This window comes from Oncorhynchus clarkii, chromosome 5, assembly GCF_045791955.1.
Source record: "Oncorhynchus clarkii lewisi isolate Uvic-CL-2024 chromosome 5, UVic_Ocla_1.0, whole genome shotgun sequence".
Taxonomy (NCBI): Eukaryota; Metazoa; Chordata; class Actinopteri; order Salmoniformes; family Salmonidae; genus Oncorhynchus; species Oncorhynchus clarkii.
The window spans coordinates 90,389,350-90,533,528 of NC_092151.1; the positions used below are offsets into that span (position 1 = coordinate 90,389,350).

At 44.3% G+C, this 144,179-nt stretch overlaps 5 protein-coding genes across 8 annotated transcripts in view; 1 reads left to right on the forward strand and 4 right to left on the reverse strand.

Annotated features, from left to right (window-relative positions):
• Nucleotides 1–11,369, reverse strand: part of LOC139409546 (transmembrane 4 L six family member 18) — an 18,540-nt gene extending 7,171 nt beyond the window's left edge. The window contains exons 1-3 of the mRNA XM_071154855.1: nucleotides 10,717–11,369; nucleotides 8,358–8,429; nucleotides 2,286–2,428 (exon numbers count right to left, since the gene is read on the reverse strand). Of these exons, the coding sequence (XP_071010956.1) occupies nucleotides 2,286–2,428; nucleotides 8,358–8,429; nucleotides 10,717–10,893 (392 nt within the window). The 5' untranslated portion in view covers nucleotides 10,894–11,369. The remainder of the gene's footprint in view (nucleotides 1–2,285; nucleotides 2,429–8,357; nucleotides 8,430–10,716) is intronic.
• Nucleotides 11,370–35,527: 24,158 nt separating this feature from the next.
• On the forward strand, nucleotides 35,528–42,431 carry LOC139409549 (transmembrane 4 L six family member 4). The gene is made up of 5 exons (XM_071154860.1): nucleotides 35,528–35,899; nucleotides 37,496–37,585; nucleotides 40,237–40,382; nucleotides 40,571–40,758; nucleotides 41,302–42,431. The coding sequence occupies exons 1-5, from the start codon at nucleotides 35,726–35,728 to the stop codon at nucleotides 41,304–41,306; spliced, it is 603 nt and encodes a 200-aa protein (XP_071010961.1). The 5' UTR covers nucleotides 35,528–35,725; the 3' UTR covers nucleotides 41,307–42,431.
• A 4-nt stretch (nucleotides 42,432–42,435) lies between these two features.
• Nucleotides 42,436–117,665, reverse strand: LOC139409547 (WW domain containing transcription regulator 1). Of its 4 annotated transcripts, none has more exons than XM_071154856.1 (7): nucleotides 116,499–117,665; nucleotides 76,313–76,449; nucleotides 52,081–52,316; nucleotides 46,680–46,813; nucleotides 45,941–46,056; nucleotides 43,357–45,552; nucleotides 42,436–43,193 (listed from the first exon to the last, which is right to left on the reverse strand). In XM_071154856.1, the coding sequence occupies exons 1-6, from the start codon at nucleotides 116,900–116,902 to the stop codon at nucleotides 45,368–45,370; spliced, it is 1,212 nt and encodes a 403-aa protein (XP_071010957.1). In that variant the 5' UTR covers nucleotides 116,903–117,665; the 3' UTR covers nucleotides 42,436–43,193; nucleotides 43,357–45,367. The 4 variants fall into 4 exon arrangements, with proteins under 4 accessions (XP_071010957.1, XP_071010960.1, XP_071010958.1 ...); XM_071154859.1 differs by having other exon boundaries at nucleotides 43,316–45,552; nucleotides 46,680–46,810; nucleotides 116,499–117,258; XM_071154857.1 differs by having other exon boundaries at nucleotides 43,316–45,552; nucleotides 116,499–117,248.
• A 5,974-nt stretch (nucleotides 117,666–123,639) lies between these two features.
• On the reverse strand, nucleotides 123,640–131,313 carry LOC139409550 (COMM domain containing 2). The gene is made up of 5 exons (XM_071154861.1): nucleotides 131,029–131,313; nucleotides 129,992–130,069; nucleotides 129,766–129,848; nucleotides 129,411–129,584; nucleotides 123,640–125,772 (listed from the first exon to the last, which is right to left on the reverse strand). Exons 1-5 carry the CDS (start codon nucleotides 131,093–131,095, stop codon nucleotides 125,572–125,574), a joined length of 603 nt encoding a protein of 200 aa, XP_071010962.1. The 5' UTR covers nucleotides 131,096–131,313; the 3' UTR covers nucleotides 123,640–125,571.
• An 11,704-nt stretch (nucleotides 131,314–143,017) lies between these two features.
• The window catches only part of LOC139409551 (lamin B2), a 20,998-nt gene continuing 19,836 nt past the window's right edge, over nucleotides 143,018–144,179 (reverse strand). Inside the window, exon 12 of the mRNA XM_071154863.1 lies at nucleotides 143,018–144,179. This exon is cut by the window's right edge and continues 2,189 nt beyond it. The gene's annotated coding sequence lies outside the window, so the exon portion shown is untranslated.

Here is a 144,179-nt window from a genome sequence, read left to right on the forward strand (position 1 = left end):
TGCTGGAAGACCCAGCCACGACCCATCTTTAATGCTCTTACTGAGAGAAGGAGGTTGTTGGCCAAGATACATGGCCCCATCCATCCTCCTCTCAATACGGTGCAGTCGTCCTGTCCCCTTTGCAGAAAAGCATCCAAAAAGAATGATGTTTCCACCTCCATGCTTCACGGTTGGGATGGTGTTCTTGGGGTTGTACTCATTCTTCTTCTTCCTCCAAACACGGCGAGTGGAGTTTAGACCAAAAAGCTCTATTTTTGTCTCATCAGACCACATGACCTTATCCCATTCCTCCTCTGGATCATCCAGATGGTCATTGGCAAACTTCAGACGGGCTTGGATATGCGCTGGCTTGAGCAGGGGCCTGCACACCTTGTGTACGCTGCAGGATTTTAATCCATGACGGCGTAGTGTGTTACTAATGGTTGTCTTTGAGACTGTGATCCCAGCTCTCTTCAAGTCATTGACCAGGTCCTGCTGTGTAGTTCTGGGCTGATCCCTCACCTTCCTCATGATCATTGATGCCCCACGAGGTGAGATCTTGCATGGAGCCCCAGGCCGAGGGTGATTGATTGTCATCTTGAACTTCTTCCATTTTCTAATAATTGCACCAACAGTTGTTGCCTTTTCACCAAGCCTGTAGCCCATCCCAGCCTTGTGCAGGTCTACAATTTTATCCCTGATGTCCTTACACAGCTCCCTGGTCTTGGCCATTGTGGAGAGGTTGGAGTCTGTTTGATTGAATGTGTGGACAGGTGTCTTTTATACAGGTAACGAGTTCAAACAGGTGCAGTTAAAACAGGTAATGAGTGGAGAACAGGAGGACTTCTTAAAGAAAAACTAACAGGTCTGTGAGATCCGGAATTCTTACTGGTTGGTAGGTGATCAAATACTTATGTCATGCAATAAAATGCAAATGAATTACTTAAAAATCATACAATGTGATTTTCTGGATTTTTGTTTTAGATTTCATCTCTCACAGTTGAAGTGTACCTATGATACAAATTACAGAACCTCTACATGCTTTGTAAGAAGGAAACACTGCCGATTTTGCAGGTTATCAAATACTTGTTCTCCCCACTGTATATGGAAATATCTGCTCTATCCGAAATTACAACCAACTAATTGCAACATTACCGCAAAAATGGAAGAGGCAAGTGGTAGGGGGAGAAAATAAGGAACTTGTCTGTTGACCCTGAATTAAAGACCAAAATTGGTTAAAGGAAATTGTGATAAATAAAAAAGTATACCAGTTTCATTTAAGGATAAAAAAAATTGACAGCTGTGCCATACAGATCGTAAAATACACTACACAGGGCATTCGGAAAGTATTCAGACCCATTGACTTTTTGTTCCTCATCGATCTACACAAAATACCACATGAAGACAAAGCAAAAACAGGTTTTTAGGCATTTTTGCAAATGTATACGTTTAAAAAATAAATACAGAAATACTAAATTTACATAAGTAGGCCATTTGCTACGAGACTCAAAATTGAGGTCAGGTGCATTCTGTTTCCATTGATCATCCTTGAGATGTTCCTGAAACCTGATTGGAGTCCACCTGTGGTGAATTCAATTGATTGGACATGATTTGGAAAGGCACACACCTGTCTATATAAGGTCCAACAGTTGACAGTGAATGTGAGAACAAAAACCAAGCCATGAGGTCGAAGGAATTGTCTGTAGAGCTCCAAGACAAGATCGTGTCGAGGCACAGATATGGGGACGGGTTCCAATTTCTGGAGCGTTGAAGGTTCCCAAGAACACAGATTTTTTTAAATTAATTTCATCCATTTTATAATATGGCTGTGACGTAACAAAATGTGTAAAAAGTCAAGGGGTCTGAATACTTTCTAAATGCACTGTAGTCAAGTTATTGTTACTCGTAGACACCCTGGACCCACCCTCATTGGGGGAAAGGTGATACCTAGTACCTAAATTCCAACTGAATTTATTCAACTGAAATGCGTCTTCCGCATTTAACCCAACCCCTCTGAATCAGAGGGGGGGGGGGGGGGGCTGCCTTAATCAACATCCACGTCTTCCACGCCCGGGGAACTGTGGGTTAACTACCTTGCTCAGGGGCAGAAGAACAGATTCTTACCTTGCTCGGGGATTCGATCCAAACACAACAGAAAAACAGACATTTGTTTCTAATTCAGAAACTAAACGAAGCTTTAATATCTAGAATATTTCCAGAATGAATTATTATATATTATTATAAATTATTATATATTATTATACATTATTATATATTGTTATATATTATTATATATTAGCACTAACCTTCCTCCCTTGTTGGCGAAGGGATAGGACCATCCCAGACCGGTGTCACACTGAGGTCCCTCCAACATGGCCATGGCAGAGATGACAAAACAGTACCCCGACCCGGCCAACCCAACTAACGCTGCCGTGACTGATCCACACATCTGGAATAAACACACACACACACACATCTGTAATACACACACACATCTATAATACACACACACATCTATAATACACACACACATCTATAATACACACACACACATCTATAATACACACACACACATCTATAATACACACACACACATCTATAATACACACACACACATCTATAATACACACACACACATCTATAATACACACACACACATCTATAATACACACACACACATATATAATACACACACACACATCTATAATACACACACACATCTATAATACACACACACACATCTATAATACACACACGCACACATCTATAATACACTCACACACATATATAATACACACACACACACATCTATAATACACACACACACACATCTATAATACACACACACACACATCTATAATACACACACACACACATCTTTAATACACACACACACACATCTTTAATACACACACACACACATCTTTAATACACACACACACACATCTATAATACACACACACACATCTATAATACACACACACACATCTATAATACACACACAGACACACATCTATAATACACACACACACACACATTTATAATACACACACACACATCTTTAATACACACACACACACATATATAATACACACACACACACATATATAATACACACACACACATCTATAATACACACACACACACACACACATCTATAATACACACACACACACACATCTATAATACACACACACACATCTTTAATACACACACACACACATATATAATACACACACACACACATATATAATACACACACACACACATCTATAATACACACACACACACACACACATCTATAATACACACACACACACACATATATAATACACACACACACACATATATAATACACACACACACATCTTTAATACACACACACACACATCTATAATACACACACATCTATAATACACACACACACATCTATAATACACACACACATCTATAATATACACACACATCTGTAATACACATATATAATACACATATATAATACACACACATATTTATATATATATAATGCACATATATAATACACATATATAATACACATCTATAATACACAAATACAATACACATATATAATATACAATATACATCTATAATACACATCATAATACACATATAATATACACGTATATAATACACGTGTATTATATACATCTATAATACACATCTATAATACACGCATACTTGTAAAACACACATATAATACACATCATAATATACACATATAATACACTTATATAATACACATATATATATATATATACACACGTATAATACACATGTATAATAAACATATGTAATACACATCTATAATACACATATACATATATATATAATACATTAGTATATACTGTACACACATACACTACCGTTCAAAAGTTTGGGGTCACTTGGGAATGTCCTTGTTTTTTTAAAGAAAAACAATTTTTTTTTGTCCATTAAAATAACATCAAATTGATCAGAAAACTGTGTAGACATGGTTAATGTTGTAAATGACTATTGTAGCTGTAAACGGCTGATTTGTTATGGAATATCTACATAGGCGTACAGAGGTCCAATTTCAGCAACCATCACTCCTGTGTTCCAATGGCACGTTGTGTTAGCTAATCAAGTTAATTTTAAAAGGTTAATTGATCATTAGAAAACCCTTTTGCAATTATGTTAGCACAGCTGAAAACTGTTGTGCTGATTAAAGAAGCAATAAAACTGTCCCTCTTTAGGCTAGTTGAGTATCTGGAGCATCAGCATTTGTGGGTTCAATTACAGGCTCAAAATGGCCAGAAACAAAGTACTTTCTTCTGAAACTCGTCAGTCTATTCTTATTCTGAGTAATGAAGGCCAAGATTGCCAAGAAACTTAAGATTTCGTACAACGCTGTGTACTACTCCCTTCACAGAACAGCGCAAACTGGCTCTAACCAGAATAGAAAGGAGTGGGAGGCCACGGTGCACAAAAGAGCAAGAGGACAAGTACATTAGTGTCTAGTTTGAGAAACAGACGCCCCACAAGTCCTCAACTCACAGCTTCATTAAATAGTACCTGCAAAACACCAGTCTCAACGTCAACAGTGAAGAGGCGACTTCGGGATGCTGGCCGTCTAGGCAGAGTTGAAAAGAAAAAGCCATATCTCAGACTGGCCAATAAAAAGAAAAGATTAAGATGGGCAGAAGAACACAGACACTGGACAGAGGAAGATTGGAAAAAAGAGATTTGGACAGACTAATATAAGTTTGAGGTGATCGGATCACAAAAAAGAACATTTGTGAGACGCCGAAAAATCTGTCAAGCATGGTGGAGGCAATGTGATGGTCTGGGAGTGCTTTGGTGGTGGTCAAGTTTGTACAGGGTAAAAGGGACCTTGAAGAAGGAAGGCTATCACTCCATTTTGCAATGCCATGCCATACCCTCTGGACGGCGCTTAATTAGAGCCAATTTCCTCCTACAACAGGACAATGATCCAAAGTACAGCTCCAAACTATGCAATAACTATTTAGGGAAGAAGCAGTCAGCTGGTATTGTGTCTATAATGGAGTGACCAGCACAGTCACTGGATCTCAACCCTATTGAGCTGATGTGGGAGCAGCCTGACCATATGGTATGTAGGAAGTGCCCATCAAGCCAATCCAACTTGTGGGAGGTGCTTCAGGAAGCATGGGGTGAAATGTCTTCAGATTACCTCAACAAATTGACAAATAGAATGCCAAAGGTCTGCAAGGCTGTAATTGCTACAAATGGAGGATTCTTTGACGAGAGCAAAGTTTGAAGGACCCAATTAACATTTCAATTAAAAATCATTATTTATAACCTTGTCAACATTTTGATGATATTTTCTATTCATTTTGCAATTAATAACATGTATGTTTTCATGGAAAACACAGACATTTCTAAGTGACCCCAAACTTTCGAACGGTAGTGTATATACAGTGCCTTGCGAAAGTATTCTGCCCCCTTGAACTTTGCGACCTTTTGCCACATTTCAGGCTTCAAACATAAAGATATAAAACTGTATTTTTTTGTGAAGAATCAACAACAAGTGGGACACAATCATGAAGTGGAACGACATTTATTGGATATTTCAAACTTTTTTAACAAATCAAAAACTGAAAAATTGGGCGTGCAAAATTATTCAGCCCCCTTAAGTTAATACTTTGTAGCGCCACCTTTTGCTGCGATTACAGCTGTAAGTCGCTTGGGGTATGTCTCTATCAGTTTTGCACATCGAGAGACTGACATTTTTTCCCATTCCTCCTTGTAAAACAGCTCGAGCTCAGTGAGGTTGGATGGAGAGCATTTGTGAACAGCAGTTTTCAGTTCTTTCCACAGATTCTCGATTGGATTCAGGTCTGGACTTTGATTTGGCCATTCTAACACCTGGATATGTTTATTGTTGAACCATTCCATTGTTGGAAGACAAATCTCCGTCCCAGTCTCAGGTCTTTTGCAGACTCCATCAGGTTTTCTTCCAGAATGGTCCTGTATTTGGCCCCATCCATCTTCCCATCAATTTTAACCATCTTCCCTGTCCCTGCTGAAGAAAAGCAGGCCCAAACCATGATGCTGCCACCACCATGTTTGACAGTGGGGATGGTGTGTTCAGGGTGATGAGCTGTGTTGCTTTTACGCCAAACATAACGTTTTGCATTGTTGCCAAAAAGTTCAATTTTGGTTTCATCTGACCAGAGCACCTTCTTCCACATGTTTGGTGTGTCTCCCAGGTGGCTTGTGGCAAACTTTAAACAACACTTTTTATGGATATCTTTAAGAAATGGCTTTCTTCTTGCCACTCTTCCATAAAGGCCAGATTTGTGCAATATACGACTGATTGTTGTCCTATGGACAGAGTCTCCCACCTCAGCTGTAGATCTCTGCAGTTCATCCAGAGTGATCATGGGCCTCTTGGCTGCATCTCTGATCAGTCTTCTCCTTGTATGAGCTGAGTTTAGAGGGACGGCCAGGTCTTGGTAGATTTGCAGTGGTCTGATACTCCTTCCATTTCAATATTATCGCTTGCACAGTGCTCCTTGGGATGTTTAAAGCTTGGGAAATCTTTTTGTATCCAAATCCGTCTTTAACTTCTTCACAACAGTATCTCGGACCTGCCTGGTGTGTTCCTTGTTCTTCATGATGCTCTCTGCGCTTTTGACGGACCTCTGAGACTATCACAGTGCAGGTGCATTTATACAGAGACTTGATTACACACAGGTGGATTGTATTTATCATCATTAGTCATTTAGGTCAACATTGGATCATTCAGAGATCCTCACTGAACTTCTGGAGAGAGTTTGCTGCACTGAAAGTAAAGGGGCTGAATAATTTTGCACGCCCAATTTTTCAGTTTTTGATTTGTTAAAAAAGTTTGAAATATCCAATAAATGTCGTTCCACTTCATGATTGTGTCCCACTTGTTGTTGATTCTTCACAAACAAATACAGTTTTATATCTTTATGTTTGAAGCCTGAAATGTGGCAAAAGGTCGCAAAGTTCAAGGGGGCCGAATACTTTCGCAAGGCACTGTATATATATATATATATCTCTCTTTCTCACACACACACGCACGCGGTCAGGCCTGCCTGCTACACCCAGAACAGCTGCATAACAATCCCCATGAGAGAAGTGTGTGGGTGTGTGAGGAGAAATGTTGGCTGTTACAAAACATCTTGTACACAGATAAGGTTCAGCTCCTCTTCCCGGCCCAGATGCTTTGTATTCCCTGATGGTGAAGTCTCCTCCTCATATTAGTGTACCCGCTAATAGTGTTACAATGGCCCTCATTTTTATTTATTTATTGGAATTTTACCCCCTTTTCTCCCCAATTTCGTGGTATCCAATTGTTAGTAGTTACTATCTTGTCTCATCGTTACAACTCCGGTACGGGCTCGGGAGAGACGAAGAGTCATGCGTCCTCCGAAACACATCCCAACCAAGCCGCACTGCTTCTTAACACAGCGCGCTTCCAACCCGGAAGCCAGCCGCACCAATGTGTCAGAGGAAACACTGTGCACCTGGCAACCTGGTCAGCGTGCACTGCGCCCGGCCCGCCACAGGAGTCGCTAGTACGCGATGAGACAAGGATATCCCTACCGGCCAAACCCTCCCTAACCCGGAGGACGCTGGGCCAATTGTGTGTCGCCCCATGGACCTCCCGGTCACGGCCGGCTGCGACAGAGCCTGGGCTCGATCCCAGAGTCTCTGGTGGCACAGCTAGCACTGCGATGCAGTGCCCTAGACCACTGTGCCACCCGGGAGGCCACAATGGCCCTATTTTCTATTAATTTTGCAATTGATTTCATGTAAGTTTTCATGGAAAACACGGAAATTTCTAAGTGACCCCAAACTTTTGAACGGTAGTATATATATAATCTTTCTCTGTCTTTCACACACGCACGCGGTCAGGCCTGCCTGTTACACCCAGAACAGCTGCAGAACAATCCCCATGAGAGGAGTGTGTGGGTGTGTGAGGAGAAATGTTGGCTGTTACAAAACATCTTATACACAGATAAGGTTCAGCTCCTCTTCCCGGCCCAGATGCTTTGTACTCCCTGATGGTGAGGCCTCCTCCTCATATCATTAGTGTACCCGCTAATAGTGTTACAATGGCCCTATGTATAATTAGCTAAGCATAGCCTACCTAGTTTTTGCATTAGCTTAGCACAAGTGTTAAAATTGACCTTTTGTAATATCAGTGATTTTATATTAATAGGATCAAAGCTATAAAAGAAAATAAAAGAAAAGTGGTGGACAGTTTGATGGAAAAAGCTTGAAATACAGTTTAAAATCCAGGCACGTCACATGACCACGTCACATGACCTCACAATACACAAGGCCCCTTAATGACGGGATGTAACCAAAGCATCAGTACTCACCACGAGGCTTTCATTCCAACAGCAGCCTGCACATTTCCCGAGGCTGATGAACACACCAGCAGGCAGGAACATCTACAGAGACACACACACAACGGGGGAAAATCTCAGGAACATCTACAGAGACACACACACAACGGGGGAAAATCTCAGGAACACCTACAGAGACACACACACAACGGGGGAAAATCTCAGGAACATTTACAGAGACACACACACAACGGGGGAAAATCTCAGGAACATCTACAGAGAGACACACACAACGGGGGAAAATCTCAGGAACATCTACAGAGACACACACACAACGGGGGAAAATCTCAGGAACATCTACAGAGACACTCACACAACGGGGGAAAATCTCAGGAACATCTACAGAGACACACACACAACGGGGGAAAATCTCAGGAACATCTACAGAGACACACACACACACACAACAGGGGGAAAATCTCAGGAACATCTACAGAGACACACACACAACGGGGGAAAATCTCAGGAACACCTACAGAGACACACACACAACGGGGGAAAATCTCAGGAACATTTACAGAGACACACACACAACGGGGGAAAATCTCAGGAACATCTACAGAGACACACACACAACGGGGGAAATCTCAGGAACATCTACAGAGACACACACACAACGGGGGAAAATCTCAGGAACATCTACAGAGACACTCACACAACGGGGGAAAATCTCAGGAACATCTACAGAGACACACACACAACGGGGGAAAATCTCAGGAACATCTACAGAGACACACACACAACGGGGGAAAATATCAGGAACATCTACAGAGACACTCACACAACGGGGGAAAATCTCAGGAACATCTACAGACACACACACAACGGGGGAAAATGTCAGGAACATCTACAGACACACACACAACGGGGGAAAATCTCAGGAACATCTACAGACACACACACAACGGGGGAAATCTCAGGAACATCTACAGACACTCACACAACGGGGGAAAATCTCAGGAACATCTACAGAGACACACACACAACGGGGGAAAATCTCAGGAACATCTACAGAGACACACACAACGGGGGAAAATATCAGGTTCTGCCTTGGTATATTATTTCAGCGCATCAATTCATCATCTATAGACAGTATCCTCAAGAGCTATGTTGTTGTAGTACTGTATTGTACTGAACTGTACTGTAAAACTGTCGCTAATCACAACAACAACAAAAAGATGCTCCATTAGCCACCTTTTATTGAACCTGTTCTATTTCCCCACTCTATTGTAGGTGTCTGGTAAAATAAAACTCATAGGGTTTGTTGGAGGAAGAGCTGACAACCATTTCCTTTGTCTCCTATTGTATCTACACAGTTAGGAAAACAGCTGAGGGAAGGTCAAAACATCCAGGATACAGCCATGTAGCCTCAACCCCACTCTTACAAAAAAAGGCAAAATATCAATTCCTTACACACATCGATTTACTAAAATCAGATTAGCACCTGTGTCAGATTAATACCTGTGTCAGATTAATACCCGTGTCAGATTAATACCCGTGTCAGATTAGCACCCGTGTCAGATTAGCACCTGTGTCAGATTAGCACCTGTGTCAGATTAGCACCTGTGTCAGATTAATACCCGTGTCAGATTAGCACCTGTGTCAGATTAATACCTGTGTCAGATTAGCACCTGTCTCAGATTAATACCCGTGTCAGATTAGCACCTGTCAGACTAGCACCTGTCAGATTAGCACCTGTCAGATTAATACCTGTTTCATATTAGCATGTGTTTTTATCTGAAAGGAAATACAAGACCAAAATATGAAACTATTATAACTTCCCTAAAGTTCTCCTAATTATCTTGATCTTTTATTTTACCTTCTGTTCCCTGGACCGCTTGTTAACCTGACCCATAAACCGTCAACTCAACAGTACTACAACTGTAGCCGGTGTAGTAACAACAAGATGACATATACTGTAGCTACTCAAATCAAATCTAATTTATTTATATAGCCCTTCTTACATCAGCTGATATCTCAAAGTGCTGTACAGAAACACAGCCTAAAACCCCAAACAGCAAGCAATGCAGGTGTAGAAGCACGGTGGCTAGGAAAAACTCCCTAGAAAGGCCAAAACCTAGGAAGAAACCTAGAGAGGAACCATGCTATGAGGGGTGGCCAGTCCTCTTCAGGCTGTGCCGGGTGGAGATTATAACAGAACATGGCCAAGATGTTCAAATGTTCATAGATGACCAGCATGGTCAAATAATAATAATCACAGTAGTCGTCGAGGGTGCAGCAAGTCAGCACCTCAGGAGTAAATGTCAGTTGGCTGATCATTAAGAGTATCTCTACCGCTCCTGCTGTCTCTAGAGAGTTGAAAACTACTCACCAATGCGCCTCCCCCTCCGATGCCCATCATGAACCAGACCAGCCTGGACAGTTTCCCCTCTTGCAAGTATTGGGTCGTTCCTCCGGGGAAGAACAGCAGAACGTTAGCCACAATACAGCACACCGCCAGGGGCAGGAGGGCAAAGCCCAGCGACCGCACAAAACCCGTAGAGCACATCGCCCCTACCACACAGGAGGACGAGGAGGAGAGGAATGGAGAGGAGGAGTGGAGCGGGGATCACCAAGGAGACCAGCGAGTGGAGAGAGGAGTGGAGAAATGCAGAGAGAGGGTTAGAGGATCCGTGAAGAGAGGAATGGAGAGAGAGAGAGGAAGGTCTGGGGTCTGTTCACAGCTGTAATCCAGGAAGGAAACTGAATGGTTTCCCTGGTGTGGATGGGTTTTAACTGAACCCTCCACCTCCTGAGAGTCTGAGGTTGATGACGCAACCAGCTCCATTTTAAGGCGAGGGGCTGAGTGGAACGGACGCCACAGGAAGAGAGAAGGGTGAGAGTCTTGAGCCCTGACCAATCCCTCAGGGCCGGAAAGCATTCTGTCCGAAAAACTATGAAAAATCCCTTAGGAATTCAGAGAGCGAGCGAGGGGGGGGGGCAGAGAGTAAGAAAGAAAGTGACAGAGGGAGAGAAAAAGAGAGACAGAGAGCGATAAAGAGGGAGTATGTGTTTTGATGTGATTCCCCATTGACAGCTAGTCTTACTGGGGTCTGACACATGACTAAAAATACATTACAATTGACTCATATTTATGGAACCTCCTCCACTACTCCACAATACTCCAGGGGGCGGTGAACTGTGAACGCCCTGACAAAGTTAACCAACGGGTCAACAGACCACTACAAAGAATATACAGTATGAACAGTAGAGTATTTTGGTTTGTAAAAGCAGATACAATCCCTTTTACGTATTTATTTGAACAGTGAAGCTAAAACAATGGCTGCCCTCCAGGACATCTACAGCACCTGGTGTCACAGAGAGACCAAGACCAAGATCATCAAGAACCTCTACCATTCTACAGTGCATTTGGAAAGTATTCAGACCTCTTGACTTGTTCCACATTTTGTTACATTACAGCCTTTTTCTAAAATTGACTTTTTTAATAATCCTCGCCAATCTACACACAATATCCCATAATGACAAAGCAAAAACAGTTTTTTTAAAAATATTTATGCAAATGTTTGAAAAAACATACCTTATTTACATAAGTTTAAAAAAGTACCCTTTGCTATGAGACTCATAATAAGCTCAGGTGCATCCTGTTTCCATTGATCATCCATGAGATGTTTCTACAAGTTGATTGGAGTTCACCTGTGGTAAATTCAATTGATTGGACATGATTTTGATTTGTCAGAACAAAAACCAAGCTATGAGGGTGAAGGAATTGTCCGTAGAGCTCGGCGACAGGATTGTGTCGAGGCACAGATCTGGGGAAGGGTACCAAAACATTTCTGCAGCATTGAAGTGGCCTCTATCATTCTTAAATGGAAGAAATTTGGAACCACCAAGACTCTTCCTAGAGCTGGCCACCCTGCCAAACTGAGCAATCGGGGAAGAAGGGCCTTGGTCGGGGAGGTGACCAAGAACCCGATGGTCACTCTGACAGAGCTGTGGAGATGGGAGAACCTTCCAGAAGGACAACCATCTCGGCAGAACAGCACCAATCAGGCCTTTATGGTAGAGTGGCCAGATGGAAGCCACTCCTCAGCCTCCTCAGCCTGCTTAGAGTTTGCCAAAAGGCACCTAAAGACTCTCAGACCATGAGAAACAAAATTCTCTGGTCTGATGAAACCAAGTTTGAACTATTTTGCCTGAATGCCAAGTGTCACGTCTGGAGGAAACCTGGCACCATCCCTACCGTGAAGCATGGTGGTGGCAGCATCATGCTGTGGGGATGTTTTTCAGCGGCAGGGACTGGGAGACTAGTCAGGATCGAGGGAAAGATGAACGGAGCAAAGTACAGAGAGATCCTTGATGAAAACCTGCTCCAGAGCGCTCAGGACCTCAGACTGGGGTGAAGGTTCACCTTTCAACAGACAACAACCCTAAGCACACAGCCAAGACAATGCAAAATTGGCAGTGCAGCAACACTCCCCGTCCAACCTGACAGAACTTGAGAGAATCTGCGGAGAAGAATGGGAGAAACTCCTCAAGTACTGGTGTGCCAAGCTTGTAGCGTCATACCCAAGAAGACTCGAGGCTGTAATCACTGCCAAAGATGCTTCAAGAAAGTACTGAGTAAAGGGAAAGGGGTATACCTAGTCAGTTGTAGCGAGCAAAGAAGTCGTTTAGTTTGCCTGGGAGCAAGACATTGGGGTCTGCGACAGGGCTGGTTTTCTTTTTGTAGTCCGTGATCGACAGTAGACCCTGCCACATACCTCTCGTGTCTGAGCCGTTGAATTGTGACTCTACTTTGTCTCTATTCTGAAGCTTAGCTTGTTTGATTGCCTTGTGGAGGGAATAGCTACACTGTTTGTATTCGGTCATGTTTCCGGTCGCCTTGCCCTGATTAAAAGCAGTGGTCCGTGCTTTCAGTTTTGCGCGAATGCTGCCATCAATCCACGGTTTCTGATTGAAGAAGGTTTCAGTAGTCGCCGTGGGTACAACATTACCGATGCACTTGCTAATAAACTCGCTCACTGAATCAGCGTATACATCAATGTTGTTGTTCGACGCTAACCGGGACATATCCCACTCCACGTGATCGAACCAATCTTGAAGCGTGGAATGAGATTGGTCGGATCAGCATTGAACAGACCTGAGCACGGGCGTTTCCTGTTTTAGTTTCTGTCTATAGGCTGGGAGCAACAAAATGGAGTCGTGGTCAGATTTGCCGAAAGGAGGGCGAGGGATAGCTTTGTATGCGTCGGGGAAGTTAGAGTAATAATGATCCAGAATTTTTTCCAGCCCGGGTCGCGCATTCAATATGCTTTATCAAATTTAGGGAGTCTTGTTTTCAGATTAGCCTTGTTTAAATCCCCAGCTACAATAAATGCAGCCTACGGACATGTGGTTTCCAGTTTATATAGAGTCCAATTAAGTTCTTTCAGGGCCGTCAAGGTGTCTGCTTGGGGGGGATATACACGGATGAAATTATAATCAAAGAGAATTCTCCTGGTAGTTAATGCGGTCGGCATTTGATTGTAAGGAATTTTAGGTCAGGTGAACAAAAGGACTTGAGTTCCTGTATGTTGTTATGATCACACCACGACTCGTTAATCATAAGGCATACACGCCTTCTGTACTGTCGACTCATATGAATTTTTTTTGTTTTGTTGTCTCAAATCCAAAATGTGGGCGTATATAGAGCCAAATTAAAAGTTTTAGCTTCAGTGTACAAATACACATGTATATGTTTATTTCTAACCCTAGACAGATGCAGCAATGTTTTAGACAAACAGCTGAACTATTCATCCAAAGTAAACCCATGGCATGGCAGAAATTCTGTGGTATCAGGTTATATGACCTTGAGTTTATTGACAGGACAGGTGGCTGCGAACAGCCCTCTAACTGAGCCAGTCATTCTCTCCACCAACAGGAGATGGCATGAGAAGAATAAACATAGGCCAAACAGATGAGACAAGACGACACAAACCTATCCCGACAGACCTATAGTGACACATTCTATCTGGGACACCAGTCAGTTCTTTTATTCAGTCACAACAACCTCATCATAGTAACCCCCCAACACAATATATGAAGGTCAATGGGTACTTCATTTGGGACAGCAACTTAGTTAACCACGTTTACGTGTTTAATAGCTAAGTACACACTGGGGCTATACAATACTACACTTGTCCCGTGTAGTATCAAATTGAATGCACTCGTAAGTCGCTCAGGGTAAGAACGTCTGCTAAATGACTCAAATGGAAAGAATGGGATCAAGTGTAATGTAGTTTAGTAATATCACCCTGTATTAATCCTACACCTGCATTGCTTGCTGTTTGGGGTTTTAGGCTGGGTTTCTGTACAGCACTTTGAGATATCAGCTGATGTACGAAGGGCTTTATAAATACATTTGATTTGATTTGATTTGTGGGTAGATTTATAGCTCATGTATGGATTAATACAAGAAGACCAAACTGGTCTTGTACCTACACAATAATGACAATAATTACATTCACACATAACCCCAGGACGGCCTTTGTTCCTCTTTTCCGCAGTTGGGGGATTTTCCCCGGTCTCTACAAATAAAAATAGAAGTCTCTCACAGGGTTATAGGGTGACTGACATTTTCTATTCAAACAAATCAGGAAGAGAATAGAAAATCCATCTAATTAATATATGAGAGAGAGAGAGAGAGAGAGAGAGAGAGAGAGAGAGAGAGAGAGAGAGAGAGAGAGAGAGAGAGAGAGAGAGAGAGAGAGAGAGAGAGAGAGAGAGAGAGAGAGAGAGAGAGAGAGAGAGAGAGAGAGAGAGAGAGAGAGAGAGAGAGAGAGAGAGAGAGAGAGAGAGAGAGAGAGAGAGAGAGAGAGAGAAAAAATATGCATTCTCAACTCTCTGTTTGGATCAGGAGTGTTCAGTTGATTTTCCTAGTGGCTCAGTTCAAGCTTTAGGGCTGGGCTGGTCTTTCCCACTAACCTCCCTCTCACAGAAGCAGAAACAAAGAGGGGCTTGGAGGGCTGTGACTCAGCCAGGATGTGCCCCCCATCGCCCTTTTCCTTTCACTCAATAGAATTCAACGGCCATGACACATCGCTCTGCTGTTCATTCCAAAGGGATGTCGTCAAGGCTAGGCAGGGCAAACAACAAAACCCTTTATAGGAGAAACAATTTTGGGATGCTTATCGGAATATACACTTTGCGATAAGAATAAAAAAAAATATAGAATTTTCACACACTTCCACTTGTATTAACGAACAAAATGTGTGCACACGTTAATTTGATTTGATTCTGAAAGTATTACAGTAGTTTAGTAAACATGAGAGAGAGAGAACGTGGGTCATATTTGAATATTTAGAAGTGTCCACCACAAGACAGACAGATGGTTGTTGAAGGGTTATTTATGCAGCGGTGTCAGACAGGGAAACCGGCCTGTTTTGTTTGTCTTTCATCTAGTGAATCAAGAGATCAAAGTCTGGTAGGATCGATCGATCGGTGCTGTCGCCATGCAATATCTACAGCACGCAGAGTGTACCTGGCAGATACAGGTACTATTTACAGGGAGGAGGCAGCTTTGCTGATAACTAGCTTTATTGAGGAATTGTTTTACTTACTATGACTAAGCTATGTGGTTGTCTCACCTAGCTCCCTTCAGATGAATGCACTAACTGTAACACAGGAGGTTGGTGGCACCTTAATTGGGGAGGACGGGCTCGTGGTAATGGATGGATTGGAATCAGTAGAACGGTATCAAAAACATATGGTTTCCATGTGTTTGAAGCCATTCCATTTGCTTCGTTCCAGCCATTATTATGAGCCGTTCTCCCCTCAGCAGCCTCCACTGAACTGGAAATAGAAAGGGTGGTGTCACCTCAAACCCCTGATCCTGTCATGGATACAGACGTTCTCTCTCTCACTCACTCACTCACTCACTCACTCACTCACTCACTCACTCACTTTTTCATAACACACACCTGTGTGGTCTGACCTGTGTATGTTGTGTGGGACTGTTACAGGCTGTAGTCGATGCTAGAGTCTCCAGAGCAGTGGCAGTCAGTATATATATATATTACGAAATATAGCTAGGTAGCTCTCTCTAGTTCTCTCCTTCTAGTTCTCGTTCTCTCTTGCCTCCTTCATTTTGGAATAAATAAATGTGTTCAAAACTATTGTTTTTCTCTCTCTTTGAGTCAACTACTCACCACATTTTATGCACTGCAGTGCTAACTAGCTGGACAACATGTCAGTTCATGCTGAAAGAGCTCCGATCGGTTGGAGGACGTTCTCCGGAAGTTGTCGTAATTACTGTGTAAGTCTATGGAAGGGGGTGGGAACCATGAGCCTCCTAGGTTTTGTATTGAAGTCAATGTACCTAGAGGAGGACAGAAGCTAGCTGTCCTCCACGCGGAGTTGGGTGGTCTTGCGCACCGCTCCATGCTCCAAGTCCTTTCCAACCATTCTGCTAAAAACTGCTTCTCACTCACAGTAAGAAAAAAGGGTGCTCCAAATTCACTTCATTTATTAAAATCACAATTTAACCAACACCCATCTATTGTTGTGACTACCGGGACCTACCATTTAACCAACACCCATCTATTGTTGTGACTACCGGGACCTACCATTTAACCAACACCCATCTATTGTTGTGACTACCGGGACCTACCATTTAACCAACACCCATCTATTGTTGTGACTACCGGGACCTACCATTTAACCAACACCCATCTATTGTTGTGACTACCGGGACCTACCATTTAACCAACACCCATCTATTGTTGTGACTACCGGGACCTACCATTTAACCAACACCCATCTATTGTTGTGACTACTGGGACCTACCATTTAACCAACATCCATCTATTGTTGTGACTACCGGGACCTACCATTTAACCAACACCCATCTATTGTTGTGACTACTGGGACCTACCATTTAACCAACACCCATCTATTGTTGTGACTACCAGGACCTACCATTTAACCAACACCCATCTATTGTTGTGACTACCGGGACCTACCATTTAACCAACACCCATCTATTGTTGTGACTACCGGGACCTACCATTTAACCAACACCCATCTATTGTTGTGACTACCGGGACCTACCATTTAACCAACACCCATCTATTGTTGTGACTACCGGGACCTACCACTTAACCAACACCCATCTATTGTTGTGACTACCGGGACCTACCATTTAACCAACACCCATCTATTGTTGTGACTACCGGGACCTACCATTTAACCAACACCCATCTATTGTTGTGACTACCGGGACCTACCATTTAACCAACACCCATCTATTGTTGTGACTACCGGGACCTACCATTTAACCAACACCCATCTATTGTTGTGACTACTGGGACCTACCATTTAACCAACACCCATCTATTGTTGTGACTACCGGGACCTACCATTTAACCAACACCCATCTATTGTTGTGACTACCGGGACCTACCATTTAACCAACACCCATCTATTGTTGTGACTACTCGGACCTACCATTTGGTTTTGAAGTATTGAAACCAAACCATATGATTGTAATGAAAAGTATTATAATAAACAACATGAAAAGGTGACTGTAGGAAGTGCTTATCATTTCAAATAGGCTACATGTCATATTAAATGCGATGGTGCCTGTAGAGCAGGCCAACAGCGGAGAATAGCCTCTCAGAACCACTGGGGATCATAAACACCCTTCTGGCCACTCTTGCCAAAGGAAAATTAATGAAACGTTTAAGAGATCAGATTTTTTATTTATAAATACTTTGCTACAGTGACACACTTAGCTTGTGCACGTAGTAAGTACATCGTCAAGCATTCAGGATACCTGTCTTTTCAGATTCCACAATAATTCCCTCTGTTGCTCTTGGTCCTTCTCATCTTTGTAAGTCACCTTGATTTTTCACCTATGTGTTTTGTCTGTTTATTAATTTAAATATTTAGAGAACTCCATGACATGAGCTAAAGTAAGGGCTATAGCTGCACACAAGTAGCCTATAAATGCATGCTGGGCCCTGAGCTCGTGAAGTGAGCGCTACAGAAGAGTTAAACTGGAGTGGTGAGAAGGACGATGCTCCAGCCTCTGGAAACTCTCTCCGCTCCAGCTCCACTCCTCGCTCCAGCTCCACTCCTCGCTCCGCTCCAGCTCCAGTCCCTGCTCCACTCCAGCTCCACTCCTCGCTCCGCTCCAGCTCCAGTCCCTGCTCCTCTCCAGCTCCAGTCCCTGCTCCACTCCAGCTCCGCTCCAGCTCCAGTCCCTGCTCCACTCCAGCTCCACTCCTCGCTCCGCTCCAGCTCCAGTCCCTGCTCCTCTCCAGTCCCTGCTCCTCTCCAGCTCCAGTCCCTGCTCCACTCCAGCTCCACTCCTCGCTCCGCTCCAGCTCCAGTCCCTGCTCCTCTCCAGCTCCAGTCCCTGCTCCACTCCAGCTCCACTCCTCGCTCCGCTCCAGCTCCAGTCCCTGCTCCGCTCCAGCTCCAGTCCCTGCTCCTCTCCAGTCCCTGCTCCTCTCCAGTCCCTGCTCCTCTCCAGTCCCTGCTCCGCTCCAGCTCCACCCCTCGCTCCGTTCCAGCTCCACCCCTCGCTCCGCTCCAGCTCCACCCCTCGCTCCACCACTTGCTCCAGCTCCACTCCTTGCTCCACTCCACTCACATACTCTGCCTCCGGATACACCATGTTGCTACTATACAGAGTGTGTTTTCATCAATTGTTTGGTGACGTGAATATATTTCGTAAAGTTTTATTTAAAAATGATAACTTTTTAAAATATTTCACAATTTTTTTTATTTTTTATAAAATTCACTGAGGAAGATGGTCCTCCCCTTCCTCCTCCAAGGAGCCTTCACTGCTCCAGAGGGATTTTAACATGGTCTGGGTCGGCACAGTAATGGACTGTATCAGCCAGGCTCAGGGCCTCAGCCACCACATAGAGATAACTCCACTGTTATGAACCAGAGCACAGATACACAGAGAGACACTTTTTATTTGTTTGTCTCAAAAGGATAAGAAACGGTTCAGAGTAAAATCTTTTATTCCACAGATAGAACCCTTTGGTGGTCTCCATTATTCTACTCAGAACCTTTTTAGTAGCGAAAGGGTTCCATTTAGAACCTTGCATTAGTGGAAGGGTTCCACTTGGAACCAAAAATAGTTATTTTCTGAAGGATCTCCTATGGGGGACAATTGAAGAACCCTTTATGGTTCTAGGTAGCACCTTCTTGGGTTGCATTGAACAGGCCAGTGTTTCTCACCACCGGTTCTGGAACAGACCCAGGGTTGGCTGTTTGTTGTGGAACGCCGAGACGGCTCAACCCAAGATCCTCACTGAGAGTAACAGGTGGCCTTATGTGGTGATTTTTTTTGATTCCTATCAAAGCAACAATGGAACAATCAAGCTGTAAGTAATTAACACATTCTCTCAATGGAGTTTAATGTAGCCATGCTCTTCTCCACAAATCAATACATAGCTGGGGTTGTCCTTTATTGTTGAGCCATAGCTAAGGTGAGGAGTGTACCTTTGATGGGAAAGTTCTCCAGTATATTGAGGGCCATGAGTCCTGCCATGAGAGATTTTCCATAGCTTCACCCCCTGATAGAGAGAGGGAAAAAGAGAGAGAGAATGAAAAAGAGAGAGAGGAGGAGAGAGAGAAACAGAGAGAAGAGCGGGAAAGAGAGAGAAGAGCAGGAAAGTGAGAGTGGGAGAGAGAACAGAGGGAGGAGAGAGAGAGATAGTCTCCACAGTGGGACTGATAGTAACATGAACATTGTGTCACTGTGATCCATCACATCAAACTCCTCCTTCGTTGGTTGTGTTGTGTGTCCTTGAACATACCCTGTAGTCAGTGTGGATTTGTTTGAACTCCTCGTTGTCATGGTCACATAGATCCTCCAGACTCATCACGCCTCTGTTCTGAATGGTAGATGGGAGGGGTTGATGGTAGCTGAAGGATGGGATTAAAAACAAAAGATTTGAAATGCATTCCAGGTGACTACCTCATGAAGCTGGTTGAGAGAGCGCCAAGAGTGCAAAGCTGTCATCAAGGCAAAGAGTGGCTACTTTGAAGAATGTAATATCTAAAATAGATTTTGATTTGTTTAACGCTTTTTTTGGTTACGACATGATTCCATATGTGTTATTTCATAGTTTTGATGTCTTCACTATTATTTTACAATGTAGAAAATTGTAAAAAAAAAAAAAAAAGAAAAAACCTGGAATGAGTACAGTAGGTGTGTCCAATCTTTTGACTGGAACTGTATATATATTTACAAAACAATATATGAGGGATTGGAAATGATACAGACTATTACATTGATGGAAGCTACAATCTATCTGCACTATTAAAGCTGGTCTACCCCCTAATTTATTTATTTATTACATTTAAAAAAAATACCTGAATCAATCATTGAGTTGGGAAATATTTTATCTATCAATATATAGGAGTGACACAGCATAATAAAACAATTCACCAGCTATTCAGTCAATCATTAATTTCATTCAACTGACATTCTCCGAACGTAGACACCAGTGAAATATGAGTCAGAGATCAGTTTCTGTGTACACGTGACATGTCAGCCCGCTGGGACCAACGATCTTAGTGTCTCAGCCCACTGGGACCAACGATCTTAGTGTCTCAGCCCACTGGGACCAACGATCTTAGTGTCTCAGCCCGCTGGGACCAACGATCATAGTGTCTCAGCCCACTGGGACCAACGATCTTAGTGTCTCAGCCCGCTGGGACCAACGATCTTAGTGTCTCAGCCCGCTGGGACCAACGATCATAGTGTCTCAGCCCACTGGGACCAGGGATCTTAGTGTCTCAGCCCGCTGGGACCAGGGATCTTAGTGTCTCAGCCCACTGGGACCAACGATCATAGTGTCTCAGCCCACTGGGACCAGGGATCTTAGTGTCTCAGCCTGCTGGGACCAACGATCTTAGTGTCTCAGCCCACTGGGACCAACGATCTTAGTGTCTCAGCCCACTGGGACCAGGGATCTTAGTGTCTCAGCCCACTGGGACCAACGATCTTAGTGTCTCAGCCCACTGGGACCAACGATCTTAGTGTCTCAGCCCACTGGGACCAACGATCTTTCTGTCAGCCCACTGGGACCAACGATCTTTCTGTCAGCCCGCTGGGACCAACGATCTTAGTGTCTCAGCCCACTGGGACCAACGATCTTAGTGTCTCAGCCCACTGGGACCAACGATCTTAGTGTCTCAGCCCACTGGGACCAACGATCTTAGTGTTTCAGCCCACTGGGACCAACGATCTTAGTGTCTCAGCCCACTGGGACCAACGATCTTAGTGTCTCAGCCCACTGGGACCAACGATCTTAGTGTCTCAGCCCACTGGGACCAACGATCTTAGTGTCTCAGCCCACTGGGACCAACGATCTTAGTGTCTCAGCCCACTGGGACCAACGATCTTAGTGTCTCAGCCCACTGGGACCAACGATCTTAGTGTCTCAGCCCACTGGGACCAACGATCTTAGTGTTTCAGCCCACTGGGACCAACGATCTTAGTGTTTCAGCCCACTGGGACCAGGCATCTCTATGTCAGTCCGCTGGGACAAGGGATCTCTATGTCAGCCCACTGGGACCAGGGATCTCTGTCTCAGCCCACTGGGACCAGGGATCTCTATGTCAGCCCACTGGGACCAGGGATCTCTATGTCAGCCCACTGGGACCAGGGATCTCTGTCTCAGCCCACTGGGACCAGCAGATGCTATGGAAACTATGTGGTCCTCTATAGCTCAGTTGGTAGAGCATGGTGCTGGCATCGGTATGATAGTGGGTTTGGTTCCCGGGACCACCCATACGTATAAATGTTTGCACGCATGACTGTATGATTTGGATAAAAGCGTCTGCTAAATGGCATAAATTAGCTACAAAAGCACAATGAGATGTCTTCTTTATCAACGAACTGAAAATAATAATCAACTGGCTGTTATGGTGGATGGTTGATGCTATTCATGGCAGCACTCAGTAATGGATAATAATGATCATTTATTAAACTTCTATAGCACTTTTCATAACATAAAGAAATCTGAAAGCACTTCCAAAGCAAAAAACAAATAACCAATACATCCATCGTCATGAGTAGCCTAGCTATAGCTATCTAGGTTAACCAATACATCATCATTACTAGCCTAGCTATAGTTATCTAGGTTAACCAATATATCATCATTACTAGCCTAGCTATAGCTATCTAGGTTAACCAATATATCGTCATTACTAGCCTAGCTATAGCTATCTAGGTTAACCAATATATTGTCATTACTAGCCTAGCTATAGCTATCTAGGTTAACCAATACATCATCATTACTAGCCTAGCTATAGCTATCTAGGTTAACCAATACATCATCATTACTAGCCTAGCTATAGTTATCTAGGTTAACCAATATATCATCATTACTAGCCTAGCTATAGCTATCTAGGTTAACCAATATATCGTCATTACTAGCCTAGCTATAGCTATCTAGGTCAACCAATATATCGTCATTACTAGCCTAGCTATAGCTATCTAGGTCAACCAATATATCGTCATTACTAGCCTAGCTATAGCGAGCTAGGTCAACCAATATATCGTCATTACTAGCCTAGCTATAGCTATCTAGGTTAACCAATATATCATCATTACTAGCCTAGCTATAGCTATCTAGGTCAACCAATATATCATAATTACTAGCCTAGCTATAGCTATCTAGGTTAACCAATATATCATCATTACTAGCTATAGCTATCTAGGTTAACCAATATATCATCATTACTAGCCTAGCTATAGCTATCTAGGTCAACCAATATATCATCATTACTAGCTATAGCTATCTAGGTCAACCAATATATCATAATTACTAGCCTAGCTATAGCTATCTAGGTTAACCAATATATCATCATTACTAGCTATAGCTATCTAGGTTAACCAATATATCATCATTACTAGCCTAGCTATAGCTATCTAGGTCAACCAATATATCATCATTACTAGCTATAGCTATCTAGGTCAACCAATATATCATCATTACTAGCCTAGCTATAGCTATCTAGGTCAACCAATATATCGTCATTACTAGCCTAGCTATAGCTAGCTAGGTCAACCAATATATCATCATTACTAGCCTAGCTATAGCGAGCTAGGTTAACCAATATATCATCATTACTAGCCTAGCTATAGTTAGCTAGGTTAACCAATACATCATTATGAGTAGGCTAGCTATAGTTAGCCTGGTTAACCAATACATCATCATGAGTAGCCTAGCTATAGTTAGAAGGTTAACCAATACATCATCATGAGTGGCCTAGCTATAGTTAGCAAGGTTAACCAATACATCATCATGAGTAGCCGAGCTATAGTTAGCAAGGTTAACCAATACATCATAGTTAGCAAGGTTAACCAATACATCATCATGAGTAGCCTAGCTATAGTTAGCAAGGTTAACCAATACATCATCATGAGTGGCCTAGCTATAGTTAGCAAGGTTAACCAATACATCATCATGAGTAGCCTAGCTATAGTTAGCAAGGTTAACCAATACATCATCATGGGTTTTCTATAGGATTTACTTATACAAAACCAGACTGGTGACTCAGGGACTCACAGGTTAAAGGACCAAGTCTGTTAGACATGGCATTAGAGATCCATTCTGTACACAATAGAGTTGAGCCCCATGCCCCAGGAGAGAAATGCACACACAGACACTCCTCTCTGAGTAATGTTGGACATCACTGATGGTTCGCTCAGTCAAGGCCCAGGGCAGGGTTACCTGGAAGGTTTGGGCCAGATGGGGTTCGGAAAACATCTGTCCATGTTTGTGCCCCTCGTTCTTAATCAGGAAGTCTCTTTCCAGCTCCCTCCCAGCATCCCACCTGCTATGGACCCACTTGACCCAGTGGTGGGCGGAAACAACAGGGAAGGTCTGAGGAGGGCCTCAGGATGTCCTGGATGGAGATCTGCAGACACAGAGGAACAGGAAACGCACGGTCAGTTTGTCAGCGGTAACGGGAAGTTAACAGGAAACATAGAGTCACACCACCATCTTCAGCAGGAAACACAGAGAGTCATTACCTAAGGGCAGTTTTAGAGAACCCTTTAGGAGAACCCTTTTTGGTTCCAGATGGAAAGGGGAAAGGTTTCCTCTGTGGAAAGGGTTCTACATGGAACTCAAAAGGAACTCAAAACATGGAACCAAAAAGAGTTCTTCAAAGGGTTCTCCTATCTATGGGGACAGCCGAAGAACCATTTTAGGTTCTAGATAGCACATTTCTTTCTAAGAGTGTACTGGAAATTCACACACACAACTGCCCCACTGACTACTCCCAGGATGAAGATATGGAAGCTCTGAGATACAGTAGCCTACCAAACTTGCTAATGGCCTGGTACTCAGCGCTCTATTGTCCCTCAAAATGAGCTCATGAGACACTATGAGCTCATGTTGCGCAACATTTGTATGTCCTCTTAAAAAGAGGAGGATCCCATCAGCTTTCTATATGCTAGGCCTACTATACTTATTTCTTAACTTTCCTAATATGAAGCACATTGCAATAGGAGTAGCCTACCTGGCTGACATGAAAATGAGCCACGGAAAAGTGTCCTCCATTTCCTATTTAAGTGCGTATTATCATGGCTGCGGGAAGTAGGGGTGCTGAGGTTGTTGCACCACCCCCTGAAAAATCGGAATTAAAAAATGTAATAAAATATTTTTTTCACAAAAGTGGTGCCTGTGGTGACCTTTAATAGTGCTGTATTAGAGGACCAATATATCTGTCTTCAGAGCCAGCGCTGGCTGAAAGATGTGTCCTACAATGAATTACATTCATCCTCTTTCCAACTAGTGTAACCAACCTGACATACATAGACGATGCGTGGGTTTCAAGTTTGTGGGTAGCTAATTTTCACCATAAAAATGCACCTTTATAATAAAGCATCCACACATAATTGCATTTGCAGAGTTATGTAAAGACAGCCTACTATTCGTAATGTGATGAGTAGATTGGATGGTCATAATTTAGGCTAATAATATAACTCAATCACTGTTGGCCAAAAAATAGCTTTCAAGGCATGGCTGAGAGAGTATGGCATAGAGTAGCCTTTGGGCTCTGTTTCTTCTTTCTTTGCATGGGAAACATGCGGCCTTTCATAAACACATTTCATGCTATTCTACTACACTTTATATGACTGGAGTTGGAGACATTAGCAGAATATAACATGATAGCCTATGTAACAGTATAACAGTATAACTTTAGACCGTTCCCTCGCCCATACCCGGGCGCGAGTCAGTTACCCTCTGCACACATCAACAACAGTCACCCACGAAGCATCATTACCCATCGCTCCACAAAAGCTGCTGTCCTTGCAGAGCAAGGGGAACTACTACTTCAAGGTCTCAGAGCAAGTGACGTCACCGATTGAAACGCTATTTAGCGCGCACCGCTAACTAAGCTAGCCGTTTCACATCCTTTACACCTTCTCCGCTGTCACTGACTAACAGGTCAATACAAACGAAATTGTCCATATAATAGACCTACAAGAAGGGGAGACAGAAATATAATTTGATGTCCAATTAAACTGGAGGAGGCAGTTATTGTCCAAAAGCAAATTTAAGTAGCACTGACCCAATGATAATGAATAGGCGCAGTGCACGCCCACCAAGGATATTACCAATGATCTCTGCGGGTGCCAATTAGGTAGGCTATACTGTTGTTCACTCAATTTTGATAACAAACTTTACAGCAATAATCATTTGCTTTCCAAACGATGTATTCCTGCGATTGTATGTTGATATATTGTGATACGCCTTGTACTCGTTGCTTTTTCACAGACAGTTACAAATCAACAATAATCTGCTCAAATTGCGCGCGCTGCCTTTCCTTCTAACTGCAGGCAATGTCATTTAAAACAATCCACAATTAATTTTTTGTAAAGAAGCTTAACAATCCTCTGAGGCCAAATCATGCTTTAGTAGACTGTTTTGAATGGTTTTATTTATTTCTGTATAGACTGGAGTAGGCTAATTAGGATATAATTTTGGCAATTTAAATCCATTTACTTCAGGGAAAGTTTACCCAATCCTTGTGGACGCACTACCTATGCTTGCATGTTATTAAAAACGGAACGGAACCTCCGTAACGGAACCTCCGTAACGGAACCTCCGGAACCTCCGTAACGGAACCTCCGGCTACGGATTCCGTTTTCTTTGTGTGGGCCATTCTAAATAAAAAAAATAATGACCCACATATATTAGTAGACTATATGTAAAGAGCAGATTAAATGAAGAATAGTCTGATGGGTGAGAATATTATCAAGGGGTTGTCAAATTGTGAATGAGAGACTGATGATGTGTGTGCAACCTGCAACCAGTCCCTGATTACAGGAGAACAATGACAAAATGCAGTGGGGCTGGCTTCAAGGTCCAGAGTTGAGTCTGAGGGGTGTAGGCTATATTAAATTGATTTATTAAACTTTTTTTTTACATGTAGATGTTCTTGTAGTCTATGCGTGGAAGCCAGGCAATGCTAAAGGTGTTTATGTTCATTAACGGACGATTACCATGAGGCCGGCTGTTATTTGCATGACAATCACCAGCTGATAAAATGTCATGAACACCACAGCCCTAGGTGCTACCACTTTAAAGAAGTTAACAGATCATGTTTAGAGGTGCTACCACTTTAAAGAAGTTAACAGATCTTGTTTAGAGGTGCTACCAATTTAAATTAGTTAACAGATCATGTTTAGAGGTGCTACCACTTTATATTAGTTAACAGATCATGTTTAGAGGTGCTACCACTTTATATTAGTTAACAGATCATGTTTAGAGGTGCTACCACTTTAAATTAGTTAACAGATCTTGTTTAGAGGTGCTACCACTTTAAATTAGTTAACAGATCTTGTTTAGGAAAGTGCTATTATTAATGGTGTAGGGAGGGATGTTAATACATCTGGTTAATATTTCTGGGTTATTAATGTTTACATATCAGATGTCATAACAGTGGAAGCAGAAGGTTGCCATGGAGAGAGAGAGTGACTATGAAGTCTTAATATGACGCTGTACTATACGGATCCTCACAGCAACAGAGTGACTATGAAGTCTGAATAGAACACAACTATACGGATCCTCACAGCAACAGACTGACTATGAAGTCTGAATAGAACACAACTATACGGATCCTCACAGCAACAGACTGACTATGAAGTCTTACTATAACACTGTCCTATACAGACCATCACAGCAACAGACTGACTATGAAGTCTGAATAGAACACTGAACTATACAGACCATCACAGCAACAGACTGACTATGAAGTCTGAATAGAACACTGTCCTATACGGAACATCACAGCAACAGCTCCTCTGAAGAAGGCCTGGTAACATAGTAGAGGAGCCTGCTCAAGAACCTGCTGGACCCAGGCCAAACACAGGGCTGGAACGAACCAATGAGATCTACAAATAACAGGAAGGCAGTGTGTGAGGGTGGGGGCCATGTTTTTAACGCTATCACTTCACAGAAAACGACGGCGAGAGTTAGGATTCGTTCAGTTGTTGCTACAGACAAGCTACGGAAAAACAAAGGGTTAGAAAGGAGATGTTTTTGATGTTTCAGGTGCAAGGCCTTTTTTAAGATGAATGTACACTATGAATACACGGCCTCACAGAATAGAGTAGAATAGAGTAGAGTAGCATAAAATAGAAAATAACAGAATAGAGTAGAATAGAATAGAATAGAGTACAATAGAATAGAGTAGAACAGAAAATAATAAAGTAGAATAGAATATAATGTAACCATACATTATACTTTATACATGACCTTCTGACTGCCAAACAGGCGGACAGTGTCACACCAGCAGGTCACGGCCCCCGGCACGGTGGCGTTCAGGGCGTGGAAGGATGGGATTGGCTTAGACGCCCCTCCAGGAGATCCGCTGACTGTGTTCTGGGGGGGGGGGGTGGTCACTGAGACAGACAGACAGACAGACAGACAGACAGACAGACAGACACAGACAGACAGACAGACAGACAGACAGACAGACAGACAGACAGACAGAAAGAAAGAAAGAAAGAAAGAAAGAAAGAAAGAAAGAAAGAAAGAAAGAAAGAAAGAAGGAAGCCTAGTGGTTAGAGCGTTGGACTAGTAACCAAAAGGTTGCTAGATCGAATCCCAGAGCAGACAAGGTAAAAAATCTGTTGCTCTGCCCCTGAACAGGCAGTTAACCCACAGTTCCTAGGCCGTCATTGTAAATAAGAATTTGTTCTTAACTGACTTGCTTAGTTAAATAAAGTTTTAAATTAAAAAAAAAAAAACAGAGGCCTTGAGGATCCAATGGCAAGCCACACTGGTTATTAACACAACACGCACAAATGGGTTTTGCGATTTGGACAAATCAAGAAACCTACTGTAAGATTGACTGGAACCAGTAAGCAACCACTCACTCCTCTGTGGTCAAGTATAACACATTGGGCTTAAACAGGAAGCTTAAGGTAATAGTGGCTTGATAAAACACAAAGCCAAGAACAACACTGCTTATTACTGAATCAACACAGACACACACATACTTAAACCACTGACCCGTTACCTGGCTATAGCAATCATAAAGAAACAGCAGCTATTAAGTGCTGGCTGACTGATTTGTTGGAGATGATTTTATTTCTCTGTTTATAGTTTGTTTACAAAACTAGCTAAATCAGGTTAAATCAAGGAAGGGTTAGAGGTTGGTTCAAATAGGGAAAATAGGCTTCATGACATATGAAACATGACACAATGTAAAACACGCAAAATAATTTCTCCACTGGTTAAAATGGGTGTCAGTTTATGCTGCCTAGAATTCGTAGGACTGATGTAATTCAGGAAACTGCCATTGTCAATAAAGTGTCATTGTACACGATACAGAACACTGGCTATTTTCACAACAAACAAAAACAAACACAGAGATTACATTAGAGCGTATCACCAGCCTGACCCTTCATGATACGATAACACTTGTATAAAAAGGCTGAGTGTTACCACATATATTTGTCTGACTGTAGGGAGCCAACATTTGTCTGACTATGTGGGAGCCAACATGTCTGTCTAGGATATCTATGTAGGAGCCAACATGTCTGCCTGGGATATCTATGTGGGAGCCAGCATGTCTGCCTGGGGTATCTATGTCGGAGCCAACATGTCTGCCTGGGATATCTATGTGGGAGCCAGCATGTCTGCCTAGGGCATCTATGTGTGAGCCAACATGTCTGCCTAGGGTATCTATGTAGGAGCCAACATGTCTGCCTAGGGTATCTATGTAGGAGCCAACATGTCTGCCTAGGGCATTTATGTGGGAGCCAACATGTCTGTCTAGGGCATCTATGTGGGAGCCAACATGTCTGCCTAGGGCATCTATGTGGGAGCCAACATGTCTGCCTGGGGAGGAACGAGACTTTAGCAGCCCTCCAGTCCGGTGCTTGTGCCACAGAAGAGACAGAAGCTGTCCCCACCGATACTGCTGCTGTGTGGTTGTGTCACGACCAGGGCGCGGCTACAGCCATGGCAGCATCGACAGCATTCCGTCTCCTCTTCGGGATTTCTGTGAGGATACTACAATACAACGTCAGGTCCAGCCTGGACACGTCTCAGATTCGATCAACTTTTAAAGCATAAAATTGTGATTTAAGTGTTATTTAAGTTATGTGCAAACATCGAACAACATGTAAAACAAGTGGTCAAATTAAGAGAATAACTTCCTCATATGCCTACAGCCAGGGTTGGTGAGTAATGGATTACAAAAGTTACGTTACTGATTACAATGTTGGACAGGTAACTAGTAACTGTAACGGATTACATTTAGAAAGTAACCCACCCAACCCTGCACCAATGTCAGTGGCTCACACTTCCCTAGCTCTGGTCTAGAAACACGCACTAACGACTTGGACCAGAGCTAACACTCACCCAGACCGATGTGGGGAGAAAAATTTACATTTTTAAATTGTATTTCCTACAATTCTACGCATTTTGCCATGTGGCGGAGAGGATACTGTAATTTTATGAACAAATGTCATGCAATTCTACAAATATTGCCATGGGGGCAGAGATATTTTTGGGGCAGAGATGGGGCAGAGATATTTTTTGGGGAAGAGATCTTTTTTTTGCAGGTTTACAGCTAATGTCCTGCAATTCTACACATTTCATAATGACTTCTGCCATGTTAGTATGATATCTGAGTGTAAATGACTAACAAAATCAATGGGGGCCCCACTGGAGGTCAGGGACTCTGGGTAAATGCCCTGCGTGCCCAGTCAGTATTCGGCCATGATTACTACAAGTTTAGATAGCTCACTAGACTAAATACCAAGATAAAAGTTTTTAGCTTACAGTGTGAATTGAGTGACTGTCAGTAGGTAGTACTCCTTTAACCCAGGTTAATTCCACAAAAGCAATGTCGCAACAACAAAAAATGATTGCAACATATTTAATGGAAACGGCAGAGATAAGAGACATTTTCTAAAGATCGGCCACATTTTTATTAGTTCAACAGCGTCGGATTTGTCTCTTGTCAAACTTTCTTTATTGCTACAAAATTTGATGATCGAAAAATAGTTTTTGGAATAATTTTGAACATACGTGATGTCATCACCATAAAACACATTTAATTCTAAATGCTTACTGCTTGCAAAATATACCTTTTCAACTGTAAAAAATTATGTTTCTTTCAAAAATGGCTGAATTGTTTCACCTTGCTCTAATGTGTTATGGCTTTACACCCCCTGCTATATTGTGGATTAAGAGTTACTTGTCTAACAGAACACAGAGGGTGTTCTTTAATGGAAGCCTCTCCAGCATAATCCAGGTAGAATCAGGAATTCCCCAGGCCAGAGTTTCTATGTAAGCGGATGACTCAACTCTATGCCGAAGACATGAATGTCGATTAAGGCAGCCCCACGCACCTCTCTGATTCAGAGGATGCGGAGAATGCGGAAGACACATTTCAGTTGAATGACTAGGTATTTCCCTTTCCTTTTCCTTTCCCTATACATGTCAGCTACTACAGCAACTGAAATGACTGCAAAACTATACATGTCAGCTACTACAGCAACTGAAATGACTGCAAAACTATACATGTCAGCTACTACAGCAACTGAAATGACTGCAACACTTAACAAAGAGTTGCAGTTTGGATGTACACAGAGAGCTAACATTAATAATATGCATGTCAATCTCTCATGGCTGAAAGTGGAGGAGAGATTGACTTCATCACTACTTGTTTTAATGAGAGGTATTGACATGTTGAATGCACAGAGCTGTCTGTTTGAACTACTGGCGCACAGCTCGGACACCCCTGCATACCACACAAGACATGCCACCAGAAGTCTCTTCACAGTCCCCAAGTCCAGAAAAGACTATGGAAGGCACACAGTACTACATAGAGCCATGACTACATGGAACTCTATTCCACAGTACTACAGAGAGCCATGACTACATGGAACTCTATTCCACAGTACTACAGAGAGCCATGACTACATGGAACTCTATTCCACAGTACTACAGAGAGCCATGACTACATGGAACTCTATTCCACAGTACTACAGAGAGCCATGACTACATGGAACTCTATTCCACAGTACTACAGAGAGCCATGACTACATGGAACTCTACTCCACAGTACTACAGAGAGCCATGACTACATGGAACTCTATTCCACAGTACTACAGAGAGCCATGACTACATGGAACTCTATTCCACAGTACTACATAGAGCCATGACTACATGGAACTCTATTCCACAGTACTATATAGAGCCATGACTACATGGAACTCTATTCCACAGTACTACAGAGAGCCATGACTACATGGAACTCTATTCCACAGTACTATATAGAGCCATGACTACATGGAACTCTATTCCACAGTACTACAGAGAGCCATGACTACATGGAACTCTATTCCACAGTACTACAGAGAGCCATGACTACATGGAACTCTATTCCACAGTACTACAGAGAGCCATGACTACATGGAACTCTATTCCACAGTACTACACAGAGCCATGACTACATGGAACTCTATTCCACAGTACTACAGAGAGCCATGACTACATGGAACTCTATTCCACAGTACTACAGAGAGCCATGACTACATGGAGCTCTATTCCACAGTACTACAGAGAGCCATGACTACATGGAACTCTATTCCACAGTACTACAGAGAGCCATGACTACATTGAACTCTATTCCACAGTACTACAGAGAGCCATGACTACATGGAACTCTATTCCACAGTACTACAGAGAGCCATGACTACATGGAACTCTATTCCACAGTACTACAGAGAGCCATGACTACATGGAACTCTACTCCACAGTACTACAGAGAGCCATGACTACATGGAACTCTACTCCACAGTACTACAGAGATCCATAATAAACCCCAGGAAGAGTAGCTGTTACCTTGGCAGGAACTAATGGGGATCCACAATAAACCCCAGGAAGAATAGCTGTTGCCTTGGCAGGAACTAATGGGGATCCATAATAAACCCCAGGAAGAGTAGCTGCTGCCTTGGCAGGAACTAATGGGGATCCATAATAAACCCCAGGAAGAGTAGCTGCTGCCTTGTCAGGAACTAATGGGGATCCATAATAAACCCCAGGAAGAGTAGCTGCTGCCTTGTCCGGAACTAATGGGGATCCATAATAAACCCCAGGAAGAGTAGCTGCTGCCTTGGCAGGAACTAATGGGGATCCATAATAAACCCCAGGAAGAGTAGCTGCTGCCTTGGCAGGAACTAATGGGGATCCATAATAAACCCCAGGAAGAATAGCTGTTGCCTTGGCAGGAACTAATGGGGATCCATAATAAACCCCAGGAAGAGTAGCTGTTGCCTTGGCAGGAACTAATGGGTATCCATAATAAACCCCAGGAAGAATAGCTGTTGCCTTCGCAGAAACTAATGGGGATCTATAATAAACCCCAGGAAGAATAGCTGTTGCCTTCACAGGAACTAATGGGGGATCTATAATAAACCCCAGGAAGAGTAGCTGCTGCCTTGGCAGGAACTAATGGGGATCCATAATAAACCCCAGGAAGAATAGCTTTTGCCTTGGCAGGAACTAATGGGGATCCATAATAAACCCCAGGAAAAGTAGCTGTTGCCTTGGCAGGAACTAATGGGGATCCATAATAAACCCCAGGAAGAGTAGCTGCTGCCTTGACAGGAACTAATGGGGACCCATAATAAACCCCAGGAAGAGTAGCTGCTGCCTTGGCAGGAACTACTGGGGATCCATAATAAACCCCAGGAAGAGTAGCTGCTGCCTTGGCAGGAACTAATGGGGATCTATAATAAACCCCAGGAAGAGTAGCTGCTGCCTTGGCAGGAACTAATGGGGATCCAGTAGAAATACACTGCAGTTTTAAATTTATTTTGTAGGTGTGATGTCATTACGTCTACCCGTTTTAATCGCCACAAGATAATTAAATGGAAACGCACCATAGCAGACAATTGTCGCATCTATTAACTTTCTAAATGTCAAAATTTAGAAACTGCACCTGGTGTATTCTCCAATTCTCCGGAGGCCCTAAGCAACCGCTTATGTCACTTATCCCTGGGACCGGCCCTGGTTGTCTTGAAACCACACAGCCATGTAAACAAACAACAGGTGACCATTGAGAGGTGATGGTTGCATAGCTTACTACTCCTTTATCACACAAAATACAATTTGCTACGTTTCCTCATGTGAAAATTTGTTAACATTTTTCCTCATGTGAAAATTCGCTAAAATGTTTCCTCCTGAAAAATTCGCTAAAATGTTTCCTCGTGAAAAATTCGCTAAAATGTTTCCTCGTGAAAAATTCGCTAAAATGTTTCCTCCTGAAAAATTCGCTAAAATGTTTCCTCCTGAAAAATTCGCTAAAATGTTTCCTCGTGAAAATTTGCTACAATGCTTCCTCATGTAAACGCATCGTGTAAAGTTCAGTCATATGTGTTGGGAGCATGCTCAATCAGGCCTACAGTACGTTTCCCTGTGTCGTACTGTCACTTCCATTATTCTTTAATCATCTAGACATCATACGAATAATCCGTTATTCTTCCACGCTATTTTGCTACGTTTGTGTGACTGCTTCCTGATTGATTAATATGTGCTCGATTGATCCGGGAATAGTAAGTAGATGGATTACAGATCACACCCGTGAGCAGTGCATTGCGTTCAACTGTACAGTTTTATTTTAATTGTGTGACGATCATGTCAAGTGGCCGTATGTGGTAGGCCTACATAGCAGTTTAACGGCAGAACGAAGAAGACCAAAGTGAATGTCTACTTACCAACAGATATGACCTGGAACAAGGATAAAAGGGTTGTCTCCATACCGATTGTCCAGTGATGTTATCAAATTCTCTATTGGCTAAACATACATTTACTCTGTAGCCTAGACATGATCAATCTAATAGTGCACAAAATACTGCTTGCAATGTTGTTTTCAGACTGTATAAATATTGTGGACCTAATATAAGCCTAAATATGAATAAAACTGTAAAGGAAAAAGTTATTCTTCATGTATTGGGAATGGTTTTTACTGTGTGTGATACCTTATGAGAAGTTATCATGAGAAGCTTCGCAGGTGTTTCACTGAGTCAAATAGAGATTTTTTTTTAAACCTTTATTTAACTAGGCAAGTCAGTTAGGAACAAATTCTTATTTACAATGACAGGCCTAGGAACAGTGGGTTAACTGCCTTGTTAAGGGGCAGAACGACATATTTGTACCTTGTCAGCTCAGGGATTTGATCCTGCAACCATTTTGGTTACTAGTCCAACGCTCTAACCATTACGCTACACTGCCACCCCCAGAGTAGTGTAAAGTAGCAGGTAAAAACTAGTATTATCCAAAACGTACTCCTGTTGATAACCCAGTGTGATATGATAGGATTTCATCTATTGTCCCCGAGGGGAAAGTTGAGAGTGTTACTTCCACATAAATACATAGAGGCAATTGATACAACACACATAGATGAACTTCTTCGTCGTTAGATGACGACTCCAATAGGTCACCAATGTGTTCAATAACTCCAGCCTCGCTCTCTGTCAGGGCTGAGGCCAGGCAGACAAATCGTGTAGTAGAATATTAACCAGACCAGATGGTTGCCATGGCACAACTGCTGTAAATTCAATTTAAGGCAGTGCCATCATGACATCATCATCCAGCCAGTGGTGTGTGTATATATATACATATATACCCCTCCCCAATCTGAGGGACTTGAGACCGTTTGCTGGTTCTGGACAGGTAGCCTATAGTCCTAGATAGGAACCTACAGTACAGTACAGTTTAGGTGTGTACGAGTTTGTGTGGGAGCCCTTTGGACTTTTAGAGAATCCCTCTTGTCCCTGTGCTGTGTGACTGTTTTAGCAGCTGAAGTGATTGTGAACCATCGACCGACCGACCATGTGTTCGGGTAGTTTTGCCAAGTGTCTGGGTATCACCCTGATCCCCCTGGCCATCCTGTGTGTTCTCTGCAACATCCTGCTCTTCTTCCCTGGGGGGCTGGTCGCAGAAGACAATAACCACATCACCAATGAAGTGTTTTACTTTGGGGGTATCATGGGATCTGGTGTTATGGTAAGTCAACTGTTACTGGGGGAGTGGAAAATGCCAGGGCTTTTGGAATGGGGCTTTTAAATAACTTCTAATGCTGTAACTCTTTCATGTCAACATGTCTCATTTCAACGGTTGTATTTGAATGTCTCTATTCAACATGTGGTGAAACATAGACTCAATCCAATATTTATAACGTTCTATCAGAAAACAGGTGAACAGTTAGGTAGAGATACAGGTGTAGTTACTGGCCTGGAGGTTCTGTCTACATGACAGGGTGGCTTTAGTGAGATGGATGGCCCTTTTAAAGCGCTTTGTTTCCTTCTACACAATCTAGGCTCAGGATATTCATTGAGAGGACAGCATATTGATTGGGAGGTCAGCATATTGATTGAGAGGTCAGGATATCCATTGAGAGGACAGCATATTGACTGAGAGGTCAGGATATTGATTGAGAGGTCAGGATATTGATTGAGAGGTCAGGATATTCATTGAGAGGACAGCATATTGATTGGGAGGTCAGCATATTGATTGGGAGGTCAGCATATTTATTGAGAGGTCAGCATATTGATTGAGAGGACAGCATATTGATTGAGAGGTCAGCATATTGATTGAGAGGACAGTATATTGATTGAGAGGTCAGCATATTGATTGAGAGGTCAGCATATTTATTGAGAGGTCAGCATATTAATTGAAAGGTCAAGATATTCATTGAGAGGTCCGGATATTCATTGAGAGGTCAGGATATTCATTAAGAGGTTAGGATATTGACTGAGAGGTCAGGATATTGATTGAGAGGTCAGCATATTAATTGAGAGGTCAGGATATTCATTGAGAGGTCAGCATATTCATTGAGAGGTCAGGATATTCATTGAGAGGTCAGGATATTCGTTGAGAGGTCAGGATATTGATTGAGAGGTCAGGATATTCATTGAGAGGTCAGGATATTGATTGAGAGGTCAGGATATTCATTGAGAGGTCAGGATATTCATTGAGAGGTCAGGATATTCATTGAGAGATCAGGATATTCATTGAGAGGTCAGGAGTGGGATTGGTGGAAATCATGTGTAGTCTATTATGCTCTGTGTCCATGCATATTGTATATTGCATTCACGTCTTCACTACAAGTCCCCTGTATGAATCAGAAACCAAATGTATGAGAACGACAAGTGTTTTCCTTTAACTTAAGTGATAATATTGAGGACAAGATTTTCTACAAGTGAGTGTATTGTTTGATGTAGAATCTTTATATGAGGTGCAATTGAAATTATCAAAATGAAAGCCTCTGTGGGGGGGGGTCCTGTCCATTATGCTTGTGTGATTACAGCACTGTTAGAATTTTAGGAAAAGTTTAGGAAATTATCACAGTGTTCAACATTGCCAGCTGTTGTCCTTCATGTCCCTGATGACAGAAACACTCCGTACTAATCGGATTCCAGCCAATATGATTGTCTGGCTATAGGGAGTATTTAGAACTGTTTTCCTGGTATTATCCTAATGGCTGTGGGTAGTATGATGTCTTTCTGTCCAATAGTTGTGTATCCTAATAGTTGTGTAACCTAATGGTTGTGTATCCTAATAGTTGTGTAACCTAATGGTTGTGTATCTCTTTCTGAGCAGATGATCTTCCCAGCGCTGGTCTTCCTGGGCCTTAAAAACAATGACTGCTGTGGTTGCTGTGGCAATGAGAGTTGTGGAAAGAGATTTGCAGTGAGTACATGGGAACAAACATATCCATAGCAACTTTCCTATATACTGTAGGTGTTCTATTCAGTTAAGGGCCTGATTCAGACGCCTGTCCTACAGGCCTTTTCTATGCACTTCTCAGTAGATGGTACTCAGACTTATCTTATGCAGGTCCATAATGCTTTGCAGGCGTGGTTCCCCTGTGCACGGAATACATTTTATTCAACCGCTGAAAACCCTTGTTGGCCAACAGATCTTCTCGTGGAAATTTTTCATACAATAGTACATTTATCTAAAGCCATCTCCTTAAATTTGGTTTACCTTTAACGACAGACTCACTAGAATACATGGCGAGAACGGTTCAGAATGTTAAGGATGAATGACAAAATGCTATCTAAATACGTGCATATCATCTCCTGTTCAGCACCAATTGGTAGATTTAAAAAATACTCTGATCTTGAATATTATTTAGGGTTAGAAAAACATCAATAAAAAAAACAGGTTTGGAGCGCCTCATTATATTGGTGAATCAAAAATACAGTGGTTTGAATAATCATGTTTAATCCCAAAAAATACTGGATGTTGAGAAGTGTGTACAATAGGTGTACAATAGGGATTGGACAGTAGTCTTATAAATCTACCCTAATAATCCTCACTAGTCATGGAACTGTGATGATAACGGTCCAGTCGTCGTGAACCGTGAACCGTGCGCCAGGCTCCAGGTTTAAACTGCTACAGTATGGTCTGTGTTCCGTAATGATTCAAATAGGTTACATGTCCCACATTATTGCACTGCTTGTAATACGTTAGCCAAATATGATCCACTAATGCTAGAGATCCTCAGGAACAACCACACTAACGTGACAGAGGAAAGAAAGGTAAACTAACAATTTAAAGGAACGATGCTACATTTAAGGAAACTAACACTAAAGAGACATTTATAAATGTATGTGGGTATAAATGACGGTGGCTACCGATAGTGGCTAATATTTAACAGGATACAAATAGTAAAATATACAGTGAAAGATCCGGGCATATAATTAAAACGTTGTAGAAATCATAAATCAACTCGGTAGGTTTGACGCGCTACACTGTAATTTGCGCAAAGGCTACAGAAGCGTATAGCTTGGGTCTCCACATTTCATCCCACGTTACAAGGCCAGCATTTCATAAACCTACTGTGGAAAAGGTGCTATGTTGATATGTTTCTCTTTGCTGCCATATGACTGGTTTTCACATTTGTCTCCAGCGATTATAAGGTAAAATAGATCTAAAACAATTGTCATTTATATTTACAATCCCCTTATCAAATCGGTTTACTCATTTACCCAGCTCTTATCAAGTTGTAAATGACAGTGTATTTGGTGTTATTTCTTATCAGGAAAAAGAAAGTAGATGTTGTTCCACTCGGAATCTTATTCATCGTTTCATCGTTTCATAATGAGGGAATGAAGGGCACGGTCAGAATACGGTGTGGACACAGCTCTGCCACACCTTCAGCAGGTGGTAGCAGGTGGTAGTTAGAGCGCTGGACGAGTAACTGTAAAGGTTTGCAAGATCTCCAAACTGACAAGGTAAAACAAATCTGTTGTTCTGCCCCTGAACAAGGCAGTTAACCCACTGTTCCTAGGCCTGTCATTGTAAATAAGAATCTGTTCTTAACCGACTTGCCTAGTTAAATAAAGGTAAAGAAAGTAGATAGATGTTGTTCCATTTGGAACCTTATTCATTGTTTCATAGTGAATAAAAGGTGGTGGAATTATGAGGGAATGATGTCACGGTCAGAATATGGTGGAGGCACAGCTCCACCACACCTTCATCTTCACGGTGGAGATCTCATTGATCTCCACCATTTAGAATGCTATTCTAAATGGTTCAGTTCAAAGGTCAAAATGTAGAGAGAAAAGAGCATAGAAAGGTAATTATGTTTCATTTATTTAATGAACTCAGGTCTGGGAATTTACCCTTAAAGCACAGGGCATCCAAAGCAGCGTGCCATACTTGTAGACCTAACCAGCCTCACACACACACACACACAGTAGATCTAACACCTAGATTTTGATCGCCCCAAAGCAGGGAGTTCAACTGACATTTCCCATGCCTCCTAGGGACAGAGCCTCCATTATATTGGTGGCCAGCAGATTTGAGAAAGAAAGAGCTCTTACCACCTGATCAATAGTATCATTCCATCTCACACTGGTACCATACTGCATCGTAGGAGGGTGCTGTTGCTTTCAACTGATTTTGGGCAAAAGGATCAATTGATTATTTACCCAATGTTGCATTGGTTAGTTCAAGGAAATAACTCTTACTGAAATACAGTATCAAACTGATCCCGGTATGAGACCTGGGCCCGTATCCACAAAGCATCTCAGCGTAGGAGGGCTGATCTAGGATCAGTTTAGCCTTTTAGATCACAATGAATCAGATTTATATGGGCAGATCCTAGATCAGTACTCACCTACTCTGAGACGCTTTACACGGGCCCTGAAGTCCATCCCACCATCAGTATGAACCCTGAAGACTAGTGTTAGTTCTTCCTACAACAGGTTTTAGCTCAGTGGACTAACATGGTCTTCTTAAATCACTTTTTTTGGATAGACTGCGTTCAATACCCAGATTGATTGATTGATTAAATTGGACCTCTGTAACTATGATCAGTTTCTTCTCCTCAGATGTTCACCTCTATCATCTTTGCTGGGGTGGGGGTTCTGGGGGCCGGCTACTCCTTCATTGTGTCTGCTGTTGCCATTCACAACGGACCCAAATGTCTCTATACGAATGGCACAACAGAGTTGTGGACCAATCCGTTTGTCAACGGGTGAGAACCCGTTTTACCGCTCAAACACATTTGTTGGTAATACATCGTTCATGTTGTGACACAATGTATGTAAATCACTCACTCACTCGCTAATTCACCCGCATTCATCATGAATTACACATGACACAATGTATGTGCAGTGTACTGAGTCTTCTTTAACTTTTTCTGAACTCTCTGTTGTCCACCAGTGACTACCTGAATAACCACACCCTGTGGGAGGGCTGTAGAAAGCCTGAAGGCATCGTGACCTGGCACCTGACTCTGTTCTCCATGCTGCTGGTCATGGGTCTGCTGCAGGTTGTGCTCTGTGCCATCCAGGTCGTCAACGGTCTCATCGGGGCCATCTGTGGAGACTGCTGCGGCTGCTGTGGTGGGGGTAAGAGGACCCTGTTGTATTGAAACAACCTCAAGTCTAGCCCATAAACCCAATTTGGTACACACTTTTTTCCAGTTGACCACACCTGATTTAATTAAATGTATTAAATATGAGACTTGGAGCTGCTCAGCCCCAGACCTGGCTCCACCCCCAGCCCCAGACCTAGCTCCACCCCCAGCCCCAGACCTAGCTCCACCCCCAGTCCCAGACCTAGCTCCACCCCCAGTCCCAGACCTAGCCCCACCCCCAGTCCCAGACCTAGCCCCACCCCCAGTCCCAGACCTAGCCCCACCCCCAGTCCCAGACCTAGCCCCACCCCCAGTCCCATCCCTCCAATAAGGGCTAGACCCTTTTCTTCCACCTGTGTCACTGACCTCTCAGCCATGTGTTATCTGACCATGAACTCCATGAACTTCAGTAAGCTAAGCAACAATTAGCTCATCCATGATTGACACACCAATACACTGTATAAATATGTTTGTGTTTGAGTAAGACTTGATTTGAATCTTTTTGGAAAGTTATTGTCCTGTGTTTGTTTTTCAGAGTAGTGATGATGCCGTCTGAGGATCCGTGAGCCCCTCAGAAGAAGACTTCTTATATCAACGACACTGACTGGCTTTCTATGAGGTCCATATGATTTTGTTAAATATTTGTAAAAAAAAAAACAATATTTAAAAAAAATATTTTTAAAATCCATTTCCAAACCTACCTAGCTTGATGGCCTTTTGCTTGGGTGGTCGGTCTTATGACAGCAGAGGACATTTAAGAGCCACATTAAGTATTTCTATATTAAACTTTTTTAAATGTAATTAAATCTAACTTCTTATTCAATACGTTAAAAACATGAAAGCACTTTCAACATTTCATAGTATAATTCCATATTAGTTTGTACCTTAAAAAGACAGAACACTTGGCATCTATTAAATATTAGTCTCTGGGCTTATTTCAATTGCAAATTCTTTTCAATATTCAAAAACACATGAAAACCCCCTTCATAGAGGTTTATGACAGAGTGTGTGTACACTGTGGGCCACACCTGTGTGAGTCTTATCAGAGAAGGCTTGTGGGTGTCATTTTATAACTTTATTCTTGCTAGTTCCTGTTTAATGGAGGGACATGACGAGATTCCCTCCTCTGTGTCAATGTTTACTGTAACGCCACAGGGTTACTAAGGAGTCTGTCGTGTCGGGTTTTCAGCAACTTTATGGTGGGTTCCGCTATATTATACAAAACACACTGCAATGTAGCTTTCGCCAACCCTATTTACATAGATCGATGGTAGAACCTGAACATTTACATTCTTGTTAGAACATTCACCCAGGACTCTCTGGAAAACAGAGGCAATTGTTACCGAGTGGATTATCCTAGCTAAATAAATACAAATGAAATTAAACTTTTACTTTATATACATTTCTCTGGGTAGACCAAGTTAGCCTTGGTGGGAGGTAATTGGACTGCTCTCTAATGTATGGAGTGGAATTATGAAGGTGGGGGGAGGGGGGGAGATGTTTTGTATACTAGCTTATTTTACCTAGAGAGTAATAATGTTCGTAGGTCATTTTCTGGTTCCGTATACAGTTGTGTACGTGTGATCTGTGGCTTGTTGTGATAGTGATCAAGAGTGATCTTCTGTAATAAATGGCATCAATAACAAATAAAAAAAACAAAACAAAGATCCACGGTTCTGACGCCATTTTATTCTTTATTTATTTATTTTTTTAAAAACATGTTACTGTAATTTTCAGACTCCTTGCCGAGGTTACATCATGTAAAAATGAAGTCCACACTGCCGGGATAGGATACAGTATGCAGCCATTTTGTTAGTCTGATTTTCACCACCAATGAGCATGCCTTTCAACATTCCAAGAACCCTGTAACTACTGACAACACACCCCCGTCCCCATCCTACCATGCAGCTGTAGCCTAGCCACTGCGCTATACTGCGCTATATATCGCTACATCCTGTCTATTCCATTCCATGTCATGCCACTCTATGTACCTTTAGTCAAAATATGTGCTCCACACCAAACCATTTCCTCAAACCCTTAACGGTATAACACCACCTCTGTGTTCTATGTTCTCATAGAATCTCTCTCTTCATCTGGTCTTAAAATCCCCCAAAGTATAGATTTAAAAAGACAATCTGATACAAATGCTATCATCCATTTAACTTGTGTCCTTCATACTGGTGCAACCTTGAATTATGTCCCCGGTAATGGTGCACCGACAGCCCTGCCAAGTTTCCCCCCCTAGAGCCTGGAACAGCACATTATTCAAACGAAAACACAAAACAGGGAACCTCCCTGACACAGAGACACCAAGAGAGGCAGCTGTGTGATTGGATTTATAACCTTGTTTGATTCTAAAAAAAGACCTCATCACCTCTCACTGGAGCCCTTTTCATAAGCTGTGCATGAGTTAGCATGTTGCTAGCCCTGTCAGCTGGGCATGGGCACGAGTTAGCATGTTGCTAGCCCTGTCAGCTGGGCATGGGCACGAGTTAGCATGTTGCTAGCCCTGTCAGCTGGGCATGGGCACGAGTTAGCATGTTGCTAGCCCTGTCAGCTGGGCATGGGCACGAGTTAGCATGTTGCTAGCCCTGTCAGCTGGGCATGGGCACGAGTTAGCATGTTGCTAGCCCTGTCAGAGCTAGCCTTCTTTGGCCATGCCTGGGTAATTAAGAGGCCTCCAATCTCTGAAACCACATCGCCACACCCTTTCCCCCAATCCACACAACTCCAAGGACACAGGTGGTAGTGATGTGATAACTGTGTGCCCCCACTTCAGCTCGTCACCTCTCACGCCCCTCTTCACCTTGTCCCTTCTCACACCCCCAGTGTGTTTTGGCGTGCATTGAACACCCCCCTCACCCTCCCTAAACTCAACAACCCCCCCCCCCCTAATTCACCTGCCCCTACCAAGGATCCATCACTTCCTCACCTTCTTAGTTCTAACGTTCTACATAGTAACCAGACTCAGTATAGTCACAATATAAGGTCGGGCTATAGACCACCTAACGCTAGGAATAGCAAATATGTCAATCAACATGCAAATACAAAAACTGAGACAAATGTAGAAAATAAAAAAAAGATCAGAGCAGATTGTGTTGTGGGGTTGGCATGTTAAAAACAAGATCCGAATGCTAACCCCATGCCAATCCAATCTGACAATTCACTAAAAACGTATAGGCACAATAACCTCTGACCCTATGAAAAGACTATTGTTGCATAATTCCCCGTAGAACAGATATTACCGAAGACCAAGGAGAGTTTGCGTATGAAGGATTATCAAGCGTCAACGCATATAGAAACAAAAACGTCTGGTGATCATCTAACTTCAACATTCACTTCATGATCAGATATATTTCAATCATTTTGCTGATTTGTAGTGCTTTGAAATCTCAATTTCATTTAAAAAAAAAAATATTTTTTTTTAAAAAATTGAACAAAAGAAATAGAATCATAGCTCTTGATAAATACAAAAAATGCTAACTATATTATAAGTCCTACAAATGGCACCAGATGCAAAGAACCCAGGTAGGCTATTTTACAGATCAGAAAAAAAACTAATACTATAGTATGATAATTTTTTAAAAAGTGTACGTATTAGAATACAGAATTTGACATTGTTTCATAACTGAGGCATGACATTTTAGTGTTCAATTAGCTACATTGGAGTACAATTATTAAAATGACAAAAAACTAAAAACAGTTCTGTTTAAAAATCAAACTAAGTACAATTTTAAAGTTTTAAAGCTTTTGTAGTGACATTGTAGCGAACAATAGGAAACATTATTTGGTATACAACACACTTTGTTCCCATGGCTACTAATGCTGATGTAGAAGTGAATCTGTAGTTTTTTTATTTTATGAACAGAAACAACAGTAACAGTGTGGATTTTGAATTCAAACCCAAACTGACAGTTAAAATACTGTTGGTGATTGATCATTTGTTAGAGAAGAAGGTTTACAGTGCTGTAGCCGACAGACGTGCACTACTAAGAACCTACAGATGGGACAGCCTTGTTGCCAGTAAAGAGCCATTTCATAACTACAGTGGCTTAAGCAATAGCGCCACCTATTGGTAAAAAAGCTTCCCTGCATACATTTAGTCATGACAAAGCAATACCATTGGACGCCAATACATTTTTTTTTCACCAAGTACTTGTTCCACATAGAGTGTCACCCCAAGAGAGACAGGAAAGCTGTAAAAAATAATATCTATTGTGATTCAAAAACCAGGGTGGGGAGAGTTTTACAGAACATACAAAACGACTAACTTTTGTTACATTACAGTATTCACTTTAACACGTGTCCTGATTTGATTTTTGTTCTCTCAAGGCTTTGGTTAATACTCTTTAGATATCTTGAACCTGAACTGAACTCAGATTGATAGGTGGTCGGGCAGACAGAGGGTATTATTACTGGACACGTGAAAAATCAATCAAGCTGATTTGAATAAGTCACCAAAGGCAGCACAGACAGAGTCTTTAGATACGTGGAGTTTTTCGTCCTGTTTGTTGGGCGTGTGTGTGTGTGTTTGTAGAAGATGTGTGTGTTTGTAGAAGATGTGTGTGTGTGTGTGTGTGTGTGTGTGTACGTGTGTGTGTTTACAGCCAGGTGAGGAAGGGCTCGCTCTTGTTGAGGACTGACTCCACATCGTTGAGAATGGGGATGAGGTCCGCTCCCTCCAGGGTTCCCAGGTCCACGTTGGTCCCTGGCAGGGAGTCCAGGAAGTCTGGGAAGCTGCTGTGCTGAGACACGTTCATACTGCCCGCCTGGGCCATGCTCTCACCTGGAGGGAAGGGGGGAGAGAAGGGGGAGTCAGAGTCAGTGAGAGAGAGAGGGCTCGAGAGAGTAATGATAGCAGTTGACGGTAGTGGTGGTGATAGTAGTAATGGTAGAGTAATGGTAATAGTAGTGATATAATGATGACGATGACAGTTCCATTTTCCATGTTTAGCCTTTTATCGTCACTATTATTTGTTATATTTCTACTATTGACCATTTTGTCGTTGTTTTATTTGTATTATTGTTCATTATTTTTTATTACAATGTTTATTAAACACACTGTTGCTTTGGCAAAATTGACACAATGTTTTTCATGCCAATGAAGCAGCTTGAATTTGAGAGCGAGAGAGAACGAGAAGGTGAAAGAGAGACGGCGGGAGAACGTGGACTACCTGTGTCCATCTCCTCCATGTTATTAAGGAAGTCCTCTGGGGTGGTGGGGATGCTGTAACAGCCCAGCCCCAGGCCACTGTCTGTGCTCTGCTCCCGGGAGTGCTGGAAGTGACCACTGTGGATCACAGAGGAAGGGGAAAAAAAAACATATTAATCAACTGATCTCGTCTAATAACCAGACTGAGAGAAGAAGGAGAAAAGGGAGAGAGGCAGAGGGGAGAGGGGGTGTTGAGAAAGAAGGGAGAATGAGGGGAATAAGAGAGAGCGAGAGGGAGACAGATCAGAAGCACATCATTACAACGCGGTACATGTGTAACCGATGGGAAATGGCTAGCTAGTTAGCGGTGGTGCACGCTAAATAGCGTTTCAATCGATAACGTTACTCGCTCTGAGGCCTTGAAGTAGTGTGTTTCCCCTTGCTCTGCAAGGGCCGTGGCTTTTGTGGCGCGAAGGGTAACGATGCTTCGTGCGTGACTGTTGTTGATGTGTGCAGAGGGTCCCTGGTTCGAGCCCGGGTCGGGCGGGGGGACGGAAGTATACTGCTACATATAGTCATAATATGACATTTGACATAACTTTATAATTTTGGAAATTCTGTGAGTGTAATGTTTACTGTTCATTTTTTATTGTTTATTTCCCCTTTGTTAATGATCTATTTCACTTGCTTTGGAGTGGTTAACATATGTTTCCCATGCCAGTAAGGCCCTTTGATTTGCATTGAGTCAGGAGTGCACTTGCCTGTTGAGGAAGGGGTCAGATCCATTGGTGGGCATGTTGCCCTGGGTCATGGGCTGGGCAGGGTTGCCACCAGGGGTGGGCGCTGGTGCCATGCTCTCAGAGTCCACGGGGAGCTGTCTACACAGTGCCACCTCCTAGGGGGAAGCAATAGGCAGCAGGGGGGAGAGGAGAGAGAAGAGGGGAGGAGAAGACGGGGAGAGAGAAGAGGAAGGGGGAGCGAGAAGAGGAGGGGAGAGGGAGAGGAGGAGAGAGAAGAGGAGAGGGGAGGGTAGGAGAGAAGAGAAGAGGGGTGAGAGGAGAGATTCAAGATTACTGAAACTATGTTCATTATTGTCCAGGAACACATTGTGTACTACGCCACTTGAGAAACATTTGCTGAGTCCATAACAGAATCTGCTTCTGAACAAAGCAGTGTTTTTACAGCCCTATCGTAGTGAGTGTGTGAACTACACAGCAATTATATGATGTGAAGACACACACACACACACACACACACACACACACACACACACACACACACACACACACACACACACACACACACACACACACACACACACACACCTCAGGACGGGACTGGCTAATAGTCTTAAAGGAAGTGGGCTATGGGATAAGTTAGAGGTTTGTGGTTGCTGCCATAAGATAACCTTACCCAAACACGCAAAGACAGGTCTACACTGGTGGAACTAGAAGGGAGCGGGGGGGGTCAATGCTACCCTTCACCTGTGGCACTGCCCTGACATGGTATCTAGGGTTGGATCGTGTCAGTCTTCCTGTCTGTGGCACAACTAACTACCACTGCCCTGACATGGTATCTAGGGTTGGATCGTGTCAGTCTTCCTGTCTGTGGCACAACTAACTACCACTGCCCTGACATGGTATCTAGGGTTGGATCGTGTCAGTCTCCCTGTCTGTGGCACAACTAACTACCACTGCCCTGACATGGTATCTAGGGTTGGATCGTGTCAGTCTTCCTGTCTGTGGCACAACTAACTACCACTGCCCTGACATGGTATCTAGGGTTGGATCGTGTCAGTCTCCCTGTCTGTGGCACAACTAACTACCACTGCCCTGACATGGTATCTAGGGTTGGATCGTGTCAGTCTCCCTGTCTGTGGCACAACTAACTACCACTGCCCTGACATGGTATCTAGGGTTGGATCGTGTCAGTCTCCCTGTCTGTGGCACAACTAACTACCACTGCCCTGACATGGTATCTAGGGTTGGAGCAGGCAGCCTAGTGGTTAGAGCAGGCAGCCTAGTGGTTAGAGCAGGTAGCCTAGTGGTTAGAGCAGGTAGCCTAGTGGTTAGAGCAGGCAGCCTAGTGGTTAGAGCAGGTAGCCTAGTGGTTAGAGCAGGTAGCCTAGTGGTTAGAGCAGGTAGCCTAGTGGTTAGAGCAGGTAGCCTAGTGGTTAGAGCGTTGGGCAGGTACCCTAGTGGTTAGAGCTTTGGGCCGGTAGCCTAGTGGTTAGAGCGTTGGGCAGGTAGCCTAGTGGTTAGAGCGTTGGGCAGGTAGCCTAGTGGTTAGAGCGTTGGGCAGGTAGCCTAGTGGTTAGAGCGTTGGGCCAGTAATCGGAAGGTTGCTGGATCAAATCCCCAAGCTGACAAGGTAAAAATCTTCCCCTGAGCAATATACAGAACTAAGTCAAAGGCACACCAACTCATCCAAGGGCCCCTCCCCACTTGAACCACCCTGTTCCCCGGGCGTTGAAGATGTGGGTGTTCTTTAATGGAAGCCTCTCCTACATAATCCAGGTAGAATCAGGAATTCCCCAGGCCAGAGTTTCTATGTAAGCGGATGACTCAACTCTATGCCGAAGACGTGGATGTTAATTAAAGGCAGCCCCCCCTCACCTCTTTGATTCAGAGGGGTTGGGTTGAATGCGGAAGACACATTTCAACTGCATAAATTCAGTTGGACAACTGACTATGTATCCCCCTTTCCCTAAATAGATCTCTCTCCAGACGGTCAGACAGACCAAAGCAGTGAGATCGTGTAGGGGAGTACAGTGGAAAATAGAGAAGCTACTGTCAGAATATGTGTACACCCCACCCCCTATAACACGCCTTGTTCCTGTTCCCAAGAAAGCTAAGGTAACTGAGCTAAACGACTACCGCCCCGTAGCACTCACTTCCGTCATCATGAAGTGCTTTGAGAGACTAGTCAAGGACCATATCACCTCCACCCTACCTGACACCCTAGACCCACTCCAATTTGCTTACCGCCCAAATAGGTCCACAGACGATGCAATCTCAACCACACTGCACACTGCCCTAACCCATCTGGACAAGAGGAATACCTATGTGAGAATGCTGTTCATTGACTACAGCTCGGCATTCAACACCATAGTACCCTCCAAGCTCGTCATCAAGCTCGAGACCCTGGGTCTCGACCCCGCCCTGTGCAACTGGGTACTGGACTTCCTGACGGGCCGCCCCCAGGTGGTGAGGGTAGGCAACAACATCTCCTCCCCGCTGATCCTCAACACTGGGGCCCCACAAGGGTGCGTTCTGAGCCCTCTCCTGTACTCCCTGTTCACCCACGACTGCGTGGCCACGCACGCCTCCAACTCAATCATCAAGTTTGCGGACGACACAACAGTGGTAGGCTTGATTACCAACAACGACGAGACGGCCTACAGGGAGGAGGTGAGGGCCCTCGGAGTGTGGTGTCAGGAAAATAACCTCACACTCAACGTCAACAAAACTAAGGAGATGATTGTGGACTTCAGGAAACAGCAGAGGGAACACCCCCCTATCCACATCGATGGAACAGTAGTGGAGAGGGTAGCAAGTTTTAAGTTCCTCGGCATACACATCACAGACAAACTGAATTGGTCCACTCACACAGACAGCATTGTGAAGAAGGCGCAGCAGCGCCTCTTCAACCTCAGGAGGCTGAAGAAATTCGGCTTGTCACCAAAAGCACTCACAAACTTCTACAGATGCACAATCGAGAGCATCCTGGCGGGCTGTATCACCGCCTGGTATGGCAACTGCTCCGCCCTCAACCGTAAGGCTCTCCAGAGGGTAGTGAGGTCTGCACAACGCATCACCGGGGGCAAACTACCTGCCCTCCAGGACACCTACACCACCCGATGTCACAGGAAGGCCATAAAGATCATCAAGGACATCAACCACCCGAGCCACTGCCTGTTCACCCCGCTATCATCCAGAAGGCGAGGTCAGTACAGGTGCATCAAAGCTGGGACCGAGAGACTGAAAAACAGCTTCTATCTCAAGGCTATCAGACTGTTAAACAGCCACCACTAACATTGAGTGGCTGCTGCCAACACACTGACACTGACTCAACTCCAGCCACTTTAATAATGGGAATTGATGGGAAATGATGTAAATATATTACTAGCCACTTTAAACAATGCTACCTTATATAATGTTACTTACCCTACATTATTCATCTCATAGGCATACGTATATACTGTACTCTATATCATCGACTGTATCCTTATGTAATACATGTATCACTAGCCACTTTAACTATGCCACTTTGTTTACATACTCATCTCATATGTATATACTGTACTCGATACAATCTACTGTATCTGCCTATGCTGCTCTGTACCATCACTCATTCATATATCCTTATGTACATATTCTTTATCCCCTCACACTGTGTACAAGACAGTAGTTTTGGAATTGTTAGTTAGATTACTTGTTGGTTATTACTGCATTGTCGGAACTAGAAGCACAAGCATTTCGCTACACTCGCATTAACATCTGCTAACCATGTGTATGTGACAAATACAATTTGATTTGATTTGATTTCCTTCATCCTCTCAGACCAAGTATTCCCCGCTGGCCAAATACAGGCCATAGCCAAGGTAAGAATGCAAGAGTAAGACTCTGCTCTCCCTTCCCAACCCCACAGACCCCAGCCCGTGCTGCTATGTGCTCAGGATGGGCCGACAGAGTCACAGCGTTCTGGGTGAGATAAACATTTCCTGGTTGAGGTCACTGGCTAAGGACAATAAAGGCGATTAACAAACGGGTGTGAATCTCTCTCTCTCTCTCTATGTGAGCCTGCCTTCCTGTAAGTAGATGATTAGGTGGTCTAGAATAGAGTAGCTGGTAGCTACCCCGTTCGGCCACTAGTGGGCGCTAATATTTACCCCCAACGTCATAGAAAGGCCCAAAGCCTGCGCTAAAAAAAACAATCTAATGTCCAACTGAGATTCTTCTGGCTAACCTTTTTCTCATTGAAGAGTCATGTGATATGATGGCTTGTGGCCTGTGTGTGTGCTGGTTCTTCTATCCTTGTGGGGACCTAAAATACCCAAAAGCCCCCAAAAACAAGACAAATGTTCCTCGTTGGAACAAAGGAGATTTTAAGCTCAGGGGATAGGGGTTAAGTTTAGGGTTTGGGTAAAGAAAATAAGATTTTGAATGGAAATTAATTTTAGGTCCCCACGAGGATAGAACAAAACGTGTGTGTGTGTACATGCTAGTGTGGGTTTAGCCTGAATAAACACACATACATATATATATACACATACATACATACATTATATATATATATATATACACATTATATATATACACATTATATATACATATATATACATACACATGATATATACATATACATATATAATATATGTACACATGATATATACATATACATATATTTATACATATATATATATATATATATATATATATATACATATACATATATATACACATATATATATATATATATATATATATATATATATATATATATATATATATATATATATATATATATATATATATATATATATATATATATATATATGTACACATGATATATACACATATATATATATATATACACACACACACATACACACATACATATATATATATATATATATACATATATATACACACACATATATACATACATATATATACATATATATATATATTTTTTTTATACATATATACTTTTTTTTTTTTTTATCGTGTCGAGGTGTCTCTCTAAGAGGAAAAGAGGAGAGAATGATTGATTAGCGGTATGTATCAGGTCTCTCCTGACACTCTCTCCTGACACTCTCTCCTGACACTCTCTCCTGACACTCTCTCCTGACACTCTCTCCTGACACTCTCCGGTGAGTTGTAGGTGTGGGATAAACAGAACAGTGGTGAAACATGGACTGGAGGTCTGAGAGTAAAGCAGGCTCTCCTGTGTGGTGTTGTTGGCTCTTTCGTAATGCAAAAGAGACTTTGGTCTCAATGAGAATTCCCCTGCCTAAATAAAGGGTAAATACTCTAGTATTGAGCAGCAAACCATTGGAGGGCTAGCGTTGGAGGGCTAGCGTTGGAGGGCTAGCATTGGAAGGCTAGCGATGAAGGCCTAGCGATGAAGGCCTAGCGATGAAGGCCTAGACTGCCTCACCTGTCTCATGAGCTCCTCCTGGCGTCTCTGGATCCTCTCTCTCTCCAGCTGGATACGCTGCAGCCTCATCTTCTGCTGGGTACTGACAACCACGCCCAGGGGACTGGACAGACTCATCATCCCAGCCTGGGAGCTCTGCTGCTGGGGGAGGGAGCCAGGTGAACCCAAGGCCTGGGCCTGTTGGGGCTGCTGCTGGGTGTGTTGCAGGTGCTGCTGGTGGTGGTGTTGGGACATCACTATGGAAGGAGAGACAGAGAGAAGGGAGGGGGGTTGTTATCCGGGCTAGAAAACAATTCCAGTGGAGAACAAAGACAAAAAAGGTGAGAGGCTTTAAGAGGCTTTTTTATTTATTTTAAAGCTGATAGTAATGTGATAGTCTGACTGTGCTGATATGCACACAGGACTAACTACAGGTCTAGTCAAATCAGGTGAACAGGAGCGGATTCTGAAAACTGAGCTCAGCTCATTAGCTCCACATCACCTCTTTTTCCACACCACTGCTCTGGGAAAGAGCCAGAGTCCAGATAGTGAGTCAGTGTCGAGATGGATCACCCAGCTGACTGAAGGTTGATTTATGTTTCCGTGGTAACGTGGACTCTTAACTTTGTAGCTCCTTGCTAAAACAAGGTGTTGTATTATATGCAGGACGGTCTGACTGACTAAAATAAATCTTTGGGTCGATCGAGTTGTTTGTTCTTTCAACCAATCGATTGGTAGAAAATTGTAAAAAAACTGTATTTTTCCATATAGACACATCCTATGTGTTTTAATCAAATCAACTATATGCACTGAACTTGTCTGATGCTTTAAGCGCAGTGTTTGATGAATTAATTAAGGACACACAAATGACTAGAGGGTGTCCGACAGCAATTGATTTTAATGTGCCGAGCCGGGCTCAGAATGCGCTGTGTTAAACACAAAAAAAAAGACAGCGAGTGACCTGTTGTCTCTCTCTCCTCCCTGCTGCAACGACCACCACAGAACATCAACAGTGTTTATGGTGTTGTCTCTCTCTCCTCCCTGCTGCAGCGACCACCACAGAACATCAACAGTGTTTATAGTGTTGTCTCTCTCTCTCTCTCCTCCCTGCTGCAGCGACCACCACAGAACATCAACAGTGTTTATAGTGTTGTCTCTCTCTCCTCCCTGCTGCAGCGACCACCACAGAACATCAACAGTGTTTATGGTGTTGTCTCTCTCTCCTCCCTGCTGCAGCGACCACCACAGAACATCAACAGTGTTTATAGTGTTGTCTCTCTCTCTCTCCTCCCTGCTGCAGCGACCACCACAGAACATCAGTGTTTATGGACAGCCATTTCTGACCGAAAAAGTTCTGTTACAGAAATCTCTCATTTGTTGAGGGAAAACCCTTGCTCTCGTTACGTGGACACATGTAAGCATCGCATGCACGCAACCAATAGGGCCTGACCTATAGCATAATCACATCAATAAATGGGCTATAACAAACTCCGAACACCATAACATGACAGCAAAATGGATGCATAGGACGTGACAAAAACTCAAAACCGGGGGGAAGTCAGATATATGGAATAAATTTGACTAGTTGTGGAAAATACTGGAGATCAACAAAAAAGTGCATATTATGTATAACAGCTGCTGTTAGATTACAATATTTATTTTTCTAACTGTTTGGAACAACGTAAAAAAAGACGAAATAAATGTCTTGTAAGTTTAAAAAAAATAATAATGATAATTTAAAAGCCAATATTACAGCAAAGACTAAAAAACAGTCGCTCGTAAAATGTAATTACCGACATGGAATGAGAAATTGTTTTAACGCTAGTTATTATAAGGATTGCTTTATTATTTTACAACTAAAATGTTTGATTGCGAGGAGGTGAGGATGCGAGGAGGCGAGGAGGTGAGGAGGCGAGGAGGCGAGGAGCTGAGGAGGTGAGGAGGCGAGGAGGCGAGGAGAAAATGTGCAGTTTAAAATAAAAATATAAATGTTTACTTTTCGAACGGTTATGGTGACCGTAGCAGAATACGAAAAGCCAAGGTCTGTGCTCGCATACTCCCTAAAGACCTTTGCCAACATTACTGTCATTTTTTCCCCTCTTGAGCCACCGTAGCAACATAGCCAGAAAACCATTCCTCAAAATTGTCTGAATTATTTCAAGATAAATCAAGAAATCTTTCATTAATTTTTGACGTTTTAGTCAAGTAATTTTACACCAAACTAAGATGTTTGGTGCAGTATTTCTCTAGTGAAAAAAAAATATGCACAAAATGACGAAGGGGTTGTGGACTTCAGCTACCCCTAAAAAAAAAAAGTGCGCACGAAACAACCGGAAAAAATACCAGCCGAAGAAACCAAGACAAACAAAAGCATAAAAAACAATTTATGCTCTTTCAACTGGGAAGCTTTACTGACATCCAAAACTGCATGACCTTACAAACACACACAGTGTATGTGTTCACACACACACCAATGCTACTTCAGATGTAAACCGTGAACAGAGATTACGCAGTCTGCCAAAACACTGAAATAACCTGACCAAGCTCTCACTGTAAACAGAGCCTCAGCCACGTACTCTAAAAGCACACCAGCAATATGGATAGACTACTGCTGCTGTGTTTAAGAGAAAGCAGATGGTCAGATTAGAGACTAACCCCCAGCAATAGCATCTAGACTTTGTTATTCCAGACAACAGCTAAAAAAAAAATAATTAAAAGGGGGCCAGTACGGTTATATTTAGAAAAACTAAACAAAATCAGAGAGCATTGATTTGGGGACATGACTACAGTCTTCAGCCAGGTAATTATCCGATTATTCTACTGAAGACTACTAAATCATTATCAAGCAGTAATGGGTTGTCTTTGTTACCAGCGGTCGTTAATAATTAGCTAAAGCTAGCCCCTATAGCCCCCCCCCCCCCCCCCCCCCCCCCTACAAAGTCGCCCAGACGGTTCACCCCATTACATGCTCCAGTGTGTGCCGAGCCCACACCAACCCCAGTAGCACAGCTCTGGGGTCTGTACACCCCACCCCCCTGCATCTCATATTTCCTGGTCTTCCACTCTGACATTTCTGCCTGCCCCAACAGGTAGTTTTTACTAGGCAGTCCCTTAGCCTGTTGGCTACTCTATACCTAGGCCCTGCAACATACCTAAGCCCTCCGACATGGATTTACCCCAAACACAACACATTTTATTCAGGACAAAATAGTTTATTTGCAAACAGGCTGCATGTTTTGGAATATTTAAATTCTGTACAGGTTTCCTTCTGTCATTTAGGTTAGTATTGTGGAGTAACTAAAATGTTGTTGATCCATCCTCAGTTATCTCCTATCACAGCCATTCAACTCTAACTGTTTGGCCTCATGGTGAAATCCCTTAGCGGTTTCCTTCCTCTCCGGCAACTGAGTTAGGAAGGGTGCCTGTATCTTTGGAGTATCTACCAATAGGTGCCCTTCTTTGCAAACCACTGGAAATCCTCCCAGGTCTTCGTAGTTGAATCTGTGAAATTCACTACTCGACTGAGGGACCTTACAGATAATTGAATGTGTAGAGTACAGAGATTGGGTAGTGATTCAAATATCATGTTTAAGCACTATTATTGCACACAGAGTGAGTCCATCGCAACTTGTGATTTGTTAAGCACATTTTTACTCCTGAACTTATTGAGGCTTGACATAACAAAGGGTTGATTGAATAAATGACAAGACATTTCATCTTTAATGAATTTGTAAACATAATTCCACTTTGACATTATGGGTTTGGGTTTGTACAGTGACAAAATCTCAATTTAATTCATGTTAAATTCAGGCTGTAACAAAATGTGGAAAAGGTCAAGGGGTGTGAATAGTTTCTGAAGACACAGACCAGATTGAATTGAGAATAATCTGATGGGTGAGAATACACTAGTGACTCATGCCCGACGTGCAGTCTAAGGAAAGAAACAGTACATGCTTTTTTTTGTGCAACTTTTTCAAATTAAAATCATGCAACATTTAGCCTAACCTATAGGCCTATTTTATTTATTTATTTTTATTTTACTAGGCAAGTCAGTTAAGAACAAATTCTTATTTTCAATGACGACCTAGGAACTGCCTTGTTCAGGGGCAGAACGACAGATTTGTATCTTGTCAGCTCGGGGATTTGAACTTGCAACCTTTTGGTTACTAGTCCAACTCTCTAACCACTAGGCTGCCCCAAAGCAGATGGTCAGATTAGAGACTATATGTTTTGATAATGTTCACGTCACAACTGAAGTAGCCAAATAACTCTAAACCCCTAGCCTATAAGCCTTAGACGAGAGGTCTGCACGGGACCCATGTTTTGGTATATTGCCCATCCACTCCCGCAAGATTACTGACGGCGCCGGCAGCATTTCTTTTGTTGCCAACATCCAATGAGTGCATGATTTCATAAGACATTTGCTGTTTTGAATTAAAGTCCTTTTATTGAAACAAACTCCAGTGTAAACAAACTAATTTGAAGCAGCACATACAAAAAGTCCCTGCAAGACAGAATACATTTCTTTTGGGGGGGGGGGGGGGCGAGTTCACCTTGTAAACTTTCCAAAATCATCTAAACTTGAACTGTCAGTAAGGAAAAGGCATCTGATAGGCTGACTTTCGCCCAATCACAAGCCATTGTTTCGTTGCCTTTAGAATATGATTAACAGCATGGTTTCCAGTGGGAACCTCAAGCTTTTAGAATTCATCACAAGTGACCACAAGCTCAAATCACATTGGAGAATTGTTTTTGCCACCACTACTGTTTGAAGCAGGCGCGTGATCCAGTGAGCCCCAGTTAGAGTAGAGACACAAGCAGCCAGAATACGAGCAAGGAATTCATGTGATAGATGTGGTTTTATACACAATTCACAACGCATTTACAACCCTCACGTAACACATTTACAACCATTCTGAAATAATTCCAAGGACTAAAATAATATTTAATCCCGAATTAGTCTTTCTGACCAATCGCTGCCCGCCCGCAGCATGAACCATTCCGATCACTCCGCACACTTCTCTGTCTGGTCCCACGGGAGACGCGGGAGTCCCATGTAGGGCCCTATCTAGGACCCCTGGAACAGGGTTGGAGAGCACATAGCCTACAGAGCCTAGGCAAACGTCTTCTTATAACTGGCCACTATTTAAAAGAGGATCCCAGTTCTCATGCTGCTATATTTTATTGCTACAACATTTTTTTTTTACACAACCGGTGTAGCCTAGATAGCATTTAAAAAAAGGTAAGGGCAGGCTGCGCTTCCTCCATTTATAATTAGAGGCTTTGGGTGTTGCTTTTGTGGGCCATTCTGAATAAAAAATGATTCCACTGTCGCAGCCGGCCGCGACCGGGAGGTCCGTGGGGCGACGCACAATTGGCCTAGCGTCGTCCGGGTTAGGGAGGGTTTGGCCGGTAGGGATATCCTTGTCTCATCGCGCACTAGTGACTCCTGTGGCGGGCCGGGCGCAGTGCACGCTGACCCGGTCGCTAGGTGCATGGTGTTTCCTCCGACACATTGGTGCGACTGGCTTCCGGGTTGGATGCACTCTGTGTTAAGAAGCAGTGCGGCTTGGTTGGGTTGTGTTTCTGAGGACGCGTGACTCTCGACCTTTGTCTCTCCCGAGCCCGTACGGGAGTTGTAGCGATGAGACAAGTAAGTAACTACTAACAATTGGATACTACGAAATTGGGGAGAAAAAGGGGGGTAAAATAATTTAAACAAAATAAATAAATAATAATAAATAATAAATGACTCCACACATATTAGTAGGCTAAATAAATACCAGATTAAATTGAGAAGTCAGACGGGGAAGATTATCATCAAGTGCTTGTTAGGTTGTGAATGACAGACTGATGAAGTGTGTACAGCTGTTGTAAGAAACATGAGCAGACCTTTCATGTGCCTTTTTTCTTATCAGCATTAGAGTCCCATCATGCAGCCTTACAATTGTAATACAAATCTAAAACACACACAGCCCAACGCTTGTAGAACAACTAAAATTAAATAAATAACTAAATGTGGAGGTAAAAAAAGGCACATGGCGCAGACAGTCTGGTGATTTCACTGTGGAGACTCTTACCCCCTCTCAGGACCTCTGTTTGCCCTTTCCCTCCATCTCACAATCCTCTGCCTCCTCTCTTCGCCCTCTCCCTCCATCTCACATTCCTCTGCCTCCTCTCCTCTCTTCGCCCTCTCCCTTTCCCTCCATCTCACAGTCCTCTGCCTCCTCTCTTCGCCCTCTCCCTCCATCTCACAGTCCTTTGCCTCCTCTCTTCGCCCTCTCCCTCCATCTCACATTCCTCTGCCTCCTCTCCTCTCTTCGCCCTCTCCCTTTCCCTCCATCTCACAGTCCTCTGCCTCCTCTCTTCGCCCTCTCCCTCCATCTCACAGTCCTTTGCCTCCTCTCTTCGCCCTCTCCCTCCATCTCACAGTCCTTTGCCTCCTCTCTTCGCCCTCTCCCTCCATCTCACAGTCCTCTGCCTCCTCTCTTCGCCCTCTCCCTTTCCCTCCATCTCACAGTCCTCTGCCTCCTCTCTTCGCCCTCTCCCTCCATCTCACAGTCCTTTCCCTCCATCTCTTCGCCCTCTCCCTTTCCCTCCTCTCTTCGCCCTCCCCCTTTCCCTCCATCTCTTCGCCCTCCCCCTTTCCCTCCATCTCTTCGCCCTCCCCCTCTTTCCTTGGCAGTTCAGTGTGTCTCTCTCCCCATCTGTCAGCTGGACTTGAAGTCTGGATGAAGAGCAAAGGAACCTACATAGTTTACCTACCCTCAACACAGACTCAACGTGTGTGTGTGTGTGTGGGGGGGGGGGGGGGGGGGGGGGGGGGGTTGAATTTATGATTTCACCTTTTCTATAAAGCAAGACATTTATGGACCACAAGGTTTTCCTCAGAGACCCCTATTGTTACATCACGTACTTCACAATTGGGGAAAATACCCATCCGTGATCTTCCTTTTAAACTCAATGATGTAATTCCCGGAGGCTCAATGCACGGCCGTTTTGGATACAAAGCTGTTAGTTGCAACAGTCCCCATGTTTGGTGACGGGAGCAGACAGGAAACGCAGGTTATTCTGGAGGAAACTCCGCAGAGTTGTAACTAGCTGGCACAGACACAAAGTAAAAACTAAATCTGATTTTAAGCCTAACTTTAACCACACTGCTAACCACAATGCCTAACCTTAACCTTAAATGAAGACCAAAGTGAAAATGTTTGTTTTCATTCATTTTGACAAAAGAGCCAAGTTTGACTTTACAGCTGGCCCATCTAGTGCAAATCGATCGGTTCTCCCTGCAGGACAAGACTCATCCCAATAAACGTCAACCTGTACAGGAAAGGCGGCAGGTAGCCTAGTGGTTAGAGCATATATTCAAACATTACAATAGATGATGGAATTTTTCCTTGTTTTTATAAAACCAAATAGCCAGAGTAGAGGCATTCGTTTTGGATAGGGGCCAAACAGACAGATGGTATGCATGCAACTGCACACAGAAATACACAGAGCAGCATCTTTAGGGTCGGGTCTGGGACATGGCAGGACACACCCTATCAGGGGAGGCAGAAAACAGACTGCAGTCTGGCCAGATGTGCAGAGCTCCACACGGCCTCAGCCACAAGTAAAATAACACTCCTAAACAACCTCCTGTTCCCCCACCCTCTTCTCTTCTGCTCTCCCTCCCACACTCTTATCATCCACCTCCTCCTTACCCTCTCTTCCACTCCCTCTCCAAACTCTCCTCGACTTACTCTCCCCACCCTCCTCTTCAAGGCTAGCACTGGGTGTCACACCGACCCGACTACAATGATGGAAAACACATGATCAGAAAGATGAGTTCAACAAAACGACGAGCCAGCAACCCCTCACAGCTCCCAGTCACGATATCGGGAGAGAGAGAAAAGTTGGGGTAACGGAAAGAGCAACAGTAAAATAGAGGTGGTAAGGGACAGTTGAGAGGTAGAGAAAAGGGGAGAGCGGTAGAGAAAAGGGGAGAGAGCGGTAGAGAAAAGGGGAGAGAGCGGTAGAGAAAAGGGGAGAGAGCGGTAGAGAAAAGGGGAGAGAGCGGTAGAGAAAAGGGGAGAGAGAGCTAGAGAAAAGGGCAGAGAGAGCTAGAGAAAAGGGGAGAGAGAGGTAGAGAAAAGGGGAGAGAGAGGTAGAGAAAAGGGGAGAGAGAGGTAGAGAAAAGGGGAGAGAGAGGTAGAGAAAAGGGGAGAGAGAGGTAGAGAAAAGGGGAGAGAGAGGTAGAGAAAAGGGGAGAGAGAGGTAGAGAAAAGGGGAGAGAGAGGTAGAGAAAAGGGGAGAGAGAGGTAGAGAAAAGGGGAGAGAGAGGTAGAGAAAAGGGGAGAGAGAGGTAGAGAAAAGGGGAGAGAGGTAGAGAAAAGGGAAGAGAGCGAGAGAGGTAGAGAAAAGGGGAGAGAGCGAGAGAGAGGTAGAGAGAGAGAGAAGGGGGGAGACAGTAAGTTCTAAGTCTTAGTGGGGATGCTCTGCCAACAAAGACCTTCTTGTTTCGTTTACTTCCTAGAAACAGCTGTCCAACAGGGTCAGAGGGGGAAAAAAAAACTGGAAAAACTGAAACGCTTCCAGTCTCGAAAATCTGCACTAAAACCTCCACCATCCCCTGCTCCAAACAAGAGCTCCCCAACACACACACAGAGAGCTCCCCAACACACACAGAGCTCCCCAACACACACACACACACACACACACACACACACACACACACACAGGGAGCTCCCCAACACACACAGGGAGCTCCCCAACACACACACACACAGGGAGCTCCCCAACACACACACACACACACACAGACAGAGCTCCCCAACACACACACACACACACAGAGCTCCCCAACACACACAGAGAGCTCCCCAACACACACACACACACACACAGGGAGCTCCCCAACACACACACACAGAGCTCCCCAACACGCAGAGCTCCCCAACACACAGAGCTCCCCAACACGCAGAGCTCCCCAACACGCAGAGCTCCCCAACACACAGAGCTCCCCAACACACAGAGCTCCCCAACACACAGAGCGCTCCCAAACACACAGAGCGCTCCCCAACACACAGAGCGCTCCCCAACACACAGAGCGCTCCCCAACACACAGAGCGCTCCCCAACACACAGAGCGCTCCCCAACACACAGAGCGCTCCCCAACACACAGAGCGCTCCCCAACACACAGAGCGCTCCCCAACACACAGAGCGCTCCCCAACACACAGAGCGCTCCCCAACACACAGAGCGCTCCCCAACACACAGAGCGCTCCCCAACACACAGAGCGCTCCCCAACACACAGAGCGCTCCCCAACACACAGAGCGCTCCCCAACACACAGAGCTCCAGTTAATATCTGTCAGTGTGCATTACATTTGATAAGAGAGCTTAGAGAGTTCATGTCAAAGTGACACATGTAAGGGGGACAGAGTTTGTGTATACATGCATGCGTGTGGACAGTGGTCAGGGACCAGGCAGGCAGAAGCGCCCACACTCTTCTCACGCACAGGCAGTCTCAGAGGACAACCTCTTGTGCAACAGGAACCCTGTTTGGGCGACTGGCTGGGAGAGAGAGGGAGTCACAAGTCAGGCCCAAAACTCTTTAAAAAAAAGGCATAATAACATGAACTATAAGTTAATGTTTTCAATATTCATCAAAATGATGTTTTTTTGTCAACTGTAACAGTAATGTGGTGTTGAAATAACGACCCTATAAAATCTGTGATGTGGAGAACGCGGGCGGAATCACAGAATCCAACAATATACACAAAATAACGTATTGAAACTTATTAGGAAAAATGTATTAATATGAATTAAGAATAAGATAAGACCTAATGCATCAGTATTCGTGTTTTACTTCATCTGTCTGATGAGGCAACGTAGGAAAACTGAACGAAATTAGGGCGTTTTATAGGGCCCTACGATACGTTCCACTCCTAGTGGTTTAAATCAGTCTCCAGGTAGAAAAGTGAACACGTTTTAATCTGATACCAGAGAAACACCACTTAAATTCTCCTTTGCAGTTTTGCCTGGGGTCAGTCTCTTGCCACATCTCTCCAGGGACCTAACAGGCCTGGGTCAGTCTCTTGCCACATCTCTCCAGGGACCTAACAGGCCTGGGTCGGTCTCTTGCCACATCGCTCTATGGACCTAACAGGCCTGGGTCAGTCTCTTGCCACATCTCTCTATGGACCTAACAGGCCTGGGTCGGTCTCTTGCCACATCTCTCCAGGGACCTAACAGGCCTGGGTCAGTCTCTTGCCACATCTCTCTAGGGACCTAACAGGCCTGGGTCAGTCTCTTGCCACATCTCTCTAGGGACCTAACAGGCCTGGGTCGGTCTCTTGCCACATCTCTCTAGGGACCTAACAGGCCTGGGTCAGTCTCTTGCCACATCTCTCTAGGGACCTAACAGGCCTGGGTCAGTCTCTTGCCACATCTCTCTATGGACCTAACAGGCCTGGGTCAGTCTCTTGCCACATCTCTCTAGGGACCTAACAGGCCTGGGTCGGTCTCTTGCCACATCTCTCTAGGGACCTAACAGGGTTTTGTGGCGAGTTGGATCTCCACAGATAACCCAGTATCTCGGTGAGGAACGCGCTGAGAAGAGAGGCTCCCTGGACACTTCCCTATATCATATCATTCTGGCCCCCGCCATCAGACCCCTGGCCTGGCTGTTATCAGACCTCTGTTATCAGACCCCTGTCATCAGTCCTGGGAGACCCCGTTAGTAGTCCAACTGTTGATGCTGCCGAGACTGGTCAGAGTTCATAGTCACCCCTCCTGGCTCGCAAGTCAATGGGTATGAATACTTTTCGGAGGCACTGCAGCTTCACACAGGCAAAGCTCTGCCCCTAGCGGGGCACAGAGTTAAGGGGTCAAGGGTCAGGTATGATGGATCAAGGTGCACAGTTTGATTAGTTCGGTGCTCGTGTGTGATCAGGGGACTTTAAGGGTGATCGGTTGGTTGGGTTGGAGGGTCGATCAGGTAATGATTTAGAAGGTGGGACGTGGGGGGGGGGGGGGGTGCAGTCCAGAGGTCACTCACTGAGGCAAGCGTCCACACGCGGGTTGAGCCAGGACATTCGTTGTGTTTTGTGGTCAATGAAGTAGATCTCTCCCTGAGGATTTTCAGCCTGCTCCCAGCCATCAGGCAGCTCCCCTGTTCACAAGCAGCAGCAGCACCCCGTCAGCCAGAGTACTTCTCCTTTACCATGCCCGTTGAAATCAGATTAAAAATGACTAGCATTGTCATTCCTAATTCTATGGCTATAACCTTTACCATGGCTGACTGATGCAGGTCCCAGGGACCACATTTCACAGTAATGTAAATTTGAATGGACAAGTTTTTTTGGTTGTTTAAAATCTTTGGAATTCGAAACAGAAACAGGTCTGACTAACCTTCAACAGTTGTTCCTCAGTTACTGACCTGTTTATTTATCTTTTTGTTCCATCAGGTGACTGGATCAAGAATACAACATGAAAGAGTTGAAGTGGAGTAGAGAGCTTATCGACTGACCCGTCTTGATGAGTCAGCGTGAGTAACAGTGGGGGAGATAAGCAGGAATCATGACTAGGGCTAAATCTGAGAACTGCCGAGTCAACGCCCGAGTGGGATCAGGGGTCACTCACTGGGTTGCCATGGGAGATAGAACACAGGGCAAAAGGACGGGAAATTCCACTGAATCTATTGTAGAATTACAGGGGACAGTGGTCATCGTCAGCCTTGGTAATGGAGAGATACAGGTTCCTACTGTTTTGATTACGAGTGTGTCTTGGGAGTTGGGTTGTGAACATAGACACTTTTCCGTTCTCTGTAAGTTAATGGACAATGAAGTACATATCTTTTTTTAAAAATCAGGTGTTTTAGTGCAGGTCTGAAACAAAACCTTGCACACCATCACCTCTCTAGGGCCAGGTTTGATGATGATAACTCTAGAAACAAGAATCACAACACTGCTCAAGGAGTAGACAGCATGATCCAATCAGTAATCATATGCCTATGAACCAGAATTATACTGTTAGCATTGAGGTGATGTGCCCTAGCAGGAAGTCCACTGTGTGCAGCTCACCAAGCACTAATAAAAATAACCAGAGCATGTCTACCTCTGCTAAACTTCCCAGAAAAGCAAAAAAAACATTCAAGCATCCCATAAAAGTGTTAAAAATAGCCGACGTTAACATGTGTAGCTTAAGAAACAAGATTCATGGAATCAATCATTTGCTAGTAACAGATTGACATTCACATTCTGACAATCTCTGAAACTCACTTAGATAATACCCATGTTTTGTAGTGATTCGTATTTATTTAACTAGGCAAGTCAGTTAAGAACAAATTCTTATTTTATGATGACGGCCTACCCCGGCCAAACCCTCCCCTAACCCAGATGACGCTGGGCCAATTGTGCGCCACCCTATGGAACTCCCGATCACGGCCGGTTTTGACACAGCATGGGAACGAATCAGGAACGAGCCAAAATCGGGAGCCCTTAAAGCCCTTATGTTGTTGATGTAAAGAATATTTGTTGGTCCGTGATGTGTAATGACGCAAATAGGTCAAACCGATTGGCAAACATATTGCAAAATTGAGAAATCATGTGAATAAAAAGAAGAAACTATGAAACAAAGACAACATTTACACAGATAGCTCCGCTCCACCATTCCGTGAATCAGATGGCATCACAAAGCCCACTGATACTGCCAATTACTTTAATAATGTTTTCATTGGCAAGACTTGCGAATTTAGGCAAATGCAAATGCAGACACTACACATCCAAGTATATCTGACCAAATTATGAAAGACAAGCATTAAAAAAAATTTTTTTCTTTCTCGTAAAGTAAGTGTGGAAGAGGTGGGAAAAAAATATTGCGGATGGAAAATTACTAAGGATAATAGCGGACAATATTGACACATTTTCAATTTGAGCCTTCTAGAAAGTGTGCGCCATCAGGCCTGGAGTGAAGCAACAGTTGTTCCCCTACCTGAAAAAAGTAAAGCCCCCTGTACTGGCTCAAATAGCCGACAAGATACAATGCTATTTTACAGTAAACAAATTGATAGACTTTCACCACACTTGTAGGATATTCAACAAGCACAGCACTTTCACAAAAATGACTGATTGGCTGAGAGAAATGTAGGATAAAAAGATTGTGGGGGCTGTTTTGTTAGACTTCAGTGCGGCTTTTGACATTTACGATCATAGTCTGCTGCTGGAATAACTTCTGTTATGGCTTTACATCCCCTGCTATAATGTGGATAAAGAGTTACCGGTCTAACAGAACACAGATGGGTGTTCTTTAATGGAGGCCTCTCCAACAAAATCCAGGTAGAATCAGGAATTCCACAAGGCAGCTGTCTAGGCCCCTTACTTTTTTCAATCTTTACTAACAACATGTCACTGGCTTTGAGTAAAGCCAGTGTGTCCATGTATGCGGATAACTTAACACTCTACACGTCAGTTACTACAGCGACTGAAATGACAGCAACACTTAAAGAGCTGTAGTTAGTTTCAGAATGGGTGGCAAGGAATACGTTTTTCCTAAATATTTCCAAAACTAAAAGGATTGTATTTGGGATAAATCGTTCACTAAACCCTAAACCTCAACTAAATCATGTAATGAATAATGTGGAAATTGAGCAAGTTCGGGAGACTAAACTGTCATGGTCAAAACATATTGATACATCTTAACAGCACTATCAACAAGGCAGGTCCTACAGGCCCTAGTTTCTACCTTCTTAACAACACTATCAACAAGGCAGGTCCTACAGGCCCTAGTTTCTACCTTCGTAACAACACTATCAACAAGGCAGGTCCTACAGGCCCTAGTTTCTACCTTCTTAACAGCACTATCAACAAGGCAGGTCCTACAGGCCCTAGTTTCTACCTTCTTAACAACACTATCAACAAGGCAGGTCCTACAGGCCCTAGTTTCTACCTTCTTAACAACACTATCAACAAGGCAGGTCCTACAGGCCCTAGTTTCTACCTTCTTAACAGCACTATCAACAAGGCAGGTCCTACAGGCCCTAGTTTCTACCTTCTTAACAACACTATCAACAAGGCAGGTCCTACAGGCCCTAGTTTCTACCTTCTTAACAACACTATCAACAAGGCAGGTCCTACAGGCCCTAGTTTCTACCTTCTTAACAGCACTATCAACAAGGCAGGTCCTACAGGCCCTAAGTTTCTACCTTCTTAACAGCACTATCAACAAGGCAGGTCCTACAGGCCCTAGTTTCTACCTTCTTAACAACACTATCAACAAGGCAGGTCCTACAGGCCCTAAGTTTCTACCTTCTTAACAACACTATCAACAAGGCAGGTCCTACAGGCCCTAGTTTCTACCTTCTTAACAACACTATCAACAAGGCAGGTCCTACAGGCCCTAGTTTCTACCTTCTTAACAACACTATCAACAAGGCAGGTCCTACAGGCCCTAGTTTCTACCTTCTTAACAGCACTATCAACAAGGCAGGTCCTACAGGCCCTAGTTTCTACCTTCTTAACAACACTATCAACAAGGCAGGTCCTACAGGCCCTAAGTTTCTACCTTCTTAACAGCACTATCAACAAGGCAGGTCCTACAGGCCCTAGTTTCTACCTTCTTAACAACACTATCAACAAGGCAGGTCCTACAGGCCCTAGTTTCTACCTTCTTAACAACACTATCAACAAGGCAGGTCCTACAGGCCCTAGTTTCTACCTTCTTAACAACACTATCAACAAGGCAGGTCCTACAGGCCCTAGTTTCTACCTTCTTAACAACACTATCAACAAGGCAGGTCCTACAGGCCCTAGTTTCTACCTTCTTAACAACACTATCAACAAGGCAGGTCCTACAGGCCCTAGTTTCTACCTTCTTAACAACACTATCAACAAGGCAGGTCCTACAGGCCCTAGTTTCTACCTTCTTAACAGCACTATCAACAAGGCAGGTCCTACAGGCCTACAGGCCCTCCTACAGGCCCTAGTTTCTAGTTTCTACCTTCTTAACAACACTATCAACAAGGCAGGTCCTACAGGCCCTAAGTTTCTACCTTCTTAACAGCACTATCAACAAGGCAGGTCCTACAGGCCCTAGTTTCTACCTTCTTAACAACACTATCAACAAGGCAGGTCCTACAGGCCCTAGTTTCTACCTTCTTAACAACACTATCAACAAGGCAGGTCCTACAGGCCCTAGTTTCTACCTTCTTAACAGCACTATCAACAAGGCAGGTCTTACAGGCCCTAGTTTCTACCTTCTTAACAACACTATCAACAAGGCAGGTCCTACAGGCCCTAGTTTCTACCTTCTTAACAACACTATCAACAAGGCAGGTCCTACAGGCCCTAGTTTCTACCTTCTTAACAGCACTATCAACAAGGCAGGTCCTACAGGCCCTAAGTTTCTACCTTCTTAACAGCACTATCAACAAGGCAGGTCCTACAGGCCCTAGTTTCTACCTTCTTAACAACACTATCAACAAGGCAGGTCCTACAGGCCCTAAGTTTCTACCTTCTTAACAACACTATCAACAAGGCAGGTCCTACAGGCCCTAGTTTCTACCTTCTTAACAACACTATCAACAAGGCAGGTCCTACAGGCCCTAGTTTCTACCTTCTTAACAACACTATCAACAAGGCAGGTCCTACAGGCCCTAGTTTCTACCTTCTTAACAGCACTATCAACAAGGCAGGTCCTACAGGCCCTAAGTTTCTACCTTCTTAACAGCACTATCAACAAGGCAGGTCCTACAGGCCCTAAGTTTCTACCTTCTTAACAGCACTATCAACAAGGCAGGTCCTACAGGCCCTAAGTTTCTACCTTCTTAACAGCACTATCAACAAGGCAGGTCCTACAGGCCCTAAGTTTCTACCTTCTTAACAACACTATCAACAAGGCAGGTCCTACAGGCCCTAGTTTCTACCTTCTTAACAACACTATCAACAAGGCAGGTCCTACAGGCCCTAGTTTCTACCTTCTTAACAGCACTATCAACAAGGCAGGTCCTACAGGCCCTAGTTTCTACCTTCTTAACAGCACTATCAACAAGGCAGGTCCTACAGGCCCTAGTTTCTACCTTCTTAACAGCACTATCAACAAGGCAGGTCCTACAGGCCCTAGTTTCTACCTTCTTAACAGCACTATCAACAAGGCAGGTCCTACAGGCCCTAGTTTCTACCTTCTTAACAACACTATCAACAAGGCAGGTCCTACAGGCCCTAGTTTCTACCTTCTTAACAACACTATCAACAAGGCAGGTCCTACAGGCCCTTGTTTCTACCTTCTTAATAGCACTATCAACAAGGCAGGTCCTACAGGCCCTGGTTTTGGCGTACCTGGACTACTGTTCAGTCGTGTGGTCAGGTGCCACAAAAAAGGAATTGCAAACAGGACAGCACCCTTGAATGTACACAGACGGCCAATAATAATATGCATGTCAATCTCTCCTGGCTCAAAGTGGAGGAGAGATTGACTTCATCACTACTTGTATTTGTGAGACGTATTGACATGCACCCATGCAAACCCCACAAGACATGCCACAAGAGGTTCCTTCGCAGTCCCCAAGTCCAGAACAGACAATGGGGAGGTGCACAGTACTACATACTATACATATTCCACATAAAGTAACTCATGCCAGCAGTAAAATTAGACAAAAAAAATAAATAAATAAACCTTATAGAACATCGGGGACTGTGAAGCAACACAAACATTGGTACATGCATACATGACAACACATGACAACATACGCACTACACACACACACACAATAGATATGTGGTTGTAGAGTATGAGCCTGAAGGCACTCATTTAATATTTTGTGAAATCTGTAATGAATGTATTGTAAATGTTTTTCAAATGAATAACCTTAATTTAGCTGGACCCCAGGAAGAGTAGCTGCTGCCTTATCAGGAACTAAATGGGGACCCATAATAAACCCCAGGAAGAGTATCTGCTGCCTTATCAGGAACTAAATGGGGACCCATAATAAACCCCAGGAAGAGTTGCTGCTGCCTTGTCAGGAACTAATGGGGATCCATAATAAACCCCAGGAAGAGAAGCTGCTGCCTTGTCAGGAACTAATGGGGACCCATAATAAACCCCAGGAAGAGTAGCTGCTGCTTTGGCAGGAACTAAATGGGGATCCATAATAAACCCCAGGAAGAGTAGCTGCTGCCTTGGCAGGAACTAAATGGGGATCCATAATAAATACAAATTCAGTTGGTGGCACACTAACCTAAAAAGGTTGGGAACCAGTGATCTACAGTATGGGATCCAGACCTCTAACTGGAAAGCATAGACCTGTCTGTTCAAACCCTACAGCAGATCAGAGCTAACATGTCCATCTGAGGGAGCAGAGAAGGGGAGAGGAGACGAGGGGAAAAGAGAAGGGGAGAGGAGACGAGGGTAAAAGAGAAGGGGAGAGGAGACGAGGGTAAAAGAGAAGGGGAGACGAGGGGAGAGGAGACGAGGGTAAAAGAGAAGGGGAGAGGAGACAAGGGTAAAAGAGAAGAGGAGACGGGGGGAGAGGAGACGGGGGGAGAGGAGACGAGGGAAGGGGAGACGAGGGAAGGGGAGACGAGGGAAGGGGAGACGAGGGAAGGGGAGACGAGGGAAGGGGAGACGAGGGAAGGGGAGACGAGGGAAGGGGAGACGAGGGAAGGGGAGACGAGGGAAGGGGAGACGAGGGAAGGGGAGACGGGGAAGGGGAGACGAGGGAAGGGGAGACGAGGGAAGGGGAGACGGGGAAGGGGAGACGAGGGAAGGGGAGACGGGAAGGGGAGACAAGGGGAGGGGAGACAAGGGGAGGGGAGGGGAGAAGGGGAGGGGAGAGGAGACGGGAGGGGAAAAGAGAAGGAGGGGAGAGGAGACAAGGGGAGGGGAGACAAGGGGAGGGGAGACAATGGGAGGGGAGAGGAGACAAGGGGAGGGGAGGGGAGACAAGGGGAGGGGAGGGGAGACAATGGGAGGGGAGGGGAAAAGAGAAGTGGAGGGGAAAAGAGAAGGGGAGGGGAGAGAAGGGGAGGGGAGGGGAAAAGAGAAGGGGAGGGGAGAGAAGGAGAACAAAGCAGTGGAAAATAGCCATCAGGACAAGAAAGACAGAGAGAATTCCTCTTCAACAAAGACTGGGGCGTTTGCCAGCATTGTCAACGCCGGAGAGAGGAGGGGAAAGGGGCTACAACACACAGAGAACTGAACAGAGAGGGGGAGGGAGGCAAACCGTGGAGAGAGTAAACAGTTTTGTAATGGTACCCGTAATGTTTCTCTGGTGTTCAGTTTTCCGTTAGTTATGGGAACCTTCTATACATGTTAGCAAAACCCTCCGGAGAACCTATTTAGCATGTTTTGGGGTTTGAGTTAAGAGAACATACCCTTAATGTCAAACAGAATTGACCAAGAACGTGGTTAAAATGTTCTCAAAACATCCCATTTGAAATGTTCTAGATATATATTGGCCTTTTTGCCGTTATTTTGGTATGGGACGATAACTCCACCGATAACCAATAGTCAATAGTCAATAGTTAGGAAGGAAGAGAATCTGAGGCTCGTCGGAACATTTGGGGTCATTATAATGATATTGATTTCTTATATTGTGACAATAAGGAAACATAAGGAAACATCTGAACCATATTTCTTGGACAATTACTCTGGGATGACAATTTATGAGAAAAGTGACACGAATTCCCCCGCTGTAAAACAGAACATATCTTGCAGATATATATTTTTTTAAATTGGATTCGGTATTGGACCCAAAAAGCCCATATTGGTCGGGTTCTAGTTTCATGGGACGTTGCAAGAATATTCATGTGTCCAGTTTTCTGAAGTTTAGAGCAATAGGGGCGGCAGGGTAGCCTAGTGGTTAGAGCGCTGGATTAGTAACCGGAAGGTTGCAAGTTCAAACCCCCGAGCTGACAAGGGACAAATCTGTTATTCTGCCCCTGAACAAGGCAGTTAACCCACTGTTCCTAGGCCGTCATTGTAAATAAGAGTGTGTTCTTAACTGACTTGCCTAGTTAAATAAAGATAATACAAATCAATAAAAATATTCCATCAACGACACACCAAACATACGGACCTTGTTAAATAAAGGTTAAATAAAATTGTTCTCCGAGTATAAAATATTAATGTTCTAGACACGTTTCATGGGAAAGTTGCAAGAAGTTTAAAGTTTCTATGTAAGTGTGCTGTGATGGAATTTTTATTTTATTTAACCAGGTAGGCTAGTTGAGAACAAGTTCTCATTTACAATTGCGACCTGGCCAAGATAAAGCACAGCAGTGCGACAAACACAACACATGGAATAAACAAACATACAGGTCAATAACACAATAGAGATATATATATATATATATATATATATATATATATATATATATATATATATATATATATATATATATATATATATATATATATATATATAGATACACACACACACACAGTGTGTGCAAATGAGGATAAGGGAGGTAAGGCAATAAATAGGCCATAGTGGCGAAATAATTACAATTTAGCAAATCAAATGAAATGTATTTATAAAGCCCTTCTTACATCAGCTGATATCTCAAAGTGCTGTACAGAAACCCAGCCTAAAACCCCAAACAGCAAGCAATGCAGGTGTTGTAGCACAGTGGCTAGGAAAAACTCCCGAGAAAGGCCTAAACCTAGGAAGGGGGTAGTTTGGCGAGACAATGCTAACTAGCATTGACTGGAAGCCTACAGGAACAGCTACACCATTTGTTGTTAGGTGGGGAGAGGGAGAGAGAGAGCGATAGAATGAACATTTGAGTTGGACATTGAAAGAACAGCACCTGTGAATCAGTCACCAACATCCATATCAAATACAGATTTTATCATGTGAAAACTTTCCATGGAAGATTGACAGAAACGTGTGTGTGTGTGAGCAGATCTCCTGTTTCTGAAGTGAGGCAGCTTGATGTACCAGTACACTCCCTGGTCAGGACGTCTGTCACAGGGTCTTACCCCCTCAATCTCTCTCATTAATGCAGAGATGCATCAGGTCCAATTTTCACAGTCTTTAGTACGACTCAGCCGGGGATCCAACTTCTAACTTTCCGATCTTAGGGCAGACACTAACCACAAGGCCACGGAGTAGACAGGAGAAAAACATCCCAGTGGTGTTTGAACAAGTAGAGTGGGGCGGTGTACAGACAATTATTCAGGATGAGAGACTCTATTCATACACATACACCCAGCCACACACCTCTCTGTCACAGCCACCCTCCCCTCCCCACTCTTTCCCAGCCACCCTCCCCTCCCTGTCCCAGCCACCCTCCCCTCCCCTCTCTGTCCCAGCCACCCTTCCCTCCCCTCTCTGTCCCAGCCACCCTCCCCTCCCATCTCTGTCCCAGCCAGCCACCGCTCCCCTCTCTGTCCCAGCCAGCCACCCCTCCCCTCTCTGTCCCAGCCAGCCACCCTCCCCTCTCTGTCCCAGCCAGCCACCCCTCCCCTCTCTGTCCCAGCCAGCCACCCCCCCCCCCCCCCCTCCCAGGTCCCAGCCAGCAAGCCCCCCCCCCTGTCCTAGCCAGCCAGCCAGCCACCCCCCTCTATGTCCCAGCCAGCCCCCACTCCCTGTCCTAGCCAGCCAGCCAGCCACCCCCCGCTCTGTCTCAGTCAGCCACCCCTCTTTCCCAGCCACCCTCCCCTCTCTGTCCCAGCCAGCCCCGTCTGTGCCACCCCAACACCCCCCTCTTCACCAGCCTCCCCTCCCCTCTCTGTCCCAGCCACCCTCCCCTCCCCTCTCTGTCCCAGCCACCCTCCCCTCCACTCTCTGTCCCAGCCACCCTCCCCTCCACTCTCTGTCCCAGCCACCCTCCCCTCTCTGTCCCAGCCACCCTACCCTCCACTCTCTGTCCCAGCCACCCTCCCCTCCCCTCTCTGTCCCAGCCAGCTACCCCCCCCCTCTCTCTGTCCCAGCCACCCTCCACTCCCTGTCCCAGCCACCCTCCCCTCCCTGTCCCAGCCACCCTCCCCTCCCTGTCCCAGCCACCCTCCCCTCCCCTCTCTGTCCCAGCCACCCTCCCCTCCCCTCTCTGTCCCAGCCAGCCACCCCTCCCCTCTCTGTCCCAGCCAGCCACCCCCCCCTCTCTCTGTCCCAGCCACCCTCCCCCCCTCTCTGTCCCAGCCACCCTCCCCCCCTCTCTCTGTCCCAGCCACCCTCCCCCCCTCTCTCTGTCCCAGCCACCCTCCCCTCACCTCTCTGTCCCAGCCACCCTCCCCTCCCCTCTCTGTCCCAGCCACCCTCCCCTCCCCTCTCTGTCCCAGCCACCCTCCCCTTCCCTTTCTGTCCCAGTCACCCTCCCCTCTCTGTCCCAGCCACCCTCCCCTCCCCTCTCTGTCCCAGCCAGCCACCCCCCCTCTGTCCCAGCCAGCCACCCCCCCCCTCTATGTCCCAGCCACCCTCCCCTCCCCTCTCTGTCCCAGCCACCCTCCCCTCCCCTCTCTGTCCCAGGCAGCCACCCCCCCCTCTCTGTCCCAGCCAGCCACCCCCCCCCTCTCTGTCACAGCCAGCCACCCCCCCCTCTCTGTCCCAGCCAGCCACCCCCCTCCTCTCTGTCCCAGCCAACCACCCCCCCCCCCCCTGTCCCAGCCAACCACCCCCCCCCCCTCTCTCTGTCCCAGCCAACCACCCCCCCCCCCCTCTCTGTCCCAGCCAGCCACCCCCCCCCCTCCTCTCTGTCCCAGCCAGCCAGCCACCCCCCCCCCCCCCCCTCTCTGTCCCAGCCAGCCACCCCCCCCTCTCTGTCCCAGCCAGCCACCCCCCCCCCCCCCAGCCACCCCCCCCTCTCTCTGTCCCAGCCAGCCACCCCCCCCTCTCTGTCCCAGCCAGCCACCCCCCCCTCTCTGTCCCAGCCAGCCACCCCCCTCCTCTCTGTCCCAGCCAACCACCCCCCCCCTCTCTGTCCCAGCCAACCACCCCCCCCCCCCCCTCTCTGTCCCAGCCAGCCACCCCCCCCCCTCCTCTCTGTCCCAGCCAGCCAGCCACCCCCCCCCCCCTCTCTGTCCCAGCCAGCCACCCCCCCCTCTCTGTCCCAGCCAGCCACCCCCCCCCCCTCTCTGTCCCAGCCAGCCACCCCCCCCTCTCTGTCCCAGCCAGCCACCCCCCCCCCCTCTCTGTCCCAGCCAGCCAGCCACCCACCCCCCCCCTCCCTGTCCCAGCCAGCCACCCCCCCTCCCTGGTCCCAGCCAGCCAGCCCCCCCCCCCCCCCTGTCCTAGCCAGCCAGCCAGCCACCCCCCTCTATGTCCCAGCCAGCCCCCCCTCCCTGTCCTAGCCAGCCAGCCAGCCAGCCACCCCCCCGCTCTGTCCCAGTCAGCCACCCCTCTTTCCCAGCCCCCCCCCCCCCCCCCCCCCCCCCAGCCCCCCCCGTCCCAGCCAGCTACCCCCCCTCTCTCTGTCCCAGCCAGCCTCCCCTCCATGTCCCAGCCAGCCACCCCCCCCCCCCCCCCCGTCCCAGCCCCCCCCCCCCCCCCCCCCCCCCCGTCCCAGCCCCCCCCCTGTCCCTGTCCCAGCCAGCCAGCCAGCCACCCCCCGCTCTGTCCCAGTCAGCCACCCCCCTGTCCCAGCCCCCCCCCTGTCCCAGCCTCCCCTCCCCCCTGGTCCCAGCCAGCCAGCCCCCCCCCCCTGTCCTAAATTCCCAAGTCTTTCACTTGTTTGTCTCTTTTTATGTTCTCCCCCTCCTCTCGCTTTGTTTACCCCTCCACTGCCCACTCCACCCATCACTCTCCAGCTGTAAACACACCTAAAATGGCCAAAGGCACACATAGTAGTGGGGCGGCAAGTAGGAGCATTGGGCGAGTAACCGGGAGGTTTGCTGGATCAAATCCCTGAGCTGACAAGGTAAAAATCTGTCATTCTGCCCCTGAGCAAGGCAGTTAACCCACTGCATTCAGTTGTACAACAGACAGAGACACAGTCAAACCTCTCAACACAATATCAACAAAGAGTTGTTCTTCCTGGCATGTTGTCTGTAGAACAAATAAAACACGAGGCCTTCCTGTAGTTGTGTTTGACACCCCTGCTTTAGAGAGCGGTGCCCATTGGCCTGCCCCTCTAGAGAGCGGTGCCCATTGGCCTGCCCCTCTAGAGAGCGGTGCCCATTGGCCTGCCCCTCTAGAGAGCGGTGCCCATTGGCCTGCCCCTCTAGAGAGCGGTGCCCATTGTCCTGCCCCTCTAGAGAGCGGTGCCCATTGGCCTGCCCCTCTAGAGAGCGGTGCCCATTGGCCTGCCCCTCTAGAGAGCGGTGCCCATTGGCCTGCCCCTCTAGAGAGCGGTGCCCATTGGCCTGCCCCTCTAGAGAGCGGTGCCCATTGGCCTGCCCCTCTAGAGAGCGGTGCCCATTGGCCTGCCCCTTTGCCCATTGGCCTGCCCCTTTAGGGCGGTGGCCATTAGCCTGCCCCTCTAGAGAGCGGTGCCCATTGGCCTGCCCCTCTAGAGAGCGGTGCCCATTGGCCTGCCCCTCTAGAGAGCGGTGCCCATTGGCCTGCCCCTCTAGAGAGCGGTGCCCATTGGCCTGCCCCTCTAGAGAGCGGTGCCCATTGGCCTGTCCCTTTAGAGAGCGGTGCCCATTGGCCTGCCCCTTTAGAGAGCGGTGCCCAATGGCCTGTCTCCAGCAGTGGAGTGGCAGAGGGGTTGATGTTCTGCAGGCTGAGTCAAGGTGGCTGTCAGATTGCTTAGCTGGGTCTATTATAGGTGTTAGCTAGGCTAACGCGGATGAGAATACCCAGTCAACGCTACGCTATCGCTAATGTGAATTAGATGAACCTGTCAATGTGAATCTGTGTTATGAAGGAGCAGTCAGGCTCTGTCAGACTAAGTGGAGCATAAAGGGGTGAGGAGAGCTTCCTTATCTCTCCACCTTCAACACAACAACATGCATCTCTCTAGCAACAGGCTTCCTGGCTTCTGGTTGGTTCACACACACTCAACCAGGCTTTGGCGTTATCATGGTAGCTGGTAAGGACTGTGTGTGTTATTGTGGTAGTCCCCAGGGTGAAAGATATCATTGGTGTGAGTGATAATAGTCAAGGACTGTGGCGATGTGTTAACACTGACGTGTCAGGAGTGGTTTGGTAGGATACTCACAGTTGTTAGGTTGGTATATATATATATATATATATATATATATATATATATATATATATATATACACACACACACGCGCATGTATATGAGTGAGTGAGTGAGACACAGAGAGAGAGAGAGACAGAAAGAGAGACACAGAAAGAGACACACAGAGAGCTTGTGTGACTCACCAAGGTTGGGCTGGGACAGGGCCATGTTGCGTTGCTGTGGGCTGGCAGAGGGTGGGGGGGCGTGGAGACTCATCTGGTTCATGGCTGTCGTCATGGTCTTCCGAGGGTCGTGCCAAGTGGTGATCTTCTCCACGTGACTATGGAGAGAGAGAGAGAGAACATCAGGGGAAAAACAAAACCAAGTTACTACAGATCAGAGAGCTTTCTCTCTCTTTCCCATTGATATTTTAACTCCAGTATTGATTTTTCTAGATAGCTCTAGCTCACGCTATCAGCACGTATTTCCATGACGGATCAAAACTCATTTTCTCGTTGCTCTCGTCTCAATATGTTTGGAACATCAAAATGGCAATAAAATAGAAGTGGTTGAATCACAAATACATGATTGGTATGGTGAAAACATAGCACTTCGGCGCCTAAGCATCATGATAACATCGTATGGCGAGGTCCCTTGGCAATCCCCGGCCCTAGTTACTACCATCACTCTGATTTTAATATTAGACTAAGGAGAGGCTGCAGCGGGTTCATATGAATGGTGTATTCGTGCAATATCTCTTCAGCTAAAGTAATAGGAAATAAGTAACTTGAGAAGTTTCAGTTGGAATGCCATGCTCAGAGGGTACAACTAGAGCCTTTAAAAGCAGGTACAACTAGAGCCTTTAAAAACAGGTACAACTAGAGCCTTTAAAAACAGGGTACAAGTAGAGCCTTATTTAAAAACAGGTACAGCTAGAGCCTTATTTAAAAACCGGTACAGCTAGAGCCTTTAAAAACCGGTACAACTAGAGCCTTTAAAAACAGGTACAACTAGAGCCTTTTAAAAACAGGTACAGCTAGAGCCTTTTAAAAACAGGTACAGCTAGAGCCTTTTAAAAACAGGTACAACTAGAGCCTTTTAAAAACAGGTACAACTAGAGCCTTTTAAAAAAAGGGTACAACTAGAGCCTTTTAAAAAAAGGGTACAACTAGAGCCTTTTAAAAAAAAAGGGTACAACTAGAGCCTTCTTTTTTTTTTAAAGGGTACAACTAGAGCCTTCTTTTTAAAAAAGGGTACAACTAGAGCCGGGTTTAAAAAAGGGTACAACTAGAGCCTTTAAAAACAGGTACAGCTAGAGCCTTATTTAAAAACAGGTACAACTAGAGCCTTTTAAAAACAGGTACAACTAGAGCCTTTTAAAAACAGGTAAACTAGAGCCTTTTAAAAACAGGTACAACTAGAGCCTTTTAAAAACAGGTACAACTAGAGCCTTTAAAAAAGGGTACAACTAGAGCCTTTAAAAAAGGGTACAACTAGAGCCTTATTTAAAAACAGGTACAACTAGAGCCTTATTTAAAAACAGGTACAACTAGAGCCTTATTTAAAAACAGGTACAACTAGAGCCTTATTTAAAAACAGGTACAACTAGAGCCTTATTTAAAAACAGGTACAGCTAGAGCCTTATTTAAAAACAGGTACAGCTAGAGCCTTATTTAAAAAACAGGTACAACTAGAGCCTTTAAAAACAGGTACAACTAGAGCCTTTAAAAACAGGGTACAACTAGAGCCTTATTTAAAAACAGGTACAGCTAGAACCTTATTTAAAAACCGGTACAGCTAGAGCCTTATTTAAAAACAGGTACAACTAGAGCCTTTTAAAAACAGGTACAGCTAGAGCCTTTTAAAAACAGGTACAGCTAGAGCCTTTTAAAAACAGGTACAGCTAGAGCCTTTTAAAAAAAAGGGTACAACTAGAGCCTTCTTTTTTTTTTAAAGGGTACAACTAGAGCCTTCTTTTTAAAAAAGGGTACAACTAGAGCCGGGTTTAAAAAAGGGTACAGCTAGAGCCTTATTTAAAAACAGGTACAGCTAGAGCCTTATTTAAAAACAGGTACAGCTAGAGCCTTATTTAAAAACAGGTACAACTAGAGCCTTATTTAAAAACAGGTACAACTAGAGCCTTTTAAAAACAGGTACAACTAGAGCCTTTTAAAAACAGGTACAACTAGAGCCTTTTAAAAACAGGTACAACTAGAGCCTTTTAAAAACAGGTACAACTAGAGCCTTTTAAAAACAGGTACAACTAGAGCCTTTTAAAAACAGGTACAACTAGAGCCTTTTAAAAACAGGTACAACTAGAGCCTTTAAAAAAAGGGTACAACTAGAGCCTTATTTAAAAACAGGTACAACTAGAGCCTTATTTAAAAACAGGTACAGCTAGAGCCTTATTTAAAAACAGGTACAGCTAGAGCCTTATTTAAAAAACAGGTACAACTAGAGCCTTTAAAAACAGGTACAACTAGAGCCTTTAAAAACAGGGTACAACTAGAGCCTTATTTAAAAACAGGTACAGCTAGAGCCTTATTTAAAAACCGGTACAGCTAGAGCCTTTAAAAACAGGTACAACTAGAGCCTTTAAAAACAGGTACAGCTAGAGCCTTATTTAAAAACAGGTACAGCTAGAGCCTTATTTAAAAACAGGTACAGCTAGAGCCTTATTTAAAAACAGGTACAGCTAGAGCCTTATTTAAAAACAGGTACAGCTAGAGCCTTATTTAAAAACAGGTACAGCTAGAGCCTTATTTAAAAACAGGTACAGCTAGAGCCTTTTAAAAACAGGTACAACTAGAGCCTTTTAAAAACAGGTACAACTAGAGCCTTTTAAAAACAGGTACAACTAGAGCCTTTAAAAACAGGTACAACTAGAGCCTTTAAAAAAAGGGTACAACTAGAGCCTTATTTAAAAACAGGTACAACTAGAGCCTTATTTAAAAACAGGTACAACTAGAGCCTTATTTAAAAACAGGTACAACTAGAGCCTTATTTAAAAACAGGTACAACTAGAGCCTTATTTAAAAACAGGTACAACTAGAGCCTTTAAAAACAGGTACAACTAGAGCCTTAAAACGGGTACAGCTAGAGCCTTAAAACGGGTACAGCTAGAGCCTTTTTTAAAAAAGGGTACAGCTAGAGCCTTTTTTAAAAAAGGGTACAGCTAGAGCCTTTAAAAAAACAGGTACAACTAGAGCCTTTAAAAACCGGTACAACTAGAGCCTTTTAAAAACAGGCACAACTAGAGCCTTTTAAAAACAGGTACAACTAGAGCCTTTTAAAAACAGGTACAACTAGAGCCTTTTAAAAACAGGTACAACTAGAGCCTTTTAAAAACAGGTACAACTAGAGCCTTTTAAAAACAGGTACAACTAGAGCCTTTTAAAAAACAGGTACAACTAGAGCCTTTTAAAAAAAAGGGTACAACTAGAGCCTTTTTAAAAAAGGGTACAACTAGAGCCTTGTTTTTAAAAAAGGGTACAACTAGAGCCTTGTTTAAAAAAGGGTACAGCTAGAGCCTTTAAAAAAACAGGTACAACTAGAGCCTTTAAAAACAGGGTACAACTAGAGCCTTATTTAAAAACAGGTACAGCTAGAGCCTTATTTAAAAACAGGTACAGCTAGAGCCTTATTTAAAAAACAGGTACAACTAGAGCCTTTAAAAACAGGTACAACTAGAGCCTTTAAAAACAGGGTACAACTAGAGCCTTATTTAAAAACAGGTACAGCTAGAGCCTTATTTAAAACCGGTACAACTAGAGCCTTTAAAAACAGGTACAACTAGAGCCTTTAAAAAAAGGGTACAACTAGAGCCTTATTTAAAAACAGGTACAACTAGAGCCTTATTTAAAAACAGGTACAACTAGAGCCTTATTTAAAAACAGGTACAACTAGAGCCTTATTTAAAGACAGGTACAGCTAGAGCCTTATTGAAAAACAGGTACAACTAGAGCCTTTAAAAACAGGTACAACTAGAGCCTTTAAAAACGGGTACAGCTAGAGCCTTTTTAAAAAAAGGGTACAGCTAGAGCCTTTAAAAAAAGGGTACAGCTAGAGCCTTTAAAAAAACAGGTACAACTAGAGCCTTTAAAAACAGGTACAACTAGAGCCTTTTAAAAACAGGTACAACTAGAGCCTTTTAAAAACAGGTACAACTAGAGCCTTTTAAAAACAGGTACAACTAGAGCCTTTTAAAAACAGGTACAACTAGAGCCTTTTAAAAAACAGGTACAACTAGAGCCTTATTTAAAAACAGGTACAACTAGAGCCTTATTTAAAAACAGGTACAGCTAGAGCCTTATTTAAAAACAGGTACAACTAGAGCCTTTAAAAACGGGTACAGCTAGAGCCTTTTTAAAAAAAGGGTACAACTAGAGCCTTCTTTTTTTTTTAAAGGGTACAACTAGAGCCTTCTTTTTAAAAAAAAAGGGTACAACTAGAGCCGGGTTTAAAAAAGGGTACAACTAGAGCCTTTAAAAACAGGTACAGCTAGAGCCTTATTTAAAAACAGGTACAACTAGAGCCTTTTAAAAACAGGTACAACTAGAGCCTTTTAAAAACAGGTACAACTAGAGCCTTTAAAAAAAGGGTACAACTAGAGCCTTATTTAAAAACAGGTACAACTAGAGCCTTATTTAAAAACAGGTACAACTAGAGCCTTATTTAAAAACAGGTACAACTAGAGCCTTTAAAAACAGGTACAACTAGAGCCTTAAAACGGGTACAGCTAGAGCCTTAAAACGGGTACAGCTAGAGCCTTTTTTTAAAAAGGGTACAGCTAGAGCCTTTTTTTAAAAAGGGTACAGCTAGAGCCTTTAAAAAAACAGGTACAACTAGAGCCTTTAAAAACCGGTACAACTAGAGCCTTTTAAAAACAGGCACAACTAGAGCCTTTTAAAAACAGGTACAACTAGAGCCTTTTAAAAACAGGTACAACTAGAGCCTTTTAAAAACAGGTACAACTAGAGCCTTTTAAAAAACAGGTACAACTAGAGCCTTTTAAAAAAAAGGTACAACTAGAGCCTTTTAAAAAAAAGGGTACAACTAGAGCCTTTTTAAAAAAGGGTACAACTAGAGCCTTTTTAAAAAAGGGTACAACTAGAGCCTTGTTTTTAAAAAAGGGTACAACTAGAGCCTTGTTTAAAAAAGGGTACAACTAGAGCCTTGTTTTTAAAAAAGGGTACAACTAGAGCCTTGTTTTTAAAAAAGGGTACAACTAGAGCCTTTTTTTTTTAAAGGGTACAACTAGAGCCTTTTAAAAATAGGTACAACTAGAGCCTTTAAAAACAGGTACAACTAGAGCCTTTAAAAACAGGTACAACTAGAGCCTTTAAAATCAGTTAAAGACTTGCGCCCCCCAAACAGCTCTAGAAGGTTGGCAACATGTTTCTGGTGTAATTGTGTTTTTTTTGTATCATAGCTAGGCTTTTATCTTAATGAGTACGTTTACATGCACACTAATAATTCAATATTAAAACTGATTATGGCAGAAGGCCGAGTATGGCATTAGTCATGTAAAACACTTTACTCATCTTAAAAATAGTCGCAAAGGTCATGATCGAAGTAAGGCCAATTAAAAACAACTGGTTTTCTGAGAAACCTTTCGAATTATTAGGACATGTAAACTGCTTTCAAAATTTAAAAACAAAATAATATAAAATACATTTAAAAATAAAATATATATATTTTTTAAATAATTTTAAAAAATTATCAAAAGTTTATCAAAAGTCCCACCAGTAGCCTGATTGCAGATGTGTCCCATGTAAACCAGGTTATTAGGGAAATCATTATTCTCGAAAAGCATGTCAACGGTTTAAAACAAACTATGTATATGTGTGTGTGTCCTGACAATCCACAGTAAATCTCATTACTGTGTGCATGTAACCGTGCTCAAATGTTCAAGACCAACCAGTTCCCTTAAACAGTTATATCTACGTATCCATCAAGGCTGCTTGCCAGCTCAGTGCGTGGGATGGAAAACTAGTTTGTTTACAATACAAAGTCCAGGAAGGAGTCTTGACAGTGTGGAAGGGAGCGGAGCACATTGCCTACAGTGAGTCAGAGGGTTGTGGGTAGGGCACAAAGGGATTCTCTTTCTCTCCCTCTAACACACACACAAAGGGATTCCCACACTATGCATGCTGTGACTCACTGGGGGGGTGGGGGGGGGGGGGGGTGCACAACTCCTATCCCACAGCAGGGATACTGCCCTGATACCTCCTTCATAGTATTGTTCATTACACAGTTATATACCATGGCATTGTTGAATTCTCGTTTCTGATTGGCTTGAAGGGCGCCCATCATTTCCATATAGCGCGTGGTATATTCGCGCGGTAGAATCCAACGGCTATGGTTCATTCTTACATGTTCGACGTAGGAGCTGCTTTTGAAAGCCCAAGTCGAAATTGAAAACATTATTGGCATTGTTGAATTCAGTTTTCATAATAGCAAGCTAGGACTGATGGTTTGGTTAGCTAAAACTTGCAAGTCTGTTTGGTTACCAAAGCAACTACTGTCGCCATGAAGTAAACTCACAGATATATCTGGTTCATTGTTCTTTCACTGGATGTGTAAATGTGAAGCATCCGGTTGGCGTTTCCACTCACTACCAAATATGGTCGTGAGAGGAAGCCCACTGGCAGGCAATAGGAGAAGATGGAACGAGATGGATTTTGGCCGACATTCTGCAAATGCTCTCATCGATTAAAACATTTGGATCTCAATACAGTTCTGTTCCCAAAACTAGAATTTGTTAAGAACAGAGAGGACTTACGTTTTGTAGACTTCACCCTTTGCAAAAGTTTGTCAAAAATCATGTTGTTTAGATGGAGTGCAAAGGTGAATTGAGCTATTTGCTCACGCGCACTTCACAGAGTAGGCGTTCCCCAACGGAAATATGCAGATGTGTACTACAACCTGCCAATAGGATCTCGCTAGCGCGTGCTTGGCTCTGCCCACCTCCTTGCTTGTTCTGCCCACTAGTACAATGTTTTTCCCCATTGGAAAAGACAAGCTGTGGTCTATCTTGGTTTAGTTATAAACATATTTGGTAATCTGGCTAGCTACTTCAGTAGATGTTAAATGATAAAAGGGATAATAACTTGTGGCGCTACGCGACCTCTGGAAAATAATGCAACTCCGAGGAAAGTTGTTTTTATTCATTTCCATACCCTCTTGTTGATTATCCCTTACATATACAGCCATACATGCCCCAAAAAATAAACTTTGGCATTTTACATGTGAAACCGAATTGCAGTGTACTTAGATACAATCAAGAGAATATATATATATAGTTTTAATGTTGTTTACAATGGGCACTAGATAGTCAGCGAGTGGCACAGTGCGGGGCACAGCGAGTGGCACAGCGAGTGGCACAGCGCGGGGCACGCGCCTCCAGATTGAGTCAGAGTGTGAGGGCACAAAGGGCTTCTTTCCCAAACCATGTTGTGACTCACAGATGCACTCTGGGAAGGTAAAAACCCATGTCCTGTTACTCTGTGCTGTAACCCAGGCAGGAAGACTCCACTGTGGGGTTAGTCATCGGACACCACAAGGGCTCAAAAAAAGAAAAAACAGAGCTGAGATGTAGATTCCAGGACAGACTGGAGATAAACTGTTGAGTCAGTACGACTGTGGTTACTCAACAACAAAACAGTGGTCAAAAGCTAATGAAGGAAACACCCACAGACTTATACTCCCCAAAAGTGAATAAATAACCTCAGCCACTCCAGCTGAATACAGACAAGACAGAGGTTAAACACTGAACATGTTAGTAGTACCAGGCCCTAATCTGGGACATCTGAAAGGAAGGCTTTAAATGATTGTTGTGGCCTGCAGCTCCAAGAAATCACTATTCTATGTGTGTATGTGAGTGTCTGTGAGTGTCTGTGAGTGAGTGAGTGAGTGAGTGAGTGAGTGAGTGAGTGAGTGAGTGAGTGAGTCCATGTGCGTGAGACTACAGAGGAAAGGCTGATTGATGTTGTTAAGACTCAAGGCGGCAGAGTGTCTCTCCTCAGAGGTACGAAAGGCCTGTGGGAGAGTTGGATGAAGTCGCACATAGACACTGACCGCAGGTCATTTTGTGTTTTCCTTTAATAAGTTGGAGAGGGTAAGCAGATCCTAGAACTGTGCCTGGGGTGGGAGTTGCCTGTGGACGTCAGAGCACAACAGGGCCTCGGGCTGTTGGTGGGGCAGCTGTCCTGCAGCTGTGGGGAGGGGATGACTGTCCTCAGGCCCTTAGTGGGAATATCTCATCACCTCTAAAACGGCAGTGGATCAGCTCTCTTTTCCTTTCAAAGTGAGAAAGCAGCTGATCCTGTCCTCGTGCCAAGTTGAAACTGAAGACCCTGGGTTACGGCCATGACCAGGATGGCACAGTGTCAGAATCAGACGGTGTGTTTCCATGGACTGAGGAAAACACATGAGCAGGGGCCTGAAGGCCTGAGGTTCTGGGTGGGTCTGAGGCCTGAGGTTCTGGGTGGGTCTGAAGGCCTGAGGTTCTGGGTGGGTCTGAGGGGCTTCACGTGGTGGTGTTTGGGAAAGAGCAGCACATTGTTTAGAGGAAACGGGAACAATGGCTGAAGCAATGGAACAGGACGGCCTTCAGGCTGAAACAACAGTCCCCCTCAGTGGCTCACTCAGCACACAGACCCCTCCCCAGTCCCCCTCAGTGGCTCACTCAGCACACAGACCCTTCCCCAGTCCCCCTCAGTGGCTCACTCAGCACACAGACCCCTCCCCAGTCCCCCTCAGTGGCTCACTCAGCACACAGACCCCTCCCCAGTCCCCCTCAGTGGCTCACTCAGCACACAGACCCTTCCCCAGTCCCCCTCAGTGGCTCACTCAGCACACAGACCCCTCCCCAGTCCCCCTCAGTGGCTCACTCAGCACACAGACCCCTCCCCAGTCCCCCTCAGTGGCTCACTCAGCACACAGACCCCTCCCCAGTCCCCCTCAGTGGCTCACTCAGCACACAGACCCCTCCCCAGTCCCCCTCGGTGGCTCACTCAGCACACAGACCCCTCCCCAGTCCCCCTCAGTGGCTCACTCAGCACACAGACCCCTCCCCAGTCCCCCTCAGTGGCTCACTCAGCACACAGACCCCTCCCCAGTCCCCCTCAGTGGCTCACTCAGCACACAGACCCCTCCCCAGTCCCCCTCAGTGGCTCACTCAGCACACAGACCCCTCCCCAGTCCCCCTCAGTGGCTCACTCAGCACACAGACCAGGGTTTCCGTTAGCAGGTAATAGCAATTTTTTTTGCCAATGTTTTTATTTTTTAGAAAAGCCGATAAATAAAATTGTCCGCCGGCCAATCGTCTGGGATAATTAAGCTTTTTTAAAAAAATTTTTATATAAATACTTAAATAGTTTGAAACCTGAACATTTTACTACCTATGAAGCATGTCTTACCTTGCTTCAAAGTAGCCTAGGCAAAATCACACCATATCCATGGAGGCGATCATTTTAAACTTCTATGTGCCGTCTCTCCATTGAAACCAGTAGCCTATTTCTCTCGTATTCTATTGGTTTTCAAAATCACCTTCTTTTCCCTCCATTGTCCAGTAGTCAAAGGCACAATCCTAGTCATATTTGCAACACATCCTAGTTGTTGCATCTTTGAATCTCCTCTTTTTCTAAACAGACAGAAACCGTTCACATGAACGATGCACTTTTGAAATGTTTTATGTAGCGTAGGCCTACCAGTTGTATGAATTTGAGGATGTACCATCCCAAAAAACTGTCCCAGAGCCTGTTTGGAAAAGGCTGACCAATAGAATAGCTAAGCTTTTCTACACCAGGGTATAGTAGACTGACACAAGCTAGTGGTTCGCGCTTTCAGTTTCATGCAAATGCTGCCATCAATCCACGGTTTCTGGTTTGGGAATGTTTTAAATCGTTGCTATGGGAACGACATCTCGAACGTTCTAATGCGTTGAACAGCTCGTGATGTTCGTTACTCGTCTCGTTGTCTGGACGAAAATATACGTGGAATGGCTTTTCTAACATCTTCATAAAGTGGCGTCAGATTTTATATTGTTTTATTTATTTATTTATTTTTACCCCCTTTTTTCTCCCCAATTTCGTAGTATCCAATTGTTGTAGTAGCTACTATCTTGTCTCATCGCTACAACTCTCGTACGGGCTCGGGAGAGACGAAGGTTGTGAGTCATGCGTCCTCTGATACACAACCCAACCAGCCGTACTGCTTCTTAACACAGCGCGCATCCAACCCGGAAGCCAGCCGCACCAATGTGTCGGAGGAAACACCGTGTACCTGGCAACAGGAGTCGCTGGTGCGCGATGAGACAAGGACACCCCTACCGGCCAAACCCTTCCTAACCCGGGCGACGCTAAGCCAATTGTGCATCGCCCCACGGATCTCCCGGTCACAGCCGGTTACGACAGAGCCTGGGCGTGAACCCAGAGTCTCTGGTGGCACAGCTGGCGCTGCAGTACAGCGCCCTTAACCACTGCGCCACCCAGGAGGCCCATGCCCGTCAGATTTTGAGAACACCACGCTCTTTGCATGTTCTGTTAAGATTAATTACCATATTCTAAAATGTGATTTCTGTCCTTGTGAGAAACCGTGGGTGGACGCCCTAATCAGGTCTCACACCCATGGCATATGGATCCGGCACTTTCCTTAAAATGTCCTGTAAATTAATACCCTGCCGGGCCAAAATGTCCAGCATCACATTTTCCTCTACGGAAACCCTGACACACAGTCTCCATCACAACTCATAAATGGCACAGGACTTCAGTATAAACAGTCTCTCCCCCCCTCCCCTCCCTCTCCTCTACTCCCCCCTCTACATGTTTACACCAGTGCTCCCCAGACGTTCAGAACCTTGTGTGTACACAGTCCACTGACGGTCTGATCTACAGAGCCACATTACAACACACTACTAAGATGGTGACTATCCTTCCCATTAATTTCCTCTGTATCCGCTGCTAAATCCCATTTCTAAATCACTCTTTGCCGCCGCCTCCTCCCTCCTTAATCCTTCACTTCCTCCCCCCCTCCCTCTCCGCGGACGACTTTGTCAACCACTTTGAAAAGACAACATCCTCTCCTTATTCACTTAGCCTATTGAGTCCACTGGTCCCAATCACCCAGAACTACCCTACGCCTTGATCTCTTTCTCCCCTCTGTCTCATGTGACTAATGATGTCAGGCCGCTCCATCCCATCTAGGGTAACATCATTTTGACAATACCGATACAAGGTTTAGAGTCACAATACTCGATACCATCATGATACTAGATAGCAAAACAATACCACGACAAAACAGAAGGCATATTTAGCCAAAGTCACAGAGCGGTCCTTGATCCAGGCAAACTTAGCTACTGTTCTGTTCATTCGTTAGGCATCTTGTGAGTTCAATATCATTACATTTGAATTGTTTTATGGCAACATTTTTCAGAGACCGCCATGTACTCACGAATGAATCAATTATACAATCAAATTCTTGAATAGTAAATCTGTAGTCTGTTGATAAACTGGGTAAATCAAGATGTAGCCGAGGCTTATTCACAATGCAGGTGAATGCATATCCAATAGGACTGTGTGCATGCATTGAGTTTCTGGGCTTAGTTTTATCGGAGCCCTATTCGCAGAGAGTCAGTTTGCTAAGGCGGCAGCGTAGCCTAGTGGTTAGAGCTGGACTAGTTGGACTAGTAACCGATAGGTTGCAAGTTCGAATCCCAAGCTGACTTGGTACAAATCTGTCGTTCTGCCCCTGAACAGGCAGTTAAACCCACTGTTCCTAGGCCGTCATAGAAAATAAGAATTTGTTCTTAACTGACTTGCCTGGTTAAAATAAAGGTCAATAAATAAGGCATTTTGGGAGAGAAATCTGAGAAAGACCGACAAAGTTTTGGTCGCAATCAGCTTTGATATGATCCTATTTTTCATTACCGTTAACATATCACAGACAAAGTACTAGGGGTAGTGAGTTGATGTTGGCTTCAGCTTTAAGCTAGCAAGGAACGTTGGCCTACAAAAGCTTGACCCATTGTAAAAGTGTTGTAGCCTGTATGGACATTGTTTTGTGAACAGACCGCCTGGTGTTCAACCTCCCCAAGTTCTCCCACGTCACCCCGTTCCTCCGCACACTACACAGGCTTCCAGTCGAAAGACTGCATCCACGCCAACCGGACGCTTCACATGTACAGTCATGAAGTCAATAGCTTCAGATGTAACCAGGGGTTCTGATAAGAAACCACCGTGGTGTCTTGTTGAAGACAATAGCTTCAGATGTAATCAGGGGTTCTGATAAGAAACCACCGTGGTGTCTTGTTGAAGACAATAGCTTGGTTTCCATCCAACTGGCAACAGATTTTCATGTGAATATTCTGAGAAATCAGCATGAAGAAAACATTTTTAAAATTCTCTCACCCGTGGTGTTTCCACCAAACAGACTTGTTGCAGATACAGAATCACTAGTTGACGTAGTGCACACACACACACAAAAAAAGGTCACATCTTTTATTCTGGACATGAAAATGTGAATGTTCAACGTGTTTCCCATCGCATTTTCAGCCCTTTAAAATAGCAAAACGTGACTAGTCTGATCCTGGTGCGTTGGCATATCCTATGAGCTCGCAGATACAGTGTGGATAGGTTAGGCTACATGATGAGATTATTAATTAAATGACTAAGAGCGAGAATGTTTTTTGTCAAAAAACGGCAAATCAAGCATCGATCATCATGTCACCAGAATAAGTCCCGCGATATCTATTGTAAAGGAGCATCAAGCTCATCCGGGTACTTTCACCCACCCTGTGAAGTTCAGAACTTATTTCATCCGTAGACTCATTTATACCTGACATGATGACTCCTTGCTGTCCCCAGTCCACCTGACTGTGCTGCTGCTCCAGTTTCAACTGTTCTGCCTTATTATTATTCGACCATGCTGGTCATTTATGAACATTTGAACATCTTGACCATGTTCTGTTATAATCTCCACCCGGCACAGCCAGAAGAGGACTGGCCACCCCACATAGCCTGGTTCCTCTCTAGGTTTCTTCCTAGGTTTTGGCCTTTCTAGGGAGTTTTTCCTAGCCACCGTGCTTCTACACCTGCATTGCTTGCTGTTTGGGGTTTTAGGCTGGGTTTCTGTACAGCACTTTGAGATATCAGCTGATGTACGAAGGGCTATATAAATAAATTTGATTTGATTTGATTTAAACTGCATGGTTTCCCCCGAGGCGCAGTGGTAGGACCACACACACACCACGTCGTCGTGTGACTCCAAGTCTACTCCAATATGATGGTTATTATATCAGTATGTGTGTATAATAAGAGTTTCCACAGCCATTTCAAGATCCCACCATATAGACCAAACTAATTATTTGTTCGCATTTATAAAATTGTACCGAAACGTCCCGTTTCCATCACAGCTGTCGTGATTATTATATTAGATATTACATACGGGTATGACTTCACTTGCATAAAAAGTGTTGGATGGAAACATGGTTAGTGATAATGACTTGAAATCATTGGCCACTTTAATAATGTTTACATATCTTACATTACTCATCTCATATGTATATACTGTATTCTACACTACCTACTGTATCTTAGTCTATGTATCTCTGACATTGATCGTCCATATATTTATATATTCTTAATTCCATTCCTTTACTTAGATCTATGCGTGTTTGGTAGTTGTTGTGAAATTGTTAAGATATTGCTGCACTGTCAGAACTAGAAGCACAGGCATTTCGTTACACACGCAATAACATTTGCTGAACATGTGTATCTTGACCAATAACATTTCATTTGATTCGACATTTTGTCTGGGGGAAATAGTTATAGTAAAATATAGAGATAGGGTAGCAGGCTACATGATAGGCCTATAGCTGAATGCTGACCCCCCCCCACAGGGGTTTGGTCAGTATTTTGATGTTATACGCTGATAAACCCAGAGGCGTTCTGCTGCTTTCTGAGATCCAACGCCAGAGAAGAACAGAGATTAACATACAAAATGGTGCAAGAACTGCCCTGCCGTAGAGACTATACTGGAGAGTTTAGGAAGGACTGCCCTGCCGTAGAGACTATACTGGAGAGTTTAGGAAGGCGAATGGTTGGAAAAACACACACACATTATGGTTAAACAGCATTTCCTCTACGTAATTACAGGTGGTCTTAATCAGGACTAACCCTTCTCTGTCCACACCAGAGAGTGACAGGGCTGCGTTGGAATGAGCAGCATTCCCATTCCATCGCGGGTCCCTCCCAGTAATCTTAAATGAGAGGCCGGCATGAAGGAGCAGATCGAGTTTCCCCATTCAGGCCAGGCTCCAGAGCTCTGGTTACAAGGGGAATGCCCCCTCCATGCACACAATGGAAACCGCCACACTGACTGTAGGGGAATAAGGCTCTGTGGGAGCAGATCTAGTAGCCTCTTTCTCAGTCTACTGCTAAACATGGTCTTTAAGACAGACTACCTAAATAGGAAATCCTAGAATTCCCTTCCTTTGATGGATAACCTTCCATCAGTTGGAGGGTTTCTTGAATCCCAACGAGCTCAAACATGACAAATGTCAATAGGGCTCTGATTCAGAGTTCTCTGGGTTTGTTGTGGGACGTTGCACTGGGCAGGAGCTGGAAAATGTTGGAATCAGAACTATTCGATTCAATTCAATTAGAACACATAGGTGTGGAGGGGCTAGGAGAGGGAGGGAGGGAGGAAGTGGAATGTGACTTGCTAATAACAGGCCTTCCCATTCGTAAGGCCTGCCTGCCACAGCAGCTCTGCCAGCAGGAGAGTATATAGTTAACGGACTTGGCACAGGGAGAGACTGGACTGCCATAGTTCATGTTAGCGCTAGCAGGGACGAGCACCGACCGACCAGTCACAGAAGGTTAACACTAAATCCTCCATGATAGCATCAAACCTTCCATAATGAAATAATGGTTGTTTGTTTTGTCTTCTTGGAGGGAGCTTTGGCGAAAACATGGCACCCGTTAGAATTCTACATCGCAAACCAAGTTTGCCAAAGTTTGAAACAACAAATCACTGCGAGGAAAAGCATTTTGTTGGGCATCAAGAGTTGTTTGTGTGTCAAGGTCAATATTGTGGTGATATTAGGAATGAGATCCATAAATATCATTGGTTTGGTCGAGTGGAAAGTTGATCCAGCTCCCCCTCAGCTGTTGCAAAGCACTATGGGTGACTCCTCTTGCTACTAGTGGGGACAACTGGTGGTTTGGGAGAGGAGAGAGGGGGAAGGAGAGAGGTGGCAGCTGTTAATGGGCTGTCTAACTATAGACCTGTAGCTGATTGGCTAGGGTTGGGGGTGCATGGGCACAACACACACTCCCCATTTAGGGGGAGAAGTCACTCGGGTGCCTTTAGGGCCACAGGAACCAGGCCTCCTAACTTTACCAGAGACAATGAACATACGTGACAGAGCACGGTGGTGATTTCAAGGCTGTTGAGTCAGGGCTCTAACACAGAGACCGAGACACAGAGAGAGACACACAGAGACAGAGAGAGACACACAGAGACAGAGACACAGAGACCGAGACACAGAGACCGAGACACAGAGACCGAGACACAGAGAGACAGAGACACACAGAGACAGAGACACACAGACAGAGAGAGAGACACAGAGACAGAGAGAGAGAGACAGAGACACACAGAGACAGAGAGACACACACACACAGAGACAGAGAGAGAGACACAGAGACAGAGACACACAGAGACAGAGACAGAGAGAGAGAGACACAGAGACACAGAGAGACACAGAGAGACACAGAGACACACAGAGACACACAGAGACACACAGAGACACACAGAGACAGAGAGAGAGAGAGGAGAGACTTCGCTGGATGACAAATCAGATGCATCCATTGTCCTCAGAGAAGGCTAAATGTCTTTGAAACCTGATGAGATGAATTACAGTGGTTTGTTTTCCCACTAGGGCAGGAGACATCTAGACATGGTTAGTTCTTCTGGTGCTACCACCACCTTGGACATGATGAGAGAGAGGCCTTCAGAAGGGCAATTGTCAAGACCTCTCCTGATTCAGGGACTTTCTCCACAGCTCCAATATGTCATACATGCTCATCATCTATAAAAGCATCAAGAATAAAATAAAAATGTCGTCTTGGTAAAAATTTGCTAAAATAAAAAAAATCCTCAAAACAAATATAATACATAAGCAGTAGGAAGTCACGGCATCCCAAACCGCCACATCCCAAACCGCCACATCCCAAACCGCCACATCCCAAACCGCCACATCCCAAACCGCCACATCCCAAACCGCCACATCCCAAACCGCCACATCCCAAACCGCCACATCCCAAACCGCCACATCCCAAACCGCCACATCCCAAACCGCCACATCCCAAACCGCCACATCCCAAACCGCCACATCCCAAACCGCCACATCCCAAACCGCCACATCCCAAACCGCCACATCCTAAACCGCCACATCCCAAACCGCCACATCCCAAACCGCCACATCCCAAACCGCCACATCCCAAACCGCCACATCCCAAACCACCACATCAACCCTTCTGCTCTCTCTCCCTCCCTCCCTCCTTGACTAATCACAACAAAAAGTTCCCTGGCTGTGGTTGATGTGATCATGAGACATCCTGTACGAGCAGTAAGAGACACATCATTCAGGCTGTTCTTCTTCATTAGTCCTTAATGTGCCAGGCCTGGCACCCAGCCCAGTATGATAAACCAGTAAGACTGGCCCACCCCAGAACCCACTCTGGAGTCCAACAACAGACCGACTGTAATGGAAGACAGATACTGGATGTTAAGAGAGTCGCTCTCTCGCTCTCTTTTTCCTTACGCCTGTAGCACGCACACACTCCCTCAAGGAACCACTTCATTAGGAGGAGAGAACTCATGAATATCAAGATTACCACACTCAGAAGTAGCCCTGGGCTGTACAATGACCTCTCTATGTGTGTGTGTGTGTGTGTGTGTGTGTGTGTGTGTGTGTGTGTGTGAGAGAGAGATTCAGGCGTAGGAGAACGGATAGTAGTTTTACTTACCAATGGAATATTGACACTGACTATTTTAGGTTGTGAGTTTGTGTTTCTACATCAATGAACTAAGCAGGTGCTGTTTGGCTAAAGGAGTACTACAGAGGGCTGTGAGTGGTGGATTTTAGAGAGAGAGGGCTGTGAGTGGTGGATTTTAGAGAGAGAGGGCTGTGAGTGGTGGATTTTAGAGAGAGAGGGCTGTGAGTGGTGGATTTTAGAGAGAGAGGGCTGTGAGTGGTGGATTTTAGAGAGAGGGGGCTGTGAGTGGTAGATTTTAGAGAGAGAGGGCTGTGAGTGGTACATTTTAGAGAGAGAGGGCTGTGAGTGGTGGATTTTAGAGAGAGAGGGCTGTGAGTGGTGGATTTTAGAGAGAGAGGGCTGTGAGTGGTGGATTTTAGAGAGAGAGGGCTGTGAGTGGTGGATTTTAGAGAGAGAGGGCTGTGAGTGGTGGATTTTAGAGAGAGGGGGCTGTGAGTGGTGGATTTTAGAGAGAGGGGTGGATTTTAGAGAGAGAGGGCTGTGAGTGGTGGATTTTAGAGAGAGAGGGCTGTGAGTGGTGGATTTTAGAGAGAGAGGGCTGTGAGTGGTGGATTTTAGAGAGAGAGGGCTGTGAGTGGTGGATTTTAGAGAGAGAGGGCTGTGAGTGGTGGATTTTAGAGAGAGAGGGCTGTGAGTGGTGGATTTTAGAGAGAGAGGGCTGTGAGTGGTGGATTTTAGAGAGAGAGGGCTGTGAGTGGTGGATTTTAGAGAGAGAGGGCTGTGAGTGGTGGATTTTAGAGAGAGAGGGCTGTGAGTGGTGGATTTTAGAGAGAGAGGGCTGTGAGTGGTGGATTTTAGAGAGAGAGGGCTGTGAGTGGTGGATTTTAGAGAGAGAGGGCTGTGAGCGGTGGATTTTAGAGAGAGAGGGCTGTGAGCGGTGGATTTTAGAGAGAGAGGGCTGTGAGCGGTGGATTTTAGAGAGAGAGGGCTGTGAGCGGTGGATTTTAGAGAGAGAGGGCTGTGAGCGGTGGATTTTAGAGAGAGAGGGCTGTGAGCGGTGGATTTTAGAGAGAGAGGGCTGTGAGTGGTGGATTTTAGAGAGAGAGGGCTGTGAGTGGTGGATTTTAGAGAGAGAGGGCTGTGAGTGGTGGATTTTAGAGAGAGAGGGCTGTGAGTGGTGGATTTTAGAGAGAGAGGGCTGTGAGTGGTGGATTTTAGAGAGAGAGGGCTGTGAGTGGTGGATTTTAGAGAGAGAGGGCTGTGAGTGGTGGATTTTAGAGAGAGAGGGCTGTGAGTGGTGGATTTTAGAGAGAGAGGGCTGTGAGTGGTGGATTTTAGAGAGAGGGGTGCTGTGAGTGGTGGATTTTAGAGAGAGGGGGCTGTGAGTGGTGGATTTTAGAGAGAGAGGGCTGTGAGTGGTGGATTTTAGAGAGAGAGGGCTGTGAGTGGTGGATTTTAGAGAGAGAGGGCTGTGAGTGGTGGATTTTAGAGAGAGAGGGCTGTGAGTGGTGGATTTTAGAGAGAGAGGGCTGTGAGTGGTGGATTTTAGAGAGAGGGGGCTGTGAGTGGTGGATTTTAGAGAGAGGGGCTGTGAGTGGTGGATTTTAGAGAGAGAGGGCTGTGAGTGGTGGATTTTAGAGAGAGAGGGCTGTGAGTGGTGGATTTTAGAGAGAGAGGGCTGTGAGTGGTGGATTTTAGAGAGAGAGGGCTGTGAGTGGTGGATTTTAGAGAGAGAGGGCTGTGAGTGGTGGATTTTAGAGAGAGGGCTGTGAGTGGTGGATTTTAGAGAGAGAGGGCTGTGAGTGGTGGATTTTAGAGAGAGAGGGCTGTGAGTGGTGGATTTTAGAGAGAGAGGGCTGTGAGTGGTGGATTTTAGAGAGAGAGGGCTGTGAGTGGTGGATTTTAGAGAGAGAGGGCTGTGAGTGGTGGATTTTAGAGAGAGAGGGCTGTGAGTGGTGGATTTTAGAGAGAGAGGGCTGTGAGTGGTGGATTTTAGAGAGAGAGGGCTGTGAGTGGTGGATTTTAGAGAGAGAGGGCTGTGAGTGGTGGATTTTAGAGAGAGAGGGCTGTGAGTGGTGGATTTTAGAGAGAGAGGACTGTGAGTGGTGGATTTTAGAGAGAGAGGGCTGTGAGTGGTGGATTTTAGAGAGAGAGGGCTGTGAGCGGTGGATTTTAGAGAGAGAGGGCTGTGAGCGGTGGATTTTAGAGAGAGAGGGCTGTGAGCGGTGGATTTTAGAGAGAGAGGGCTGTGAGCGGTGGATTTTAGAGAGAGAGGGCTGTGAGCGGTGGATTTTAGAGAGAGAGGGCTGTGAGCGGTGGATTTTAGAGAGAGAGGGCTGTGAGCGGTGGATTTTAGAGAGAGAGGGCTGTGAGCGGTGGATTTTAGAGAGAGAGGGCTGTGAGCGGTGGATTTTAGAGAGAGAGGGCTGTGAGCGGTGGATTTTAGAGAGAGAGGGCTGTGAGCGGTGGATTTTAGAGAGAGAGGGCTGTGAGCTGGTGGATTTTAGAGAGAGAGGGCTGTGAGTGGTAGATTTTAGAGAGAGAGGGCTGTGAGTGGTAGATTTTAGAGAGAGAGGGCTGTGAGTGGTGGATTTTAGAGAGAGAGGGCTGTGAGCGGTGGATTTTAGAGAGAGAGGGCTGTGAGCGGTGGATTTTAGAGAGAGAGGGCTGTGAGCGGTGGATTTTAGAGAGAGAGGGCTGTGAGCGGTGGATTTTAGAGAGAGAGGGCTGTGAGTGGTGGATTTTAGAGAGAGAGGGCTGTGAGTGGTGGATTTTAGAGAGAGAGGGCTGTGAGTGGTGGATTTTAGAGAGAGAGGGCTGTGAGTGGTGGATTTTAGAGAGAGAGGGCTGTGAGTGGTGGATTTTAGAGAGAGAGGGCTGTGAGCGGTGGATTTTAGAGAGAGAGGGCTGTGAGCGGTGGATTTTAGAGAGAGAGGGCTGTGAGCGGTGGATTTTAGAGAGAGAGGGCTGTGAGCGGTGGATTTTAGAGAGAGGGCTGTGAGCGGTGGATTTTAGAGAGAGAGGGCTGTGAGCGGTGGATTTTAGAGAGAGAGGGCTGTGAGCGGTGGATTTTAGAGAGAGAGGGCTGTGAGCGGTGGATTTTAGAGAGAGAGGGCTGTGAGCGGTGGATTTTAGAGAGAGAGGGCTGTGAGCGGTGGATTTTAGAGAGAGAGGGCTGTGAGCGGTGGATTTTAGAGAGAGAGGGCTGTGAGCGGTGGATTTTAGAGAGAGAGGGCTGTGAGCGGTGGATTTTAGAGAGAGAGGGCTGTGAGCGGTGGATTTTAGAGAGAGAGGGCTGTGAGCGGTGGATTTTAGAGAGAGAGGACTGTGAGCGGTGGATTTTAGAGAGAGAGGACTGTGAGCGGTGGATTTTAGAGAGAGAGGACTGTGAGCGGTGGATTTTAGAGAGAGAGGGCTGTGAGCGGTGGATTTTAGAGAGAGAGGGCTGTGAGCGGTGGATTTTAGAGAGAGAGGGCTGTGAGCGGTGGATTTTAGAGAGAGAGGGCTGTGAGCGGTGGATTTTAGAGAGAGAGGGCTGTGAGCGGTGGATTTTAGAGAGAGAGGGCTGTGAGCGGTGGATTTTAGAGAGAGAGGGCTGTGAGCGGTGGATTTTAGAGAGAGAGGGCTGTGAGCGGTGGATTTTAGAGAGAGAGGGCTGTGAGCGGTGGATTTTAGAGAGAGAGGGCTGTGAGTGGTGGATTTTAGAGAGAGAGGGCTGTGAGTGGTTGATTTTAGAGAGAGAGGGCTGTGAGTGGTAGATTTTAGAGAGAGAGGGCTGTGAGTGGTTGATTTTAGAGAGAGAGGGCTGTGAGTGGTGGATTTTAGAGAGAGAGGGCTGTGAGTGGTTGATTTTAGAGAGAGAGGGCTGTGAGTGGTGGATTTTAGAGAGAGAGGGCTGTGAGTGGTGGATTTTAGAGAGAGAGGGCTGTGAGTGGTTGATTTTAGAGAGAGAGGGCTGTGAGTGGTGGATTTTAGAGAGAGAGGGCTGTGAGTGGTGGATTTTAGAGAGAGAGGGCTGTGAGTGGTGGATTTTAGAGAGAGAGGGCTGTGAGTGGTGGATTTTAGAGAGAGAGGGCTGTGAGTGGTGGATTTTAGAGAGAGAGGGCTGTGAGTGGTGGATTTTAGAGAGAGAGGGCTGTGAGTGGTGGATTTTAGAGAGAGAGGGCTGTGAGTGGTTGATTTTAGAGAGAGAGGGCTGTGAGTGGTTGATTTTAGAGAGAGAGGGCTGTGAGTGGTTGATTTTAGAGAGAGAGGGCTGTGAGTGGTTGATTTTAGAGAGAGAGGGCTGTGAGTGGTTGATTTTAGAGAGAGAGGGCTGTGAGTGGTGGATTTTAGAGAGAGAGGGCTGTGAGTGGTGGATTTTAGAGAGAGAGGGCTGTGAGTGGTTGATTTTAGAGAGAGAGGGCTGTAAGTGGTTGATTTTAGAGAGAGAGGGTTGTGAGTGGTTGATTTTAGAGAGAGAGGGTTGTGAGTGGTTGATTTTAGAGAGAGAGGGCTGTGAGTGGTTGATTTTAGAGAGAGAGGGCTGTGAGTGGTGGATTTTAGAGAGAGAGGACTGTGAGTGGTGGATTTTAGAGAGAGAGGACTGTGAGTGGTGGATTTTAGAGAGAGAGGGTTGTGAGTGGTGGATTTTAGAGAGAGAGGGTTGTGAGTGGTAGATTTTAGAGAGAGAGGACTGTGAGTGGTGGATTTTAGAGAGAGAGGGCTGTGAGTGGTTGATTTTAGAGAGAGAGGGCTGTGAGTGGTTGATTTTAAAGAGAGAGGGCTGTGAGTGGTTGATTTTAGAGAGAGAGGGCTGTGAGTGGTTGATTTTAGAGAGAGGGAGCAGTCTTTCTCCTATACTCGGTTAGTAGTGGTTAAACTAATTTTGCGTTTCTGCCGAGACGCACTTTAAAGATCCGAGTGACAAGTTCTGTACCTTCCTCAGATTGCTAGTTAGCTTTTGTGATTTCTCAGCCAAAGTAATCCTGGAAGTGTAGCCAACTAGGGTAGCGTGATGTCAACCTTTCCCATCGTGATTATGTACTCTTAAAACATTGTGATATACAAAATGGTACCCCCCCAAACAAAAATAAAAAGTTGAAAATGATGCACGCATGCAACGGGAGGAACGAGATATATTACGAGATTTACAAAATATATTTAGTGGAGCCAAATCTTTTCTAGTAGCCTATTCCACTCTGTGGAAAGGAAGACCTGTGTGGGCCTGTGTGTGTGGGCATGTCTGTGTGGGCCTGTGTGTGTGGGTCTGTCTGTGTGGGCCTGTGTGTGTGCCTGTCTGTGTGGGCCTGTCTGTGTGGGCCTGTCTGTGTGGGCCTGTCTGTGTGGGCCTGTCTGTGTGTGCTGAAGACCTGTGTAGGCATGTCTGTGTGGGCATGTCTGTGTGTGCTGAAGACCTGTGTGGGCATGTCTGTGTGTGCCTGTCTGTGTGGGCCTGTCTGTGTGGGCCTGTCTGTGTGGGTCTGTCTGTGTGTGCTGAAGACCTGTGTGGGCATGTCTGTGTGGGCATGTCTGTGTGGGCATGTCTGTGTGGGCATGTCTGTGTGGGCATGTCTGTGTGTGCTGAAGACCTGTGTGGGCATGTCTATGGTGCCCGGAATGTGCAAATGGAGCGAGTGACAGTCAACAAGCCTCACTGACTGTCTTGTGATGGGGGTTGTAAAATCGTCATGAGCTGCAGAGAACAACTCTGCTGTCCTCACAACTGGATAACTATCAGCTAAAATGAGTATTTTTGCCTCATCCTCCTCTCTTATTAGGCCTAGTGTAGAAGGTAGGTTGCACAACGCTAGAATAATACAGAAATATATATTTTTGTAAAACTTTATTTAACTAGGCAAGTCAGTCAGTGCTCTTACCGCTAGGCTAGCTGCTCTTACCGCTAGGCTACCTGCTCTTACCGCTAGGCTACCTGCTCTTACCGCTAGGCTACCTGCTCTTACCGCTAGGCGACCTGCTCTTACCGCTAGGCTACCTGCTCTTACCGCTAGGCTACCTGCTCTAACCGCTAGGCTACCTGCTCTAACCGCTAGGCTACCTGCTCTAACCGCTAAGCTACCTGCTCTTACCGCTAGGCTACCTGCTCTAACCGCTAGGCTACCTGCTCTAACCGCTAGGCTACCTGCTCTAACCGCTAGGTTACCTGCCGCCCCTCGTTTCCTCAGCTGTAGCCAGTTCTCTTTAGACTTCTCATTACATTTTTTTCATCTTGGGATTGTTTGCTCAATTTTACTGCTTGTGGCCTGAAATATAATTCGTAATTCAAAATAAAAGTTGTGATGAAGAATAGCATAAACTCCTGATTTACATAATGGTTCCCATTTAAAACCAGCAACTTTAGGACATTAAAGTTATGAAAATAAAGTGTTTATTTTGTCTTAATGCTTTTATGATATTTCAATTAGTAGGATTAAGCTTTTAGCAAGGAAAGATTTTGGTTGTTGTTTCCCAGCCTAGCAACATGAATGCATAATTACTGTCATATAATGCTTTGCTCAACTGTAAGGTTTCTTCAAATTTCTCATTTGATATGTCCATCTTGCGATGGGCTGTTTATTCCAACTCTCTCATTGTTACCTTAGGCCTACCGTTATTTGTAGGTTATTCAAAAACAACAACTTTCTGAGAAAATCTAACGTATCTAACAGAGTTCTAGACTTCATTGGCTGGAAGAAATTATCCGCTATTAGAGAGAAAAACCAGAATTATTATTTTTATTTTTTTTAAAAGGTGAAACTTGGCCATGTTTACATTGTTCTCTTACATTCTGTAAATATAAACATATTTATTGAAATAAGCCATAGCAAATAGGAATATAGGCAATTTACTAGGAATGTCACCTATGCAATACCCTGCTGTGGACTGCCCGACTCAGAACTGCACGAGGCCAGTCAAGTTGAAATAGGTTGGGTATCATCTGTCACATCAAACGATGGCCGTCACTATTGACGATGGCTGTCAATCATCCTATATAGATGACACTATGGTAATATCACCTGACCCTATTGATAGATGTAATAATTGCTAGCTAAAAACACCGCAACGTTACGCTATCATAATTTCTAGGGTGGTTAATATAGAATTGGCTGGTGTTGTCATTGAGATCAACATTTTTTTTTTTAACTGTCCGATGAGTTTAAAACAGGACATCATTTCATTTGAATGCTTTTTGGAGTAGAATGTCCTTTAAATTATTATTATTATTTGTTTTAAAGTCACCAGAAGTGATCTTCTCACAGTCGTTAAAAATAAATAACCGGGGGCATGCCACCCCCACCCCCCTCCCCTCACTGAGAAAGAAAGGAGGCAGCTCCACATTTTCCACGTTACTGTGACAACGTAGCATTAACACCCCAACATGAACATAAAACATAGTCCTCCAACAAACTGAATGGTTAACTGGTGTGTGAGAGAGAGAGGTCTCAAACAGTCTCAGGTCTCAAACTGTTCGGGTAACTTCTGTTAAAAGTATTACACTGACTGGACTGACTTAACTGAAGTATGTGTGGCACACTACTAATGGACGTGGCAGCCCCGTGACATCAGTGATTGAAGTTTCCCTGGCAGCTAGGTGCAATTCCAGGTCTGGAGGGCTGGGGGTGAACGAAAGACAGAGATGGTGAGAGACCCAGACAGACAGGACAGTCTGGAAAAGCACTCGCATGGAAAACACTCAGAAAGTGAGAGAGAGAGAACGGGGGCTAGAAGGGGCTTGAGTGGGAGAGAATGACTGAAAAGAGGCTGTAGATGGAGATAAATGATGGCACGCAGGGAAACGGCTGGCTAGGTGGCAGGCAGGGAAACGGCTGGCTCGGTGGCAGGCAGGGAAACGGCTGGCTCGGTGGCAGGCAGGCAGGGAAACGGCTGGCTCGGTGGCACACACAGGCTCTCCTCTTCCAGGATAAAGAGACCAGTGTCTGCTGGCTGATCCTGGACCAGAACACCAGGAGTGACTAATATATATATATATATATATATATATCATGATGCTAGATCTACTACAACAGTGGCATCATCCAGCGAAGCAACAGACTTCTGTTGCTATGAAGTCAGTCTTCTCCATCCCAGCACAACTGAAGCACAACTCCTTCAACCCCTTCTCCTGTGCTTCAATCTATACATCACAACACCCAAGTGTCACAAAGAAACATTTTACCCCGACAACAGACTGGCAGTAGCACCCCTCACACTGCCCCGACAATGTCGTAGGACACAAACCTCTTTCTCTGCGTCTGTCCAGTGACGGGCCAAATCAAATCAGTGGACAGATAAGTCTAATGCCCTCCTGTACAAAGCAGCCATTGTTATTAATCCTACAGCAGACATGAGAATGAACTATGGCTCCACCATACTAGTCTGTCTATCCACCTCCCTCTACAGGCACTTTCAGGAGGAATATTTGGCATGCAGAAGGAGGGGAGTATGTCAGTGTGTATGCGTGTGTGTGTGTGGGGGGGTGTCTATAGAGTTTCACCCAACTCTTTCATCCCTTTTCAAATTATGTTTATCTTGTGGAACAGAGTGTCCTGTGCATGGCCCATCTTTGACTTCCGCAAGAAGAATGAAAAACAAATCTGTTCTCTCCCCTTGTGGGGAGAGAGTGGGACAACAGCCTGCTTTCAGCCGCTTATGGAACGAATTAGAATTATAATATCAATAAAAAATTAGGAATGGTTGCCGTCAAACCTCTCCCTCTTCTGCTGCACTTAGCCACTGCGATCATGCAACTGCACCACGGGAAGAACCAGCTGGAGAATAACAGAGGTGGATGATGGGTAAAAGGTTGTGTTGGCAGGAGAAGCAATGCAAGGACATTTTAAGAATATGTAATGCCTCAGCTGGTGATCGAGAGAGAAAGCCATTGTTGTCATTTCCCAAACCCCCCTGGCCTTGAGGAGAGAGAAGAACCCGAGGAACAGACAGGAAAACGAAAAGGGACAGAGAGGAGAGGATAAGTTGTAAAAGCAGAAGTCGTGGTTGTAAGAAGGAGAGGAGGTAAGAAGAGTGGCGTGGTTATTGTAAGGGTCTGGGTGTAATCAGGGTATATGATCAATGTGGTAGGAAGGAAGTAGGGCCTAACCTGCAGGCTGGCTGCTATGTAGACATATCCTTTCTTACTTTACACCCAGGCAGGTAGCAGCCAAGGCTGGTAATGTAGGTACGCATCACTCTGTCATTATGGGTGAAGGACACTGACAGCAGAGCAACTGAAATTTGTCTGATTTTTTTTATACCTTTATTTAACTAGACAAGTCAGTTAAGAACAAATACTTATTTACCATGACGGCCTACCAAAAGGCAAAAAGCCTCCTGCGGAGACGGGGGCTGGGATCCTTTAAAAAATATATATAGGACAAAAACACAACACAACGAGAAACCTAAGACAACAACACAGCATGGCAGCAACACAACATGGCAGCAACACAACATGGCAGCAACACAACATGGCAGCAACACAACATGGCAACAACAACATGGCAGCAACACAACATGGCAGCAACACAACATGACAACAACAACATGGCAGCAACACAACATGACAACAACAACATGGCAGCAACACAACATGATAGCAACACAACATGGCAGCAACACAACATGACAACAACAACATGGCAGCAACACAACATGGCAGCAACACAACATGATAGCAACACAACATGGCAGCAACACAACATGACAACAACAACATGGCAGCAACACAACATGGCGACAACAACAACATGGCAGCAACACAACATGGCAGCAACACAACATGATAGCAACAACATGGCAGCAACACAACATGGTAGCAGTACAAAACATGGTACAAACATTATTGGGTACAGACAACAGCGCAAAGGGCAAGAAGATAGAGACAACAATACATCACACAAAGCAACCACAACTGTCAGTAAGATTGATTGAGTATTTGAATTAAGAGATTGAGATAAAACTGTTCGGTTTGAGTGTTTGTTGCAGCTCGTTCCAGTCGCTAACTGCAGCAAACTGAAAAGACGAGTGACCCAGGGATGTGTGTTCTTTGGGGACCTTTAACAGAATGTGACTGTCCGAACGGGTGTTGTATGTGGAAGATGAGGGCTGCAGTAGGTATCTCAGATAGGGGGGGGGGGAAGTGAGGCCTAAGAGGGTTTTATAAATCAGCATCAACCAGTGTGTCTTGCGTTGGGATACCGAGCAGAAATTACATTAAGAAGCATTTTAGATCTGAGTTTACAAAACACAGCAAGAGATTTCTTAATACGTTTTACATTTATTTCATGCAGGAAAAAAGGCAGAACACTGCTCCTCCCCCCTCTTCTCCGAGCAGAGCAGGCCCGTTGCCCTAGAGACTCCCGACTCCACACAGACACTGCGTGTACACATGCTGCTCCAGACCCACTACTGTTCTTCCTTCAGACAAGCGTGCGTCAAAACTTTGTTCATTTGCATAAATGTCTATCGTTCACATTCGCTTTAAAAATGTCCAAACTCACCAAAAATGACATGACATTCGGTAGCTCCTACCTATATGTATAACTGTCTTTGCAATTCCTTTATTTTCGTTTGTGCTCGTTAGCATATGTAGCTAGCAGCCTCCGTGGAAATTCACTATTGCTTGTGCTCATTTTGTTAGCATTCTGGTAATAGACACAATGGACTTATCCTTGCATTTTTGGCACCCCCTTGTGTACTTGGCCAGTAATACCATAAATCCCAGGATTGTTTTTGTTTATTTAACTAGGTAAGTCAGGTGAGAACAAATTCTTATTTTCAATGAAGGCCTAGGAACAGTGGGTTAACTGCCTTGTTCAGGTGCAGAATTACAGATTTGTACCTTGTCAGCTCGAGGATTCGATCTTGCAACCTTTCGGTTACTAGTCCAATGCTCAAACCACTAGGTTACCCTGCCGACCCAATGAGAGAAGGACGGTAGGAACATCTGGATACAGCCCAACCCTAACATACCAATGCTGCTAGACAGTTTTATCAGACAGCCTTGGTTCTGATATATGAAATATGATGTGGTGTGAAAATCCCCAAAGCTGGCCCCCTGTCATCATCAGCTGGCCTCATTTCAGATGGGTAAAGAGAGATGTGGGTGAGATTCCATTAGCCTGCCCTCTCTATCCCTCGCTCTCTGGGGACGCGGTGGTGGCCCTTGCCCCCCGAGTGAGAGTGACCAGCGCCATTCACAACTCCAACCTGTCACAGAGCGGAATGTGGCGGCATTCATTCTGCTTGACTTGAGATCAGACACGCAGCAAATTCCTCTCCAGAAGCCGCTGTGTCTCCGCGATTCCATCAAGGCGTTCCTGGGGGACAAAAGGCATTAAGCTCATGCTTTGCTTGCCCCCCCCCCCCTCAAGTGGACCAATGATTGAGCAATGCATCACACCCCAGTGAATTAGGGTGACCCCCCTCATGCCAATACAAACTCCCCATTACCTCCGCACACCCCTAGCACGACGCTGTGGCAAGCAGTAGCAGTGTAGTCGCCTGGGCCTGGTGGATGGAATAGCAGTGGTATAGAATAGAGGCTCAGTGCAGAGGGCTGCTAAAGCCTGGGGGAACAATACACACACATAACTAACTACTGTTCACATTCCTGGGGCCATGAATAGGCTGCGCGGAGGGAGACAGGGGGAGAGAACGAAAAGGAGAGGTAGGCTTGAGAGGGGGGAGGAGGCGGTCCTGGGAGACTAGAGTGAGTGAGTGAGTGAGTGAGTGAGTTTGCCCATTTATTTGTCCAGGCTCCACCCAGATACAGACACTCCCTCACTGACAGACTGCAGTCAGTGACAGAACATGTGTTTCTTTAGTGAGAGACCATGCATCACTTTCCTTAAAAAAAGCCTCAAGAGAGGTAGACGTTTTTTTTTAACAACAAACACTGAGCTATTTCAGGTTGTTATAAGTGTCAATGTTCTAGTCAGCCATTTTGAAGTCCTGAGGAATGCAGATCGTTTGTGAATAATTAGGCTGATTTAGTCTATTCTCTCTGTCATCACCTCAGAGCTGTCAAGGCTCCTTCAAAACCACTAGCTATTCTCTGGCTCCTCACACGCCGGAGTTATTTCCTCTCTCTAGCTTGCAACAGAAGACAGGCGCAGAGTGCACAATGTGAATCGTTGGCTCACTATAAACAGTTTATAACAAGTTATAAACAGACCAAACAAGTTATCAAATCTCACACCATCCCGCCATGTATCTTAACTAAAATGGTGTCATCATATTGGGGATAAATGGTTGTCTATTTTGTAAGGTACTGCGGCTGTCATTGGCCCAGTCAGACAGGAAGTCAAGTGGAAAGGAGGCAATCCGTTTGTTCCTCGGCTGTGCATGCGCCTTTGAAGTGAGTGAGTCATGTTTATTGTTTTGACTTTGTCAGAGCCCAGAGAGCCTTATGAGTCCCCTACAGCCAGTACCTCCCCCCTTCCCCCCCTCTCCAAACAATGACCATCTTCATATCCCGTGGACGCGCCATTTCTTTCAACTGCTTATTGGACGGGGGGGACGAGAGTGTACATGTTGGGATGGAAAGAGAGCGAGCGAGAGCGGGGATGGAGCGAGAGAGAAAGAGCGAGAGAGAGAGAAAGGGAAAAGAGAGAGAGAGAGAGAAAGAGAAAGGGAAAAGAGCGAGAGAGAGAGAAAGAGAAAGGGAAAAGAGCGAGAGAGAGAGAAAGGGAAAGGGAAAAGAGCGAGAGAGAGAGAAAGAGAAAGGGAAAAGAGCGAGAGAGAGAGCGGGAAAAGAGCGAGAGAGAGAGCGGGAAAAGAGCGAGAGAGAGAGCGGGAAAAGAGCAAGAGAGAGAGCGGGAAAAGAGCAAGAGAGAGGGGAAAGAGCAAGAGAGAGGGGAAAGAGCAAGAGAGAGGGGAAAGAGCAAGAGAGAGAGAGAGCGGGAAAAGAGAGAGAGAGAGGGGAAAGAGCGAGAGAGAGAGAGAAAGAGAGCGAGAGAGAGAGGTGTGTGTGGAGAAGAAGCAGAACATCACTGATGAAGGGTTACAGCTGCCTTCCATTAAGAGGCGTCCTGGTTAAGGTCACACACCACTTGCGTAGAACTCAACTCTCTCAGTATCAGATGACATATTTCAGATCGGAGTATTTTTTGTTTGCCAACAAACACATGTGTTTTTAATTTCTCAGTGTGCAGTAATCTAAATCACGGCTGAATCTCAGTACATATACATACATCCTGTGACATAGAAGATAGATCTGATCAAGTCAACTCCACAACTCAAGAGAGCAAGAGAGAAGAGCGAGAGAGGGGAAATTAGCAGGACAGACTAACTGTAAAGAAAGGGGAAACAAGTCCTGGGGAGGGAGCATGCCCCTCATTCTCACACGCAGGTTCCGGCAGGCTCTGTGTCTGGCCCATGGCCCATAAATAACAGGGCTGTTTCTATGGATTTGGGGGGGGGCACAGGAGAGAGAGCTGTGTCCTCAGCTGTTGTGTGGAGGAGACAGGAAGGGAGCTACAAAAGTCTGTCGACCTCAGTGAGATTATACTACATTCACACACACAGCTTTGTGCTGGCAGTCTACATTCCTCTCTTTCCCTCTGTAATTCATGCACTCTCTTTCCATCTCTGTTGTGGCTCACTTCCTTACTAATGTCTCTCTTTTTCCATCTCTGTTGTGGCTCACTTCCTTACTAATGTCTCACTTCCTTACTAATGTCTCACTCTTGCCCTCTCTTGTGGCTCACTTCCTTACTAATATCTCACTCTTTTTCCATCTCTGTTGTGGCTCACTTCCTTACTAATGTCTCACTCTTGCCCTCTCTGTTGTGGCTCACTTCCTTACTAATGTCTCACTCTTGCCCTCTCTGTTGTGGCTCACTTCCTTACTAATGTCTCACTCTTCCCCTCTCTGTTGTGGCTCACTTCCTTACTAATGTCTCACTCTTGCGGCTCACTTCCTTACTAATGTCTCACTCTTCCCCTCTCTGTTGAGGCTTACCTCCTTACTAATGTCTCACTCTTGCCCTCTCTGTTGTGGCTCACTTCCTTACTAATGTCTCACTCTTGCGGCTCACTTCCTTAATAATGTCTCACTCTTGCCCTCTCTGTTGTGAGGCTTACCTCCTTACTAATGTCTCACTCTTGCCCTCTCTGTTGTGGCTCACTTCCTTACTAATGTCTCACTCTTGCTCTCTCTGTTGTGGCTCACTTCCTTACTAATGTCTCACTCTTGCCCTCTCTGTTGTGGCTCACTTCCTTACTAATGTCTCACTCTTGCCCTCTCTGTTGTGGCTCACTTCCTTACTAATGTCTCACTTCCTTACTAATGTCTCACTTCCTTACTAATGTCTCACTCTTGCCCTCTCTGTTGTGGCTCACCTCCTTACTAATGTCTCACTCTTGCCCTCTCTGTTGTGGCTCACTTCCTTACTAATGTCTCACTCTTCCCCTCTCTGTTGTGGCTCACATCCTTAGTAATGTCTCACTCTTGCGGCTCACCTCCTTACTAATGTCTCACTCTTCCACTCTCTGTTGCGGCTCGCCTCCTTACTAATGTCTCACTCTTGCCCTCTCTGTTGTGGCTCACTTCCTTACTAATGTCTCACTCTTGCGGCTCACTTCCTTACTAATGTCTCACTCTCCTTCTGTTGACTACCTCCTTATGTCTCACTCTTGCCCTCTCTGTTGTGGCTCACTTCCTTACTAATGTCTCACTCTTGCGGCTCACTTCCTTACTAATGTCTCACTCTTGCCCTCTCTGTTGTGGCTCACCTCCTTACTAATGTCTCACTTCCTTACTAATGTCTTCACTTCCTTCCTTACTAATGTCTCACTCTTGCCCTCTCTGTTGTGGCTCACCTCCTTACTAATGTCTCACTTCCTTACTAATGTCTCACTCTTGCCCTCTCTGTTGTGGCTCACCTCCTTACTAATGTCTCACTTCCTTACTAATGTCTCACTCTTGCCCTCTCTGTTGTGGCTCACCTCCTTACTAATGTCTCACTTCCTTACTAATGTCTCACTTCCTTGCCTCACTCTTCCCTCTCTGTTGTGGCTCACCTCCTTACTAATGTCTCACTTCCTTACTAATGTCTCACTCTTGCCCTCTCTGTTGTGGCTCACCTCCTTACTAATGTCTCACTTCCTTACTAATGTCTCACTTCCTTACTAATGTCTCACTCTTGCCCTCTCTGTTGTGGCTCACCTCCTTACTAATGTCTCACTTCCTTACTAATGTCTCACTTCCTTACTAATGTCTCACTTCCTTACTAATGTCTCACTCTTGCCCTCTCTGTTGTGGCTCACCTCCTTACTAAATCACTCAAACGCCTGTCACTGTAGTTCTCACACATATAAAGTATCACAACCGGTGGATAAAAACAAGCGATATTGTCATGAATACTTTTAGCTAACATCTTGAGCGCCTTGCTCTTGGCTATAACACTTCCAACCTCCAGTTAAACTGCAGTAAGGAAACATATGTTCACTTGGTCTGTGTGTCCTCTTTGTGTTAGGACTCAATATGAAGGACTAACTAAACTACAGCCTTCTCCTCCGCTCTGCATTATTTGGTTGTTGCAAAGCGGCCATTTTGTTGTCCTGCTAAAAAAGGGTTCAACGCGGTCTGCGCAAAACGGAGCTGACGGTGGTCCGTTCGCATCACGTTCCCAAAACGTCTGCCGCACAAAATGCACATAGAAGTACATAAGAGAGTGACACAAACTGACCTCCATCGGCTCCGTATGCGTTAGACTGGGTAGACTTCAAAGCAAACCCAAGCCGTTCCTGTTCCTTTAAAGCCGAGAGGCCTGGACCTGAGCTGAGCTGAGACTGTTTCTTCTCTGAGCTCCAGCTCAGTAACCTCTGCTCAGATTCAGGGCCAGAGACAGAAACAAACCGGGGCCACAAACTCCGCTGGTTTTAAATTCAGCCCACATGACATTTCCTTCAACTTTAATTGCGTTCAATACAATGTATATCTGTAAGTCACGCAAGGCCAAAGTGCTGTGCAGCTCTCTGGAGCTACAAAGCCCTTCTTGTCCAAGAATAACCCCCATCAGCAGGAGAGGGGAGCGGCCCAAACGCCCGGCCGGCCAAACAAGCAGGTCTTCATGCTCGTCCAACTTACATATTGGGACAGGAAGTGGATCGAGCGTGTCCGCAGAGCCCAGGCCAGGCCTCAGCCAGGGCCATACAGAGCTGGCCTCCAGACTACACACAGAGCTGGCCTCCAGACTACACACAGAGCTGGCCTCCAGACTACACACAGAGCTGGCCTCCAGACTACACACAGAGCTGGCCTCCAGACTACACACAGAGCTGGCCTCCAGACTACACACAGAGCTGGCCTCCAGACTACACACAGAGCTGGCCTCCAGACTACACACAGAGCTGGCCTCCAGACTACACACAGAGCTGGCCTCCAGACTACACACAGAGCTGGCCTCCAGACTAGAAAGACGAGGCAGAGGGATCCAGCAGCATGTCTGCCTGTTTGCTTGGCTATCTGCTAACCGCCTGGCTGATTGATTGGCTAACTGGCTGGCTGACTGACTGGCTGCTTGGCTACCAGGCTTGACCAACATCTGTTCTGGCTGTTCCACAGCCGCTTCAGATCTATCTGTGTTGCAGACGTTGACATGCCTGTTACTTTGCAGCAGTACAGGCTATTGTTTTGGAATGTCTATTCCCTCACTCTGCGTGTGTACGACTCCCTAACATTCCACCCCCCTCCTCCCCCCTTCCTCCCTTTTGCCTAGAACAGACTGAGGCAGCAGAGAGCGAAAGAGGGAGAGAGGTAGAGAGAGCCTCATGGCCCCTGGCTTTGGGCCTCTACCTCCAGCCGAGTCTATGGGAGCAAAAGGGAGGAGGAGCAAGAGGGAGGAGGAGCAAGAGGGAGGAGGAGGGCGACTTAAATTTTTCCAAAACAACAGTTCAAGCAGTGACCAACGAGACAGCCGATTGGCTGCCTGTGCCTGGCACATGTAATATGTCACAGCTAGGTGGCTCATAGCATATGGAGACCCAGTGAAACTGACCTCCAGGTTAGTACACTAAAGGTTACAGACAAACAAAAGGCACTGGTGGCTGGGATGGACCAGGGTGCAGGAAACCAAAGACACGACAATCAACTGAACTCTACCTGGCTGCCTCAGTTTGGGTCCTGATAGTGACAAATACTGCCAAAATATCAGTCACTCTTCTGCCATTGGTAAGGAGTGCCCCTGTCCCAAGCCATAGAATGGCTAGCACAACACATTCCAAAACAATGACAACAAAGAATCCAAATTAGAACGTTATTGTCATGGAACATGTTGTGCCAACATGGATGCCAGTGTTCTGAGAATATCTGTGAGTGTGCTCCGACTGGGTCATGCTCCGACTCGGTCATGCTCCGTCTCGGTCATGCTCTTAGGATCTAGCCGTACCCTTCGTAAAAACAAATCGACACCAGCCAACCAGCCTTTTTACCAACAGACTGCTGGTCTGGTCCTAATTTCAGGCCCTAAAAACTCATACCATCCCAGGTTGAAGATAAACGTTTAGGACAAGAGGATTCTAATATCCCAGAATTGTTTGCATAAATGAGGAAGAACTCTAAACTAAGGGACCAGCGATGTTGCTCAGCAATGGCACTGGTTCCATGAATCTGTTTATTTTCTAAAGCTTCCACATGGTATCAATACATTGTGCTAACCTGGGTATCTTTAACCTAGTACCAATACCGATGACCTCTAACCTCAACAGCCACTTCCACTCCTCGACCCTGCCTTCCTGGTAGAACCCCCACCACCATCCACCTACCGCTTAACTGCCAGTCCAGCTTACAGGTGCAGAACAGACCTCACCCTGCCCATGTAGACCTACCTGAACATCCTCCCAGGACAGCCCTGGGAGAGCCCCACCCAGCCACCATTACACCCCCAGGCAAAGTTCAGCCTTTAGTTACACTTTGCAATTGCCCCCCACACACCCCACCCCACCCAGTCTCGCTCTCTCAGACTGAGCCACTAATAGTAAACTATTAAAAGAACTGAATAAACCTTTCAAATCACATCACCGTCCATCTTAGTGGTTTGCACCTGGTAGCTGGACAGGTAAGTAGAACTTTTAATGAGCTGGTTGGTCTACTCCAAGCAGTGGCTCGGAGTCTGTCCCTGTGGGTCCGTACATACATGATAGTGTGTATAAAAACACACACACACTTCTGGCAACAACTTCTCAGCCGGAACCTAAAAACTGCAATATATATATAAGACTTCTTGGGAGACCTGACCAAAATATAAATAGAAATATGAGTTATAGATCTGTCACTCATCGAAAGCAAGTCTAAGAATCGCTAGATATCTTACGTTCTATTGCTTCCTGTTATTATGTTTCGTTTTTGACATCTTTTACTTTGGGTTTTGTACACCAGCTTCAAACAGCTGAAAATGTCATTTTGGGGGGGGGTTATGGAAAATATATTTCACAGCAGTTTAGATGGTACAATTATTCCCTACAATACACTTGCTCGTTTTGTCACAAACTGAAACTAGGCGACCTTCTAGAATTTTGGCAACCAGGAAATCGCAGAACACACCTTTAAGAAGGCAGAACACTACAGGCTACATACTCTCGTTGCTGATTGGTCAAACCAATCACAACATGGCTGATATTAGTTATGCATTAATATTGGTAGTGCTCCTATGAATTTCAGCTACACCAAATTCCATTTACAACAGATTTACAGCAGATTAATGTGCTTCTGTTTGAAGCTCTTTGAAGACACTGCACCCATCATTAAATGGCAAACTCAGGCTTAATTACAGACTACCCTTATTCCCAATTATTTTGTAAGAACAAAACAAACAAAAACACACTATCCAAAACATTGAGGAATTCCCTAGTAAGAGCAGACACTCTGGTATGCAGTGAGACAGCCTTGTGATTGAGGCAGGCACACACACAGCCTTGAGTATGCAGACCAGATGAAAGCACTAAGAGATGCTCAGGGCCATGGTGTAAACTAGACAGCAGCAATGCTGGGGTCCATGTTTGTACATAAAGGGCTCCAAGCAGTAGAACTCAAGATAAAAGACAGGATTAAATACGGGCCGTGGAACGTCCGATTGAGCCGACATCTGCAGCATTGGCGTAGTGCCAGTGCCTTTAACGCGGGTCATAGCCGAAGAGGGGGCAAACAGATTGAGCCCCGGCCGAAGTCTCACCGTCGTTCTCTCCCGTCTTGACTTTCACCGCTGCCTCAATGTACCAGGACAGACTGTTCAAATCTCAGTCCCACCCCCAAACCCCTGTGCTAACTCAACCCAACAGAGAGAGAGAGAGAGACAGAGATTGGTTCAGCTAAACGCTGAATGACTTCTGCTCGTCTCTCAGCATCAATCGGGGGCAGCAGGGTAGCCTAGTGGTTAGAGCGTTGGACTAGTAACCGAGCTGACACGGTACAAATCTGTCGTTCTGCCCCTGAACAAGGCAGTTAACCCACGGTTCCTAGGCCGTCATTGAAAATAAGAATTAGTTCTTAACCGACTTGCCTAGTTAAATAAAGGGTAAATAAAATCACCTCTCGTCTAGTCCAGAGTCCAGTGAGGACACAGCCACCCACGCTGATCTCCCGCTCTCTGTTATCACTATCATTTACACTATCACTTCTTCTATCGCTCGCACGATCATTCTGTCACACAGACCATTATCAGTCACTTTACAGTAAGTTACTCTACTGTAAACCCACCCGAGGCACCGCTATATCAAGCCAGCGAGGCAACTCTTCCTCAGACCAGCTTGGGAACGCACGGTTAGGGGCTGGAACACTGTGGTTGGGGTGTAGAGTGGATGTCTATGAAGGGTCTCAGTCCACGGTAATGGGCTCCTGTTGCAGTGGCAGTGGGATGCGTTTGGACACGTTTCAATTGAGAGAAAATGGGAAAAGTGGGAGAGGTTGAGCGGGTGACACAATGCGTTAGTTTTACAGTTACCACTGGATTAAACTGGACCACCGCTCATTTAGCTCTGTTCACTGTCAATTGCACTAAGTACTAAATTCAATTGTGTCAGCTGTCGCGACATGCATTGTTTTCACAAGTGTGCAGGTGGGTGGGGAATGGGGGGAGGATAATAGATTAAATAATTGACTTGTGGAAACACACACACACACACACTGGGTGGATGTGAGAGAAGCACAAGACAGTAAGGATGTGTGACCTATGACCGGGGGCTACTGTCATCATGCAGGATTTCCTGCAGAGCCAAATGGCAGGACTCTAAAACCCAAGGTCCTATTCATTTGACGTTTATCCCATCCTTTGGGGGGGGGGGGCATTCTAATGTAAAGTCAAATTCCTGGAATAGAACACTGCAAAAAAAGTTCTGGAAAAAAAAAAAAATCATGCCTCAAAGAGCTTCAAAAGGCAGAAGGAGAGAAGATGGAGAGGCAGTGAAGCAGTGGCCTCCTTAACAAAGAGCTCAGAGTGAAACTTGCAGATCCAGCAGCCCCGGGCCAGCCAGGCAGACTTTGTTTTCCTGCCTGGTTAATTGCAGGGTGCGGTGGGGCTGGGGCTCCCAGCTTTGTTGCTGGTGACGGAGCCAACTGTGAAAACCTCTGCAGGAGCAGGCATGTTCACACCCCCGGTTGGGACCGAGAGAGAGGAGACACCTCCTGGAGCCTGGGGTTAGACTGCAGGCATTCCCTCCCTCTCCTACCCCTCTCCGCAGCTCCTACCCTTCTCTTCAGCTGCCAAAAAACAGCCTCAGCCGCTCCTTCTTTCCCTGCCTCCTCCCCTCTCTTTCCCTGCCTCCTCCCCTCTCTTTCCCTGCCTCCCCCCCTCTCTTTTTTCACGCCCTTCTCTTTCTCCCTGTTGTTTTCACCCTCCTTCCTCCCACTTGTCCAACCCCCTCACCTCGCTGTGTTTTTCCCCCACCCATCTAGCTAATGAACAGCCAGACCTCCTGATCAGTGCTCCCTCTGTTGTGTGGTAGTTCTCCTGATGGTCAGTCAGGATGCAGCCAGCCAGCCAGAACAGGCCAAACCTCTCTTTTTTAAGTTTAACTAGGCAAGTCAGTTAAGAACAAAATCCTATTTACAATGACGGCCTACACAGGCCAAACCCGAACGACGCTGGGCCAATTGCGCGCCGCCCTATGGGACTCCCAATCACGGCCAGTTGTGATACAGCTTGGAATCGAACCAGGGTGTCTGTAGTGACGCCTCTAGCACTGACATACAGTGCCTTAGACCGATGCGCCCACTCAGGAGCCCCGAGCTCTCTGCTTTACTTTTCAGCCCAATGGCTGCCTGTTTCCTGGGGAACACCCGCTCTGACAGCATTGTTATTCATAGTTTTACCTGGTCAGTTGGTGTTTAGCATGCTAGTAGATACACATAGACTTCGTCATTACGCTAAAGCTACTTAGCATTTTTTATTCATAGTTTTACCTGGTCAGTTGGTGTTTAGCATGCTAGTAGATACACATAGACTTCGTCATTATGCTAAAGCTACTTAGCATTTTTTATTCATAGTTTTACCTGGTCAGTTGGTGTTTAGCATGCTAGTAGATACACATAGACTTCGTCATTACGCTAAAGCTACTTAGCATTTTTTATTCATAGTTTTACCTGGTCAGTTGGTGTTTAGCATGCTAGTAGATACACATAGACTTCGTCATTATGCTAAAGCTACTTAGCATTGGCTTTGTGAATCTACCTCCAGTTTCCTTCATATTGGACACAGACATAAATGGTATCCACTGGTTCAGGGTTAGGCAACCCTGTCCCATGTACTGCAAGCTTTTGTTCCAACTAGGCACCATGCCTGACCAACTGAGATAATTAATCAGTTCAGTGATTGTCTGCGGCACTCCAGGACCAGGGTTGCCTACCCTGTACTAGTTCATCTGACTCTGGTGGTGAAGTAGATAAAGGGGACACTGCCAAAATCCCCAAGTATCCCTTTAATTAAGTTCATGTTAAAACAGATACCGATTACTTTTGGAGACAATGGGCACCAGGCTGTTGATACTGTACTGTTGAGTAATCTGGGAACAGAGGCTCAGTGTGTGAAAAAGGGTGTGTGAAGTTAATGTGTATGTTTTAGCACAGGGGCCCCCCTCTGCTGCCCCTGAGGCTGAACGGAGAGTAAACCCAGGGTGTGTTTTCTCACACCTTCTGTAATAACTATCCTTTTGGAGGACACCCTGCTGAGCTGACCCCTACCACACACACACACACTTCTGCCTTGGGTCAGGTAGCCATGGTGACCCCTACCACACACACACACACACACACACACACACACACACTTCTGCCTTGGGTCAGGTAGCCATGGTGACCCCTACCACACACACACTTCTGCCTTGGGTCAGGTAGCCATGGTGACCCCTGGGCCAGGGAAGAATGGGTCTGCCTGTTCGTCTAGGTCTTCACAGAGTGAAGAGTCGCAACACTCATTAGCATTGAGACTGACGGGTGTCTCCATCAGGAGAGATTGGGAGATACGAGCCAGCAGCACTGATAAGGTAATCACTTTCTTATCAAGGTGATCACAGGTAGGTGTGTGTGTTTAAAACAGGTGACAGAACAGAGCCTCTTCATTGATTTAAACACTGATATTTTCAGTCACACACACACACTTCAGTACAACGTGGGCATGTGCTGAGGTGAGAGATGAAAGGTCAGCGTGACACCTCAGTGTGAAAGACATCTATCTGCTGTTATTGTGTCTTGTCCCTGTGCATGGGTGAGGATAAGACACAGAAGATAACAGCCATTGTGGTTTAACCGGCTGGGGCTCAGAGAACGAAACCAAAGACAACTTCACTGCTGTTGCAAAACACACTAGACTAGAGGTGGTCTGTTATCACGTTGCCCATGGAGATTCGTCCCTTATTGAAATGGCAAAACTTTCCATTTAGTGTATTAAGAAGTTTTCATGTTATTATATGGCCTAGCACAAAACATTGAATAATTTTGGAAATAAGATTAATCTAAAACAAAAGCATTGGGGCCGTCGTGAAAAGTCACAGAGCACTAGGGGGCCACTGCAAGCACAGACAGGTACGACTCACATAAATGACTTGATGCTAGCTACAGGCCGTTTATATATTAGGTTAGACCTGTGTGAATAAGGGGATGGCATTATAAGGTTTAAGCTGACAGAGCCAAACAAAGACAAAAATCGTGTATTCTGTCAAATTTGCCACATAGGTGTTCAAAGGGGCCAATCGTTCAGCACAGTGATCTGAAGCTTTTGCGGTTACACTGATTTTTCACAGTCCACTTTATAAGTCTATCATTTCAGATGAACCGATGTCATCTGAAGTGAGTTTTACACCGACTGAACTTCAGATCTGTGGCGCTGTAAGGATTATGGAGTTTTGATTTATTGAAAGGACTGGTGACTTTACCGTGTGTGTTTTCTGTGGAATAAACAACAACAACAAAACTTACTTGAGAAAGTACTTCTGTCCGTTGGACGTGTAGGCCATCTCCCATCCAGGGGGCAGGGGCAACTCTTCGGCAACATCGAAAGACTGGTGGCGGATGTGCGAGTGATGTACCGGGCTTGGAGTTGGGTTGGCTCCCAATCCAATCTGTAAAGTTGCGGGCGAGGAATGTGACCGTACGTGTTGTACGGTGAGCCTGGGCGGGTGACTGCCCGAATCAGTGCTAGACTGTCGGGAGTGAGATCCAGAATCTGGCTCCTTGAAAAAAGAGTCGGGTAACATTTTTTTCCTCCATGAACTGGGTTTCGGGTTCATAACCGAATTAAAAAGCGCCTCGAGATCCGTATCCGAGTCCTGCGCGACATGGATAACTTGTTGTCCTGGCATTGGCTGAAGTGGGTTGCTCATTTTGTCTTAGTGTAAAAGTTAGAGCAATACAGAAAATATAAAAACGATTTAAAGTTGAGGCTTTAAACAAATATCAAACGTTGAGCCTTCTGAAGTAGGCCTAGGCTACTCTCAGGCAAACTTTTATAAACCCTCTGTGTGGACAAAAATAATTCACCTTTCTGCCGTCAAACTCGCAATAAAACTATTCTATTAGAGTAAGATAGAGAACAACTAAATGTGTCCCTACATGAGAAAAGTAATTTTAAATGTAGCTACTTTCCCTTTGCTCCGGCCAGTTCGGTAGATCTTGTTGCTCCTGTCCCAAAGTTTGTAAACTCAACTTTTCTACGACGCCTGTGTCAGCAGTCGCTCATGAATTATGCATGACCTCCGGCGCTCGAGGGGTTGCACCGTTTCAGGATTACTAAACAAATATCTCCCAATTTACAAACTATTGATGGCGGGTGTAACAATGACGCAAATGTTGAAATAGTTCAAACTCAACGCCACAAAGTTACGGAATAGAGTTGTTGCGAGATGGTTTTTGTAATAAATCACAGCTGCTTCTTTCCGTTTGGAGACGGCCCTGTGTTCTGCTCTAAACTAGTTATTTACTGAAATATAACAATTTAAGTAAAGTTAATCTAAAAATGTCGACTGGATGTTTGTGTTTTGAATGTTCTGTAGAAGATAATGACTTTTTTGGTGGAAAAAGAACAGCCGTGAAATCGTTTTGAATGTAGCCTTACGGATTGTCACACAACACCCCCAGTGTGGGTGTGAAAACATTAGCCTACCCATCTGTTGAATAACCATTTGAAATTTGAGCGCTTGGTGCCCCGCCCTAGATACTTTGACTGAAATAAATGTTTCTCTGTGATTTTGCCCGAGTATACATACACTATGCAGTGATTTCTTCGAAGTAGGTTTCTCATTAATTTGCCCATATATAGTAGCATGACTGATAAACCCTCCCACGCCAGTCAGATACACTACTTGTTCTCTTTGTGAATTTTCAATCCCACCTATTCTTTAGTGGTCCAGTCTATGGTGTGGCGAGGGGCCTGTATTTGATCAAATGACAAATACATTGTGCTTGCAGTCGTTTCATTACAATGTCAACACATTGCACTCATGGTGAATTTTATCAACACGTTTTTTATTTATCTAGGTTCATTTTTATCCCCCCCAAAAGTTATCTAGTTGAATTTTATCAAATGTGTTTTTTTTTAAATAAAAAATACCCACTAATGTGGTACAGGGCAAATATGCCTTTGGCTCAATTGATAAAAAAGTTCAGCATTAGGGTATTGGAAAGCAGCAGGTTAAATCTCTGTTTGGTGGGCTAAATTAAGCTCCATGTTCATAACGATGATAAATGGATAACAGTTTTGTTTGTTTACTTTTTAGAATAGATTCCTATGTGTTTCCCAGTCGGTGGCCCTTCGGGCTTTTAACCACTGTGTGAAACAGTAACACGGGCCACGATAAAAGTAACCAGAAGCCCTTGTACTCCACAGAGGGTGCAGCTGTCCTTTGTAATGTCAAATGCTAAGAGATGGCGTGTGCCACCCTGTAAACCAATCCTTTTGATGGACAATTACTCTGTCCTCAACAATGTACCTACCAAGCAGCCATGGACTCCTCAGTCTGGGGCCTTGGGGGGGGGGGGGGGGGGGGGGGGGGGGGGTCTGGTCTGGGTTCACTGGTCCGTTTCCGGCCTCAGACCACCAACCCCATCATGTCATAGAAGTAGTGCACCTACAAGAATACAGTAGAATCTTCTCAAAAGTACAGTAGAATCCTCAACAGTACAGTAGAATCTTCTCAAAAGTACAGTAGACTCCTCAACAGTACAGTAGAATCTTCTCAAAAGTACAGTAGACTCCTCAACAGTACAGTAGAATCTTCTCAAAAGTACAGTAGACTCCTCAAGAGTACAGTAGAATCTTCTCAACAGTACAGTAGACTCCTCAACAGTACAGTAGACTCCTCAACAGTACAGTAGAATATTCTCAAAAGTACAGTAGACTCCTCAAGAGTACAGTAGAATCTTCTCAACAGTACAGTAGACTCCTCAACAGTACAGTAGACTCCTCAACAGTACAGTAGAATCCTCAACAGTACAGTAGAATCTTCTGAGACCAAAAAGTCAATGATTTTCTCTGGATTGGAAGCTTTTTGGTTGAGAGGTAGGCTATGTATGGTTGACTATAGGGTGCAGAATGTTGATGTGTCCCACAAAATAAATCAAATGTATATTTTTATAGCCACAGCACTCACTGTACTTAGGGCGGCAGGTAGCCTAGTGGTTAGAGCATTGGACTAGTAACTGAAAGGTTGCAAGATTGAATCCCTGAGCTGACAGGGTCATCTGTCATTCTGCCCCTGAACAAGGCAGTTAACCCACTGTACCTAGGCCATCATTGAAAATAAGAATGTGTTATTAACTGACTTGCCTAGTTAAATAAAGGTCAAATAAAAAAAATTATAATACAGCCACAAGCCACCAGTCATCCTGATGTAACACTGCATGCCCAACCAAAGCCCAAACCCCAAGCTGTCTAGCGTGCCAGGAAAAGCCCCGATCAGATGGCGGGGCAGTCAGTGAACAGGGATCATATTCAACCCCATAACATCGACTACATCCATAGTGGAGACATCATTTGAACTGAAGGTAAATAAAGAATTAGAATTATTATGTAAGAGTCAGTCTCTCATTAAAGTTCATATTCTGTTAACTCATACCCAAATAATGTCGTTGACTCGTCTTATATTTGTTTCCAAAGCATAAATAAATCATTTAATAAAAATTAACTTTAAAAATCCCATCTCAAACTTGTATCTCAAGACAGTTTAGACAAATGTGTGCTATTTTCTCATAGAGATTGATTTCATCCTGCCTCATTGACTGAACTGGACAATCAACAGCGGTCAACTCGTGTGAATAGTTTTTATGACCAGTAATACGCCCACACCATTGCAACACAGAAAAGCTGCTTGTAACATACTGTTCCTGCCAAAAAGTAGTAATTACAAGCATTATTATAGGTCATATTTTATAAAAAATCTGGAAACACTGGACAGTATCTTTAAAGGATTAGGATGAATTCACTCCCACAGTACTCATTCTCATTTTTTTTAGCTGTGCCTGCGATTCTGATTCACACACACACACGGCTCTGACTGTCGCTGAGGTAAGCTCTCTGGCGATGTGCATCTGTCTCTGAGAACAGTTGACTTTGCCAGAAGTTCAGCAGATATCTGACACAGAACCCCTTGACCCTCCATACACACACCTCCACCCAACCCGTACCCTGAGAAACACACCTGTCACTGGGTCTATCCTGACCCCTGAACTCTACAGCAGCCCCCTCAATAGTCTGGGGGTTAAGAGGTAGATCTATGGGATACAGTCAGGGCTTACTTACTCGGGGGCTCCCAAGTGGCGCAGCAGTCTAAGGCACTGCATCTCAGTGCTAGATGTGTCACTACAGACACCCTGGTTTGAATCCAGGCTGTATCACAACCGGCCGTGATTGGGAGTCCCATAGGGCAGCGCACAATTGGCCCAGCGTTGACCGGTGTAGGCCGTCATTGTAAATAAGAATTTGTTCTTTTTTTTTTTTCTACTGTGTTATTGACTTGTTAATTGTTTACTCCATGTGTAACTCTGTGTTGTCTGTTCACACTGCTATGCTTTATCTTGGCCAGGCCGCAGTTGTAAATGAGAACTTGTTCTCAACTAGCCTACCTGGTTAAATAAAGGTGAAATAAAAAATAACAAAAATAAAACAATTAACTGACTTGCCTAGTTCAATAAAGGTAAAAAATAAATAAATAAAAAATCTGATATTTGACAATAGGAATTTTAGTCTTGCTGGTGGTATGTTTAAGTTGTTTGTGTTATGTCTGTACATGCCTGCAAAAATGTTATGATCTTTCATCATCTTCTAGATTAATAATGATCATAAGTTGATTACAAGCATGTCATTGTATTATTGTTACATTGTACTGGTATGTAATATGTTATTTATAAATCCTTTCTGAATGACTACATTCAACTGATCTAAATATGTTCTTATACACATCAGTTGTCTTTTAATGATACAATAACTTGATTTTAGTATTCAGCCTCAAATAGGGTCTGAACTGTGAAGATGGTTCCAGGAAGTGCAGTAAGTTGACGTGATTACACAGGAAGCACCTGTGTTATTGAACAACTGGGAGCTCGGAACTCGCCGACTTCCGAGCGTTCAAAACAACTGGAAACACGGGGAAAAAATTGCTCAGACTGGGAGAAAAACAAAATTGGTTTGAACAGTCATCCGAAACAGAGCCTCTTTCTAGAGCTGTGACTTTCCGACCTGAAGATCACTGACGTCGTGATTTGACCTCATATTCTTCCCAGTCGTGTGGAATACGGCATGCAGGGCATTCAGAAAGTATTCAGACCCCTTGGAATTTTTCCACATTTTTATGTTTCAGCCTTATTCTAAAATGGATTAAATAAACGTTTTCCTAAATCTAAACACAATACCACACAATGACAAAGCGAAAACAGTATTGATTTTAAAATGTTATCAAATTTATTGGAAATTTAAAGAAAAACAGCAATACCTTTTTTGCGTAATTATTCAGACCCTTTGCTATGAGAGTCGAAATTGATCTCAGGTGCATCCTGTTTCCATGGACCATCCTTGATGTTTCTACAACTTGACTAGAGTCCACCTGTCATAAATTCAATTCATTGGACATGATTTGGAAAGGCACACACCTGTCTATATAAGGTCCCACAGTTGACAGTGCATGTCAAAAACCAAGCTATGAGGTCGAAGGAATTGTCCATAGAGCTCCGAGACAGGATTGTGTCAAGGCACAGATCTAGGGGAAGGGTACCAAAACATTTCTGCAGCTTTGAAGGTCCCCAAGAACACCCTCATTCTTAAATTAAATAAGTTTGGAACCACCAAGACTCTTCCTAGGGCTGGCCGCTCGGGCCAAACGGGGGGTGACCAAGAACCCAATGATCACTCTGACCCGATGGCCTGACCCGATGGCCTTCATGGTAGTGGCCAGGTGGAAGTCACTCCTTAGTAAAAGACACATGACAGCCCTCATGGAGTTTGACAAAACTGAGACCATGAGCAGCAAGATTCTCTGGTCTGATGAAACCAAGATTAAACTTTTTAGCCTGAATGCCAAGTGTCACGTCTAGAGGAAACCTGGTACCATCCATACGGCGAAGCATGGTGGTGGCTGCATCATGCTGTGGGGATGTTTTTCAGTGGCACGGACTGGGAGAGCAAAGTACAGAGAGATCTTTGATGAAAACCTGCTCCAGAGTGCTCAAGACCTCAGACTGGGGAGAATGTTCACCTTCCAACAGGACAACAACCCTAACACCTCCAGGCTGTGCAAGGGCTAATTGACCAAGGAGGAGGTGGAGTGCTGCATCATATGACCTGGCCTGCACAATCACCCAACCTAAACTCAAATTGAGATGGTTCGGGATGAGTTGGGATGAGTTGAGACTGCAGTGTGAAGGAAAAGCAGACAAGTGCTCAGCATATGTGGGAACTCCTTCAAGACTGTTGGAAAAGCATTCCAGGTGAAGCTGGTTGAGAGAATGCCAAGAGTGTGCAAAGCTGTCATCAAGGCAAAGGGTGGCTACTTTGAGGAATACAATATTTAGATTTGTTTAACACTGTTTTGGTTACTACGTGATTCCATATGTGTTATTTCATAGTTTTTATATCTTCCCTATTATTCTACAATGTAGAAAATAGCAAAAATAAAGAAAAACCCTTGAATGAGTAGGTGTGTCCAAACTGTTGAATGGTACTGTATAATTTCAGGGCAGGTGTCTGTAGTGGTTAGAGTGTTGGGCCAGTAACCAAAAGGTTGCTAGATCAAATCCCAGAGCTGACAAGGTAAAAATCTGTCGTTCTGCCCCTGAACAAGGTAGTTAACCCACTGTTCTTAGGCCGTCATTGTAAATAAGAATTTGTTCTTAACGGTCTTCCCTAGTTAAATATAAATGCTTTCTTATATCTCCTAGATGTAGGACAGACACTTCAAAACCTTTATTCCTTATTTTTTTTACCACATTTCTGAATGTCTTATTCGATGCATTTCTATGGGTAATATAGGCCAAATTAAATTTTTCCCCTACATTGCAAGGGAGGGTAAGCTGATCCGAGATCAGTGCCTAGAGGCAAATTCTATCTGATATGGTCTGGAGCCAAGACAGTTACAGTAACTTTCCAGCCACCATATTGGCCCGGTTCTATTTCTCCCCTAGCTAGAATTCCATTCAGTATGAACTTCATAGGAGGGATAGGTACTGTAATTAGGAATAGGACCGGGCAACCCCCGCAAAGGTTCATTTCCAGCTACTATATTCTCCAGCCTACTGTGTCTTAAGACTGCCATAGGAGTTGAATTAGGTCTCAGTCAAATCTCTGCTTTCGTTTTGCTGTTAGTGGTGGTTTACCGATAACATACATCAAAATAAAAACAGGAGCAAAGTTGAGTTGATTGGCCTAAGTAGCTGTTTTGTTTAGTAGTTTGCTGATGGAGGTATTTATGTGTAATCATTCCCTATTTGAGAAGTAATACTATTATAAACCAATGAACAGGCATGTGTTCACAAAAAATGTACTCACAAAAACCTGACTTCATCAGTCTTTAAAAAAATGAAATGAGGGCAATATCCAAATACTGTTCTCTGTTGCTCAAGAAAGAGTCGCAGGTAAACATTTTAACTTCTTTGCTTTATAAAATTCAAAGTAACATTCAGCCACTCAAAAATCATCAGAAATCCTAGAAGAATACATTAGTCAGACATGCAGAAGTAAAACAAAAAAATGAACGCTTGATGTATAACAGCAACACATTCTGAATCCTCTACATTATACAGTGCAGTGTTCTCTCACCGTCCTCCATGACCCTTCTCTATGCCCGCCCCCTCCTTGGTTACTGTTGCAACATCGGAAAACATTTTCCAGTGCTGTCCAATTCCCCATTCAACCACTGACGACATCCCCTCACAATGATCTCAAACTGTGTTTTCTAATACATAATGAAAATAAACATTTGCTAATCAGGAAACTCTTGGGTATGTTGTAGTGGGACTGTCATTACAATTGTTTCCTGAGAACCTGATCAAATTATGCTAGGTGGTGCAGCTAGCCACTGAAAGGCTTTGAATTTACTGTCAGCATGCAGTCAAAACTATAACCCCCTTTGGAGCCAACTAGCGCTTTCAAATCATATCCTGGTGTCGATACCAGATAGGAGTTGTATTCATAACATTGTTAACTTAGCTAACATACATTGAGAAAACAAGTTATATTTAGTGGCTAGCTAGCTAGCGTTAGCTACATTTTGGTGACCAATGAGACAGAGCTTGCTACCCAGCTGAACTAGCAAACAATGTTATTAGTATAATTTCAGATTTGAAAAATACTCAATCAACAGGCTCTGTATTTCAGGAATCACAGTATCAAGTACTCCTGCTGCACTGTTCAGTTATTTAGCCATTTAGGCAAAATGTTGTTTTTAAAGAAAACTGTTTTTTTTTTCCAGTCCTCACTGGATTTCATGTGATTTAAACAGGAGCTTGTCCGAGTCGGACATGACGACAGTTGCTATCCATTTGAGTGATGCGATTGGTTGTCCAACATTCTGGGGCAGGGCTTAGCAAAGGGTCAATTGGTCCGTGAAAAGAATCAAGGCTATCCCCCCCCAAAAAATGTTAGCACAAAAAACGTGATATAAAATACAATTAACACTTTTACATGTGAAGGTGAACAAATTCAATGATCAAAGAAATAGAATGCAAAAGCACTGCGTGATTACAACTGAGGGCTTTTGCCAAGTGCTGTGTTTCCACAAGGTTAGAAAATATCCATCAGTAACCTCAACATACCACATTAGAAATGCCCAAAATAACCTCCCACCTAATTCTGATCTGGTTATTGTGATTGCCATTAGCTAAGTGAATTAGAATTGCAATGCCTTTACATGTCTACATCTCAACACCTTAGTGTGGCCTCATCTCCCTCCCTGATCGGAATAAAACTGCACAGGTGATAGCATACCCCAGGTGGCTTCTTTTTATTTCACTTTTCCTGATCAGCTCTCCCAGGGCCTGTGTCCACAAAGCGTCTCAGAGTAGGTGAGAGCTGATCTAGGATCTGTCCATATAAATCTGATTCATTATGATCTAAAAGGCTAAACTGATCCTAGATAAGCCCTCCTACTCCAAGACACTCTGTGGCTATGGGTCTTGATCCAAACAGAAAGTAAAAGGAGACATAAGCACTTCAGGCAACAAAGTTTTATCCTATGTGATAGTGGCCCATCTCCTATCCCTGCTATTCCTGATGCAGGGTAAGCTGTAGCGCCCTCTGCTGGCAGAGCTCAATTCAAAGTTGAGAAATAATTTCATGTCAGGGGGGACCCTATTTGCTCTTACATAGGGTTCCGGGGTCAAGGAATAGAACCCTGTTTGGTGTTGCACAGGAATCCTTGTCCAAAGGATTTGATGTTGCACAGGAATCCGTGTCCAAAGGATTTGATGTTGCACAGGAATCCGTGTTCAAAGGATTTGATGTTGCACGCGTCCAGATCAGTGATGTCCCAGTTCAATAACGGACAATAGTTGTGTCAGTCGGAGGTCCCTATTTGATGTTGCGTAGGATCCTGCGGCAATGGGTGGTCTTGAGCTCAGCTAGGGCTTTCTCCAGCTCCTGGATGAGGTGCATCAGGGTGGCAGGGTCAGTCTGTAGTACCTTAGCGCTCTTATCACCTCCACTCCCCTCCAGGTGCAGCTTCATAGTCACTGTAGGCTTAACCTGGTGCCGGAGGGCACGACTAGCCAGCTAGAGGAGAAAGATGGGAGAGGGACTTTTTTTTTTTACAAACTGAATTGATGTACCATCAAAGAGAGACAAACACAGAAAGACTGCACTCACACACAGGTCTAACTAGCCCCTCTCCCCCCAAAAAATTGCAGCATTTATTCAATAAACTCTTTTTCCATGACGTTATCAGGCAGGAATATCGACGTAACTTGTAATGACGTTAGAAGCAACATTTGGTTTTCATCAAAAACGTATTGCGAGCTAGGAGGTGACCTAATAAAGAAATTTGAATATGTCACAAGAATACATCCCTTAGCCGTGGTATATTGGCCATATATCACTAACCCCCAAGGTGCCTTATTGCAATTAAAAACTGGTTACCAACGTAATTAGAACAGTAAAAAAAACATGTCATACACATGGTATATAGTCTTGGTATATAGTCTTATTGAACACAGCTTTCAGCCAATCAGCATTCCGGGCTCGAGCCCAGTTTATAATTGTAAATAAATCCCTTTTGCACATGTGCATAACTACAGATAAATCCAACAGGAGATTGGAGTGAGTTGGACAGAGGAACCTCGAAACCTTTTGCACAAGAAACACTTGAACGAACTTCAAAAAAAAAACAAATGTTAAAACTATTTTCTGGCAATTGTGCCGGATGTTAAGACAAAAAATAATTAATTAAAGAAATGTATAAAATGGCCTTTCTACGAGAATGACTTGTCGTTTCAATAGGGATAGGCTACACACTAAAATCTAGGTTTATGATAGTAATTCACCTTTGCCATGGTTTGCTAAACGAGATGCAGGCTGACTATAGCCCCTGATAGGACTACATCTAATTTCAGATCGCCTACAGTAGCCTAGGCAAGACGTAGGCTGAACGATTTAGCAGCTTGCTTAGTTCAAATTGACAGAATCATTTATCAAATCAAAATTGGATTGCATACACATATTTAGCAGATGTTATTGGGGGTGTAGTGAAATGCTTGTGTTCTCTAGCTCCAACAGTACAGTAGTATCTAACAATTCACAACAATACACAAATCTGAAAGTAAAAGAATGGAATTAAGAAATATAAATATTAGGAACGAGCAAAGAGTGTGCAAAGCTGTCATCAAGGCAAAGGGTGGCTACTTTAAAGACTCTAAAATATATTTTGATTCGTTTAACACTTTTTTGGTTACTACATGATTCCATGTGTTATTTCATAGTTTTGATGTCTTCACTATTATTCTACAATGTAGAAAAATAGTAAAAATAAAGAAAAACCCTGGAATGAGTAGGTGTGTCAACTTTTGACTGGTACTATATATATATATACTATATACTGGTACTATATATATATATATATATATATATGGCAGCAGCCTCTAAGGTGCAGGGTTGAGTAACCGGGTGGTAGCCGGTTAATGATGGCTATTTAACAGTCCGATGGCCTTGAGATAGAGAAGCTGTTTTTCAGTCTCAGTCCCAGCTTTGATGCACCTGTACTGACCTCGCCTTTTAGATGGTGAACAGGCCGTGGCTCGAGGGTTGACATCCTTGATGATCTTTTTGGCCTTCCTGTGACATCGGGTGCTGTAGGTGTCCAGGAGGGCCGGTAGTGTGCCCCCCCCCGGTGATGCGTTGGGATGACCATACCACCCTCTGGAGAACCGTGCGGTTGCGGGCGGTGCAGTTGCCGTACCAGGCGGTGGTACAGCCCGACAGGATGCTCTCAATTGTGCATCTGTAAAAGTTTGAGGGGCCAAGGCAAATTTCACCACACTGTCTGTGTGGATGGACCATTTCAGATTGTCAGTGATGTGTACGCCGGGAAACTTAAAAAACTTTCCACCTTCTCCACTGCAGTCCCATCAATGTGGATGGGGGGGGGGGGGTGATCCCTCTGCTGTTTCCTAAAGTCCACAATCATCTCCTTTGTTTTGTTGACATTGATTGAGATGCTATTTTCCTGGCACCACACTCCCAGAGCCTTCACCTCCTCCCTGAAGGCGGTCTCGTCATTGTTGGTAAACAAGCCTACTACTGTTGTGTCGTCTGGAAACTAGATGATTGAGTTGGAGGAGTGTCTGGCCACGCAGTCATGGGTGAACAGGGAGTACAAGAGAGGGCTGAGCACACATCCTTGTGAGGCCCCATTGTTGAGGATCAGCGAAGTGGGGGTGTTGTTTCCTACCTTCACCACCTGGGGGCGGCCCATCAGGAAGTCCAGGACCAGTTGCACAGGGCAGGGTTCAGACTCAGGGCCTCAAGCTTAATGATGAGCTTGGAGGCTACTATGGTGAAGGCGGAGCTATAGTCAATGAACAACATTCTTAAATAGGTATTCCTCTTGTCCAGATGGGATAGGGAAATGTGCTGATGATTGCCCTATGGGGCGATAAGCAAATTGGAGTGGGTCTAGGGCGTCAGGTAAGGTGGAGGTGATATGATCTTTGACTAGTCTCAAAGCACTTCATGATGACAGAAGTGAGTGCTACGGGGCGATAGTCATTTAGTTCAGTTACCGTTGCTTTCTCGGGTACAGGAACAATGGTAGCCATCTTGAAGCATGTAGGCTCAGCAGACTAAGATAAGGGTTGATTGAATATGTCTGTAAACACTCCAGCCAGCTGGTCTGCGCATGCTCTGAGGACGCGGCTAGGGATGTCGTCTGGGCCGGCAGCCTTGCGAGGTTTAACACGTTTAACTGTCTTACTCACGTCGGCCACAGAGAAGGAGCCCACAGTTCTTAGCGGGCCGCGTCGGTGCCACTGTGTTATCCTCAAAGCGGGCGAAGAAGGTGTTTAGCTTGTCCGGAAGCAAGATGTCGGTGTCCGCGATGTGGCTGGTTTTCCTTTTGTAGTCCGTGATTGTCTGTAGACCCTGCCATATACATTTAAGGGTGTTAACCCTCGCAAGGTACCAGCCCAGACGGCATCCCCAGCCGCGTCCTCAGAGCATGCGCAGACCAGCTGGCTGGTATGTTTATGGACATATTCAATCTCTCCCTATTCCAGTATGCTGTCCCCACTTGCTTCAAGACTACACTGTTTGCATTCAACCATATTCCCAGTCACCTTGCCATGGTTAAATGCGGTGGTTCACGTTTTCAGTTTTGCGTGAATACTGCCATTTATTCACGGTTTCTGGTTTGGGTAGGTTTTAATAGTCCCAGTGGGAACAACATCCCCTATACAATTCCTGATGAACTCCGTCACCGTTTAAGCCTCAATGTTATTCACAAAGGCTCCCCGTAACATGAATAGCGAGGCGAATTTGAGTTACGTGTTTCCCAATAGCCTGCTGAAATAGGCTGCTGAGGATGGGGTCATACTCACTGAATTAAATATTAATAACATGGATATGAACTGAATATGCTTGTCAACAACAGACATTGTATTTTTCCCCCCGGCAGCCTAATCGGACTGACTGTTACCGTCATTCTAATGCATTTTAACAAATGATCAGCAATTGTGATTGACCGGCACAACTTAGAAATAGGCCAAAAACCCACAACCAATACATTTTCACCCGCGACATCGTTGTCAAAGTATCCCAATTTGTCAGGGAAACCGCAGACTTAGCAACCCTGCACGCACAAAAAAGCAGACACACCAACAGAGAGACGTGCAGACAGAGAAAACAAACGGACAACAGAGTACCTGCACGTCCAGCCTCCACTCCAGGTTGTGGTAGTGTGGCAGTGAGGGGGTGAGTTCACCCAGGATGTGTCGGATCTCCTTCCTGTTTTCCAGGTAGAGCTGCTGCAGCAGGTGGTTCAGCTCTTCGGTGAAGCCCAGCACCAGCACTGAGTCCTGAAAGTCCACCTCAGAGATCTGCAACACATACACAAGGCAGAGAACAGGCTTAACATGGCAGTTCATTCTGAACTCTTCCGAGAGCTGCCTCAATGTAAGTGTGCTAGTTAGAGACTAGCACACTCCTCTGTCTAACTTCTCACCCCTCAGTGTGTTAGGTGTAGGAAGGGTATAGGGCAGGCTCTAGGTACCCACTCACCATGAGTTTGGAGCTCTCGGTGAGCAGGTACATGAGTCCCTCCACACCATGCTGTACGGTCTCTGCGTCAACACTCAGCTTCCCTGAAGGACACAGTGAGGAGGGGAAACTAGTTAGCTACAAGTCTACCATGTAAAACATGTTGAACAAAGAAATGGAATGACAGCTTTACACAGAGAAAATGTTTTGTAGGAAGAATCATGCAAGCTTGGAAACTGATACTTACTGGCAGCCCCCTCATAGATCTTAGGGTTTGTTCCCTTTCGCAGGAACTCAACCGCTATTCGTCCAAATTCACCAACCACTGATAAGGAAAAACAAGAAATATTACCCCTCAAACTTGTGGCAATGATCCTGTGACTCCGGTCCAGATAACCATTAGCCTACCACTAGGCTGGACAGCAGCTAGTAGGGCCATAAAGCCCACTGGCGGCTGCCCTGGCTAGCCCAATAACGGAATAAAAGAGCCTAACGTTACTCAGTTGTTACCCTATTCATAGACGTTAATTATGTTAGCGCCCATTGATAGCGTCTATTGACTAAAGTATCTTATCGGACCAGCTTGCTCTAAATATTAATACGCATCGCTTGTGGTACTGTTTTGGAAACCTAAGGAACGTATATTCCATATCAGCGATAAATAATTTTCAAAAATGAAAAGGTTAAAATTACTACACAACTTTTATAGGATTTGGGCTCCCACGGACATATTACAGACCGAGTGGACGACCGGTGCGAATCTACGTCTCCGAACACCGGTGTCCGTGTATAAACGTAAGACCGACGCCACAAACTTTTTTTTAAATATGATATGAAAGTAAAGGGAACTATGTTTCTATAACCGTACCGCAATTGAGTATCGATTCACGTTTAGATTGTGTATTTTGGCTGCCACAGCCAATTCGCCTTTAAAAACAGAACATGTAAGGACATAGCACCTATCCCGCCTAGGGTTATATATGAGCACTCCCTTGATCTCTGATAGTCTAGTGGCATTTGACATATTGTTATACCCATTAGTCATTTCAGATCCACTCAAGGGGTATCGGTAGCTAGGTTGTTTCTGGACAGTAACGTTATAGGCAGACGGAAGTAGCGAACGTTAGCTAGAATAACATCTTGATAACAGACAGGACATGAATCTATGTTGCACTGTTTTCGCTGGTTTAATAACTTTAAAACACAATGAATCTAGCGTTGATTTAGTTAGTGTAATGACAGCTGGTAACATTAGCTAGCTGTCATGCTAACAGTCATATTTACCCGCAGAGTCCACCTCTGGCAGAAACCCCAGGTGCTCCTTATGTTCGTCAGATAACACCAACAGCATTATTATAAGTTATAGTCTAACTCTTATTGTGCAAAGTCGACAAAATGTACCTACTACAGAATGAAATGTTGACTTTTATCAGTTAGCTAACTAGGCTGATCAAAATCACATGACCACCAGGATCAAAATTCTACAGCCCATACAATTCGAAAGAAACAAAGTTGCAGCAGAAAAAAGGTTCCGGATTCCTGCCGCACTGGCCTGCTTATATTTGTCCTGTTACACGTGTTTAATGTAAATGTATTTCTTGCATATCCCAACTCCCCCTAAGACACCCACAGGGGTGTCACGGCCAGGGCCACCATTGACACGTTAAATGCCTTGCTCAAGGGCACAGCAACAGATTTACATTTTTTTCCACCTCTTAAACTCTGGCATTTAGACCGGCAACCATTCGGTTACTGGCCCAACACTCTAACCTCGAGGCAGGACATTGTAATGACATGGGTGTTGAAATGAAGTTGTTGAAATGATCACTATTCTGTCTGGTATTCATCACAATAGGCCACACTATCACCAGGCACTTGAGGGGCTTCACATTTTTGAGTTTTTAAACAGTGATAACAACCTTGGCATTCCAACCTTGTGATGTCTGGAGGCTGAAGAAAACATCGCTTTCAAGTAGGCTACGTGTCATACTTGAGTAAAAGCAAAGATACCTTAATAGAAAAGCACTCAAGTAAAAGTGAAAGTCACCCAGTAAAATACTACTTGAGTAAAAGTCTAAAAGTATTTGGTTTTAAATATACTTAAGTATCAAAAGTACATGTAATTGCTATAATATACTTAAGTATTTTAAGTAAAAGTATAAATCATTTCAAATTCCTTATATTAAGTAAACCAGACAGCATCATTTTATTGTTTTTATTTTATTTATTATGGGGAGCCAGGGGCACACTCCAACACTCAGACATAATTTACAAACAAAGCATTTGTGTTTAGGGAATCTGCCAGATCAGAGGCAGTAGGGATGACCAGGGATGTTCTCTGTTTAGTGAATCTGCCAGATCAGAGGCAATAGGGATGACCATGGATGTTCTCTTGATAAGTGTGTGAATTATTGTTGTCACACTTTTTCTCCATCCCTAGTGTAACCGATGTGAAATGGCTAGCCAGTTAGCGGTGGTGAGCGCTAATAGCGTTTCGATCGGTTACGACACTCGCTCTGAGACCTTGAAGTAGTTGTTCCCCTTGTTCTGCAAGGGCCGCGGCTTTTGAGGAGCGATGAGTAACGATGCTTCGCGGGTGTCAGCTGTCTATGTGTGCAGAGGGGTTCGAGCCCAGGTAGGGGCGAGGGGACGGACTAAATAATACTGTTACACTAGCAAACACAGCGGGTTAATCAAATTGCATTCTAAACTGAAGGTCATGATTAGGTGATAGCTGGGACTGGGTCAAAACTGTGACACCAATCAGGCCCTCGAGGACTGGAATTTCCCACCCCTTTAAGCGTTCTAAATGTAACAAGTACTTTTGGGTTTCAGGAATAATGTATGGAGTAAAAAGTACATTATTGTCTGTAATGAAGTAAAAGTTGTCAAAAATATAAATAAAGTAAAGTACAGATACCTAAAAAAAAAAATACTTAAGTAAAAAAGGAAGGCCCACTTAAGTACTTTACACCACTGCGTACATGTCTACACTCCACTTCTACATGTTTTGTCTATAACTTTCTATTAGTTGTACTGTACCACACTCTTGCAGTGCATAGCATTTATAGATATTTTTAAAGAACCACTGGAATTAACAATTCCTCCATTGTGCAGTCAACAGCACCGAGGAACTGTAATAAACATAATTCTGAACAGATGGGTGAATGACTATGAATGAACATTTACCAGATACATTTTTTTAAACTTTGTCTCCCTTTACTCGGTTTAATAATTTTTTTATGAGTACAAGCTTTTGTCAGTAATGTGTCATCAGTAAAGGACATGAACCTGAACGTAGCTAGACAATTTAGCAACTCTAGCCCAGACTTTAGAGTTGCTTTGCAGCTTCTGGTTTTATTTAAAAAAATAAAAGTCTAGAGCTTGTTTTAGAACTGCATTCAATAATGGCGTGATACCAGTAGATGACGTAGTATAGGCTTGGGCCTTTAGCAAATGACTTGTGTGAGAATGATAAAGACACAGTAGAGCCTTGTCTAGAATAACCGCCTGAGCTGCAAAATAAAAATTAAATATTGTTTAGGCTAGGCCTATTTCGCCAGCTAAATATGCCATGCTGTTGTGTGTTATTTAATAGCCATATAATTGCATAATTTGTTTTTACAGTCACGTGGGGCTATTGTGGTGATCATGTAACCTAATGAATCACACTTTCTCCAGTATTTGGGAGCACAGACTGTAGGCCGTATGTGGTGCAAGGGCAACAATCTCTCCCTCAACGTGATCAAGACAAAGGAGATGATTGTGTACTACAGGAAAAGGAGGACCGAGCACACCCCCATTCTCATCGACGCGGGCTGTAGTGGAGCAGGTTGAGAGCTTCAAGTTCCTTGGTGTCCACATCACCAACAAACTAACATGGTCCAAGCACACCAAGACGGTTGTGAAGAGGGCACGACAAAACCTATTCCCCATCAGAAGACTGAAAAGATTTGGCATGGGTCCTCAGTGGTTGCATCACTGCCTGGTATGGCAACTGCTCGGCCTCCGACCGCAAGGCACTACAGAGGGGCCAAGCTTCCTGCCATCCTCAGTACCTCTATACTAGGCAGTGTCAGAGGAAGGCCCATAAAAATGGTCAAAGACTCCAGCCACCCTAGTCATAAACTGTTCTCTCTGATATATTTAGCGGCCTGTGAGCTAGGGTTTCTTTTTAAAGGGAGCTTCATAAATAAAAAACAGTTATAAAACACAAATAAAGGTACACAATTATTCCACAAGACACCAGCACCCAAAATTATAGCCTAAATTGCAATGCCTATGTTGAAGGCCTATTTTTTTTTTATGTGGATAGGCCTAAATTAAACATTTAATTATTAAAGTGATAGGCTAAAGAACTTTGGATAATTTATATAATTTTGAATTACACGCATGGATTTCAATAAACGTATGGATGAGACTGTTCAATTGTCTTTGATTTAGTTCCTATTGCAACTCAAGACAAAAGACTGAATGGACGACAAAGTGACTGAACTGAACTGAACGAAGGATGAATTAGATGTTCAGAAATGTTGGAATGACGAGCTACACGCATGCTCTGCACTTTACTTGGCTACTAGGCAAAGAGGCCTACATTAAGGGTATAATGACTATGGCTGCATGCCTCCAGAAGGGTATCTTCTGAGGCTGAGGTGTGTTTTACCGATGGCGCATGGTTGCTGTGGTGCTGCATGGAGATCACAAGCTCTTCAACTGGGCAGCAGTATCGCAATGGAGGGAATAGCCTATAGGGAGACTACCTAAGACCACAGCAACAGAGTTATTGTAACGTTTGGGGGAAAGCTTATGCCAGACTGTTTAACCTCTCCCTTGTTCATTTCAAAGTCTGTATGTTCATGAGCCGATTCATATAAATCATGTCACATTATTTTACATTCATATTAACCCCTCCTACAAAATATTATTTGGCAAGACTTTAAAGTGATTAAATAAATATCAAAATATTCTAAATATATATATTTTAAGTGGCCAAGACTCCAGTGGTCATACATAATTCATAGATTCACCAAACATAATAATCAATGTTTCATTATTCCTGGTAGCCTAGTGATTAGCGTGTTGGGCCAGTAACTGAAAGGTTGCTGAATCAAATCCCAGAGGTGACAAGGTAAAAATCCACCCCCTCATCCCCTTTTTTATTTTATTAAGAACATATCGATACAGAGAGTACATGAGGAACAGATTATATACAATGGACAATCGATCTAGGAGGCGGGGCTGGGGGCGGGGCTAGGGGGTACAATATCACATTACACAAAGACCTTATGGGAATACATACACTTATTATTCTAACAGCTTTTTTGTTAGTAGAGTATTTAATTGTCTTAAAATATAGTTCCATTTTTTCTTTTTGTAGGGTAAGAAAATGTGTTTTTTTGTTTGTAAATTTACATTTGTGAATATGACATTTTGCCAAAAGCATAATGAAATGAATTACATACAAATGTTTCAGCTTATTCCTATCGTAGGTAATGAATCCAAGCAGTTCATCTCTCCACAATAGTGTAAGACCTTCATAAAAGTGTTCAATTATAAATCTACTGATGTCTTGCCACAGTTTTCTTACATGAATACAATGCCAAAAAAGATGCAACACTGTTTCTGGGTGGTCATTACAAAAGGAGCAATTTGAGTTGACGTTTTCCTTAAACTTCTTCATATAGTGGTTGGCAGGATAATTTTTATGAATAATTTTGAAGGCAACTTCCTTAATTTTGTTAACAAGTAGGTATGTGTGTGGCAACATCCAAACTTTTTTCCAACAGATATTATCAATAAATCCATTCCAATAAGGCATGACATAAGGTATAGATAGATACAACATCCTGCTGAAACAAGGATCGTATCGCTCTGTTGTTGAATGGACCAAAAGAGAAACACATCTTTCCTACTGATGAGTCAACAGGGTCAATAGAAGGTAGGCTCTGAGGGTCAGGTCTTGAACACGTTCCTGAATAACAGAGCAACACCTGAGGGAATGGCGTCTAAAACAATTACAAAATCTTTAGGTGTTACAGGACCTTGTAAAGTGATCAGAATTCTTTATAACTGAGTAAAAGACCCTCTGCATTTACCAGTTGGCTCACCAATAGGATATTATTTCGGGACCAATATTCTAAAAACAAAGAAGTATTTTTATACAATATATCCCGATTATTCCATATATAATATCTGTGTCGAGAAAAATTGTGTTTATAAATTAAGGACCATGACAAGAAAACCTGCCGATGAAAAACAGAAAGTTTCACTGGAACTTTGTCAATATTATAATTGCAAAACAACATGAAGTTAAGGCCACCAAAAGTAGAGAAGACGTGATGAGGAATAAAATTCCAGATTGAAGTGGGTCTTCTTAGGAATTGTTTTATCCAATTTATCTTAAAAGTATTATTTAAGGTATTAAAGTCCATAAAATTCAGTCCACCATTTTCATCAGTGTTCATCACAACAGTTTTCCTAATGTAATAGGTACAGTTTCTCCACAGAAAGTTGAAAAGCACCTGGTCTATCTCCTTGCTTATTTTACTGTCAAGATATAAAGATAGAGCAGCGTATGTTAGTCTAGAGATACCTTTAGCCTTGGTTATTAGGACTCTACCTTTTAAAGATAAGTCCCTCTGTAGCCATTGATTTAGCTTCTTCTGGGGTTTTTAAATAAGAGGGTTAAAATTTAGTAAGTTTCTAGACTTCTGATCCTTTGTAATGGTTATGCCTAAATCTGGAAGTTCTTATTTTACTGGAATACCATCATATGAAGGTGTCACACAATCTTTGACAGCCATGAGTTCACATTTATTAATGTTAAGATATAGACCAGACGTTTTGGAAAAGGATTGTATCACATTGATCGATATGGGAATCCCCTTTTCCTTCCACTCCTCTTCTCCCGGATGTCACAGTCAACTCCACACAGGATGCAGCTGTGGAACAGCAGTAGCACAGTCTGTAAAACCCAGAGGCGCAACGTCACAAGACTTCCGGGAACGCTTGCGAAGCAGACTTGGCAGACCAGGCTGGGGTTTGAGAAGGCAATGAGAGAAGTGTAAAAAAAATTATTTCTTCGTAAATATAAAAATATGTTTACCTATAAGGCACACCCTAGTTTCTAGCCAGTGTCTTAATTAAGCAGCTTAACATGTTATCACTCCAACCACGTGAAAGTGACAAACTGACACGCGGATTTTTTTTGTTGTCAAAAACAACTTTACGTCGGAGTGACTTTGATTTGACCGCGTGCGCATGTGTAGTTCGGCGCGATGTAAAATTGCGTGACTAAGACCTCTGCAAAAACATCAAAATTAATTACAGATTTCTTGATTTATCTTAGATTCATTAAGACTATTTTGCTACGGCGGCTCAAGAGGGACAAACATGATATCTACACTGAACAAAAATATAAATGCACATGCACCAATTTCAAAGATGTTACTGTGTTACATTTCATATAAGGAAGTCAGTCAATTGAAATAAATTAGGCCCGAATCTAAGGGTTTCACGTGACTGGGAATACAGATATGCATCTTTTGGTCACCTTTAAAAAAAATACCTTAAAAAAAGTATGGGGCATGGATCAGAAAAACAGTCAGGATCTAGTGTGACCATCATTTGCCTCATGCAGCGCTACACATCTCCTTCACATAGAGTTGATCAGGCTGTTGATTGTGGCCTGTGGAATGTTGTCCCATTCCTCTTCAATGGCTGTGAGAAGTTGCTGGATATTGGCAGGAACTAGAACACGCTGTTGTATACGTCGATCCAGAGCATCCCAAACATGCTCAATGGGTGACATGTCTGGTGAGTATGCAGGCCATGGAAGAACTGGGACATTTTCAGCTTCCAGGAATTGTGTACAGATCCTTGTGACATGGGGCCGTGCATTATCATGCTGAAACATGAGGTGATGGCAGCAGATGAATGGCACAACAATCGGCCTCAGGATCTCATCACGGAATCTCTCTGCATTCAAATTGCCATTGATAAAATGAAATTGTGTTCGTTGTCCGTTGCTTATGCCTGACCATACCATAACCCCACCATGGGGCACTCTGGTCACAACGTTGACATCAGCAAACCACTCGCCCACTTGACGCCATACACGCTGTCTGCCATCTACCCGGTACAGTTGAAAACAGGAATCATCCATGAAAAGGACACTTCTCCAGTGTGCCAGTGGCCATTGAAGGTGAGCATTTGCCCGCTGAAGTCGGTTACGATGCTGAACTGCAGTCAGGTCAAGACCCTGGTGAGGACGAGGAGCACCCAGATGAGCTTCCCTGAGACGGTTTCTGACAGTTGGTGCAGAAATTATTTAGTTGTACAAACCCTCAGATTCATCAGCTGTCCAGGTGGCTGGTCTCAGATGATCTGTCAGGTGAAGAAGCCGTGGAGGTCCTGGGCTGGCGTAGTTTGACGTGGTCTGCAGCTGTGAAGCTGGTTGGACGTACTGCCACATTTTCTAAAAATGACATAGGAGGCGGCTTATGGTAGAGAAATTAACATTATATTCTCTGGCAACAGCTATGGTGGACATTCCTGCAGTCAATATGCCAATTGCATGCTCCCTTAAAACTTGAGAGATCTGCACATTTTAGTGGCTTTTTAATGTGCCCAGCACAAGGTGCACCTGTGTAATGATCATGCTGTTTAATCAGCTTCTTGATATGCCACACCTGTCAGGTGGATGGATTATCTTAGCAAACGAGAAATGCTCACTAACAGGGACGTAAACAAATTTGTGCACAGAATTTGAGAGAAATATTCATTCTGTGCTTATGGAACATTTCTGTGATCTTTTATTCCAGCTAATGAAACACGGGACCAACATTTTACATGTTGTGTTTATATTTTTGTTCAGTGTATAAACCCTTGATTGCTGATGCTATGCATTGGCCAGTAGTGAAAGGCTTTGAAGCCACCGGTAGAAGCAGTCCTCCGTAGGAATGAATGGAATCCGGGGCGGATCCGGCCTGCGGTTGGTTTGAGTATTTAAAAAAATATAATAATAATTTACTTTTGGTGGTCAACAAACTCAATGTACTTCAAAATCTAAACTGTGTAGTAATGATAATGAACTTACAGTTGCTCACTAATTATCCTCTGAATGAAAGATAAACCAGTGGTCCTCAACTGGTTTTGCATCGGGACCCAAATTGAACCAGGTTGTCTCAGCTGCGATCCGATATTTGCATCGCCAAAATGAATCGGCAAAATACAAATCGGGAAAAGTATTTTTGTTTATGCTATATTAATGACACGGGAACAACATTCCCTCCTCTTTCATCATTCATTTTTAATTTCATAAAAAATTACATTTAGCCCATATTCTTGATGAAAAATGTTAATAAACTCACTGGTTTGCGACCACAAATCAACCGAAATAGCACTGGTAATAGCTCTATATTTGAAATACTGTGATAGAAGAAAAAATGTAGAGATTCAATTATTTAACATTTTGCAAGTTCATTATCATTTTTTTACACACTTTCGACCTGGTTTAAGTCGTTTATGTAAAGACTGGAGTATTTTTGTTATTTAATTTATTAATTTTTTACTCAGACACCAACAACCCATTCAAACCTCCTGAGACCCAAATTTGGGCCGTGACCCACCAGTTGAGAAGCGCTGAGCAAGACAGCCAGAAAGAATCGAAAATTCCAAAAACGACAGAGAGAGAGAGGACACATTTTTTTTCACATTTTGACGGCGAGGAAATGTAACCAATTTTCTGTGCGGCCCCCCGGCAAATGTAGCCCCCGGGACAAAATGAGTTTGACACTTCTGCTGTACTGTCTTTGGCAGTAGTGCTGTAGCCTGGTCGACTCTCCGGGCCAGGTGCCATAGCATTTTAGTGGGCTGGCCTAGTGTCTTTGGTATTCCAACTGGGCCAATCACTGGTCCTCATGAGCTTGTAGTCTACTGCCGTCATGTGGGCTCAATTTGTATGCTAGACAAATATGAATTAATAATAGTTTTTGAAGTTTTAAACGTCAATTTGAGATGGATTGTAAATATCAGCAAAATAACAATTACAGAAGCAGCTGTCATATAGAAAGCACTACAATATCTCTAGAAATCACAATTACAGAAGCAGCTGTCATATAGAAAGCACTACAATATCTCTAGAAATCACAATTACAGAAGCAGCTGTCATATAGAAAGCACTACAATATCTCTAGAAATCACAATTACAGAAGCAGCTGTCATATAGAAAGCACTACAATATCTCTAGAAATCACAATTACAGAAGCAGCTGTCATATAGAAAGCACTACAATATCTCTAGAAATCACAATTACAGAAGCAGCTGTCATATAGAAAGCACTACAATATCTCTAGAAATCACAATTACAGAAGCAGCTGTCATATAGAAAGCACTACAATATCTCTAGAAATCACAATTACAGAAGCAGCTGTCATATAGAAAGCACTACAATATCTCTAGAAATCACAATTACAGAAGCAGCTGTCATATAGAAAGCACTACAATATCTCTAGAAATCACAATTACAGAAGCAGCTGTCATATAGAAAGCACTACAATATCTCTAGAAATCACAATTACATTCACCCTACATAACCACAGCTGTGCACACCTTTTCCTACTTATACTGAACAACAATATAAACGCAACATGCAACAATTTCAACAATTGTACGTAGTTACAGTTCATATAAGGAAATCAGTCAATTCAAATAAATTCATGAGGCTCTAATTTATGGATAAATGAATGGCCAATATGGTTTTTCCCCCACAAAAGGACTTTAGTACATACATAGATACTCCTGTTTCATCAGCTGTCCGGGTGGCTGGTCTCGGATGATCCCGAAGGTGGAGAAGCTGGATGGGGAGATCCTGGGCTGGCAGGGTTACATGTGGTCTGTGGTTGTGAGGCCAGCTGGGCGTACTGTCAAATTCTCTTAAAACGACTTGAGGCAGATTATGGTAGAGAAATTCACATTCCGTTCTCTGGCAACAGCTCTGTTCGACATTCCTGCAAGTCAGCATGCCAATTGCACACACCCTCAAAACTTGAGACATTTGTGTTGTGTGACAAAACTGCATATTTTAGAGTGGCCTTCTATTGTCCCCAGCACAAGGTGAACCTTTGTAATGATCGTGCTGTTTAATCAGCTTCTTGATATGCCACACCTGTCAGGTGGATGGATTATCTTGGAAACGGATAAATGCTCATTAACAGGGATGTAAAGTAATTTGTGCACACAATTTCTGAGATTTTTCATTTCAGCTAATCAAACTGGAGGCGGCAGGTAGCCCAGTGGTTAGAGCTTTGGGCCAGTAACTGAAAAGTTGCTGGATCGAATCCCCGAGCTGATCTGTCATTCTGCCCCTGAACAAGGCAATGAATCCATAGTTCCCCGGTAGGCCATCCTTGTAAATAATTTGTTCTTAACTGACTTGCCTAGTTAAAAGGTTAAATAAATAAAATAACCAACACTTTACATGTTGAGGATGTATACAGTACCATTCAAAAGTTTGGACACCTACTCATTCAAGGGTTTTTATTTCTACATTGTAGAATAATAGTGAAGACATCGAAATTATGAAGTAACACATGGAATCATGTAGTAACAAAAAGTGTTAAACAAATCAAAATGTGTTTTATATGAGATTCTTCAAAGTAGCCACCCTTTGCCTTGACAGCTTTGCACACTTGGCATTCTCTCAACCAACTTTGAGGCTGTCACCTGGAATGCTTTTCAATTAAAAGTCAATGTGGAATTTCTTTCCTTCAGTTGTGTTGTGAAAAGGTAGGGGTGGTAGCCCTATTTGGTAAAATACCAAGTCCATATTATGGCAAGAACAGCTCAAATAAACAAAGAGACAACAGTCCATCATTACTTTAAGACATGAAAGTCAGTCAACCCGGAAAATTAAGAACTTTGGAAGTTACTTCAACTGCGCTATGATGAAACTGGCTCTCTTGAGGACCGCCACAGGAAAGGAAGACCCAGAGTTACCTCTGCTGCAGAGGATAAGTTCATTAATTACCAGCCTCAGAAATTGCAGCTCAAATGCTTCACAGAGTTCAAGTAACAGACATCTCCACATCAACTGTTCAGAGTAGACTGCGAGAATCAGGCCTTCATGGTCAAATTGCTGCAAAGAAACCACTACTAAAAAGGACACCATTAAGACTTTCTTGGGCCAAAAAAAAAAAAAACATGCAATGGACATTCGACCTGTGGAAATCTGTCCTTTGGTCTGATGAATCCAAATGGTAGATTTTTGGTTCCAACCGTCGTATCTTTGTCAGTAAGTGAACAGATGATCTCCGCATGTGTAGTTCCCACCGTGAAGCATAGAGGTCTGATTGTGTGGGGGTGCTTTGCTGGTGACACTGTCAGTGATTTATTTAGAATTCAAGGCATACTTAACCAGCATGGCTACCACAACATTCTGCAGCAATATGCCATCCCATCTGGTTTGCACTTAGTGGGACTATCATTTGTTTTTCAACAGGACAATGGACAACACACCTCCAGGCTGTATAAGAGCTATTTGACCAAGGAGGGTGATGGAGTGCTGCATCAGATGACCTGGCCTGCACAATCACCCGACCTCAACCCAAAATGAGATGGTTTGGGATGAGTTGGACCACAGTGTGAAGGAAAAGCAGCTGACAAGTGCTCAGCATATGTGGGAACTCCTTCAAGACAGTTGAAAAAGCACTCCAGGTGAAGCTGGGAGAGAGAATGCCAAGAGTGTGTAAAGGGTAGCTAATTTGAAGAATTTCAAATGTTTGAATTTGTTTAACCCTTTTGGTTACTATATGATTCCATATGTGTTAGGTCATAGTTTTGACGACTTCACTATTATTCTACAATGTAGAAAATAGTAAAAAATAAAGAAAAACCCTGGAATGAGTAGGTGTGTCCAAACTTTAGACTGGTACTGTATATTACATACGGTGTTCGCACAGACAACATATTTAAATTCCGGACTGATATTGCTAGCTCTGACATTTCTTAATCTCTTGTTTCTCCATTCGTTTTTTGTGGGTGGGGTCATTTGTGTGTTATAATTGTACAGTTAGACATATACTACGTTGCTGGAGCCAGAAACACAAGCTTTTCACTGAATCTGCAGTGATTTGAAGTACGAACCACGTTACTACACTTCCTAGAGTGGGACTGGTGACAGAATTACAGCCCAGTTAGCAGCGTTTTCAAAATGGTAGTGTTCTACTTAAGTACTTGGTCTTTGATAAATCAAGTCAGAATAAAATCAAACGTATTAATATGGAAAACATTTATTATGATTTATGTATACAAAAAAAAAAAAAATTCAAAATTGTAAAATGTAATAAAATCAATAGCAGTATGACAAACACACATTTGGCATGCTCCCTCCCTATACAAGTCCTCTTAGAGTGATAAAGTTTAGGGTTTCGGTTTATCTGCGCATTTGACCCAAATATCAATTCACAAATGTTTAGTATGGCTCAAAATGACTAAACCATGCTCTCCCATGTTAACTGGATTTCCTCATTGTCAGTCCTTACCACCGCTACTATACAGTAAAAAGTACTAACAATATTCTTAGCTTCTCCACTGGCTTAATAAATCCCAGCATCTAATGTGGTAAGGAGTGAACACTGAAAACCCGCCAAGAAAAACGCTGTAGTCTCTCACATTTCACTTGCTACATCTGTAACATAGAACCTGATAATTTGGCAGTACTGTGAATACATACTGACATCATTGACTCACATTAATAGTAGTACTGTGTACTAACGGTAATGTGTGTCTAAACCAAACAGTGCATGAAACTAAAAGCTGTCAAGAAGCCTAAGTAAAAATCACCAGTAGTGGTGGTGGAATTCCTATAGAAAACACTTAGTAAAATGACCGTCACAGTTCAATCATGATTAAAAAGAGAGTCTGGATACCCTGTCTGCAGTGGATACGTCGTTCCCAGGGATCCACTCTTGAGTTCAATGGAAATGCATCAATACAAAACCTTGTTGCAACATTACTTCCATGCTTTTCAGTTACCGTGACAATTAAAAAATGTTTTTAAAAAAAAAAAAAAAAATCTCTGCCTGAAAAGCATAGCCATGCATTTACACTAGACACTAATTTTGCTAAATATTTTTTTGGGGAGAATTAACACTTTATAGTTAAACACACACACAAAAAAAAAAAAAATTGTTCTGCCATTTTAGACCCAAACTTGATCCATCTAAAGAGAACCCGAAAAAAACAAATTACAATTATCCTATCCAAAAAATAATATTCAAATAATGCAAAGCACTGCATTCAAATAGACATACAAAAATTATGTTTCCCAGGCCAGTATTAAAACTATAAAAAGTCAAAGCAACATTGCATCTTTTTTTTGTGTTGTTAAATTTGTAATAGTCGTGATTATTGATCAAGTGAAAAAAAAAAACTCA

Coding starts and splice junctions, on each gene's coding strand:
- LOC139409549 (XM_071154860.1), top strand. CDS start 35,726: ATGTGTTCGGGTAGTTTTGCCAAGTGTCTGGGTATCACCCTGATCCCC. Junction 37,586..40,236: donor GTTGTGGAAAGAGATTTGCA/GTGAGTACATGG, acceptor TCTTCTCCTCAG/ATGTTCACCTCTATCATCTT. Junction 40,383..40,570: donor ACCAATCCGTTTGTCAACGG/GTGAGAACCCGT, acceptor GTTGTCCACCAG/TGACTACCTGAATAACCACA.
- LOC139409547 (XM_071154856.1), bottom strand. CDS start 116,902: ATGAGCAACCCACTTCAGCCAATGCCAGGACAACAAGTTATCCATGTC. Junction 46,814..52,080: donor AGGAGGAGCTCATGAGACAG/GTGAGGCAGTCT, acceptor GCTTCCCCCTAG/GAGGTGGCACTGTGTAGACA. Junction 46,057..46,679: donor TCTGACCCCTTCCTCAACAG/GCAAGTGCACTC, acceptor TGTGATCCACAG/TGGTCACTTCCAGCACTCCC.
- LOC139409550 (XM_071154861.1), bottom strand. CDS start 131,095: ATGCTGTTGGTGTTATCTGACGAACATAAGGAGCACCTGGGGTTTCTG. Junction 129,585..129,765: donor CCGAGAGCTCCAAACTCATG/GTGAGTGGGTAC, acceptor TATGTGTTGCAG/ATCTCTGAGGTGGACTTTCA. Junction 125,773..129,410: donor AGTGGAGGCTGGACGTGCAG/GTACTCTGTTGT, acceptor TTTCTCCTCTAG/CTGGCTAGTCGTGCCCTCCG.